At 40.4% G+C, this 139,319-nt stretch overlaps 2 protein-coding genes and 1 long non-coding RNA gene across 4 annotated transcripts; 2 read left to right on the forward strand and 1 right to left on the reverse strand.

Moving 5' to 3' along the window:
- The first annotated feature begins 15,979 nt into the window (after positions 1 to 15,979).
- LOC121647049 lies at positions 15,980 to 16,499 on the forward strand. Its single transcript, XR_006011774.1, has 2 exons — positions 15,980 to 16,059; positions 16,363 to 16,499. It is a non-coding gene; the product is annotated as an uncharacterized LOC121647049 (long non-coding RNA).
- A 16,347-nt stretch (positions 16,500 to 32,846) lies between these two features.
- Positions 32,847 to 72,030, forward strand: si:ch211-106e7.2. The gene is made up of 4 exons (XM_041996186.1): positions 32,847 to 33,089; positions 65,495 to 70,052; positions 71,271 to 71,330; positions 71,433 to 72,030. Exons 2-4 carry the CDS (start codon positions 65,531 to 65,533, stop codon positions 71,555 to 71,557), a joined length of 4,707 nt encoding a protein of 1,568 aa, XP_041852120.1. The 5' UTR covers positions 32,847 to 33,089; positions 65,495 to 65,530; the 3' UTR covers positions 71,558 to 72,030.
- Positions 61,755 to 94,001, reverse strand: etfbkmt (electron transfer flavoprotein subunit beta lysine methyltransferase). Of its 2 annotated transcripts, none has more exons than XM_041996188.1 (4): positions 93,482 to 94,001; positions 93,257 to 93,387; positions 88,642 to 89,040; positions 61,755 to 61,956 (listed from the first exon to the last, which is right to left on the reverse strand). In XM_041996188.1, the coding sequence occupies exons 1-3, from the start codon at positions 93,766 to 93,768 to the stop codon at positions 88,691 to 88,693; spliced, it is 768 nt and encodes a 255-aa protein (XP_041852122.1). In that variant the 5' UTR covers positions 93,769 to 94,001; the 3' UTR covers positions 61,755 to 61,956; positions 88,642 to 88,690. The 2 variants fall into 2 exon arrangements, with proteins under 2 accessions (XP_041852122.1, XP_041852121.1); XM_041996187.1 differs by lacking the exon at positions 61,755 to 61,956 and adding an exon at positions 81,517 to 81,681.
- Positions 94,002 to 139,319: the final 45,318 nt, after the last annotated feature.

Genomic DNA, 139,319 nt, shown 5'->3' on the forward strand with positions numbered 1-139,319 from the left:
TATATAATTTATATTGTTATTATTATTAATGTTATTATAATTGTTAATGTTAGATAGTTATATTGTTATTATTTGAGTTTATATATATTATATATATTGAGTTTCTTTTTTTTAATAATTCTGTTGAAGCATGGTTGAAAAGCAATGTCTGACTTTCATTGGTTAAATTTCAGAGAATTTTTATTTATTAATACTTTAGTCAGAGTCACGTTATTTTTGTGACCATTGTGAGTTTTTCTTTTCATCTGTATATTCTGCAACTTGTGTTAAAATTTACTTAAATACTAATCAAGGAATTACTTAGGTGTGCTACTTATTTCATTTGTATTCTTCCTCAATTATTTATATTAAATATCTCTCATCTATAAGCTCATATACTCACAGTGTGCTAGTGTGCTTGTGAAACATTGAGACTCTTCATAAGGGGGGGAAGTCAGAAGGACATGTGACAGGTTGACTAATTTTGTGCTGCCAGTCAAACAGAACACTGGATCTCAGGTAAAGGGAAATTTCTAGATTGTATGATGTATGCAAGTATGTATGTATCTATCTATATTCTATAACTATATAGAAGCTAATGAGGCTAATTGTTTGTGCTTCAGGTGCAAGATTCTGGTGACAGAGATGATCATTATTTTACAAAGTAATTTTAACATTTTAATTTAGTAATTTTAAAATTATTTTAAAACAAAGCAGAACAAGAACAGCTTTTCTTTCATTAACTCTAAATATAACCATTGTACCATTTGTCTGTATGCTTCTTCAAATTCTAAAAAACTTACTGCATTAAAATAGCATCTTCTCATGACTTGTTACAATAGCTGAGGTTCTGAGGACAGAAGAGCTTTATCCAGGAAATGAGGCCTCCAGTTATATTAAAGTGACCCCATATAGGCCCCAGGCTACATAAGCAGAATTCTCAGTCCCGGTGCCAGGACATGGAAACAGGTCGGGTAATGTAAATTAATTTATTGGGATACTCATCAAGGAATTACTTAAGTGTGCTACTTATTTTCATTTATATTCTTACTCTATCAATCATATTAAATATCTCTTATCTTTAAGCTCATATACTTAGTAACAATGGGGCCAGTGTGTTTAAGCAACAATGAGACTCTTCATATGGGGTGAGTGAGAAGAACATGTGAGTGGCTGACTAATTGTGTCTGCTGGTGAAACAACATGTGAAGGCTCTCCTGAAGGAGAAGAAGAGAGCCTTTCAGTCCAGGAACAAAGAGGAGCTGAAATTTGTGCAGAGGGAGTTGAGGAGGACGATCAGGAGGGGGAAGGACAGTTACAGGAGGAAGATGGAGTACCAGCTGCAGCACAACAACATCCGTGATGTCTGGAAGGGACTGAAGACCATCTCGGGCTACAAGGAGCCAAAGTCCCAACGGGTGGGAGACCAGGGCAGGGCAAATGACCTGAACTTATTTTTCAATAGGTTTGATCAGGCACCCGCTCTTCCATCGACCCAGTCTCCTCTGCTGCAAACCCCATCAGCTTCTACTGCCTGCAGCTCCGCCTTACCCCCCTCTCCCTCTCTTACAATCTTTGGCTCACACACCTTCACTTCACACTCTGTCCCGTGTGCCCCTCCCCCATCAACACCCCCCTGCTCTGGTCTGTCCTTCACTACATACCAGGTGAGGGAGGCCCTTAAGAAGACCAGGGCTAGGAAAGCTGCAGGTCCGGACGGCATCAGCTCCAGGCTCCTGAAGTCCTGCACAGACCAGCTGTGTGGGATCTTTGGGTACATGTTCAACCTGAGCCTGAAACTGGGGAAAGTGCCAAAGTTGTGGAAGACATCCTGCATCGTGCCCGTGCCAAAAACATCGCACTCAAAGGAGCTCAACGGCTACAGGCCAGTAGCTCTGACGTCTCACCTGATGAAGGCGCTGGAGAGACTGGTCCTCGCACATCTGCGTCCGATGGTGAGCTCCTTCATGGACCCGCTGCAGTTCGCCTACCAACCTGACATCGGGGTGGATGATGCCATCCTCTACCTCCTCCACACCTCTCTCTCTCACCTGGAGAAGGCTGGAAGCACTGTGAGGATGATGTTCTTTGATTTCTCCAGTGCATTCAACACCATCCAGCCCAGGTTGTTGGTGGACAAGCTGCAGCTGGCTGGGGTGGACCATCACCTCACCTCCCGGATTCTGGACTACCTTACCCACAGACCACAATTTGTGAGGGTGCAGGGCTCTGAGTCGGACCGGCTTCTCTGCAGCACGGGTGCACCGCAGGGAACGGTTCTGGCTCCTTTCCTGTTCACCCTCTACACCGCGGACTTCGCACATAACACACCATCATGCCATCTGCAAAAGTACTCTGATGACTCTGCTGTTGTTGGCCTCATTACAGATGGAGACGACAGGGAGTACAGAGGACTTATTCAGGACTTTGTGGACTGGAGCCTGCGGAATAACCTCCAGATCAATACCAGCAAAACCAAGGAGCTGGTGGTGGATTTCCGCAGGCATAACAACTCTCCACCTGTACCAGTGAACATCCAGGGAATGGACATCGACCTGGTGAGGTCCTACAAGTACCTGGGTGTTCACCTGAATGACCGTCTGGACTGGTCGGACAACACCAACGCCCTGGTCAAGAAGGGCAACAGCAGACTGTTCCTGCTCAAGAGGCTGAGGTCCTTCGGAGTGCAGCGTCCACTCCTCAGGACCTTTTATGACTCTGTGGTGGCCTCAGCCATCTTCTATGGGATAGTCTGCTGGACCAGCAGCATAATGGACAGAGACAGGAGGAAAATGGACAGACTGGTGAGGAGGGCCAGTTCTGTCCTGGGATGCCCCCTGGACTCAGTAGAGGTAGTGGGAAATGAGAGGATGACTGCTATGCTGTCATCCATGTTGAACAGCCCATCCCACCCCCTCCAGCACACCCTGACAGCTCTGAGCAGTTCCTTCAGTGAGCGGCTGCTTCATCCTCGCTGCGTGAAGGAGAGGTACCGCAGATCTTTCCTGCCTGCTGCTGTCAGGCTTCACAACAAACTTAATGCCCGCTAGACTGAAGAATATAACGAACTATACGGACTTGTGCAATAACATATCATTTATCTTACTGTTCATTTTTCACTGCTGTTTTTGCACTACCCATTACCTTGTATATACATCCCCAGACACACCCCCTGTACTGTGTACAGGTTTTTTATTACATTTAGTCATTTATTTAACTATTTCACTTAGTTTTATTATGTTTAAGTACTTACATTTCTTTTTATTATCCTCTTAAATTGTACCATTTGTTGTCTATTGCGTGTCTTCTGCTGCTGTTGCGCTGCAATTTCCCCGCTGTGGGACAAATAAAGGTTATCTGAATCTGAATCTGAATCTGAATCTGAAATGTTACACTTTAAGGAAATGTCTAAGTTAACCGGAGTCCAGAGGAAATGCTTGTCTGTGTATTGTCTTCTTGTTCCTGTTTTTTAGGACACAAGCGGATGGGGGTCACAGGACCTGTGACTGAATCTGACCCGATTCCTGCAACTGCTCCATTAGTCAGCAAAACTGTGTATAGAAAGGAGGAGCTGTAATATCCAGGGACAGAAAGTGGATGTCCTGTCTAGCGGCGAGCAGGACATTTCTTATGTCTGTTTGTCAGGGATAGACATGGATGGCTTTGTAATTTGCACATTCTCACACCTTGTAAATTATTAAATTGTCAACTGAGAGAAGTAATTTGTCATCTATGCTCGAACACGCAGGAGAAGAACCTAAAGAGGAAGGTAAAAAGAAATTTGTGTGAAACAGTACCTGATCAATTAGGAAAGTGGGAAATTAGTACCTGCCTATTTTAATAATGTGGGAAGAAGTACCTGTTCTTTATTACTTGTGCATTTTTAGGTCTTCTCCAACAGTAATTGATTGCTGGCAGCAGTCTCCATTTATCTAGTGGACAAATTCCAGTATAATATTTCAGTAAAGGGCTGACATAGAAGCAGATTAGATGTAGAATACCCTTTATTTTTCAGAGGGTTGGATCATGTATGTGACGTTTAAATATCAGAATTGTGATAAAGAAAGCTAAAAAACAAGGAAGTAAGAAAAGCATGGAGATTAAGTCATACAGGGTAATACACTGGTTAGAAAACACTAGTTTGATTACACTCTTCTTCCCTTTCTATACACATGAAAGAAAGTGCTCTGAAACAAAAGATCCAGGCCCATGTGGTGGAAATTGAGACAAGCCAAGTTAGATATTCACAAGATACTGACATAATATTGTGGGGGATGGGTTAGTTGCTCTGAATCTTCAGTGGCCTTAAATACTTTGCAGACAGTGTGACCAATCACCTGGTGATCATCAATGCTTTGATAGTGATCACTGACACAAATGTTTGCAAGTTTAAGGGGCCGTCCCCACGACGCTGGATTGCAGCAAAACCACAAAAGTATTTCAGCAAACCACCCTTTCATTCCCATGAAGCCAGGGATTAGCCTCCATGAAACAGACCATGTCTGAAGCCAGGTACCAACGTGGATCGGTTTGAGTCCTCTTCCGTCTGCGGTACTGTGCAGACAGCGAAGCCGCACAACTCGAGGATATGACGTCAAAGTGATGAACGCGAGCTAATTCCCAATCCACCCTTCCTCGAGTTTTTTATGCTTTGTAGTCAAGCATTTTTGGAAGAAGAAGCTCAACTTCTTCATTAGTCCAAAGAAATGTTTTTTTTTGCCTCGCAGTGAATCCTCAGCTATATTCTCTTCTCTCTCTGCTGATGTGAACTTCCTGCAACACACAGTGAGCCTTTATCTGCGCATGAGTTTTTTTGCTCTAGCTTTGGAGTGTAACTCTTTAGCAACCCCCAACAGCCTTGTAGTATGTACTACAGGGGTGTTGTGGGGATGTTCAAGCCTTTCTCCTAGTTTTCACCACCGTTTTCACACCTAAAACTGCTGAGGTGCCATGTGGACATAGCCTAAGTCACGCCTAGTTGTATCATGCACCCTGGTGATTTGCATCTGACATCAGAGTACACCTTGATTGATCACAGGTGATCAGAGCCCACTCTCCTGCTCCACATGCAAATGAGCATATCCATGTGGATGAAAACCAAAGTATTCTGTTGGTTTTTATCAGACGGGGGCAGTAATGCACTTACCATGCTTGGGCAGCCAGAGACAAACAAAAAGAAAGAATCCAAACAAAACAGACTGGGTCTGGCATGAGTCAGCTACATCAGGGCTATTGCTGGATTCTCTGTGCAACACACAACACAGCTGTTTACACTATTTAAACCAGCTCTGAATGTGGAATCTGGACTCATTTGCTGTTTCATTGTATGGAAAGAAACTTTCTTCTTCTTCTCATTAGTGTAAATTTATGCAGCAACTATTGAGTCTTGGTAGGCAAGGGTGTCAAAAAGAAAAGTAGAGACACTTCAGAGAACCTTCTGGAAGGAAGCTCCCATTGTTATATCTGACCTCTGTCCCTGACTGGCACACACATCACACACAAGCCAGACTCCCCTGACACCCAAGGTCAGAGCCCAGACACTGGGGAGCTGTCATGGTACATCACATATCTTATGCAGATAGGATGATTATGTAATGTCAAAATAGCTGAGTAAATATCAGCTATAAGGGGGATGAACTGGTTGAAAAACTGAGTGAGATTGTGAAATGAACAATAGGAGAAGGTATTTGATAGTATGTTTTTAGTCCAAATAATATGTGTAACTGCTCACTGATTATCTCATTTATTGACAAATATTGGAGAAAAATAAGTTATTCAAACAACATGGGTATTTTTTTACAGATGTTGGAGTAGGAGTCTGCTGTCACATAAACCACCTAGTCCTGTGTCTCACACATTTTATGTTTTGTGACAATACTTCAACTAAATAATCAACCTTATAAAAGAAGAAAGTTCACCTCCTGTATTTGACTCAGCTCACCTTAAAAAACATCCACACAAACTGAACCGTGACAACAACACTGTGGGGAAACCATTTCTGCAGGTCATCTCACTGTATCTGGTTTAAAACTAAAAACCTGGAATATTCTGCATTGGGATATCAGTTAAAATGAAAATGACATGTCTGATTCTCAGCATTGCATAGATTTATATTTATATTTCCTTAGCATTGCATAGGTTATAACTATACCTGGCTGCAGGTGTAGCAGTCTGCTATCTGTTAAGATTCAGTGAATTCTAGGCTCCATAGCAGTGGGTGTTATAGGCTTCTTGTATAGGTCCATTTATAGCGTCACTTGTTTCCACATGCAAGTCTCATGAGTGGTTCCAGAAGTCAGCTTAGCAATGCTCTTTGCTTGTAAACCCTATATAAGACCATAGGTGTGCACGATCATTAGGATTGGCTACAACTGGCCCATTTTTTCAAAACATTTTTTATTATTCATCAAGTTGGCGCCTGGAACTATTTTTTACCTCCCAACTATCTTTGCCACATCAAAAACATCCTTTTGTAGTTTTTGGGGTGTAATCTGTCCACTGATTGTAATTTTTTAAATAACCACCTTTATAGTATTGATATTGCATCCTATCTGTGTGTGCATGGCCACTAATTTAAGTGCAGTGTGCATCATCCCTCGGGATGACTGAACTTTAACTTTCTCCTCTTTTATAGACCTTTTACCTTTATTCTACGTGTATTTGTGAAGATTATCTGGATAAGTCCTGGATTTTAAAGGACAACCACTCTTTAAATGTAGAAACATCTGTAAGGATGCCAGTTGATTTTGTTGCACTGCAGATATCACAACCTGGAGGTAAACAAAAACATCAGTCATTAACATTATAATACAAGTAGTCCCTTTTGAATGTATATTAGCATCAATAGCTGCTGAACAGGGCCTAAGCCTACTAACGAACTGTTTACAGTCTTAAGCCATGGCTTAGAAAATGCATGAGAAAAAAGACAAAAGGAGGCCAAAATTTCACCCTTTTAGTAGCTCCAATTATATGACAGCTATTATATATCAGCATATATATATAAACATATCAGCAGTGTTGTGCCAGTTCATGTTTCTTATGAATTAGTTCCAAGTTTAGATAATTTCAGTTTTAAGTTAAAACTGAGAATGAAAGACTGAACATGAGAAACCAGTAACTAACCAGTAACCCTGAAGGCTGCAGGCAGTGTGATCTGGGTCGTTTGGGACTGTTGGGGGGTCATGCCCTTTTCTAGTGGCTTTTTAATGGCAAAGACTTGCAGACGTCCTTTCTAACTGGATGGATGCTTGAGAAACTGCCAGTTTAGATTCAACTTTAACCAGATGCAGACACTTTTAAATCCAGGTTAAAAACATTTCTTTTCTCATGCGCCTATGAGGGAATTCTGCACGGTAACTTTTTAACCTATCTTGCTTTTAATCATTTTAATGTAATTTATTATTTTATTGTGATTTCTGCTATGTGATGATGCATTTTACTATTTCTTAATATCTGTGATGCTTTTGTTTTATGTAAAGCACTTTGAAATGTGCTGTACAAATAAACTGCCTTGCCATCAACTCCACGTCTCTTTGAATTAGAAGTTGATGAGGCTGATGTTCTAACTTGCTTTCTAAGTGCAGGCAGACATAACTTGCATAGAAATGTTAGTTTTACTGTTGGAATCTTCTCTAAAAAAAAGCAATAAGTTACTAGTTATTCATTACTTCTGTAAATTGTAATCAAATTACTTTACTAGCTACTGCATTTGAAAAGTAACGCCACTACTTATTATTTTACCATTTCTTAATTCACCGTGTAGACATGGACAAACATCATAGCCGAATCATCACTGTCTGTCTGCATAGTGTTTACTGTTTATTGTAAACAAAATAGCTTTGAAACCACAAGAACAACGTCCCTGTCTGTGGGAAGAAATGGCCACACTTGTCTCATAATCATTTTATCTAGTATTTTTCTAAACCTGGGCAATTCAGAAGTCGACAGGGGGAGCATGTCTCCTACAATGAACCTGTATCTAGCTTGTTAATTTCTGTCTTACCAGTTGCTGCGCCAGGAAATGTTGAAAAAAGCTCAGCTTGTTTAGGCGGGTCCGCTGCTTGTTTAGGCGGGTCGGCTGCTGAAGGACTCCTTCCACTGACCGGCGAGCAGGATCTTTCACCACAAGTTTGGACTGAAACTGGACAGAACTAAGAATAATGTGAATATCGCCACTGACTAAAAGCCCCTGTCTCCGTCTCCAGCTCCATTTTTCTTTTTCCTTGGTTGGGGCACAATTGGCTGCGTCACGCAAATCAATCTCTATGGCAACGTGCCCAGGCAAGCACACACACACAGACAGTAGCATGCACATACCACTTAAAACAGATCAGAACTTTACACATAGGCAAACATGGTTCGAGTAAAGCCTGATACACACATAACGATATTTGGGCTGTTTTTGTCCCGATTTTGCCTCTTCCCAACCTCGGACGGCAAACGCCTGATCATCGAGAGATTACACTGTCCAACCATCATTTGGTCTGTGGTGTGTTACGAGCCGATTTGTCCCGATAATCCGCTCTGAAACGGGTCGTAGCCGACAATTTGGAACATTGAACATGTTTAATATTACAGTTCCGATTTCTGAAGAACGCTGACGACTCGTGCATTGTGACTGTGTGGATGGTGACGTGGCACAGAATGTAACCAATCAGAGAGCAAGCTGGCTGGGGAGCAAGGAAGTAAATAAAGTCCATTTTCACGCCGTCTCCAGTCGGTTATTTTTTCAGTTCTGGCTTTTTCTGTTAACAGTAGTCCCAAGACCACCATCATTCCCTCGTCCTATATATCTCCTTCCATAATGGGTGTTTTTCGATTGTTACTATGGTTCTTCTCTACGTTTTTTGCCGGTTGTTGTTATGGTTCTTCTTCTATGTTTCAATGTTTGTCGGGCTCGGAGGACTAGATTGTAGATGAGTTGCTGGACAGCATCGTCATGTGTGTTTTGTTCCGTGATTACATTTCCGAGCACCCCACACACAGTACGATCAAAACTGATTGTTTTATCTTCACGTGTGAGGTCTCGACCAGATAAAAAATCTCACAAGATTAAATAAAATCGTTATGTGTGTCCAGGGTTAACATAGAAAAACACGTTACTGTAGTCCAGTAAAGTCATTTCGTTACCGATATTTTAAGTGTAATGCACTTTTTTACTTCATTACCCAAAAAAGTAATATCATTACTGTAACGCGTTACTCCCAACACTGGACACTGTTCTTGTAAGTAATCAGAAGCACACAAAGTAGAGTTGGGCATCGGAACAAGTCGCCAATCCTGCCATAAGTAAGGGGATCAGGATCTATGACTGTTTCTGTCTTAACACCATCCAAAACAATGGAAACAGAATCATAATTCTTTTTTTCCTGCCCAACCCCACCAACACAGACACAGGAAGTTATGCAATTTTGCTTTATACCACACCATGATGTTAAACTGAGATTCATCGGAAAGGGAGCGATAATTACAATTTCACTTTAACTGCAGGCAGATTTTATTCAGCAGAGTAAAAAAGGGGCTGTCCTGGAGAGGAGGGCACCGAGAGGAAAAAAAGTTCTCGTATCATGGAGCAGAGAGGTTGACACCCCTCACAATCAGTCCAGAACCTCAACTCCTTTTGGGTAAGGCTCTGAGGACAGTCCAGCCAAAACTGCCTTAATCCTTTAGTGTCATCAGAGTCCAAGTCTTCTTCCAGTGGTAAAAAGGAAAATTCTTTTCAGAAATCCTTAAACGTCCATAACTCGTTTGTACTCCATCTTGAAGTAAGCTAGAGAACTCAGAAGTCAAATTTTAAGTTAGCAGCTTGGCTTCAAGTTGGTCCATCCTAAAACAGCTCTGTGTTTAATTCAGCTCTAACTTCTCCTGGATTTATTTCCATCTGCAGCAGCAGAGATGCTTACTCCTTGCAGCTCATAGGAAAACACTGTTATGAAAGATTCAACCACTTTTATAGCCTCTCCTCTAACATCATCTCTAACCGAGATCAGGGTGTTTCTCTACACAGGAACACACAATCTCAACTTGGTCGGAGTCACGTGTTTAGCCTCACATCTGCGGAAAGTCCCCAACTTTCTGCAAACAATGGATCATCTGTTTCCTGTCATCCTGGCAGAACTCGAACTTCCCTACAAGTTTTATTTCCTTTTTTCATTTGATCTATGCAAAAGGAGGTTCATCATGGGACTTATGGGTCACCGCATCAGTCAGCACTAAGCTCACATGACTGGTACACGTTTATTCAGGGTATAAACTTTAAAACTCATAACTTCATTCTAGGTAAGTTTAATTGGTCACTTTAAATCAGGGGTGTCAAACTCAAATACACAAAGGGCCAAAACTTAAAAAATTGGAGCAAGTTAAGAGCTTGACTGGTTCAATGTTTTTTAAAATGACCTTATTGCCCACATTGAACCTGGAACTAATAGATCCTTTTAGTTATTGCCTATAAAACAACACTAATCATTAAAAAAAAATAAAGTCTGTTCAAATCTGCTGCATTTATTTCTCATGGCTCTATACGTATTTTTCTTTTTCAGAGTAATTTTAAGTGAAAACATGTTCTCCTGGTAATTTCCTCATTTGAAATATCAAATACCCTGTAATAGCAAGAGAAAAATACCTCATAGTGAAAGTTATAGAATCCAACATGGGTTCCAAACTGTGATGCCACAATATTAAATTAGATGAGTAATTTTACTGCCATCATAAACTCTGGCTCATATTCAACCTTTTTCTTATTTACATTTTGCCATAGAACTTTTAAAAACTCTGGTGCTTAAAGGGTTAATAACTCTTCTACCATTTGAAGCCTTTATTTCCTGTCCAGATGTTTGTATCTGTCACGGTGCTTTGTTTCAGTCTTCTTACATTTTATTCTTTTATTACAGCCTCACTGTCTCCACACAGGAGACACAGCTTTTACATCCACAAACATTTTTTCTGTTTTCAAAGTCTACTTTTCATTTAGCCATTTTAAGGAGAGAGGGGTTGTTGTTGAAGGTGAGTGCCTCTGTGTAGAAAATGAATGAATGCGTTCTAAACCTCCTGAGGACTTTATGGTGTGACATGCTGAGAGAAAAAACTGAACAAATTGGTGAAGAAGGCCAGCTCTGTTATGGATTGCAGTCTCGAGCCTGTGGAAGTGGTGGTCAACAGGTGGATAATAACAAACCTGTCATCAATCATGGAAAATGTCCCTCCACCCCCTACATGAGATCATTAGAGCCCCAGAAAGCACCATTAGTAGCAGGCTTCTTCACCCAATAGACAGGTGCAGCAGGGCCTTCCTCCCCTCTGCTTTCAGACTCCATAATCAAGCCTGCTGCCGGCAGAGCTGATCATTCGCCCACCCACACCAAAGTCATCATTGTGCCATATCTGGTCATGATACTGTCAAGGTGTAAAACAGAACTGGACTAACTGATTAGGCTTGTCCCACTTTTTTTCTCTGTATAATTGTAGTAGTTTGTACTTTTGTTTGCTGTTTGTTTGGTTTGGGGTGTAAAGTTGGTAAAGCAGCTGATTGGTAACAAGCGACACCTGGCAGCCACCCTGCCCTGATGCTGAAGGGAGATTGATCAGATAAAAAGCAGGACAGGTGTGGAATGAGGGCGTTGGAATACAGAGAGGGTGCCCAAGCTCCGAACACAGCAGAGGCAGCCAGAATGGGGGAACACAGTGTAGGCGCCCAGGAGGGAGAAGACAGAGAAGGCGCCCGGAAGCAAGATACATGGAAAGCAGGTAGCGTCAGGGGTGGTGAATCTGGCTAGTGCCTACGGCAACAAGTCAACCGTGAGCAGGAGTGGCGCAGGAGGAATCCCTGCCTGGAATTAAAGGACGGAGCAACGCACTGAACAGATGAGTGTACAGGGACGTGACACTTTCTAACTGTTGTGCGGGTGGGCTGCTTGTCCGAGTGAACAGTATCTTAGTGCCTCTTGTTTTTTTGGCAGCAAGTGGCTGCAGTGGAGCATCGGCAGCCAGAGACATAGACGCCTGGGCGCCTTGGAGAGGACACACCCCCGTTCTGGCTGCAGTGGATTGCCACCAGGAGGAGCACCGTTCATCTATGGTTTTATTCCTTTTTTTTTTTTTTTTATTTTATTTATTTTTTTATTGACTCTCAAGGCTGTAAACAAATTGAACTCAGATCAGCCCAGGCAGATTGTCATTTATTCAGCAGCGGAAGTTTGTGCTGGTACCAAAAGAACTGTGTGTGACAATACCTGCACATAACTGCATTTATTTGGTCAATAACTGTCGCTTTTATACAGTATTTATAACCACTTTTCCTCTTCTGTGGACTATTATCTTTTGTTTGTATGTAAATACAGACGAGTGTGTTATTTTCTTTATTTGAGAGGGGGTCCATAAAACAAAGAAACACCACACATACAAACAGGGACATGACATATACAAACAACATATACAAACAAGCAGACATAATACAATACAAACAAGTAAGCAAACAAAAAGAAATAGAACTTAAGAACAACTTGCTCACCCATCACACAATTGTCAGGTTATAGGAGTAATAAAAAAAAGAAAGAAAATTAAACCAACAACAACAACAACAACAACAACAACAACAACAACAACAACAATAATAATAAAGAGAAAATATCAAATTGAATGAAACATGAATTAACAACAGTAAATTAAAGTTTCCCATGAATTAAAAGCATGAAAAGGGTGAAAAGGGAAGATTTAAAGCACTGAAAAGAGGCAATTGATCTAAGAGAAAGTGGGAGATTATTCTAGTCATGGGGGGGCTCTATACTGAAATGACCGACGGGCAATAACTTTAAGGAATCTAGGTACAATAGAGTATGGTATTGAGAGTGTCTAAGTGTATATAAAGTAGTACATGGAACTAAAATATCCTTCAGGTAAGAGGGACATTTAAAATACACACATTTAAATATAAAAAGAAACCAGTGATAGAGCCTTCTAGAATTGGGAGAAAGCCAACTTAAAGAGTTATACATAAGACAATGGTGAGTTCTTAAATGACACTTCAAGATGAATGGATGGACGGACGGACGGACGAACAAACGAACGGACGAACGAACGAACGAAACTTAATTGTCATTGCAACAGGTGCAACGAAATTTTTTTCCAGTACAAACCCGTCCAAGAGTAGACAACAACAACATATGAATTGAAGTATCTTATTCTCAACATTCCATAATTAGAATTACTTAAAAATATATAGATTAGGACTATACTTCATTGCAGCTGTAAGCAGACTGCTGTTTGCTTTAGGATCCAAGCATGGACAGGCTTCTAGGCTTCTAGGAGTATCTAAACATAGCATTGTGTAAGACACACTTACAGTAGATTGTTTCTTTATAAGGGTCTGTCTTAAAGGACTGTACTCTGCAACTTAGAGAAGTTCCCAGCACATAATATAAATGTGTTCTAAGCACACAAACATCCTATATGTAAACTCGTCTCTGATCTATGATTAGCCGATTCAGGACAGAGGAATGTTCTTTGTTTGAAAGCTTTATAAGAGAAACTTACACATTTGGTCAGGGGTTTTTCTGCGATTGGCTTCAGAGACCTCACAGAGATGCTTTGTAATATACCATCATTTTTACATAAAGCTGATGTCCGGAGCTCTTCTTTTATCTGAAAGTATTTGTGTCACATCATAAGCTTAAAGTAATTTACAACAAAATAGTATGATCCAGAGAAGGTCTTCATATGATATAATCACCATTTCACAGAAACGGCTATGAAGACACCGAAGGGGAAACAACAGTGCGGCACCGAGAAGAGAGGAGAAGTTGTCAACCAGATGATGGCATCACAAAACTATAGAATGTTATCAAGGACAGTAAACTACAAAATGCCATCACAGACTATTTTTCCACAACACCTGCTTCCACAAAATAAACCACACAATGGCATCAAGAGTCAGAAAGTACTCCACAACAGAACAAACAGGATCAGGCAGACTGAGGCAGCAGCCACCGTGCAACATGCCATTTTCACAGATGGAAAAAATAACATGAGGTATAGTAAAGGCAGGAGGCTGGAAAAAAAGAAAAAAGGCATCTCTACATTGGGCCTGATGGGCCCAGTGTATAGATACCAAAAAACACACCTCAGTACATAAAAGCAACCAAGGCAGTGAAGTCATGGGAGAAGTGTGTTTGTAGTGGTGTACGTGAGTGTGCTTGCTTGTGTGCGTGCATGTGTGCGTAGTGACTACACGTAAGTGAGCCTGTGAACTTTCTCCCAGTTCCTTTCTCCAGTCTCTGCCCCAGATAATAGTGGGGTGACCTTGGGAACTGAGCCAAGAAATGTCAACAGCACAAGAAGATGGGAGGGGGAGGATGGGGGCAGAGCATCCATCTGCATAACATTTACAGAAGAACTTGATAACCAGCCATCCAAGGCCAGTACAGGGAGCCAGATTAAGATATAATAAAAAAATAAATAAATCTACAAAATGAATTAAAAAGTACATTGATGGGCTGCAAAACAGTATCAGTTGTAATCATGTAAACAATATCTCCATAATCAATAATAGGTAATATTAAACAAGAAACTAACCTTTTTCTAACTTGAAAGGAGAAACAATCAACTGCACGGTACAATGAGCCTAAGAAAACCTGGATTTTCTTCACTATACTGTCAATATGAGGCTTAAATGAAAGCTCTGGGTCTAACCAAACACCAAGATATTTAAATGAATCAACCCTCTCAAGATATGAGAGATGTCTGTAATGAATTAAAGTCAGACTGCAAAGAACTCTGTATTATACTACATTCAGAGTTAGAACTGTAGATAACAGGATCATCAGCATAGGGATGGACAGAAGAATCTTTGCAGATAAGGGGAAGATCATTAATAAATATGGAATAAAGAAGTGGACCCAAGGCTGATCCTTGTGAGACACCGTATTGAATAACTGAGAGGCTAGACTCAGAACCTTGAAAAGCAACATACTGATGTCTATTATGAAGGTATGCATTAAACCAGAGAAAAGCATTATGATTTAGACTGATAGAAAAGAGTTTATCGAGAAGAAGATAGTGATCAACCATATCAAAAGCTTTTGAAAGGTCTATGAAAATTGCACAAGTAAGATTGTGCTGGAAAAATCTTTGTGGGGAGAATTAGACGATGTCGAGTCAAACTGTCTTTTACAAGTTTATTACAGCAAAGAGAAATGAAAAAGATACATGCAGTGCAGCATGCAGAGAGATCTCTGCTAAACAAGGAAGTGTCACAAAGTTATATAGATCTCTGATCACGCCCTTACCAACTGTCAGTCATCAGGCATGACTCGATGGATGTATGGCTGTACGGCTGTTGCCAGGGGCAACTTAGAGAGAGTTCTTCATAAAACGAAACAAGACTCATCTTGAGACAGCAGATGATCTTTGCCCTTTACTTCACCCTGCTAGTAGACAGAAAAAGGGGAAGCTACAAAGAGAACTGGCCAGCGTCTGTAAGTTTTGTTTTTAGTGTGAAAAGGCCACATGATAATGAAAGAGCCACATGATCATCATATCCTAAGCATTACAATAATGTTTCATCTTATGACAGCTTTAATAAAGTTTTAGACCATCATAGACCATTATTTTGGTTCTGTGTATACTGTGTATACTATGTACTGTACATCTGACTGCAACACCAATTTTTCCCAGTGAGGGATGAATAAAGGTCTGACTAATCGAATCTAATCATGAATATGTTGCAGTTTCTGAATATTGCAGGACATCACTATTCTTTATTGTGCAAATACAAGTTAATCATACATAGATTCCATGTGATTTATATACTCCTCAGTCAGCCTGTTGTGGGATTCATACTGGGCCTCTAGCATGATCATCATGAGCTAATAATAAGTGTACAGTTTTATTAGAGAGAGGCTTCATGTCCTCACAGCTAAGTGACCTGGGAGTCCCATACTGCCAGCAACTTAACATTTTTATGAATTAACATTATTAATATTTGAATATAGCTTTAACTTTGTGTAGCGGTTGGCCTTTAGATGGCTGCAGCGGCCGGAAGAGATTCACAGAGCTGGGTAGCAATCAGGAGGGACTGATTGATGGCAGGTGTGACTGAAGAGTGTGACTACTTAAATCCAGGGGGCAAGCTCTACTATGAGCATTGATTCCCTGGCCCTCTGGTGAGATGGACTTTTTGTTGTGTGTTTTATTGTACTGTTTTATGATTTTTAATTGTGGGTCTGCCATGCTGTTACAAGAAGCTTAATGTGTTTTGTTTTTAGGGACAGCACTAGCTGCCGTTTGTTTTAGTTGTTTTTACATGGTTTGGTTTATCTCTTTATTTCATTTTACCATAATTCATTTAAGTGGTTTTAGCTTTTTAACACTCTGTCCCCCTCTGTCTTCTAGTGCTGCGGCTGGAGCGTCCTTCTCTCACTGGTGTCGTCTGGGACTGGGAGTTCACTTAGACGGTGATTTGGTTTGTGGTGCACGCAGTTTATAGCATGGTGTTTTTGTTTGGAAGTAATTGGATTTATGTTTTGTTTGTAGTATAACCCCAGTCCCTCCGCAGTGAGTGTCTGGGTTCTTGGCCGGAGCTCGACTGTCTATCACCTTGTCTTTCATTGCTGTGTTTTAAGGTTTCAGTTATGTTTAATAAAATGGCATGTGTCTGACCCACACTGACCGTTGTGGCCTCATAATTGGAGCCCCTACGTGCTACACACATTTCTGTACACCCACCCCGAGGTTACATTTGTACATTTAAATTGTTTATACCAGCTTTAAATGTGTTTCATTTACCTAACACACACACACACACACTTGCTGGGCTTGTTGTGTTGTCTAATATTACACGCGAGTCCGATGTTCTCTTGACACTTTATTCTTTTTACAAAACCCTTAACGTGCAGGTCCTACATCCTATATATAGACACGTCGCACAACTGACATCATAACCAAAGGCCAGTGTATTTCTTAACACTTACAATTTAAATAAAGCCATAACACCACATTTACTCTTTCTAGAATCAATGGGTAGACTGCCATTGATCCAACAGACCTTGAGGATTATTCTGGATGAAAGGTCTGTTCCTATTGAACCCAAAAGAACAAACGATAATACTGGTAAACAACTTTTCCTCTTTTGTTTTAACTTTAGCAGGATCAGAACATGGATTCGAACTTCTTTTAAATTAACTGAAATATTTCCTCTCTACACAGGAACATTTTTTTTTTTTTTTTTTTTTTTTTTTTTTTCTTCTATAAGTCCAACCTAGTTGGTCTAACAATGGCTCTCCCAAACCTAGATCTGGGAGTGTGTGACAGGTCTGAAAAGTCCTGTACCGGTAAGTCTGAGTGTTGTTCCGGCACACACCCTACAGCACATATGTCAAACTGGTCCTGCAAAGGGCCGTGTGGCTGCAGGTTTTTGTTCCAACCAAGCAGCAGCACACCAGATTTGACTGATTCAATCAACTGATCTCAGTCTTCAGACAGCTGATTGGTCAAACTGTGTGCTCTTGGCTGGCTGGAACAAAAACCTGCAGCCACACGGCCCTTTGCTGGACCAGTTTGACATGCCTGCCCTACAGGTTGCTCTGTTGCACTGTCCTTTCCCTGCTCTGGTCCTGACTTCATCTTAACAAGATGACGACGATTTCTCCTTACAGTCCCATGAGGTCCATCCACTATGTAGGATCGTGGGGCTGTATGGCGGCTGACCACAGATCCGCTCGCGCCTTGATCTGTTATCCACACCTCTTGTCCTGGAGTAAGCTGACTAAGATTTTGTGCCCGATGACGCCGATTATACTGCTGTGCATCTCTCAACCTCCTCCCCCTTTCTTTTTGAGCAACAGCATTCATGTCCGGAAGAGCAGGATTCAGCAGAACCGGAAGTTTCGGCACAGTGGTGTGAAGCCTCCTTCCAATGTGAAGTTGAGCCAGGCTGTATCCATTCTGCAGCGGAGTGGACCTATATGCCAGCAACGCCAGATAGGGATCAGCAGCTTTCTTCAGGAGATCTTTCACCGTCCTTACTGCACGTTCCGCTTCACCATTACTCTGGGGATATCTCGGGCTGCTGGTGATGTGATGAAAGCCATATGACTGAGCAAATGCAGCAAAGGCTGCCCCAGAAAACTGAGGTCCGTTGTCTGTCACCAGCTGTTCAGGGATGCCGTGGCGTGCAAAAATAGATTTGAAGTGGTAGATGATGTCCGTTGATTTAGAGGGTGTGAGCAGAGCAATTTCCACAAATCTCGATGCATAATCCACTACTAGCAGGTAAGTTTTTCCTTGCAGCATAAACAAATCTACTCCCAACTTTTGCCATGGTCGACCAGGGTATTGCGTTGGCATCAGTGGCTCTGTGTGGTTCTGTCTCTCGTTACTGCACACCACGCTCTCTCTCTACATTTCACCACTCCTTTCCACCACTTGGTGACCTTCATGAAGTCTGGTGAGGACGTAATTTCTCATTCATGAGGGGATGACAAGTCTGTCTCCTTTAAGCAGCAGTCCATCCTCTACTGTGAGAGAAGCTCGTTCTGCCCAATACAGTCTAATTGCTGGTTCACTGTTGTAGTGTGTAGGCCATCCCTCCTTACATAGTTGCATCACACAAGCACACACACTGTCTGTCTGTAACTACTGTTTCAGGTGCTCCATGTAGGAAGTGCTTGCCCGCAGGTTTTCCAAGAGCATGTCCACATATATGTTCGTATCCTCCAGCAACTCCTTGTCGGTCAATGATTCCTTCTTGTTCACTGGAGTGCGTGACAGCATGTCCGCTGTCCACAGATACTTTCCAGGGACATGAGAGATTGAGTTAGAATACCGCATGAGGCGCATCCTAAACCGTTGGATCAGACGGGGAAGGGTATCCAGTTTCTGTGACCCCAGCAAGCTCAGGAGAGGTTTATGGTCAGTCTCCATCTGGAAATGCTTTCCAATGAGAAAGTTGCGGAACCTCTCGCAGGCCCAGGTCAGGCCTAAAGCCTCTTTCTCCACTTGAGCGTATCTCTGCTCCGTCTGAGTAAGAGATCTTGATACACAGGTGACTGGACGCCACTCCTCACCCCATTTCTGGAGCAGGACACTTCCCAGGCCGATGCGAAGATGCATTCGCTGAGACTTTGCATTCACGGTTCGGGTCTTACATGGCTAGAACTGGGGGTGATGTCAGTGCATCTTTCATGTCCTGAAATGCTTGAGCCTGATCGGCCCCCCACATCCAGTGGTTCTTTTTTTAAAGAAGGTCTCTTAATGGTTTGTCTCTTTCTGCCAGCTGAGGGATGAACTTACCCAGCAGGTTAATTGTTCCCAGGAAACTCCTCAGTTCTGTGACATTTGTTGGCTCTTTCATTTCTCTCACCGCCTCCGTCTTGCTTGGGTCTGGGCTAATGGCAGTTGCAGACACAATGTGACCTAAAAAGATCACTTCTTCTTTCGGCAGTTCACACTTGTCGGTGTTCAACGTGATGCCTGCCTCCTGCATCCTCCTAAGCACCGCATGTAGGCGACTGTCGTGCTCTGCTTGTGTTCTGCCCCAGACCAGTACGTCATCCATGTGGCAGACAATTCCTTCCAGGCCACCTGTAATCTCTGTTGCCATCCTTTTTTGTCAGTGTTCTGGGGCAGAGGCTATTCCAAAAGGCAACCGCTTGAAGTAGTATCTGCCAAAGGGTGTGATGAAGGTGGTATACTTAGCTGAATCATCTGTTAGGGGTATTTGCCAAAACCCCATGTTTGCATCCAGCTTGCTGAAAATTCTGGCTCCAGCCAGTCTGCCTAGAGTTTCCTCCACTGATGGCAGGATGTATTTTTCACGACACACAGAAAGGTTGAGGTGCGTGAGATCGGCACATATGCGCACCCTTTCTGTTTTCTTCTTGGGCACCACCACCATGCCCGAACACCAATAAGTTGGCTCCTCAATTCTGCTGATCACTCCCAAGTTTTCCATGTGGGCCAGTTCCTGTTTAACTTTGTCCATGAGTGGCAATGGTATCCTTCGCGGTGTTTTGAGGGAGAAAGGTTGAGCATCTGGTCTTAACTTAATAGCATATGGTGTTTTCACTTCTCCGAGCCCGCTGCAAAGCTTTGGGTAGCTTGTTTTGAGTGTCTCCATGCTGATGCTATCTATACGAGCCACAAGCTCCAACTTGCGAATAGCTGGTCTCCCTAGGAGTGCAGTGTGCAGGTGTCTCAGGATATATACATCCTCCCTTGTTTCTTTGTCTCCCTTCTTGAGCGTTAATTCAGTAACCCCCACAACTTCTAGTGGGCTCCTCCCAGGTCCCAGCAATGGCTTGGTTGCTTTCTGGAGAGCAGGTGGGCTGCCACCACTGAAGATCTCTTTGAACACCTTGTGTAGCAGGACGGTAACATCAGCTCCTGTGTCTATTTTGAATGACACATTTCTGTCATTTATTTCAATATTTACCATCCATGGCTCCCCATCGTTGATAATACTGCCAAGGAAGAAAGGATCATCATCCTCTTTCACTTCATGCACAGTCCTCTGAGCTTTACACACTCGTTTGTAATTCCCTATTTTTCCACATAAGTGACATTTTACTTTATTAGCTGGACAATCTTGCTTCGGATGAGATGGAGAGTTGCCGCACTTATGACACTGTGCATTCACTTTAGGGTGCTGAGTGCCCCGCATTTTATTTTGGTGACTACTGTCGTGGCGTGGTTTGGTTTTAGCAAACTTACTGCTGTCTTTGTGCACTCTGTCGACACATTTAACATCGCCAACCTGTGTCCTGGTGTCTCCCTGCAATGAAGATTGTTGTCTTTTCACTTCCTCGCTCTGCCTTGCCATGTTGATGGCCTTTTCGAGTGTTAGATCCGGGTTGAGCTGCATACGTTCTGATAAATGCTTATCCATCAGACCGACAACTAGCCGATCACGTATTAGCTCGTCGTGTAGCTCTCCATTACCACAATGTTCTGCCAAAGCGTATAATGCAGTGATGAATGCCTCCACAGTCTCATTTTCTTCCTGTCTTCGCATATTGAATTTGGCACGCTCGTAGATTACATTTTTCTTTACTATGAAAAACGCTTGGAAGCCATCACGTACACCTTGGTATGTCCCTCGTCGCTCTGCAGTTATGTTTAGCCCGCGCAGGACGTCATCTGTCTCATCACCCATGCAGTAAATCAATGTATTTACTTGGTTTTCCTCCGAGCTGGCGTTCAGGTTACTCCCCAGGCGAAATCTTTCAAACCTGCGTATCCATTTGGCCCATTCCAGCGGCTTTGAAAAGTCAAAGGGTTCTGGTGGCTGAATGTTGAATGTGGTGAACCTCGTCATCCGCCATGTCTTACTCTACCCTCTATTTTTTTCTTTTATTTATGTGCCGCGAAACCTTCTAAGCCACACAGATTCCTCTCGCCAACACTCCACGCATTATAACAGCACTTCTGACACCATGTTGTGTTGTCTAATATTACACGCGAGTCTGACTGTTCTCTTGCATGGTGCTTTATTCTTTTTACAAAACCCTTAACGTGCAGGTCCTACATCCTATATATAGACACGTCGCACAACTGACGTCATAACCAAAGGCCAGCGTATTTCTTAACACTTACAAATTAAATAAAGCCATAACACCACAGGGCTTACACCAGAAGACGTTTAAAAAATTTGTAAAAGACTCTAGAAAACTACGAGCTCACATCAAAAGACAAAAGTTTAGAGTTTTAAGTCTTAGTCTAGTCTCAGACTGAGATTTGACAAACACTGTGAATAACTATTTACAAGACTACAACAAGATTCTTTTAGCATTTTTTGTGATATGTTGGACAGCTGATATGGAACAGGGTTGATCTGCTCACAGCAAATCAAACAAGGGGAGAGTTTCACTCCAGGATGGAATTACACATCATCATTATTAAGTGTGTCTTTGCATCTCCACCAGGTGTCACACCGACTCATCAGAATCTGGAGGGATGACTGAGTTTCTCTTCTTCTCCCATTTGTTAGATCATGATACTGTAACACATAAATGATCCACAGCAAACATTTACTTCTTAATAACCATCCACTCCTCTTTCTGGACGGTTCGCCTACAACGTTTCATCACTGCTTCTTGTTTTGTCCTTTTTTTCCCGTCCGTTTTTGCTGTTGTTCTGACTGTCAGGATTCCTGTTTCTGCTTTTGTCAGAGGTCATCTATTGGTTGTTGATCATGTTTCGTCGATGGAGATTTTAGAAAGTGACAATTGTGACAATTATCAACACAATTAAAGCAATAACTCATATTTATGCAGTCTTCATATTTCATTTGAGTCTGCTCACTCTCACTTTATTCCCATGGCTCACAGTTTATGGAAATGATTATATTTAAAAATCCCTCATGCTTTTTATGTTTATGGTTTGCTAAACTCTTGTACATCAAGTGTTCTAAATGTCTTAAACACCATTGCCCCAGTTAAGGTTAAAATGGCTTGAAATAGTCAAAAGAGACCATGGAGAAATGAAGACTTTGTCAAGGTACAAAGAAGGGTCCAAGCTCCAGGTACATTATGAAATTTACAAAGAAAAGTTATACGTGTTCAACCAGACCCTGTGTAGAACAAGAGAAAAGTACATTTCTAGAGTTTCTGTAGAAACAGTTATTGTATCTTATTTGCTACAATTTTTAGTGACAAAGTCCTAGGTATCAAACATGTATGCATTGCAGTCAGCTAGACACCTAGAGCTGACACATTTTTTTTACCTGCTGAGATTAAGCCTCTTCTAAAGAAGGGTAGTCTTGATATCACAGTACTGAACAACTACTGGCCCATTTCAAATTTGCCATTCTTAGGTGTAGTTCTAGAAAAAGTTGTTTACCAACAGCTTACAGACTTCCTTCTAGCAAACAATGCTTTGACAGCTTCAGATCAGATGGTTGGGACTTGTAGGGTTACCCAAGGGTCGATCCTGGGACCGCTGTTGTTCAATTTATGCTCTCTCTAGGTCAACTGATATGCAGCCTACCAAAACTATGCAGATCACTCAGATCTGTCACTCACTGCGAATTAACATAAGCCTGCAAAGTCACTCTGTTACTGCACTGAATCAGTGTGTGGATGCAAAACAGCTTCCTTCAGCTCATTCATTCATTTTCTATACCGCTTAGTCCAATTCAGGTTGCGGGGGAGCTGGAGCCTACCCCAGGAAATAACAAGCGAGAGGCAGGTACACCCTGGACAGTTTGCCAGTCCATCGCAGGTCCAACACAAAGAGACAAACAACTACTCATTTAGAATTTAGAGTGATCCGTTAAGTGATCTAACATACATATCTTTGGGTGGTGGGAGGGGGAGAACATACAAATTCCACACAAAAAGGCCACTGTTCAAACCCCCCCCCCCCCCCCCCCCCCCCCCCCAAACAAAGCTCCTTTTTATTGTGAGGCCATGGTGCTAACCATCACACCACTGTGTAGCCCACTTCCTCCAGCTAAACTCAGAAACTAAACTTTTTTTTCTGATTGTCTTTGGGCCACAGAAACAAAGAGAAAGTATTATCAGTCACCTCAAGGCGCTCTGTGTAAAACCTAAATATCAGGTTAGAAATTTGGGGGTAATAACTCAGACTTGAATTTTATCAGCCAAATTAAATCAATAACATCAGCAACCTATTACCACCTAACAAATATTACCAAAATCAAAAGGATAGCATCCAAATTTGATTTAGAGAGACTAATTCACACGTTTGTCTCTAGCAGGTCTGATTATTGTAGCGGCCTGCTCAATGGCCTCACTATATGAGCTGGAAAACAACTGCAGTACATTTAAGATGCTGCAGCTCAAGTCCTGATTAGAGCCAGAAAATGTGACCACATTAGTCCAGAGGTCAAGTCTCTGCAGTGGCTTCCTGTTGCTCAGAGAATAGACTTTAAAACAGCTTTGCTTGTAAACAAGTCTTTCATGGTTTAGCACCATAGTACATATCTGAACTTTATGAACCATCTCCGGCTCTGAGAACCTCAGGGAGTGGTCTCCTGAGTCAGGACTAAACATAGTCTGGAACAGTCTGCCTGAAGATGTGAGACCAACGTCTACTGTGCTAATATTTAAAGGGACGTTGTGCAACATTTTCTGTTTGCTGGCCAAAATCAATGTCTGCATGTATATATGTGTTATCATTAGTGTATTATGACCTCCGCAAATGATCTGACACATTCTTGTAAGCGAAGAATTTTAGATTTGTTGATACGTATGACGGGTAAGCCTGTAGGGCAACGTCATCACGGTCTGCCATCTTTGCTGGCAAGAGACAAATAGCATCAACTACGTGTTTTCCCTGCAATCCAGCACACAGTGAGACTTAGGAGGAGAAGATAAACGAGAACAGCTCGGTACCTCGGAAAGTTGGAAGCTGTTAAATTGTTATTCACAAATATTCAGGACCATGCATATGTAGCAGCAGCATGGGAGCCATTTTCACCATCACCAACAAAGGTGAAAATGGGGTCTTAAAAGGTGTCATTCAGCATGTCATTCAGCTCTGCAGAGGCCTGGTAACGAGCCAGTCATTTGATTCAGGTGTGTTGGAGAAGGGTTGCATCTAAAAGTTGCAGGATGGTAGAGCTTGAGGACCGGACTATACGTTAGAATGCCATACATGATTCCAGCGTTAGAGGACAGTAATTCTTACACAATGTCCCTATTATTTATTTTATTTCTGTACTATCAGATTTTAATCTTTAAATGTTTATTTATAAAGTTGTTTTTAATTTTTTAATGTCAAATGTTGTTAATATTTTTGTTTGCTGTAAGGCACACTGAGTTGCTTTTTCTGTAGGAAATGTGTATAGAAGAAATTTACTCATTATACCCAATTAATTTATTTACTTCATTAAGAGTTTGTTAATTAGACCAATTGTCCTTTCTTTTAGATTACATTTATTTATTGATTGTTACAACTATACATTTTACATTTATTTTAATCAAGTCTTAAGTTTTATTCATTATAAATCTTGTGCATTGCATTATCTCCCATATCATAGCATCCTGCTCTGGGTACAGTGTGACCCTAATCTCTGACCTTGGATCTGGTACAACCTGTTATTTGATGCCTGTAGGAGACACTTAGGGGCTGAGTTATGACGAGGGCAAAACTGCTGCGCTATTTAACATTTGCTGCGCAGTTTTGCTCTGGTTATGTTTCTACGATTAGCGCCTGATCTATTAAGACTGCTCCTGTTATCATTTGCGGAGCAAACAGCAGTATTTAAATGAGGATTTAGCGGCGCTGTTGCTTCGTCATGTAAGGTTCTGGAGAGCAAGGAAACCGCAAACGCAAAATTAACTTTTATCCGATAGAAGTTGAGACAAATAAAGGAGACAAATAAAAATATTGCGGAAGTCGAGGAATAAAATCTAAATGTCACCAGAAATGCTGCAATATAGTTTCATATTCAAGTTCAATTTATTTATAAGGCACACTAACAACAACCTTTAGGAACCAAGGTATTGTACATATAAAAACATGCAAGGAACAAATAAGAAATAATAAAGGTTTAAAAGCTATAAAGAAATAATAATAATAATAATAATAATAATAATAATAATAATAATAATAAAAGATAGGCATGATAAAGTCTTTAAACTTATCCAGCAATTCTAATATTGCAACGCTGGATCGTCTCCACAATCCTCTTCTCTGGCATTCTAAATATATTAATATAATAGAAAAAAATGCATTATCTTAGTCGCCTTTCATGGTGTCTGTGCCTCCTCCTTAAAATTCTTACTGCATGCATTGCTCGTATACTGTTGTGCCAATTAGCACCTGCTTTTCAGAAACGCTATTTTTAGAGCAAACATAAACACCGCAAACTATTTGGGGCTACATGAATCCCACTGCTGCGCAAACCAGATTTATTTGCATAGTCTCCTCCCACTAATGTGCACTTTCTGGCCGGAACGCCCATAATGCATATGCAGTAGCTTCAGAAACGCAAAGTGGAGAGCGGCGCAGTTTTGGCAGGATAACTGACGCAGTTCCATGTTTGCGGCTTTGATAGATAAGCTTGGGCCGATTTTAGCGGAGCAAAGCCGTCTGCACCTGTTTTAGTACACGCAAAGCGTTAATAGATCAGGGCCCAAGTGTTCTAAATGTCTTAAACACCATTGCCCCAGTTGAGGTTAAAATGGCTTGAAATAGTCAAAAGAGACCTTGGAGAACTGAAGACTTTGTCAAGGTACAAAAAAGGGTCCAAGCTCCAGGTACATTATGAAATTTACAAAGAAAAGTTATACGTGTTCAACCAGACCCTGCGTAGAACAAGAGAAAAGTACATTTCTAGAGTTTCTGTAGAAACAATTATTGTATCTTATTTGCTACAATTTTTAGTGACAAAGTCCTAGGTATCAAACATGTATGCATTGCAGTCAGCTAGACACCTAGAGCTGACACATTTTTTTTACCTGCTGAGATTAAGCCTCTTCTAAAGAAGGGTAGTCTTGATATCACAGTACTGAACAACTACTGGCCCATTTCAAATTTGCCATTCTTAGGTGAAGTTCTAGAAAAAGTTGTTTACCAACAGCTTACAGACTTCCTTCTAGCAAACAATGCTTTGACAGCTTCAGATCAGATTGTTGTGACTTGTAGGGTTCCCCAAGGGTCGATCCTGGGACCGCTGTTGTTCAATTTATGCTCTCTCTAGGTCAACTGATATGCAGCCTACCAAAACTATGCAGATCACTCAGATCTGTCACTCACTGCGAATTAACATAAGCCTGCAAAGTCACTCTGTTACTGCACTGAATACATCAGTGTGTGGATGCAAAACAGCTTCCTTCAGCTCATTCATTCATTTTCTATACCGCTTAGTCCAATTCAGGTTGCGGTGGAGCTGGAGCCCCAGGAATTTCCAAGCGAGAGGCAGGTACACCCTGGACAGTTTGCCAGTCCATCGCAGGTCCAACACAAAGAGACAAACAACTACTCATTTAGAATTTAGAGTGATCCGTTAAGTGATCTAACATGCATATCTTTGGGTGGTGGGAGGGGGAGAACATACAAATTCCACACAAAAAGGCCACTGTTCAAACCCCCCCCCCCCAAACAAAGCTCCTTTTTATTGTGAGGCCATGGTGCTAACCATCACACCACTGTGTAGCCCACTTCCTCCAGCTAAACTCAGAAACTAAACTTTTTTTCTGATTGTCTTTGGGCCACAGAAACAAAGAGAAAGTATTATCAGTCACCTCAAGGCGCTCTGTGTAAAACCTAAATATCAGGTTAGAAATTTGGGGGTAATAACTCAGACTTGAATTTTATCAGCCAAATTAAATCAATAACATCAGCAACCTATTACCACCTAACAAATATTGCCAAAATCAAAAGTATAGCATCCAAATTTGATTTAGAGAGACTAATTCACACGTTTGTCTCTAGCAGGTCTGATTATTGTAGCGGCCTGCTCAATGGCCTCACTAAATGAGCTGGAAAACAACTGCAGTACATTTAAGATGCTGCAGCTCAAGTCCTGATTAGAGCCAGAAAATGTGACCACATTAGTCCAGAGGTCAAGTCTCTGCAGTGGCTTCCTGTTGCTCAGAGAATAGACTTTAAAACAGCTTTGCTTGTATACAAGTCTTTCATGGTTTAGCACCATAGTACATATCTGAACTTTATGAACCATCTCCGGCTCTGAGAACCTCAGGGAGTGGTCTCCTGAGTCAGGACGAAACATAGTCTGGAACAGTCTGCCTGAAGATGTGAGACCAACGTCTACTGTGCTAATATTTAAAGGGACGTTGTGCAACATTTTCTGTTTGCTGGCCAAAATCAATGTCTGCATGTATATATGTGTTATCATTAGTGTATTATGACCTCCGCAAATGATCTGACACATTCTTGTAAGCGAAGAATTTTAGATTTGTTGATACGTATGACGGGTAAGCCTGTAGGGCAACGTCATCACGGTCTGCCATCTTTGCTGGCAAGAGACAAATAGCATCAACTAAGTGTTTTCCCTGCAATCCAGCACACAGTGAGACTTAGGAGGAGAAGATAAACGAGAACAGCTCGGTACTCTGGAAAGTTGGAAAAGCTGTTAAATTGTTATTCATAAATATTCAGGACCATGCATATGTAGCAGCAGCATGGGAGCCATTTTCACCATCACCAACAAAGGTGAAAATGGGGTCTTAAAAGGTGTCATTCAGCATGTCATTCAGCTCTGCAGAGGCCTGGTAACGAGCCAGTCATTTGATTCAGGTGTGTTGGAGAAGGGTTGCATCTAAAAGTTGCAGGATGGTAGAGCTTGAGGACCGGACTATACGTTAGAACGCCATACACGATTCCAGCGTTCCAGAGGACAGTAATTCTTACACAATGTCCCTATTATTTATTTTATTTCTGTACTATCAGATTTTAATCTTTAAATGTTTATTTATAAAGTTGTTTTTAATTTTTTAATGTCAAATGTTGTTAATATTTTTGTTTGCTGTAAGGCACACTGAGTTGCTTTTTCTGTAGGAAATGTGTATAGAAGAAATTTACTCATTATACCCAATTAATTTATTTACTTCATTAAGAGTTTGTTAATTAGACCAATTGTCCTTTCTTTTAGATTACATTTATTTATTGATTGTTACAACTATACATTTTACATTTATTTTAATCAAGTCTTAAGTTTTATTCATTATAAATCTTGTGCATTGCATTATCTCCCATATCATAGCATCCTGCTCTGGGTACAGTGTGACCCTAATCTCTGACCTTGGATCTGGTACAACCTGTTATTTGATGCCTGTAGGAGACACTTAGTCCACAAACACAACTGGGTTTCTTCAAGATAAGACAAGTTGTTTACGACACAGGTCCAAGGGAGGCAGTCTTATCAGGTCAGGATGACCCCTGAGACAACATGGGGTAGAAAACAGCTTTCCTTTGTTCCTGTGATCAGAGCCTCCTGAGACTTCATGCAAGTCTGATGTGATGCTCTCCTTGATTTTCAATTCTGTAATAAACTTGGTTACATTTCACTTATCCAGACTCTTGGTAAATCATTTTTCTACAACTCGTGCATTATAAATAAAATCACCTCAGCTTTCCTTACTGCATGCGACTTCTATTTGTGAATTTCAATTACAAAAAATATTTGTGCTATAAAAAATTAACATGTAGTTGCAGACTCTTTCAGCCTTCCTCTCCCTACAGCCAGACAGAAATAGGTCAGCTCAGGCAGTCTGAAGTTTGAACAAACTATCTCTCCCTTGAACCGTTTTTTATTGAATATAAAAATAATGTAGGTAGGTATGTGTTCCACCCTCCCAGCAGCCGCTCCACCAAAGATAATGAAAGAAGAAGTCGAAGCGAGATGGGGGAGTGGCATGCACAGTACATTTCTGAATCATCTCGCCCTTCTGACCTTTCTAGTGACAGAAGTAAAACTGTTTGAATTTTAAAAAGAGCTTAAAAATAAGTTTATCCACCGAATAGCAAGCATTTCCTCACCTGCATCAGTCTCATGTTTGTACTGAGATTCTGTTGACCTCAGGAGTTTGCCACCATCACTGTGAACTGCACATATCTGCATATTTACCAGACACATGTATAAAAGAGGAAATGATTAGTACAAGAATACACTGAGTAAATATAAATAAAACTGAAGAAATATTATTTATATATTCCAACACTACCATGCCACTGAGTCCTTCATATGTCTCATCACTTTTCTGCTGGAATATGTCCTGAGCAGATATAATGCCAACGAGCAGATGAAGGAAACTGTATCTGCCAAAGACTGTTAAAAGTGGTGAGTATGGAAGACTCGTGTCAACTTAATGACCCAGTACTCTGAGCATGCATCCATGACACTAAAGAACTGGGCTCCAGCAAGCTTTGGTGTGATGTCACCCAGTGTTGGGAGTGGATGATGTGGTCTTTTAATTGCCTTGTTGAGATCTCGTGGATCAAGGCATTATCTGGAAATTTTCTTATGCCCTTAAATACATTTGCAAACTCCTCCATGATGCTGGTACTCTCCACTGATAGAACTTCACTTGGTTCATGTCAAGGCAAGCTCTGAGTCCTAAGATGGGAGGAGCTGCTGCTTCCACAATGTCAAACAAAATGTTTTGTATCATCTCTGCGCCTGCATTTTAGCTAACATATACCTTTTATGTTCAGTTTCTCATCGCCATAACCTGATGGTGAGCGTATGGCTGGTCTCAGTTCAACATTTTTAAGAGTCTTTTAAAAGATTTTGCTCAAATGACATTAGCTATAGCTCCAGTCTCCAGTAGGCAACTTCAGTATCTGCAAATGCTTGTTCATTTCTCTCTCCTTCATTTACCTTTATTACAGAGTCTGTAAATAATAAGTTTCACAGGAGCCGTCTAGCTTTACAGCATATTCTGGGTTCAGCCTAAGGAGCTGTTCTGAGCGGCATGCTTTAGCAAAATGGTTTAGCTTATTGCATTTTTTACATTTCCTTTCTTTAGCTGAGCATGTGTCTTTGTCATTATGTGGCTGTGCACACTGTTCACAGGGCTTTAATCTAGCATTGCCTTTGCGGTTGTACTTGCCATGGTCTGCTTTCCAATTTTTCTGTGGTGATCCTCTGCCTTAAGTGAAGATGGCATGTGCCACCATGTCTGTTTGCACACCCAAGCTTGGCCCCACCACTGTCTTTAACTGGTCTTGTGCAATCTTGTGTGATCGTGCAATGTCAATGGCTTTCTCTAAAGTTAAACTGGAGCCTTGGCTTTACAGTTTTTCTCACACTTGAGAAGAGTTGATGGCAAAAACAATCCTGTCATGCACCATTTCTTTACTGTTAGTGTAGCTGCATTGCTGCCTGAGTAGCTTAAATTCTGTTATAAAATGTTCAAAGGGTTCTCCTACACCCTGCAGCCTTCCCTTAAATTTGTATCTTGCAAAGATGGTGTTTGTTTCTGGCATAAGATACTGTTCAAACTTGTCATAATATGTCTGCAGCTTCTTTGCCTCTTCAGCTGTCAGGCTCCATATGTTATATCTACCTCTTTCACCTATCCACAAAAGTCAAAGTCAGCTTTATTGTCAATTTTGCAGCATGTACAGGGCAAACAGAGAATTAAAATTATAGTTCTCTCACACCTTGGTGAGATGAAATACAAGAATGTAAGCCAATAAACAAAACAAAACAAGTACTATCACAAGGCAAAATATTGGCAGTACAGCATATATTTATGGTTATAGTGCAAAAAAAAAAAAAAGAAGAAGAAAAGACGAAGAAGCTTGAGTTAGTTTATGGTCTGGTTAAAGTAATTAAAGTGGCTGTGTGCTTCAACCTGAGGGTGTACAAAGTTAAGGGTTGATGGGTAGAGGGGGGGTAGTCTCCTTCCTGATGACAGCAGGCTGAAGAAGCTGTGTGACGGGTGAGTGGGGTCTCTCGCGATGCAGAGGGCTTTACAGGTGAGGCAAGAGGTGTAAATGTTTTGCAGGGAGGCGCTGATGATCTTCTCAGCTGCTCTCATGATGCATTGGAGGTTTTTCCTGCAGGACGTGGAGCAGGCGCCATACCACACGGTGATGCCGCTGGTCAGGACGCTCTTGATGGTGCCTCTGTAGAAGGGGCACATGGTGGGGGCGGAGCTCTAGCTTTTCTCAGTTTGCAGAGGAAGTAAAGGCACTAGTTGGCTTTCTAGGCCAGTGGTGTGGTGTTATGGTCTAGGAGAGGTCCTCTGTGACTTGCACACCCAGGAACTTGCAGCTTGCTGCTCACTCTCTTCACCGTTGTTGAAACATAAGGGCAACGGGTGGGGGTTTTAAGACACATGGGGACAACATCCTGGCTCAGAGAGATGTTGAAGATGTCCATGAAGACGTCTGTGAGCTCCCTGGCACAGTCCCTCCACACATGGCCAGGTATGTTATCAGGACCAGAAGCTTTGCAAGAATTAATCCTGCTGAGTGTCTTTCTCACACTGTCCGGGGACAGCATCAACACCTCTGAGCATCACAGCCAACTTTACCAGAAGCTTCAGCCAGTTCCTTTGTTGTTTGTACACATCTGTAGCTGGAGCACCCTCTCAGTTACTGCATCCACACCAAACAGTAGACAGTCATTGGTGTCTGTGTGATTTTCAGTTAAGAGTGTGATATGCCAAAGATCCTGAACAATCTCCCAATGAAAGCTTCTGTAGGGGTTTTACCTGCTCAAAACTTCCATCTTCCTCCCAAGGCCACAAGCAGCATAGCCGGTTGCATAGTCTTCCCTGCACTTAGAGCTTGTGATCATTTAGTATTGCTTGACAAGAATCTGCCCCCAAAACAGACATTGAAAGACTGCCCCCTCATGTACATAATGAGGCAGAGATGTATACAGAAATCTAAAACAGACAGAAATAAATATGCTTGGAAAGATAAATTGATTAAGAAAATGCAAGAATGGAAATAATGAGGATGTAAATGTGACTGAATATAAAAGATTTTCAATAAAATAATAAATCAATAAAATTTTAAATGAAAATAAAGTACCAAAAACAAAAAAAGAAAGAAAATTTAAAAAGTACTAAATAAATAAATAACACTGTACATTACATGGAAAAGTGAGTAGATGGAAGTATTACTACAAAGTTAAATTTCAACCGTTGGAAATTACCATAGCAATATACATTTGTCACATTTTATAGGTTTCTTAATGGAAAAATGATTAAAATACGTTTTTGTGTGATTTATTGGCATATCAATTTGCTTACTGAACCTTTTTAATTATTTATTTTTATATATATTTCTGTTTTTCTTTTCTTCTTCTTCTTTTTATTTATTTTATTTATTTATTTTTGCTGTTTCGGTCCTCCATAGACTCAACTGTTACCCCGCCTATAATGTTCACGCATGCGCAACTCGCGTCGGGCTTCAACCAACCAGTGGTGAGTCACAAGCTCCCTGCAGCTGGCTGCAAGCAAAATCAACTCAGTTCAGAAGTGATTGTGAGCGCGAGAGGCGCAACGCAGAGAGGACAGACGGGGGAAGAAGTGCGACTTGCTGCACGCTTTTCGCAGCAGGAATGTAAGCCATCTGTTGTGTGAGCGAATGGATTACTTTTTAGAAAGAGGAACTACTTTCAAAGACTCTGGATGTTTCAAACGCTTCGACTCTGGATTGGACTGCGTGAGAAAGTAAGTTGATGAACTGCGGTGATACACCCAAATCTGTGACCACAGGGGCAGCATCACAGAGGTCACTCAGACTGAAATACAAGTGTTTGGAAGACTTCGTCGTACATCCAGAGAAACGTACGCTGTCGCCCCCTGCCGTCACAGATTGTGGCGTAACAGCGGAAAGTTCCGTTTAGGTGCGGTAAGCTCTCATAAAACTGCGTCATAACGTGACTAACACACATTGTGATGCTAACTTTCAGTTATCCAATGCTAAAGCTCATTGCTATGGTAACTTGATGTTTAGTCTTCACGTGCCGAAATTAGGAGCCGAGAAACTGGTGGAAGTAACTGAGACCGGCTCATAATGATGTATTTATGGGGTTTTTCTCACTTATCTGGCCCTTGTCGTTTGCTGTATTGGGTTAAAACGCACGTTTTGTGTAGCACACAGACGCAGAGCTGAGCTTTTTATTTCTTTGTTTATGTCTAGAAAGGAATGATGGGATTTACACATTTAGGCAGCTTGGCGTTAGTCGTGAATCTAAGATGATATTGCGGTGACCTTCTTTCTGGTTCGTGCAGCTGTTGTGCCATAAAGTGATCGTCTGCCAGAAACTGATCAGCCCCCGCGGGAGCGCACACAGCCTGCAGAGTCGTATTTTCTGTGTTGTCTGCGTTTACTCTCCCCGGAATCAAGCAAAACCAGCGAAAATGCGCCACGTTTTGTCCATAATAACTGGTAACGTGTGTTGTTGTGGAACTCGAGTTCTTTGACGGACATATTTGCAGACGAAGAGGTTTTTCTAAACTTTATTCTGCCATGTAGCCTATGGGGCTTTGCTATTTTGGCTGCATACGATTTGCCTTGTGTTCGCATTTCGAATATAAAGTGCATTTGGTATTAATGATTTCTCGAATCAGTATAGTAATAATAAACTCTGATTTTCATTTAAATGGCTCAATGTTTTATTTTCTTATTTCGGTTAAGAATATAGCCATTATTAATGTTGTCAAAGGTAAAGTATCATTAATCACATGCAAAAATACGTAGTATCTAGCTTCTAATGATCTCATTTATTTATTACAGACATGTTCTATAGATTTGAAGCCCACTGTCTATACTTTATACCCCCTGATGCTCTTTTAAGGTGAAATCAGGCATAAACATGGGCATTTTTGCTTGCCAAAAATGGATCAGTGCCTATTTTACATGCAAAAACATGTAGTATCTAGCTTTTAATGGCCTCATTTATTTATTACAGACATATTCTATAGATTCAAGGCACACTCTGTGTACTTTATACCCCCTGATGCTCTTTTAAGGTGAAATCAGGCATCAACATGGACATTTTTGCTTGCCCAAAATGAATCTTGAATCTTGAATCTATAGAATATGTCTGTAATAAATAAATGAGGCCATTAAAAGCTAGATACTACATGTTTTTGCATGTAAAATAGGCACTGATCCATTTTTGGCAAGCAAAAATGCCCATGTTTATGCCTGATTTCACCTTAAAAGAGCATCAGGGGGTATAAAGTATAGACAGTGGGCTTCAAATCTATAGAACATGTCTGTAATAAATAAATGAGATCATTAGAAGCTAGATACTACGTATTTTTGCATGTGATTAATGATACTTTACCTTTGACAACATTAATAATGGCTATATTCTTAACCGAAATAAGAAAATAAAACATTGAGCCATTTAAATGAAAATCAGAGTTTATTATTACTATACTGATTCGAGAAATCATTAATACCAAATGCACTTTATATTCGAAATGCGAACACAAGGCAAATCGTATGCAGCCAAAATAGCAAAGCCCCATAGGCTACATGGCAGAATAAAGTTTAGAAAAACCTCTTCGTCTGCAAATATGTCCGTCAAAGAACTCGAGTTCCACAACAACACACGTTACCAGTTATTATGGACAAAACGTGGCGCATTTTCGCTGGTTTTGCTTGATTCCGGGGAGAGTAAACGCAGACAACACAGAAAATACGACTCTGCAGGCTGTGTGCGCTCCCGCGGGGGCTGATCAGTTTCTGGCAGACGATCACTTTATGGCACAACAGCTCTTTGAAGGGAGCCGGACCTTGACAATCCGTTCCTTTCAAAGAGCCATTCAAAAGACTGGCTCGTTCTCACAATATTTTACAAAATTTCACAAAACATAAGAATGACAAACAATCAAAATATGTACCTACATAAAATCTACTATACAAGATTAAAAACTTATAGGAAAAATATAGATAAAAAAGAATAAACCTGAGCAGTCTGTGGAAATTTTAATGTTTTGGATAGAACTCACAGTATTTGTTTCCAAACAAAACTCTCTGCCCATAGATGCTTCACATGAATGGAGCGTGTTGGACATCAGACTTCTATGATGTCACAAATGTTATTTATTTTATTTTCATTTTACTCAACTGTACTACTTCGTATTTATTTATTCATTTATTTATTCATTCAGTCAATTTTAGCTGGGTGGGGGGTGGGGGAGGATTGGGCTTGGCATGTGTGTGTATGCGTGTGACTGTGAAAGATTTCAATGAGTGTTTTTATTCTTATGTTTTCAATCATGTAAAGAACTTTGTGTTGCCTATGGCATGGAAAGCACTTTATAAATAAAATTTGATTTGATGAAGGCAGTGTCAAAAATTTATAAAAAGAATGGCTCACAAATGAACGACTCACAGCTGTGAATCGGTTCTCATTGTTCATTTAAAAGAGTCGTTCAAAAGAATTGATTTGTTCATGTCACATCACGTCACATCTGTATTTGTCATCTAAACAATTGGAAACTATTATGTTTAAAAATGCTTAGAGTCATTGCCATGTGAAATTTTATAAAATGTTTACACACACACACACACACACACACACACACACACAGACAAAAGGCAGAGGCAAATTTATTTGTATAGCACATTTCATGTTCAAGATTATTCAAAGTGCTTTACATAAATCATTACAGCAGGGTGCAGACAAGTGCATAAAAAAAGATTAAAAGAAATGCGATTAATGTAATAAAAGCAGAAGGAATATGCTAAAATAAAATAGATAAAATGCTAGAAATAAAGTTAATATTAAAACAACATGATTGCAGCTAAAAAAAAAAAGAAAGGGGAAAATAAACACCTCTATAAATGACCAAGTTAAATACACGTTATCTGTATGCAGAATAAATATGTGCCAGATGTCAGAGATGTAGACTCTATAATGTTCAACATCAGGTAGGGTGTTTGAAAGTGCAAGTTTCTGTCTTCATGTCATGATGGGTGTGTTTGTGTGTGTGTCTGCAGGAGAGAGGTGGGTGTGTTCATGGGAGCGGTGGATTTCACAGCTCTGGGGAGGAAGCTGTTGCTGCTTCTGTTGTATCAGAAGCAGAATAGAAATATGTGGGTGTTTGCATCCTGTTTTGCTTCAGTGAAGGCTAAAAGTGAAGGTTATTGGTCAAAACTGTTGAACTGCATGCTGCATAGCTTCCATACACAGGTACGCACTGATTACACACTCTCTAGGTCTTTCACTGCTTTAGCATTCAGTGGAGCATGTTCTATTTCAGCGACCTCTGTAGGGGTTGATTTTGAAGAATGAAGTGTAATTATTTGTAGGGGTAAGAGAGAGAAGCAGAGATTAAACTGGCCTTTAAGAGATTGCTCCAGAATAACTGTTTTGGCTGCCCTGATGGTGAGCTCCTAAACAAAACAAAAACAGGCAGGGTCTGTCCTCTAGCATGAAGATGAAAATCTGACTGCATCTCCAGTGCCTTTTTCCTTCATAAGTGCCTTTTCTATTTGATTTTGACTTTGTTTTTGATTCCTTTGAACTTTTTGAGTTCTTCTAGAAAACGGTGGAAGGAAGCTGAGGCCTGAAGCAGTTTCGAGCCCAGACTCTAATTTTTCAACACTTCAGTTGATGTTTTGTTCAGTTAAGGTCAGCTTTCTAAGATAAACTCAGCTTTCCAAGATAAACTCAACTTTCCAAGAAGAGGTCAGCTTATCCTTTAAAGTGCATTTTAGCAAAGTCAAGAGTACAGATGAAGAAAACTGTCTTCAAGGAAGCTTTGTTGTTATTCTAACATGAAAAATGAAGTATTTAACTCGGGTCATGATGTATACTGAAGTGTGTTGGAGCTTACGGTCATGGCAGAGGATACATTTCACTGTAACAGCAATTGAGTAAAAGCATTTTTTCAGGCTGGTGGTCTGACAGTAGGAAACTTAGAGACTAAATTTATAGGACAATTTAAAACTATGAAAAGGCTATTAAAGCTTTAATTGGACATCCACCAGGCCCTTTGAAGTGACTTTTCTGTTAAAACATCTATCAGTAACATTGACAAGGAATACCAGTGCTGAACGATTTATGGCAACTTACTGTATGTCAGTACTGCTAACGTGTACCTCTACTGTCAGCCTGTGGAGAGCTGTTTCTCTAACGCCTGGTCTGCACATATCCATAGATTGGCTGTTAAGACAGCTGCACATCCCTCTCATTCCCTGTGCGAGCGCCTCCCATCAGGTGGATGTTTCAGAGTGTCTTTCTGTAGGAGGAATAAATATGAAAATTAATTTATTCCACACTCCACACTGCTCAATGGGTAGCATTGTGCTAGTTTTTCTTGCTGTAAGCTCTAATGGACTTTGGTTATAGGTCTAGATGCCTCAGAAACTCCCAGTTTGGGAAGAGTGTGTGAGCAGGATGATGCAAGATGCCGTGTCTTTGCAACTTTTAGTGTAAATCTCTGAGTGGTTGTAAGCTGCATCCAGTTGTCCAATGCAGACTTTACCTCCAGCTGCTCTGCCACTGTGCAAATAAAATACAGAAAACCAGGCAGTAGCCCTCCACCATGCACTTGGAGAAGCTCTGAGCATGTTGCAGTTTAACTCCTGCCGTCTTCTGTTTCCTCAGGAATGCAGATGCTTACTAACCCTGAGTAACTTTTGTATATATGAGAAATGTTGTGTAAATCTGCAACAGTAAAGGTTTGGAGGCTCCAAAAGTGTTTCAGCTGAAATATATGCAACATGATGCCGAAGCAGAACGTTTTCAGACATCTTCTAAAGAGCATATCGCGTAGCCTCATGAGTTTAACATACTGTGTCTCAATAAGCACTGAATGGTTATGAAGAAAGATAATTTTAATTAAAGCTGCAAGCAGCGTTGGAGGCCCTCGCACCTCTGGCGCCGCTTTGGCCTATTGCACCGCCCCCTTCACCCTGCAACCTCCCTCCTGCAGCACGACTGCACTCGCCCAAAGCCTTATGCCCATTCTTCCAGAGTTTATCTCCATCAAGAGGTGATTTTCCTCATCAGAAGATGAACTTGCACCTCAGCCTGAGCAGTCATGACATCTAAAGCATTCATGACCTTGTTTCAAACAAACTGTGTTGAATTCCCACAAACCGGAGCATGATGTTAGCAAGAGGAAAATTCCATGTGGCCACTAGGTGGCGCTATAGTCGTTTTCATGTAGAACCATGTTCAGGTTGGAACTCTAATGAGAACAGGAAAATATCAGTTCAACTGGTCAACTGACAGCAGAGCTAGAGCCACTTCCTGTTTCATGGCGAATGATATAACCATAGGGGGCGCTATAGAGCCAAATAACCAGCATATGTCTATTTGAATCACTTCCAGGCCTGACCACTGTCCTCCCTGCCGAGTTTGGTGGAGAACAGGAGTACATTTGGTCCGTTACAAGTACTTCCTGTTTCATGGCGGTGGACGCCATTCGCCATGGTTTTGCTTGACAACGGAACCTATGGTTTTTTTTCTGTAGTGTCATGAAAGGGTTTGACCTGATCTGAAGCACTGTAGAGTGTCTGAGGTTAATCCCTGATGAGCGGGACCCCAGTGTCTGACAAAGGCACTACCTCTATCAAGTGGGCGGGGCTTAGGCCAAGATCAGAAGTAGTTCTATGTTTCTGCTCAGGAGCAGACCCTGATTAATCACTGTAAGTATGATGGTGATGGCATGAAAACTGAGGTATTTATACTGACTAATGATATTGTGGCGTCTTATCCAAGTTTGTCATCGCGCCACGGTCTCGCCATGCAGCATTGAGCAATGTCCAGATGACAACATCAGGACTTGTAGTTGTGGTTGGCATGGAACTGAAGTGAAACATTTGCAGTTTGCTACAGAATGAGTGTTGTATTTCAGAAATAATGGATTACATGCTTGATGGCGAAACATCAAAACTTGATGAGGTGCCGCCGCTGAACGCCACTTCCTATTAGAAAATTTTCAATAACTTTTGACCACACATGCCTCTGGAGTGTTCAGACATAGTTTGAGGTAAGTACGATAAAATCTGTAGGAGGAGTTCGTTCAAATGCAAGGCAAAGAAACATGCAAAAATGACCACCAAAATGACAATTTTTACAAAATGGCCGACTTCCTGTTGAAGATATCATATAGGTCCAAGAGGCTTTTTTGTACATCCTTCCAAGTTCTATCAGTGTTGTGGATTTCAACCATATCGGTCAATGTAGTGGGCAGTTAAGATCAATGCAATATTTGTAGGGGGCGCTATAGAGCCATATTGCAATTTTTCCAGCAGATGTTAATGTGGCTGAGTTCCTTCTCTGACCACACTCTTTCGTTGTGAGTTTGGTGAAGCTCAACATTACAATGGGTCAGTCACAAGTACTTCCTGTTTGATGGCGTCGGACCGCTATTCGCCATGGTTACGTTTGGCAAATCAGCTTGAGATTTTTCTTGTGGTTTCATGAAAGGGTTTGACCTGTTGTGAAGCACTTTCAAGTGTGTAAGTTTCATTCCTGAGAAGATGGATCCCTGCGTGTGAAAAAAAGCACTTCCTGTTGGAAGTGGGCGGGGCTTAGGGCTGGACCGGTATTGGTCATACAGATCTATTCAGAGCTACACCCTGAGTAATCTCTGCAAGTCTGATGGGGATTGGATCAGAATTGAGGGATTTATAGTGATTTATGATGTCATGGCGTCTTATCGAAGTTCGCCATGGCGCCACGGTCTCGCCCTGCAGCATAGAGCAACAGTTTTCACCGGATATCATCACCAACTTGTTTTCTGTTGTCTGACCCAGTTTGGACCTGGTTGTGTCCAAAACGTGAGATAAGTGGGTCTTCGAGTAAAAACCATGACTTCCTATCGCCAGGGGGCGTGGCCGATTCATATTCCAAATATTGACATGTAGATGTGTTAAGGATGGGACTGGCATCATACATGGCCATTTTGGTTCAGATATATTGTTTTATGTGGAAGTTATATCACTTTCGTTCTTCACGGCGAGACGTCTAACTTTGAGGCCCCGCCCCCTCCATGCCCTTTCTCCTATTAGAAAACTTTCAATAACTTTTAAAGACACATGCCTTCTGGACGTCCTAAGCTTTTTTGGTCGCGATATGATAAAATCTCTAGGAGGAGATAGATTTTGAATATGTCAGCAAAACGCCAAAATGGCGACTTTGACCCAAAATGGCCGACTTCCTGTTTGCTTTAGGGCATTACTCCAAGAGGATTTTTTGTTCGCCCATGCATTTAGAATATGTGTAGCGAATTTCATGAAGATTGATGATGTGCAGTGGCGGGGCAACATAAATAGGTGGCGCTCTCGTTCAATTTTGCCCAAACAGTCCCGAGCACACGACAAAACGTAAATTTTCGCATTCCTTTGGGGGGGTACGCAAAACTAGGCGCGTTTCCGCGCATGTTCAGGTCCCCTACCATGCGATTTACTTTTGAGAAGAATAATAATAAGAATTAAAGCTGCAAGCAGCGTTGGAGGCCCTCGCACCTCTGGCGCCGCTTCAGCCTATTGCACCGCCCCATCACCCCGCAACCTCCCTCCAGCAGCACAGCCGCTATCGCCCACAGCCATATACCCATTCTTCCAGAGTTTATCTCCATCAAGAGGTGATTTTCCTCATGAGAGGATCAGCTTGCACCTCAGCCTTTCCAGTGATGACATCTGAAGCATTCATGACCTTGTTTCTTACAAACTGTGTTGAATTCCCACAAACTGGAGCATGATTTTATCAAGAGGAAAATTCCACGTGGCCACTAGGTGGTGGTAAAGTTGTTTTAATGTAGGACCATGTTCAGGTTGGAACTCTATTGAGAACAGGAAAATATTAGCTCAATTGGTCAACTGACAGCAGGGTTAGTGCCACTTCCTGTATAATGTCGAATGATTTAAACCATCACAGAAAGCCATTTTAATCATGATGCTGTAAGACGTCAGTCATATTTTCAACCATAAGTTCATGAAGGATGATATTAATGAGTTAGAATTAGTTATACAGATGATAAAGGTTAAAATGGTGGGACTTCCTTTTCTCAGGGGGCGGGGCTATGGTGTTGAGAACATAAGGACATGAAGAGGCATTTTTGTTTGTCCTGTCATGTTACATAAATATGCCACATTTTATCATGTCGTTCAAAGCAGTGGTTGGAGCTGATAGATTAAATATTTATAGGGGGCGCTATAGAGCCATATTACCAGCATATATCTATTTGAATCAGTTCCAGGCCTGACCAGTGTCCTCCCTGCCAAGTTTGGTGGAGATCAGGAGTACATTGGGTCAGTTAGAAGTACTTCCTGTTTAATGGCGGTGGATGCCATTCGCCATGGTTTTGCTTGGCGAGGGAACTTGAGGTTTTTTTCTGTAGTATCATGAAAGGGTTTGACCTGATCTGAAGCACTGTAGAGTGTGTGAGATTCATTCCTAAAAAGAGGGACCCCGGTGTCTGAAAAAGGCACTTCCTGTTTCAAATGGGCGGGGCTTAGGCCAAGACCAAAAGTAGTAGCATGTATCTGTTCAGTAGCTGACCCTGATGAATCACTGTAAGTGTCATATTGATTGGATGAAAATTGAGGGATTTATACTGATTAATGATGTCATGGCGTCTTATCCAAGCTTGTAATGGCGCCACGGTGTCGCCGTGCAGCGTTGAGCAATGTCCAGATGACAACATCTGGACATGTAGATGTGGTCGGCATGGAACTGAAGTGAAACATGGGCAGTTTGGTGGAGACTGAGTGTTGTTTGTCAGAAATAATCGATTCTGTGCATGATGGCGAAACATCAAAACTTGATGAGGCGCCGCCGCTGAACACCACCTCCTATTAGAAAATTTTCAATAACTTTTAACCACACATGCCTCTGGAGTGTTCAGACTGAGTTTGAGGTAAATACGCTAAAATCTGTAGGAGGAGTTCGTTCAAATGCAAGGCAAAGAAACATGCAAAAATGACCACAAAAATGACACTTTTTTCAAAATGGCCGACTTCCTGTTGAAGTTATCATATAGGTCCAAGAGGCTTTTTTGTACATCTTCCCAAGTTCTATCAATATACTGGATTTCAGCCATATCGGTCAATGGAGTGGGCAGTTATGATCAATTAAATATTTGTAGGGGGCGCTATAGAGCCATATTGCAATTTTTCCAGCATATGTCAATGTGGCTGAGTTGAAGGCCTGACCGCGTTCCTTCCTGCCAAGTTTGGTGGAGATCAACGTTACAATGGTTCAGTCACAAGTACTTCCTGTTTGATGGCGTCGGACCACTATTCGCCATGGTTACGTTTGGCGAAGGAACTTGAGATTTTTATTGTGGTATCATGAAAGGGTTTGACCTGTTGTGAAGCAGTTTCAAGTGTGTAAGTTTCATTCCTGAGGAGATGGACCCCGGCGTCTGAAAAAAAGCACTTCCTGTTGAAAGTGGGCGGGGCTTAGGGCTAGACCAGAATTGTTGATATGAATCTGTTCAGGGCTGGACCCTGATTAATCCCTGCAAGTCTGATGGGGATTGGATCAGAATTGAGGGATTTATAGTGATTTATGTTGTCATGGCGTCTTATCGAAGTTCGCCATGGCGCAACGGTCTCGCCCTGCAGCGTAGAGCAACAGTTTTCACTGGTTATCATCACCAACTTGTTTTCTGCTGTCTGACCCAGTTTGGACCTGGTTGTGTCCAAAACTTCAGATAAGTCGGTCTCCAAGTAAAAACCATGACTTTCTGTCGCCAGGGGGCGTGGCCAATTCATAACCCAAATATTGACATGTAGATGTGTTCAGGATGGGAATGGCATCATACATGGCCATTTTGGTTCAGATACATTGTTTTATGTGGAAGTTATATCACTTTCGTTCTTCACGGCGAGACGTCAAACTTTGAGGCCCCACCCCCTCCATGCCCTTTCTCCTATTAGAAAACTTTCAATAACTTTTAAAGACACATGCCTTCTGGACATCCTGAGCTATTTTGGTAGCGATACGATAAAATCTCTAGGAGGAGATAGATTTTGAAAATGTCAGTAAAACGCCAAAATGGCGAATTTGACCCAAAATGGCCGACTTCCTGTTGGTTGTAGGCTGTTGCTCCAAGAGGATTTTTTGTTCGCCCAAACATTTGGAATACATGTAGCGATTTTCATAAAGATTGATGACGTGCAGTGGCGGGGCATCATAAATAGGTGGCGCTCTCATTCAATTTTGCCCGGAGAGCCCCGAGCACCACAAAATACGTAAATTTACACATTCCCTTGGGGGGGTACGCCAAATTAGGCGCGTTTTCGCGCATGTTCAGGTCCCCTAAAATGCAATTTACTTTTGACAAGAAGAAGAAGAATAAGGAAGAAACGGAGCAATTACAATAGGCCTTCGCACCGCCTTCGGTGCTCGGGCCTAATTAAAGCTGCAAGCAGCGTTGGAGGCCCTCGCACCTCTGGCGCCGCTTCGGCCTTTTGCACCCCCCCATCACCTAGCAGCCTCCCTCCAGCAGCGCGGCCGCTCTCGCCGACAGCCATATACCCATTCTTGCAGAGTTTATCTCCATCAAGAGGTGATTTTCGGCATGAGAGGATCAACTTGCAACTCAGCCTGTCCAGTCATGACATCTGAAGCATTCATCACTTTGTTTCTTACAAACTGTGTTGAATTCCCACAAACTGGAGCATGATTTCATCAAGAGGAAAATTCCACGTGGCCAGTAGTTGGTGGTAAAGTTGTTTTAATGTAGAACCATGTTCAGGTTGGAACTCTGTTGAGAACAGGAAAATATTAGCTCAATTGGTCAACTGACAGCAGGGTTAGTGCCACCTCCTGTATAATGGCGAATGATTTAAACCATCACAGGAAGCCATTTTAATCAAGCTGCTGTAAGAAGTCAGTGATATTTTCAACCATGAGTTCATGAAGGATGATATTAATGAGTTAGAATTAGTTATACAGAGGATAAAGGGTTAAAATGGTGGGTCTCCCTGTTTCCAGGGGTCGGGGCTATGGTGTTGAGAACATCAGGACATGAAGAAACTTTTTTGTTTGTCCTGGCATGTCACAAAAATATGCCACATTTTATCATGTCGTTCAAAGCAGTGGTTGGAGCTGATAGATTAAATATTCATAGGGGGCGCTATAGAGCCACATAACCAGCATATGTGTACTTGAATCAGTTCCAGGGTCTGACCACTGTCCTCCCTGTCAAGTTTGGTGGAGATCAGGAGTACATTGGGTCAGTTACAAGTACTTCCTGTTTAATGGCGGTGGACGCCATTCGCCATGGTTTTGCTTGACAACGGAACTTGAGGTTTTTTTCTATAGTTCCATTAAAGGGTTTGACCTGATCTCAAGCACTGTAGAGTGTGTGAGGTTAATCCCTGAAGAGAGGGACCCCGCTGTCTGAAAATTGCACTTCCTGTTTCAAGTGGGCGGGGCTTAGGCCAAGACCAGAAGTAGTAACATGTATCTGTTCAGGAGCAGCCCCTGATTAATCAGTGTAAGTGTCATATTAATGGTATGAAAATTGAGGGATTTATACTGATTAATGATGTCATGGCGTCTTATCCAAGCTTGTAATGGCGCCACGGTCTCGCCATGCAGCGTTGAGCAATGTCCAGATGACAACATCTGGACATGTAGATGTGGTTGGCATGGAACTGACGTGAAACCTGTGCAGTTTGGTACAGAATGAGTGTTGTATTTCAGAAATAATGGATTCCGTGCTTGATGGCTCAACATGAAAACTTGATGACGAGCCGCCGCTGAACGCCACCTCCTATTAGAAAATTTTCAATAACTTTTGACCACACATGCCTCTGGAGTGTTCAGGCTGAGTTAGAGGTAAATACGATGAAATCTGTAGGAGGAGTTCGTTCAAATGCAAGGCAAAGAAACATGCAAAAATGACCCCCAAAATGACACTTTTTTCAAAATGGCCGACTTCCTGTTGACGTTATCATATAGGTCCAAGAGGCTTTTTTGTACATCCTTCCAAGTTCTATCAATATACTGGATTTCAGCTATACTGTTCAATGTAGTGGGCAGATATGATCATTTAAATATTTGTAGGGGGCGCTATAGAGCCAAATTGCACTTTTTCCAGCATATGTCAATGTGGCTGAGTTCCCAGCCTGACTGTGGTCCATCCTGCCAAGTTGGGTGGAGATCAGCAGTACAATGGGTCAGTCACAAGTACTTCCTGTTTGATGGCGTCGGACCACTATTCGCCATGGTTACGTTTGGCGAAGGAACTTGAGATATTTATTGTGGTATCATGAAAGGGTTTCACGTGTTATCAAGCACTTTCAAGTGTGTAAGTGTCATTCCTGAGAAGAAGGACCCCGGCGTCTGAAAAAAAGCACTTCCTGTTGAAAGTGGGGGGGGCTTAGAGCTAGACCGGAATTGTTGAAATGGATCTGTTCAGGGCCAGACACTGATTAATCCCTGAAAGTCTGATAAGGATCGGGTGAAAATTGAGGTATTTATACTGATTTATGGTGTCATGGCGTCTTATCAAAGTTCACCATGGCGCCACGGTCTCGCCCTGCAGCCTAGATCAACAGTTTTCACCGGATATCATCACCAACCTGTTTTCTGCTGTCTGACCTAGTTTGGACCTGGTTGTGTCCAAAACATCAGATAAGTGGGTCTCCGAGTAAAAACTATGATTTCCTGTCGCCAGGGGGCGTGGCCAATTCATAACCTAAAAATTGACATGTAGATGTGTTCAGGATGGGACTGGCATCATACATGGCCATTTTGGTTCAGATATATTGTTTTATGTGGATGTTATATCACTTTCGTTCTTCACGGCGAGACGTCAAACTTTGAGGCCCCGCCCCCTCCATGCCCTTTCTCCTATTAGAAAACTTTCAATAACTTTTAAAGACACATGCCTTCTGAACATCCTGAGGTATTTTGGTAGCAGTACGATGAAATCTCTAGTAGGAGATAGATTTTGAAAATGTCAGTAAAACGCCAAAATGGCGACTTTGACCCAAAATGGCCGACTTCCTGTTGGTTTTAGGCTGTTACTCCAAGAGGATTTTTTGTTTGCCCAAACATTTGGAATACATGTAGCGATTTTCATAAAGATTGATGACGTGCAGTGGCGGGGCATCATAAATAGGTGGCGCTCTCATTCAATTTTGCCCGAACAGTCCCGAGCACCACAAAATACGTAAATTTACACATTCCCTTGGGGGGGTACGCAAAATTAGGCGCGTTTTCGCGCATGTTCAGGTCCCCTAAAATGCAATTTACTTTTGACAAGAAGAAGAAGAATAAGGAAGAAACGGAGCAATTACAATAGGCCTTCGCACCGCCTTCGGTGCTCGGGCCTAATTAAAGCTGCAAGCAGCGTTGGAGGCCCTCGCACCTCTGGCGCCGCTTCGGCCTATTGCACCGCCCCATCGGCCAACAGCCTCCCTCGAGCAACACAGCCGCTCTTTCCCAAAGCCATAAACCCATTCTTCCAGAATTTATCTCCATCGAGAGGTGATTTTCGTCATGAGAGGACCAGCTTGCACCTCAGCCTGTCCAGTGATGACATTTGAAGCATTCATGACCTTGTTTCATACAAACTGTGTTGAATTCCCACAAACCGGAGCATGATTTCATCAAGAGGAAAATTCCACATGGCCACTAGGTGGCGCTATAGTCGTTTTCATGTAGAACCATGTTCAGGTTGGAACTCTAATGACAACAGGTCAACTGACAGCAGAGCTAGAGACACTTCCTGTTTCATGGCGAATGATATAACCATAGGGGGCGCTATAGAGCCAAATAACCAGCATATGTCTATTTGAATCAGTTCCAGGCCTGACCACTGTCCTCCCTGCCGAGTTTGGTGGAGATCAGGATTACATTGGGTCCATTACAAGTACTTCCTGTTTCATGGCGGTGGACGCCATTCGCCATGGTTTTGCTTGAGGGAGGAACTTGAGGTTTTTTTTCTGTGGTGTCATGAAAGGGTTTGACCTGATCTGAAGCACTGTAGAGTGTGTGAGTTTAATTCCTGATGAGCGGTACCCCGGTGTCGGAGAAAGGCACTTCCTGTTTCCAGGGGGCGTGGCTTAGGCCAAGACCAGAAGTAGTTACATGTAACTTTTCAGGAGCAGACTCTGATTAATTACTGTAAGTGTCATATTGATTGAATGAAAATTGAGGGATTTATACAGATTAATGATGTCACGGCGCCTTATCCAACCTTGTCATGGCGCCACGGTCTCGCCATGGAGCGTTGAGCAATATCCAGATGACAACATCAGGACTTGTAGATGTGGTCGGCATGGAACTGAAGTGAAACATGTGGAGTTTGGTACAGAATGAGTGTTGTATTTCAGAAATAATGGATTCCATGCTTGATGGCGAAACATCAAAACTTGATGAGGCGCCGCTGCTGAACGCCACCTCCTATTAGAAAATTTTCAATAACTTTAGACCACACATGCCTCTGGAGTGTTCAGACTGAGTTTGAGGTAAATACGATAAAATCTGTAGGAGGAGTTCGTTCAAATGCAAGGCAAAGAAACATGCAAAAATGACCCCAAAAATGACACTTTTTTCAAAATGGCTGACTTCCTGTTGAAGTTATGATACAGGTCCAAGAGGCTTTTTTGTACATCCTCCCAAGCTCTATCAATATACTGCATTTCAGCCATATCGCTCAATGTAGGGGGCAGATATGATCAATTAAATATTTGTAGGGGGCGCTATAGAGCCATATTGCAATTTTTCCAGCATATGTCAAATTGGCTGACTTCTAGGCCTGACCGCGTTCCTTCCTGCCAAGTTTGGTGGAGATCAACGTTACAATGGGTCAGTCACAAGTACTTCCTGTTTGATGGCGTCGGACCACTATTCGCCATGGTTACGTTTGGCGAAGGAACTTGAGATTTTTATTGTGGTATCATGAAAGGGTTTGACCTGTTGTGAAGCACTTTCAAGTGTGTAAGTTTCATTCCTGAGGATATGGACCCCGGCGTCTGAAAAAAAGCACTTCCTGTTGGAAGTGGGCGGGGCTTAGGGCTAGTCTGGAATTGGTCATATGGATCTGTTCAGGGCCAGACCCTGATTAATCTCTGCAAGTCTGATGGGGATTGGATCAGAATTGAGGGATTTATAGTGATTTATGATGTCATGGCGTCTTATCAAAGATCGCCATGGTGCCACGGTCTCGCCCTGCAGCGTAGAGCAACAGTTTTCACTGGATATCATCACCAACTTGTTTTCAGGTGTCTGACCCAGTTTGGACCTGGTTGTGTCCAAAACATCAGATAAGTGGGTCTCCGAGTAATAAGCATGACGTCCTGTCGCCAGGGGGCGTGGCCAATTAATAACCAAAATGTTGACATGTAGATTTGTTCAGGATCGGCCTGGCATCATACATGGCTATTTTGGTTCAGATATATTGTTTTATGTGGAAGTTATATCACTTTCGTTCTTCACGGCGAGACGTCAAACTTTGAGGCCCCACCCCCTCCATGCCCTTTCTCCTATTAGAAAACTTTCAATAACTTTTAAAGAGACATGACTTCTGGACATCCTGAGCTATTTTGGTAGCGGTATGATGAAATCTCTGGGAGGAGATAGATTTTGAAAATGTCAGTAAAACGCCAAAATGGCGACTTTGACCCAAAATGGCCGACTTCCTGTTGGTTTTAGGCTGTTGCTCCAAGAGCATTTTTTGTTCACCCAACCATTTAGAATATGTGTAGCGATTTTCATGAGGATTGATGACGTGCAGTGGCGGGGCATCATAAATAGGTGGCGCTCTCATTCAATTTTGCCCAAACAGTCCCGAGCACCCCAAAATACGTAAATTTACGCATTCCCTTGGGGGGGTACACAAAATTAGGCGCGTTTTCGCGCATGTTCAGGTCCCCTAAAATGCAATTTACTTTTGACAAGAAGAAGAAGAATAAGGAAGAAACGGAGCAATTACAATAGGCCTTCGCACCGCCTTCGGTGCTCGGGCCTAATTAAAGCTGCAAGCAGCGTTGGAGGCCCTCGCACCTCTGGCGCCGCTTCGGCCTTTTGCACCCCCCCATCACCTAGCAGCCTCCCTCCAGCAGCGCGGCCGCTCTCGCCGACAGCCATATACCCATTCTTGCAGAGTTTATCTCCATCAAGAGGTGATTTTCGGCATGAGAGGATCAACTTGCAACTCAGCCTGTCCAGTCATGACATCTGAAGCATTCATCACTTTGTTTCTTACAAACTGTGTTGAATTCCCACAAACTGGAGCATGATTTCATCAAGAGGAAAATTCCACGTGGCCAGTAGTTGGTGGTAAAGTTGTTTTAATGTAGAACCATGTTCAGGTTGGAACTCTGTTGAGAACAGGAAAATATTAGCTCAATTGGTCAACTGACAGCAGGGTTAGTGCCACCTCCTGTATAATGGCGAATGATTTAAACCATCACAGGAAGCCATTTTAATCAAGCTGCTGTAAGAAGTCAGTGATATTTTCAACCATGAGTTCATGAAGGATGATATTAATGAGTTAGAATTAGTTATACAGAGGATAAAGGGTTAAAATGGTGGGACTCCCTGTTCCCAGGGGGCGGGGCTATGGTGTTGAGAACATCAGGACATGAAGAAACTTTTTTGTTTGTCCTGGCATGTTACATAAATATGCCACATTTTATCATGTCGTTCAAAGCTGTGGTTTGAGCTGATAGATTAAATATTTATAGGGGGCGCTATAGAGCCACATTACCAGCATATGTGTACTTGAATCAGTTCCAGGGTCTGACCACTGTCCTCCCTGTCAAGTTTGGTGGAGATCAGGAGTACATTGGGTCAGTTACAAGTACTTCCTGTTTAATGGCGGTGGACGCCATTCGCCATGGTTTTGCTTGACAACGGAACTTGAGGTTTTTTTCTATAGTTCCATTAAAGGGTTTGACCTGATCTCAAGCACTGTAGAGTGTGTGAGGTTAATCCCTGAAGAGAGGGACCCCGCTGTCTGAAAATTGCACTTCCTGTTTCAAGTGGGCGGGGCTTAGGCCAAGACCAGAAGTAGTAACATGTATCTGTTCAGGAGCAGCCCCTGATTAATCAGTGTAAGTGTCATATTAATGGTATGAAAATTGAGGGATTTATACTGATTAATGATGTCATGGCGTCTTATCCAAGCTTGTAATGGCGCCACGGTCTCGCCATGCAGCGTTGAGCAATGTCCAGATGACAACATCTGGACATGTAGATGTGGTTGGCATGGAACTGACGTGAAACCTGTGCAGTTTGGTACAGAATGAGTGTTGTATTTCAGAAATAATGGATTCCATGCTTGATGGCTCAACATGAAAACTTGATGACGAGCCGCCGCTGAACGCCACCTCCTATTAGAAAATTTTCAATAACTTTTGACCACACATGCCTCTGGAGTGTTCAGGCTGAGTTTGAGGTAAATACGATGAAATCTGTAGGAGGAGTTCGTTCAAATGCAAGGCAAAGAAACATGCAAAAATGACCCCCAAAATGACACTTTTTTCAAAATGGCCGACTTCCTGTTGACGTTATCATATAGGTCCAAGAGGCTTTTTTGTACATCCTTCCAAGTTCTATCAATATACTGGATTTCAGCTATACTGTTCAATGTAGTGGGCAGATATGATCATTTAAATATTTGTAGGGGGCGCTATAGAGCCAAATTGCACTTTTTCCAGCATATGTCAATGTGGCTGAGTTCCCAGCCTGACTGTGGTCCATCCTGCCAAGTTGGGTGGAGATCAGCAGTACAATGGGTCAGTCACAAGTACTTCCTGTTTGATGGCGTCGGACCACTATTCGCCATGGTTACGTTTGGCGAAGGAACTTGAGATATTTATTGTGGTATCATGAAAGGGTTTCACGTGTTATCAAGCACTTTCAAGTGTGTAAGTGTCATTCCTGAGAAGAAGGACCCCGGCGTCTGAAAAAAAGCACTTCCTGTTGAAAGTGGGGGGGGCTTAGAGCTAGACCGGAATTGTTGAAATGGATCTGTTCAGGGCCAGACACTGATTAATCCCTGAAAGTCTGATGAGGATCGGGTGAAAATTGAGGTATTTATACTGATTTATGGTGTCATGGCGTCTTATCAAAGTTCACCATGGCGCCACGGTCTCGCCCTGCAGCCTAGATCAACAGTTTTCACCGGATATCATCACCAACCTGTTTTCTGCTGTCTGACCTAGTTTGGACCTGGTTGTGTCCAAAACATCAGATAAGTGGGTCTCCGAGTAAAAACTATGATTTCCTGTCGCCAGGGGGCGTGGCCAATTCATAACCTAAAAATTGACATGTAGATGTGTTCAGGATGGGACTGGCATCATACATGGCCATTTTGGTTCAGATATATTGTTTTATGTGGATGTTATATCACTTTCGTTCTTCACGGCGAGACGTCAAACTTTGAGGCCCCGCCCCCTCCATGCCCTTTCTCCTATTAGAAAACTTTCAATAACTTTTAAAGACACATGCCTTCTGAACATCCTGAGGTATTTTGGTAGCAGTACGATGAAATCTCTAGTAGGAGATAGATTTTGAAAATGTCAGTAAAACGCCAAAATGGCGACTTTGACCCAAAATGGCCGACTTCCTGTTGGTTTTAGGCTGTTACTCCAAGAGGATTTTTTGTTTGCCCAAACATTTGGAATACATGTAGCGATTTTCATAAAGATTGATGACGTGCAGTGGCGGGGCATCATAAATAGGTGGCGCTCTCATTCAATTTTGCCCGAACAGTCCCGAGCACCACAAAATACGTAAATTTACACATTCCCTTGGGGGGGTACGCAAAATTAGGCGCGTTTTCGCGCATGTTCAGGTCCCCTAAAATGCAATTTACTTTTGACAAGAAGAAGAAGAATAAGGAAGAAACGGAGCAATTACAATAGGCCTTCGCACCGCCTTCGGTGCTCGGGCCTAATTAAAGCTGCAAGCAGCGTTGGAGGCCCTCGCACCTCTGGCGCCGCTTCGGCCTATTGCACCGCCCCATCGGCCAAGAGCCTCCCTCCAGCAACACAGCCTCTCTTGCCCACAGCCATATACCCATTCTTCCAGAGTTTATCTCCATCAAGAGGTGATTTTCCTCATCAGAAGATCAACTTGCACGTCAGCCTGTCCAGTGATGACATCTGAAGCATTCATGACCTTGTTTCTTACAAACTGTGTTGAATTCCCACAATCTGGAGCATGATTTCATCAAGAGGAAAATTCCACGTGGCCACTAGGTGGTGGTAAAGTTGTTTTAATGTACAACCATGTTCAGATTGGAACTCTAATGAGAACAGGAAAATATTAGCTCAATTGGTCAACTGACAGCAGGGTTAGTGCCACTTCCTGTATAATGGCGAATGATTTAAACCATCACAGGAAGCCATTTTAATCATGCTGCTGTAAGAAGTCAGTCATATTTTCAACCATGAGTTCATGAAGGATGATATTAATGAGTTAGAATTAGTTATACAGAGGATAAAGGGTTAAAATGGTGGGACTTCCTTTTCCCAGGGCTATGGTGTTGAGAACATCAGGACATGAAGTGGCTTTTTTGTTTGTCCTGGCATGTTATATAAATATGCCACATTTTACTATGTCGTTCAAAGCAGTGGGTGGAGCTGATAGACTAAATATTGATAGGGGGCGCTATAGAGCCATATTACCAGCATATGTTTATTTGAATCAGTTCCAGGCCTGACCACTGTCCTCCCTGCCAAGTTTGGTCGAGATCAGGAGTACATTGGGTCAGTTACAAGTACTTCCTGTTTCATGGCGGTGGACGCCATTTGCCATGTTTTGCTTGAGGAAGGAACTTGACGTTTTTTTTCTCTTATATCATGAAAGGGTTTGACCTGATCTGAAGCACTGTAGAGTGTGTGAGGTTAATCCCTGACGAGAGGGACCCTGCTGCAGGAAAAAGGCACTTCCTGTTTCAAGTGGGCGGGGCTTAGGCCAAGACCAGAAGTAATTACATATATCTGTTAAGAAGCAGACTCTGATTAATCAGTGCAAGTGTGATGCTGATTGGATGAAAATTGAGGGATTTATACTCAATAATGATGTCATGGCGTTTTATCCAACCTTGTCATGGCGCCACGGTCTCGCCATGCAGCGTTGAGCAATGTCCAGATGACAACATCAGGACTTGTAGATGTGGTCGGCATGGAAGTGAAGAGAAATATATGCAGTTTGGTACAGAATGAGTGTTGTATTGCAGAAATAATAGATTCCGTGCTTGCTGGCGAAACATCAAAACTTGATGAGGCGCCGCCGCTGAACGCCACCTCCTATTAGAAAATTTTCAATAACTTTTGACCACGCATGCCTCTGGAGTGTTCAGACTGAGTTTGAGGTAAATACGATAAAATCTGTAGGAGGAGTTCGTTCAAATGCAAGGCAAAGAAACATGCAAAAATGACCCCAAAAATGACACTTTTTTCAAAATGGCTGACTTCCTGTTGAAGTTATCATATAGGTCCAAGAGGCTTTTTTGTACATCCTTCCAAGTTCTATCAATATACTGGATTTCAGCCGTATCAGTCAATGTAGTGGGCAGATATGATCAATTAAATATTTGTAGGTGGCGCTATAGAGCCATATTGCAATTTTTCCAACATATGTCAATGTGGCTGAGTTCTCGGCTGGTCCGCGCTCCTCCCTGCCAGGTTTGGTGTAGATCAGCAGTACAATGGGTCAGTTACAAGTACTTCCTGTTTGATGGCGTCGGACCGCTATTCGCCATGGTTACGTTTGGCGAAGGAGCTTGAGATTTTTATTGTGGTATCATGAAAGGGTTTGACCTGTTGTGAAGTACTTTCAAGTGTGCACGTTTTATTCCTGAGGAGATGGACCCCTGCGTCTGAAAAAAAGCACTTCCTGTTGGAAGTGGGCGGGGCTTAGGGCTAGACCGGAATTGGTGATATGAATCTGTTCAGGGCCGGACCCTGATTAATCCCTGCAAGTCTGATGGGGATTGGATCAGAATTGAGGGATTTATAGTGATTTATGATGTCATGGCGTCTTATCAAAGTTCGCCATGGCGCCACGGTCTCGCCCTGCAGCATAGAGCAACAGTTTTCACTGGTTATCATCACCAACTTGTTTTCTGCTGTCTGACCCAGTTTGGACCTGGTTGTGTTCAAAACGTCAGATAAGAGGGTCTCCAAGTAAAAACCATGACTTACTGTCGCCAGGGGGCGTGGCCAATTCATAACCCAAATATTGACATGTAGATGTGTTCAGGATGGGACTGGCATCATACATGGCCATTTTGGTTCAGATACATTGTTTTATGTGGAAGTTATATCACTTTCGTTCTTCACGGCGAGAAGTCAAACTTTGAGGCCCCACCCCCTCCATGCCCTTTCTCCTATTAGAAAACTTTCAATAACTTTTAAAGAGACATGTCTTCTGGACATCCTGAGCTATTTTGGTAGCGGTACGAAGAAATCTCTGGGAGGAGATAGATTTTGAAAATGTCAGTAAAACGCCAAAATGGCGACTTTGACCCAAAATGGCCGACTTCCTGTTGGTTTTAGGCTGTTACTCCAAGAGGATTTTTTGTTCGCCCAAACATTTGGAATACATGTAGCGATTTTCATAAAGATTGATGAGGTGCAGTGGCAGGGCATCATAAATAGGTGGCGCTCTCATTCAATTTTGCCCGAACAGTCCCGAGCACCACAAAATACGTAAATTTACACATTCCCTTGGGGGGGTACGCAAAATTAGGCGCGTTTTCGCGCATGTTCAGGTCCCCTAAAATGCAATTTACTTTTGACAAGAAGAAGAAGAATAAGGAAGAAACGGAGCAATTACAATAGGCCTTCGCACCGCCTTCGGTGCTCGGGCCTAATTATGACGCCCCATCCTGTTTGATTTCTTGCTTGTGTTGTTCTTATTCTCGCTTAAGTGTAAGTCGCTTTGGAGAAAAGTGCCAAATGACTGTAGAATAGAATCGAATAGAATGAAGCAGTTATTGAAGAATTTTCTCCTAAGTTATATTTTGTTTTATCAAATCTCTATGGGTCAGCTTGTATAACTGCAGGGATGTTTTGATCTTTCAAATCAACCACAAGTTTTAGTCGCAAACTGACTTGAAGGATCACAAAGTGAAAAACACATTAAATTTAATTTAACATGAAGGCTTGGTTGCTGTTAGAGGTTGATATGAGGCAAATTTAGCCACACATTAAGGTTTGTGTGTAAACATGATGGACTGGTAACCATTCATCTCTGGTCAGACATAGACTGATGCCAGTTAAAAGTCTTGCATGTGCATGGGGCTGATATGAGTATTATGTTCAGACAAACAAAGCCATCATTTAATCTTGGTACAGGAGAGTGATGACTGTCATCAAGACGGATGTGGATGTGGTAATACAGATCTTCTAGAAGTACACAGACATTTGGACATGCAAGGAAATGAAACGAGCAGACTCATCACGATTGAATGAGACTCGACTCTGCTGTACAAACGAGCTGATTGTGATTAAGCTGCTACTCATCTATTAAAATGACTTCTAGCTTCTGTGTCTTCTGGCTCAGACTCCGGGGCAGAGAGAACCTCAGGTCTGTTTTCTGTCTTTTATAAATATATCAGTTGGTTAAACTGAACTTGCCTCCGTGGAGAATGCTCATCTTTCCACAACAGCCTTTCATGAATTAAATAATGTAATTTTTGATCTGGCAGAATCACCTCCATTCATTTAGTTTCAGCTTAGCTTTAGATTAGTTTTACACGCGATAACTCCAGAATGGAAATAAAATGTAAAATCACAACAAACCACCACAGCAACGATAACAGCAGGATATCTAAGCTCATTTCCTGAAGTTGTGCAACTTTGCTTATTAGCTGTCTTCAGTTCCTTTAAAAAAAACAAAACATTACCATATTGTCTTCTGAATTGTGAAGAAATAAGTTAAATTAACCAGTAAAGGTAACTTTACTGTAGATTTGGTTTGAGGAAACTGTAGGGGCAGCAAGTGAGAATTTTGTCTAAAGTTCTAAATACGTATGAATGAATCACAGCTGAGCTGGCCATAACCAAGGATTCTTGGTCACTATGGAAACCAGAGCTTTGGTCACCACCATAGACTGTGTATAAAAGATGAACGGAGCTTGTTGGGCTTTCCCACCACAGCCATCTTGGTAGAATCACCCGTGTTGTTAGTCTTTGAAAGTCCAAAAATGGGCAAAGATGGGAGGGGGACTGTGAAGGTGGGGGTGAATGATTGACAACCATCAAACTCCGAGCTGCCTGTAGCTGTAGAGTGTGTCCTTTAGTGTGTGTGGCCCCTGTTATATGCTGAGTCAGCCCAAAGTTGTCCAGATTGTTACTAAGGTCTTTAGTCCCCTTATCCTGAGGGTTGTCTACATGGATGTTAAAATCACCAACAATAATTACACAGTCAAAGTCTACACAGATTAAAGCAGCAGTTCATTAAACTCATCATGAAATCCTGCGTAGTACCCTGGAGGGCGGTATATATTCAGAAACATTGATCTATTTTTAGCTTTTAGCTGAAGAGCCACATATTCAAAATAAGTAAAATTTCCAAAAGATAACTGCTTACAGTTTGGGCGACAATGACCTGTTTGGGGTTTGGTGGGGCGAAGGATCATTGTCCTGGTTTTGAGGGGATTGGGGGCAAATAAAGAGCCATGCCTCCGCTGATGTCTCTGTTTTTCAAGGCAGAGTGGGGGCAGATGCAGCTCCTCCTCTGGGTTTCCACTGGGTTTTGTTTGGTCTATCTTATGAGATAACGCCTCTTGTATCCCAGTATTGGCACCGAATACAGAGGGATGACGCAGGAAGTGGAAAAGGTTGGAGGTGAAAAGTTTCACCCCTGACTTGTTCAGATTTAATCCTTTTGCCTTAAAAAGATGTCTGTGTTCCCAAAAGATGTAAAAATTATTAATAAAATGCAGTTTGTGTAGTCACATGCCGAAATAAGCCAATTATTTAATGCCAGTAATCTACTGAATCTTTCCTCTTCTGATGGGAGGCACAGGTCCACTGATAAAAACAGCTGCTTTCAGAGAGCTCGCTGTGTTTAACAGTCCAGTAAAGTCCTGCTTCAGAACCTCCGATTGTTGCTTGGACACATCATTTGACCCTGTATGTAGAACCATGTTTCTCACATCTGGGTGATCAGCCACGACTTTCAGAATTCTCTCCTGCGTGTCACTCATCATATCTTTAGGAAAGCAGAGGACTTTGGTGTTCTTTCCACACATCCACTGAACATCATTTACAGTAGAATCACCAATAATCAGAGTTTCAGGCCCAGCCTTTAGCTTTTAGCTTTCCCTGGGGCCTTTTCCTTTCTGATCGGCTTTTAGTCCTCACCTTGCAGTCCTGGGATAGATGGCCGTCCAATGAAGATCCCGAGTCATCTGATAGTGGAGCAAATCTGTTCTGTAGTTCCACATTCAGGCACTTTGGAGGTTTGTTGTTAACCTTTCCAGTCTGGGTTGTCCAGTCCTGTTTCCTACCATGTAGAAGGGTAAAAGTGGACCTTTGTTATGTAGGGAGCGGAGGCCAGTCAGTCTCATCATAGACTTTAGCTGGCTGCATCGGCCTGTGATACGTTGTCCTCCCTTTTCCAGAAGGCATGATTTACTTTTTTTTTTCCGTAGTGCTATCTGTGCTTTTTAACCATCTGTTAGCTTGCTCACCTCCGCTGTTGTGGGTCAATGACAAGGTTGTTTCATTTCCATGCAGTCCATTTACTTCAATATTGACCTCAAGGCGGCAAACCTTCGCCTCCAGCGCTGTTATTTTCTTAAATAGGTCTTGGTGGTCATCTGTGGAGATGGAAGGCATCTTGCTGCTTGTTAGCCTAGCGTTAGCACCTTGCCAAGCTACTTAGCTTTAGCTGAGTGCTACTTGTAGGCTTCAGCTGTGTGTAGGCCATGCACACGGAGCGCTGCAGATAAAAGAGCTAAGAAAAATGTTGTGGTTTCTGGTAAAAATTCTTTAGTCCCAGCAACTTATAGGTATCAAAAAACTACTGTGGGTGGGCTTGTAGGTAAAAAAGAGGAAAAATTAGTGTACAAATCAAAATAAAAAGAGGAAGAATGCAGCAAAAGGGAGAACAAAAGCAGGAATCGTCTGTACAGCAGCAAAGCAGGAAGTCTAAAACCCAGTCCTAGTGGGGAGCTGCTAGCATCTGTTTGTTTGATGTTCTTATGAAACCTTATTCTTAAAGTTCAGAGTGTGGCTGTTTCCTTGTTCACCTCCCAGAGAGAATTTATTATTCCTTTTTTTTTTAAACACAGAAATTAGTCTGATTTTCAGCTGGTTGATGAGTTTTCAGACGTGTGCTCTCTGTGCACTGGTGGAAGTGTGTTCACTTGTGCAAAGTACAGATGACAACCATGTTTACAGTTTTCTTTGATATATTTTGAGCATATTGTGAAGTTTTTCAGATTATTGCCATGTAATTCATACACTTAAAATACAACAGACTTAGAGAAGCACTGCACTGCCTGTAAACTGCTCCCTGCACAAATAACTAACGTAAAAGCCAACTCATGCAGTTTTGACTTCATCTTTTCCACAAGGTAAGATGTTTGCTGCAGCAGACGTCCCTCTTGGACTGATGAGATGTTGCCTTTAAAGTCGAACTATGGAACTTTTTCTCAGCAACGCGACGTTTAACGACTAATCACCGCTGCAACGTGGTGTCCAGGAAGCAGAAGCTGTGAAGTTGTTTCTCAGCTTCGGGACGCTGCTCCAGACGTGTACGTGATAAATGTAGCTGTGCCATCAAACCAGTCAGATGGGAAAGTTCCACAGTGCGTCTTTAATAAAGCATTTTGATATACAACACAGTCATTTATACACATTAAATAAGAGTCTTTACAGAACACCTTTGACCTGGTTTAGACTTGATATTAACCTGCAGCATCATTTGAACACCAGTAGACACCAAATACAGGTGGTCTGGAACCTTTGTGCCAAATAGTCAAAAGATGAATGTAAAATATGTTTGGGACAGTAAAACAATCATTAATGGTGTTTTACTCATTTTTATAATCCTAAAAGGATTATGAACATTTATCATATTATACTTTGTTGGCAGAAAAATGTTTTAATGCATGTAAATCTTAAGTTTAAAAAGATGTCCTAAAATAATAATAATAAAAAAAATGTCAAAATTGAAAATGTACATGAAAATATTTTTTGGGGGGAGTTATAATAGACAGTAATCATGGAACGTCCATGTCAGACATATAAAACCCAAAATCTCCAAAAGCCTCACAATCATAAATAAAGTGAAAATATACCTTGATGTAAATGCACTCTGTGTTAAATACTACTGTTCGGTACTCCCATACTTTGCATATTGTGTTGAAGTGGGAGGAAATAGTTATCAATGCACAATTAATCCATTAGCTATACTACAGAAAAAAGCAATCTAGATTATTCATAAGGATGGGTTTCTAGATAATCTGTGTAATTAATCTAAGCTGCTAAAAAACAATTATCTTGTAAAGTATTATACATAAATAACTCTGTTCAAAGCATTTAACAGTTTACCACCCAGTAAATATTTTCACAGTTCGGGAGACTTCTTATAAATGTAGGAGACATTGAGGTTTCACATGACCTAAATTTTGAACCACTCGTAAAGGTTTTTGTGTGTCTGTATGTGGAGCGAAATATTGGAAAAATCTGGATATCCAACACAAGCAATGCCCGAATATCTACAGATTTAAACTGCTTTATAAACGTATGATTTGGTCATCGTATAAGTATGGACCTGTCCTTTACTGTTAGGGGTATTGTCATTTCTTGCCTTATTGATAGTGTAATGTAAATAACGCTGATTGTTACCTTTGGTTCACTGTGAATGTACCTTCCTTCTATTTCTCACATATTTTGGTTAATGTACGTTTATTTTATTTTTCTCTTATTTGGTAAATACTGTAAATACAGTAAACTGTTGAATAATTTATTGTAATCTAGTGCAGGCCTTTTGGTCATTGTTCTGGTTTGAGGTTTGAGTATTGAACTTATTATATAAAGCTATTAACAAGATATGGGGTGGGATTAAATAAGTTCTCTTCTTGCATTTATTCTATTGAGTGAAATTGGACTGCCTGATTTTGTTGTACATCAGTTATTTGAGTCACAAGTGCTCAAAATAAAAATTGAATGAATGAATAAATTTCCCTCTGCAGTAATGTTGTAAATAAAACAGCATGTAATAATAATTAGAGGGAAGTTTTAAGACATCGGTTCAAGGTGAAAACACCCATTACATGATGTCTGGAAGGCTGTGCAGAGGAAAATATCAAATGGATTATCATCTCTCTTTACCTACTTGACTGCAATGCATGCTTATATGACATATATGCACAATATATGTGCCCCACATACCCTTGTGTTATATGTGAGGAAGTTATAATCAAGACTGATAATGAGAAATAAAAGTACAGATATGTTTTGCCTCGTAGGCTATCATTAGTATGAAAACAGCTGGTTGAGCAGTTCCTGCAGGGTTGTATGCATAACAGAACCTTTTTTTTTTACTTAAGAAATTTTTTTAAGCTAATTTCCTAGTTTTCCTTACATTTTTAGTTCCTTTTTTTCAACCTGAACTGGTTTTGACAACCAGACTGGCTGAGGAGGCCCAGAGACGCTGTGTTCCACCACAGCTGCCAAGAAGTTTCCAGAACGAGTGCAGTGTGAAACCACTGGTCAGCTTGTGATGATGTGGTGTGTTGGAGAACCTTAAAAAAAAGCACAAGTAGTAAAAAGAACAGGTGCTTCTTACCACTATTTTAACTAAGCAGGAACTAAATCTTTCCACTTTCCGAGTAAACAGGTACTGTTCCCACCTGATTTCTATTTGCCTTTCTCTTAAGCCCTCCTCCTGCATGTTCGTTGATGGATTACAGTAAATACGCCACTACTTCTCTCAGCTGACCATTTATTGATTACATGATATGAGAATGTGCAGCAGAGTCTCTGGGTTCTGTTCTGGGTTCTCCTGGCTGGCTCGCCAAATGTCGTAGATAAATTCTTTATCAAGAGGGCTGCTGATATTAAGAGTCTGCAGACAGAGGTCTTAATGATCTTCCTTTATTCGGCCGAACAGGGGGACACCCCTTCAGGATCAAAAGACCACGTTCATCCTTCTGTTACATCTTATATAGCCTGCCTGCCACTATTTCTGTACAGGCTCACGGCATACAGGCAGCCTTTTAGGGGACTGCTGACTAGCTGACAGCTTATATAGTCTCCCTGACTCTATTTTTGTATACACACACACAGCCTTTTAGGGCTGACTGGTTGACATCATTTTGATATCATGTTATAATGTCATGCTATTAATATTCTGCTTACCAAGGACAGTACACCTGTTGTTTTCCATTACAACTCTAATGCATTAATACTACCACACTGCTAGCCCTAACAACAGACATGTAAGGGTCCTGCTGTCCGCCACCAGTCAGAACTCCGACTACCTTTCCTGAACCCTTTTATAATTAAACGCTTCTCCTATTCTAAACATAGTTTCTGACTAATGTGCAGTTGCTGGGCAAAGTCCCATGTGTCACTTGATAGGAGCCTCCTAATAGTTTCCACCCAGCACTGGCTTCCTATTTTCTGCAAGACAGAGATGAAAACACACACAAACCCAGGTGTGATTTTCCTTTGCAGGATGCACTTTGATTGAATTAAATAAACCACTCAGTACATTCTATTAAGTAATCAATCTCTCACATCTTTTTACTTAAGAAAGTAAATTGATTGTAGACGCAAAACCACCATAACTACTAAAATATTTATGTCCTCTGCCATGCTGTGTTGTTTTCCTGTCAATCAAGGAATTACTTAAGTGTGCAACTTATTTTCATTTATATTCTTACTCTATTAATCATATTGAATATATATCTTATCTTTGTGCTCACATAGGGGTGAGAAGAACATGTGAGGGGCTGACTAATTGTGTCTGCCCCTCACACGTATGTTACACTTAAAGGAAATGTCTAAGTTAACTGAAGACCAGAGGAAATCTCCTGCTTGTCTGTGTATTGTCTTCGTGTTCCTGTTTTTTAGGACACAAGCAGATGGGGTCACATGACCTGTGACTGCAGCCGACCAGACTTCTGCAACTGCAGCATTAGTCAGCAAAACTGTGTATAGCGAGACCCATATATAAAGGATTCAAGGATCAGTTAGAGGGAGTTCTGACTGTAGCGGTCAGCAGACTCCGTATTGTATTAGTCCAGGGGACAGATTATATGAATCCAGGATTCTGGAATTGCACATTTCTCATATCAGTTGTAATTAATAAATTGGTTAACTTGAGAGAAGTAGTCTGTCATACTTTGATCCATCAAAGAATGCGCTGGAGGAAAACCTCAGATAAAAGAAACTAGTGGGAACAGTGTCTAGTAACTAAAATTGTGGGAATTTACCTGTTTTACTCAGAAAAGAAGTACCTGTTCGATTACTTGTTTATTTAAAGGTTTTCACCAGTTTGCAGAGACAGTAAGATGCGTGTTGTACTGCGGGAAAGATTTATTCCTGTCCAGTGTTGCATAATTTTTTACTAAGATCTTGTATTGATAATGGAAAAGTCAGACCACTGCTTAAAGCCTTTTCTAGCACATCCCAAAGATTCTCAGTGGATTTCAGTTCTGGTCCATGTGTGAAAATGTTGTCTCCTGCATCCTAACTACTCTTTCACAATTTGAGCACAGTGAATCCTGGCATTGCCCTTGCCATCAGGGGACAAAAAAAATCTGTTGATGGAATAACCTAGTCATTCAGTATATTTAGGTAGTCGGATGACCTAATGTTTTTTGACACATAATCGATCAGGTCTAGGTTCTACCTGCAGCAATCCCGGATCATAGACTGCCCCTATAGGGTTGTACAGTTGGCTTGATGGCTGCATCACTTCATCTGACTCTCTTCTTACCCTGATGCTTCCATCACTCTGGACTCATGATCTTTTTCCGTTACTCCAGAGTCCAATCTTTATGCCATTCATCCATTTTCTATTGCTTATCCGGGTACGTGTCATGGGGGCAGCTGCCTAAGCAGGGAAGCCCAGACTTCGCTCTCCCCGGCCACATTCGCCAGCTTGTCCGGGGGTATCCTGAGGTGTTCCCAGGCCAGCCGAGAGATGTAATCCCTCCAACATGTCCTGGTTCTTCCCTGGGGTCTCCCCCTGTGGGAGGTGCTCAGCACAACTTACCAGGGAGGCATCCAGGATCCTGACCAGATGCCTGAGCCATGTCATCTGGCTCCTCTAGATGCAGAGGAGCAGCAACTCTAGTCTGAGCCCCTCCCGGATCACCAAGCTTCTTACCCTATCTCTTAGGGAGAGCCCGGCCACCCCTGTGGAGAAAACTAATTTCAGCTGTTTGTATTCACAATCACGTTCTTTTGGTCACTACCCATAGCTCATGACTATAGGAGAGGGTAAGAACGTAGATCGACTTGTAAATTGAGAACTTGGCCTTTTGGCTCAGCTCCTTCTTCACCATGACAGACCGATGAAGAGTCTGCATCACTGCAGGTGCTGTACTGATCTGCAGTCTTTATGCTCCCTAGCAAGTTGAAGCCTTTTTCTGCAGTAAGCCTCACTGATTAGTGGTTTTCTCATGGCTACACAGGTGGTCAGCCCCAACCCCTTGAGTTCCCTTCACATTGTGTTTTTGGAAAGTTCTTTGCTGTCACCATTAAACATAGCCCTGAGTTCTACTGTTATTTTTGTTCGGTTTGATTTCACCAAATGTTTAAGTAATCACCGATTACCATCATTCAGGATTATTTTTTTTTCAACCAGACCTTTTTTTTGTCCCAGTCATTGAACAGTGGACCAGCTTTACACCCTCTTCAGGATCTTGGAGAGAGCATGGGAGTTTGCCCAACCAGTCTACATGTGCATATGATTTAGTTCTGTTGGTTTCATCGGGCCATGATCCACCTCTTGCAGGAGCAATTCGCAGCCGAGTGTGAAGCGGTTGGGATGAGAATTGGCACGTCCAAATCCGAGACCATGGTTTTCAACCAAAAAAGGCTGGAGTGTCTTCTCGAGGTTTGAAATGAGGTCCTGTCCCAAGTGGAGGAGTTCAGATATCTCGGGATCTTGTTCACAAGTGAGGGAAGAATGGAGCGGGAGATCAACAGGCGGATCAGTGCAGCGTTCACAGTGATGGAGACTCTGCATCAATCCATTTTGGTGAAGAAAAAGCTGAGCCAAAAGGGGCAAAGCTCTCAATTTACCAGTCGATCTATGCTTCTACCCTCACTTATGGACATGAGCTGTGGGTAGTGACTGAAAGAACGAGATTGCAAATACAAGCGGCAGAAATAAACTTTCCCATGGTGGCCAGGCTCTACCTTAGAGATAGGGTGAGAAACTGGGAGGGCCTTAGAGTTGCTGCTCCTCCACATCAAGAGGGGCTATGTGAGGTGGCTCGGGCATCTCTGTAGGATGCTCCCTGGTGAGGTGTTCTGGGCATGTCCCACCGGGAGGGGATTCCGGAGAAGACCCAGGACTCGCTGGAGGGACTACGTCTCTCGGCTGGCCTGGGAATGCCTCAGGATCCCTCTGGAAGAGCTGGCAAATGTGGCCGGGGCGGGGGAAGTCTGAGCTTCCCTGCTTTGGTAGCTGCTCCGGGGCCTTACCTAAGATAAGTGGCAAGAAAATGGATGGATGGAATAATTCCACAGATTAATCTCTTTGCACTGACGCATAAATTTGAACAGCCCTATCAGTGTTGACAATAGTCCTTTATTTACATCTTATCGTATCAATACCCAATCTTACACCCCTACCGCTTATCGTCCTACACACACATATGGTTTTTTGTGTTTATCCACAGTAGTGTTGTAAAAAAAATAGATTCTCAGATACTAATCTACTCTAAAATTTAATATCTAGTTAGATATTATTTATCTGTCTGTCCGTCTGTCCGTCCGTCCGTTATATTTAATATGTATATATCAGTATCGAGTTTGAAATATTAGTATTGGGAAAACCCTAACCCACAATGCATTTTGCTTTGTAGTCTGCTTGTATTTGATCCTCTTGAAGCTGACTGAGATTTGCATTCGTAGGTGGACTTAGTCCAAAATAAAATGCAATGTTGGATATTTTACTCACTGTTTTTCTCCATCCTTTCAGGAAAGTCTTCCTCCCAAGACTTAGTGGAGGACAAAAATGCATTCTTTTGCACAGATGAATGGGCAGCATCAACAGGTTGGACTACCCTCACACGCTTTTCAAGCTGCTGCTCCACTTGCCCAGGATGCAACGAGAAATCGAGTTTGGTCTTCAGGGCACACATATAATTACGTAACAATAAACTCCAGTGTCCAACCATCAGAGAGGGCTAACGTCACCTCACACAATGGAGTTTATTCTAACAGACAGGTGGCAAACTGGCAGAACTCTGCTGCTCCTAATCGGACAGTAAATTCTCAAAATGGTGCAAAGTCTGCTAGTCCTTTACTCCAAATGATGCTTCAAAATGTGCATTCTGCAGAGAATTCACAAACGGGACATTCTCTTACAGCTATGGATGGATTTCCAGCCACTTGCATTAAAACATTTTATCAAAATTCCGCAAACCAGAATCCACAAAATACAATCAACAAAAACACTACGTACCCCCAGCAAGACGCCGCTCGGCTGCAAAATTTTCATCAAAATTCAGCAAACCAGAGTCCACAAAACACAATCAATACAAATTCTGTGTACCCTCATCAAGACACTGCTCAGCTACAAACTTTCCATCAATATTCAGCAAACCAGAGTCCACAAAACACAATCAATACAAACTTTGCATATCCCCAGCAAGACACAGCACGGCTGCAAACTTTTTATCAAAATTCAGCAAACCAAAGTCTACAAAACGCAGTCAACACAAACTCTGCTTACCCCCAGCAAGACGCTGCTCGACTGCAAACCTTTTATCAAAATTCAGCAAACCAGAGTCCACAGAACACAATCAACACTACATACCTCCAGCAAGACATGTCATCTTGTAGGAAATCTTCGACTGCGGTTAACATAATACAAAGAACTGGTGTTCAGGCTGGTCGAGTGGCGTCTCATCTCCAACCAAAAGTTGTTCAGCAATGTTTGTATCAAAATGCAAACAGAGGCCTAACAAAAGGCGTTTCTGCGTACAGTACAGCAGCTGCTTCACTTCCGCATGAACAAGTAGTTAATTCCAGCATGTTGGTTCCTGCTGCAGTACACAACGGACAGGCAGTTCAGGCAGCTCATAATCAGATTCGAAGACAGGATAACACTGAGCAAAGATTTCCTCCAAGCTACCTGTCAAGTCAAGGCATTGCAACCTCTCAGTCTTCTGGAACTAACAGCATGACAGCACAGCCATCAAACACACAGACTTTGTGTGCTTCCAACATGAGTCAAAAAACTCAAGAAAACAAAGGTCTAACAAGCTTTCCAATTAAGAACTTGACAAATACTAGCTCTAAAAACATAATTAAACAGTTTTTAGCCAGGCACATGGGTGCAAATAAGCTTCCTACATGTCCTAATGTTGCACCACAGCAAATCTCCAGACCCAAAGACACCACCGACAGCCAATGCATGTCGCCCACTGCTGGATCCGATGGTTATCCTCCTCATCCTCCTCCTCCTTACAACATGCACCAGCATGTTGGCATGGCAAGACAGTCTAATTTAAACATGCAAACTGTAACCCCTGTTTCCTCCTCTGAAGGTTTTAAAATGAATGTCAGCCAGTCCTTATCACGCCACTCTGGACAATCTTTGCCTCAAAGCATTGTGTCAAAAGCACTGCACACTGTAAATGCACAACCTCCCCACAGTTGTTTTCCAGATGTTTCAAGTGTTGCCACAGTAGAAAATGAAAGTACAAGAGGTGAGACAGACCAGGCATATCTTCCAAACAATGATGTGTCCTCAGGAGGGAGCTCAGTTGGATCGCTAAATAATGCACCACAACTGATGAATGCATCTGGAACAGTGTCATCACAGAGAATCATGAACATAAGAAGCTATCTAGCAAAACATCCGGAGACAATCAAACTTTTGGGGTATCCCATTACAGTCCTGCAGAATGATGGCTCTTCTCACTCAACACCCAGTCACACAGGTGCAAGGGTTGTTGCTGTTGTGCAGCCATTGTCACAAGAGAACGGCGCTACCTTTTTGAACACCAAACCCTGTGAATCCGAAACGAACCCAGAGAAAGACTGCATTTCACCTGATGTGGCAAAAAATAAGGAGGTGGCATGCATGACAGAAAAATCTTGTCTTCATGCAGGAAATCCAAATCAAAAAAGCTCCATTAAAGCAAAGTCTAATGTTGCAATTTTGAACTCTTCAGATTCAGAGCCTCACAACTTGACCAGTACATCTGAGCCTGATGTTGAAGCAGCAGCGCAAAACCCCTCAGAAGTAACAGCAAGCCAGAGCTGTCCAACAGAGCAAAATAAAAGGGCTACACCTCCCTCACCAACTGTTCCTGATCTTTCTTCCCTTCCAGCAACCTCTTGGACGACCAAGGATTTAACAGAATTAATACTGAAGATTGAAAAAGCTCAGAAAAAGGAGGAAGATGTTTCAAAGCCTCAATCAGTCAAATTAGTGCATACATTATGGAAAGCAGGTTTGTCCACAGATCCTAATTTCTACAAGCCTGGCTGGCAAAACGATTTTCTCTCAAAAGTGGAAAAATATTGTGAAATACACGTCACGGAAGAAACTGTTGTACTGTCAGAACTTAAGCAGCACCAACTCAAGGACTACCATGTTCTTAAAGATGATGAAGTCTATTCAGAACCACCTTACAAATCGTTGTGGTTGAATGTAAATGATCAGCTAGATGATATTGATAAAGAATTTGGCTTCCCTTGGGTTTTCAAGCATCATCAATATGTGCTTGATAGCGACAGCCGGATGGATCAGGCCGACAGTGTTCCAGAACCAATTGCAAATAAGGAGCCAAACGCAGTCTTAACAGAGTCTGAGTCCACTGGCTGGATTGAAGAAAAACAAACTCCTTCTGTTGAGACTCCCTCAATTCCACTTGCCTCCCCAAATGAATCCGAAAGTGACGATTTGACCGACTCACCTTACTCATTTAAGATTCATGTTTTAGCCCCAGATGAAGCCAAAGCGCTATATGAGCGAATAGAAAAAAATCTGCATCAGATTGATTTTGAGGAACTGACAGGAGCTGTCGTGAATAATTCTGCACAGAATGTGGCACCAAAGAAAATGGATGCTGTGAAAGAATCTGTTGAATTGATCAGATCAACAAGTGACCAGATTGACCAGATTTGCTGCCTTGCAAAGCTAATGGAAATGCAATCAGGATTAAGAAAACCATCTTTGAAATGCCAGTGCCAAGAGGATCAAAGTCATCCTAAAAAGAACCCTATTCCTGACACTGAGAGTCCAGGAAAGAGCCAGGAGGACAGCTGTCAAATTATATCATTAAGTGGCCCAGAGCTTTGCGAGCAAATCTGTCATATCATTGGCTTAACTGACAACGAGGACAAACACCACCCATCTACTGATCAAGAGCCAATAATAATTTCCGAGGACAGCAACAGCGACCAGTCAGATGTTGGTGGAAGTGACGAAGATGACTGTCAGTTTAACAGGGAACCCGTCCTTCCAAATGAGATGCCAAATGAGAAAGCAGAATTTGTGGACGAGTGTGCACAAGAAGCGTTGAAACCAGCAGGAACCATGCAGTTGAGTGCTTCAGTCATCAGTGCCGAACAAACTGAAGTTGCAGAATTGTCCAGCACTGAAAATGAAGTCAGCTTCCAGATGCTGGACCAGAAAAAGGACTGCGGAGAAGGGCAACTACAACCTAAAGAGGTGGTAGAGTCATCGCTACAATCCAAAGAGGAAACCCAAATTGATGAAAAAGTTACCAATCAAACATCTTCCAGCTGCCATCTTGAACATGGAACTCTTGTAACAAAACAGAAAAGACAAAGCAGTCTTGATCAGTGTTTCCCATCCTTAAAGGAATCAAAGAAATGCAAAGTACCCGTTGATCCGGACTTGCAGAATGTTTCTGATGTTCAACGTTCAGCCTCAGAAGTAAAAACTGTAGAACTGGTTTTGTTTGGCTCAGCGAAACATGAAAAAGGTGCTTTATCAAGGAACACAAAAAGCCACATTTCCTCTTCAGCGAAGTTGCCGTATGAAAACACACCTCCAACAGTTCTGTCTGTGAATCTTAACCATTTGAGGAGGAATTCTGTTGAAGCTCCCAGTGCCCCAGATTACTCTGTCAAAAAGTTAATCTATGAAAAATGGAGGAAAAGCTTGCCACCCATGAGCCTGTCAATGGCAAGGGGGCACAGAAAGAAATGGAAAATACAAAGAAGTTTTTCTGCCCCTTTGTATACAATGAGTCTGAAAAGGAGGAAACAGCCAGTTCCATCTGAAATGATAGTTTCTGATGGAAATGGCAAGTGTCGTCTGAAGCGGAAGAGGAGGTCCCTCTCTAACTGGCACAGCCCTAAAGAGGTGAAGAAGAGGAGGTACAGCGTAGTGCTTGGACAGCCTGCTGATAAGGAGAGAAGCAACACTGAAAATGAAAGCCAGGATGCCATGCCACTCCAGGAGAACATAGTCTTGAAGTTCAGTGTGTTACCCAACACATTCAGCTTTATGGATGGGTCCACCTGGAGGAATGAAACTACTATTCCTGCATCAGGTAAATATAAAAATTAAGGAGGTAATTACATTAAAATTGCATGTCTGTGTTGTTGGATAAGTTGTAAACAAAATTAACACTGGCAGCTTGATGCTTTCAGACCTTCAGTCAACATCTTTGAAATTTGTATTTCAAGTCACCATCAGTATTGAATCATCATATGAAAATATACTACCTGTCAAAAAGACCATCTTTAGGCTTGATCCCGGCATGCATTCACCAGTCATTGTTTTGATTTGGGTTGGATGTGTGCAACGTCTTAAGCACATTCCAGAGATTTCCAGTGAGGTTAAAGTTTGGACTCAAGTCTATGTATGGTGATGTCTAATCCCCCCTAAACAACATTGTCACAGTTTTCTTGCAATATGCCTGGGCCATTGGGGAAGAAAGTATAGTTACATAGTCAAACAACCTCTGTTTTTGGAACACACATCACTGATCAACTGAAACAACCTCAGATCATTTGCTATGTTAAACTCAATCAAACAAAAATTTGCTGCTTTGTAGGAAGTATAAGTACAATCGGCCAACCGGTAAGCTCCGACTCTTAGCTGTGTGTCTTTAGACTCAAGTCTATGCTGATGACTAAATTAAGTGCACTAAAATCAAAACAAGATATTTAGGTTTATAAAAACTAGATAAGAATTCAAGCTTATTGAATTGTAGCGCCATTATTGATTGGGGCTAAGAAGAAAAGGGGAAATCACCAGAAATATTCTGAAACATTAGCCACATCTTGGGTGAGTTTAGTGATGCCATTCTTTGACAGCAGCTGTGCTGAGAGCTTAACCATATTTACACATTCAGGATGATTTCAGAGAAAATGGCGAAGTCTTGATCTTTTCAAATTCTCTCTAAAGCTACTGTATGGTTGTTTTATGAGAAAACTGTGGGCATATCTTTGAACGTGGTTAAATAAAAAACCGTGTGCTGCTACGTTGGACGCGGGTTCAGAGGACACTTTTGTTTCGATGATGTAACAAAAGATGGTCATGGAGAAATTTGACAGTGATCTGGTTGTCTTAAAGTCAGTGCATTTATTCTAGATCTAGTCTTTTTCCCACAGAACACAAAATTTTGATCAAAGGTTAACTTAGAAATCTGGTAGGCAGTGTAGAAACGTTAGGTTAGGTTTTGTTTGTTTCTGTAATAGGAACGATTCATGAATTATGTGATTATTTTGTTTTGCTGAGTTTTCTTTTCAATGTTCCTTTTAAGATAAGGCAGAACTCGCAGAAGAAAAAGATCGGACCTCCAATAAAGCTGTTAAGTCAAAAGGTAACAAATAAAACTAAAACTTGGTTTTGTCTTTTTTGTTTGTTGTGTTGATGTGAAACTTGCCGATACTTCTATACTAATCATTGTGAATGTACTGCACAGTACAACAGTGGTATCCACCACCTCAAAAGCAGTACCAGCTCCCAGTTCCCAGGAACGTCGGCCTCTTCAACGAGTATCAGAAGAAATACAAGAAGAATCAGTCATCCCCAGAAGAACGGCTGTAAATGTCTTTTCTCAAACATTTTTTTTTTAAACAGGCATGTTCAAGATTTTTTTGAAGTATTATGATTGTACTGTAAATATAAGCTACTGGAGCTGGGTGTTGAAATGTTTACCTCACTGACTTCTGGGTCACTTGCAGGCCGTTGAGACTTCAAACCTTTTTCTATGCCATGTAATTGTATTTCATATGTGTATCAGCATGGTCTAATGCATTATTTGGATTTCTTTGTCACATTTTTATACTAAGATATTTTCTATTTTTTTATTGTTTCAATTTTTTATTTCCTACTTTAAACTCTTTTGTTGGTTAATGCGAGCTGCCTGCCTACCAGTTCATGAGTCATTTTTATGTAGGACTGAGAAGGCTGGTGGGTAAACAAATTTTTTGGTCAAATTATGTTGAAACTTTAAAGGACTGGCTGGTCAATGTCCCACAACTTTACTACTCCGGAAATAAAATAACTTCTGAAGTTCATTGAGCTGTTGTATGGTTTTTAATTCTACCACATCTATCTGCATCCACTCTAGACCTTCCTGTGCTTCTTTAGGAGACTGAGAAAATAATCCAGACCTCTTTCCACATGTAGCTTTCTGTCTGAGAAATTAACGTATATGAACACATTAGACAAATTTCAGAAGGTGGTAGTTTTGACAGATGATTCCGTAAACTTTTAGAGCCTATAGTTCAACCTTATTAAACCAGGGGACATGTGGCCTAACACAAGCAGTATCTTAGTAAATGTGCTAAGTATGAAAGGTCTAAAGTCAAGGCCTTACAGTTGAACCCACAAGTTTATAGTCAAATAGATTTTATAACTGTAAAGATAAGGGTCATTACTTAGAGCCAAAGCAGAGACAAATTCTGGGGTATTGTTGGAGAAAACCTTAAAAATGCACAAGTAATAAAGAACAGGTACTTCTTCCCACAGTATTAAATAGGCATGTACTAATTTCCCGCTTTCCTAATTAACCAGGTACTCTTCCACACTAATTCCTTTTTACCTTTCCTTTCTCTAGGTTCCTCTCCTACGTGTTTGTTTTGAGCATAGATGGCAAACTGCTTCTCTCAGTTGACAATTTATTAATTGCAAAGTATGAGAAATATGCAGAGCTCTGGGTTCTGTTACCTCTCCCTGACAAACAGACATAAAAAATGTTGTGCTGCCTGTTACAGACAGAACACTGATTCCTGAACCCTTATATGTGCACCTCCTCTATATACACAGTTTGTTTGCTGACTAATGCTGCAGTTGCTGGAGAAGGGTCACATGCAGTCACAAGTCGACCACATGTGGATGACGGAAACCTGCCTTGTAGCCTCTGGCAGTGACTTCTGTTTTCTGAAAAGCAAAAAGACTGTAGACAGACAAGCAGGGGATTTCGTTTGGACTCTGGTTAACCTAGAAATCTCCCTTAAGTGTAACATCTCACATGTTGTTTACTGGCAGACACAATTAGTTACTTGTCATATGTCCTTCTGACTTCCCCCATATGAAGAGTCTCCTTGTTGCTTAAGCACATTAGCACACTGTTAGTAAGAATAGGAGCTTATAGAAAAGAGATATTTAATATAAATAATAGAGTAAGAATATAAATTAAATAAGTAGCACACCTAAGTAATTGCTTGATTATTATCTAACTAAATTTTAACAATATATAGATCCAAAGAATCAGGGTGTGGGTTTTTCTCTTTAGCCTTCTGCAGAGCCTATAACAGCCATGCAAGATGCTTACTTGATGTAATTATTAATCTTGTAAGTAAATCTGTACAAATGATGGACACATCCAACCTGCTGTCTTCTAATGCAGGAGTCAGGAGGAGAAAAGACATTTCTCAGGTCTGTGTTCTGCCTCTTCTGTATATATACTATATATGAATTGGTTACTGGGAAAGCGAGTATGCAACAACAGTGTCACATTCTGAAAGGAGATGGGTATTTTTGAAATTATACAAAACAAAATGTGCACTAATCAAAAATCCAAGCAATGCAAAGACGTTATAACATCAGTTGAGTGCTCACTGGCTAAAAGTTAGCCTTGAGGGGTTGATAAAAACCTGTTAGGAATGAAGTGCCAAAAGCAATAAATACCAAAGAAACAGGTGAAAAGTTCAGGCAGCAGCTGCACTGTGCAGTCTTTATTATTGTAACTTTTAGTTTCTCTCATCACAAGTCAAATCGTCCATTTTGGCTTTTGTGTTAGCAGAGCAAAGCTAAAGAACCAAAAGCAGCATCAACACAACCAAAAGCAGATCTAATGATTCTCCAAGGTTGCATCTTGTGGAGTATGCAGGGCCACCACTTACTATCCCCAAACCTTTTCTACACTCTGGCTCTGATTTTAATTTTAGTTAACAGGTAACAGGTAAATGGCAGGTAGAAAATATAGCACATCTAAAATTGCCTACTTGGAAGCAGTAGAATTCATACAATGAGACATTTATTATGCCAGTCAAATAAAATCAGTTTATTGTATTATAGCACGTTTTAAAACAACCACAGCTGACTAAAGTGCTACACAATGAATGAAAATGAAAAGCACTGAGCAGTCATTACAATAGCAATAAATCTTAGTTTAAATCGACATTGAAAACGTTAAATGAATGAATGGAAAACATGAAAAAACAGTTCATGGATGAAAGAAAATTAAACATATGCTCGATGGAGAGTTTGAGCTATTCCAGAGATTAGAAGACACAACTGAAAAGGCTCTGTCCCTTTTACCTTTTAGCCTGGATTTAGGAACATCCTCAGTGCTCTGGATGGATTTTAAGGCTTTACAAGTTCAGTCAGGTAAGGTGGCACCAAAGCAGGCAAACAATCACGAGTCAACTTTGGAGACTTTTGGCTTCCCAGAGCTTCTCCTTATACACTCCAATAAGACAAGGACAGGTCTCTTTCCCTCCTCTCAGACCAAAAACACTCACGAGCAGGTCTAATTTCTGCTGCCTCCCACATGTTGATCCTCTAATGGTCTTTCCATCCTGTTAAAAAGTATGCTCAGGATAGAGGATTGCACTGAAGAGAAGATTTGATCCAATCTGTTGGTTTTCTATGAATTGACTTTCATCATTATTATAAATTGGACTAAAGTTGATCATGTCATTTATTATTGACTCATAATTGGACTACAATGAATTGGATTGAATTGAACTGTGTTTGTAAAAGTGCCTCAAGATAATTTTGTCGTGAATTGATGCCATAAAATATGGCTAAATTAAATAAACCACATAGGTATAATCTGTTAAAGGACTCACAAAATTATATATAGTCACCCTCTGCAGGCTGAAGCAGCTGGAGCTTCATTGGTTCAAACCCACTGACTTGTCAGTAGTTTTTCCAAAATAATTTTAAAACCATGTCTTTTCTCTGGGACCCTGAGAAAGAAACCAGATAGTCCACCAGTAGTGCTGCAGTGTCCAGCCTGGTGTGATTTGACCCCTTAGTACATTTTTCCAGTGCGTACAGATGAATACATTAAAGTTAACACTTGTGTTGGACAAGTTGGCCCTTATGAATCCCATATTCCAAAAAGAAGATGGTGACATATTTGCCAACAAAAACAAGTTCATTATGTGCTGTTTGTTTAACATTTGGGTCCATAGAAGTTCATCATATAACTTAGCGTGTACAAAAAATTAGGTGTTTTGCACATGATAGTGTTGTGGATTATAGTTTTTTAAACATTAGTATTGATTATAGGCCAAGTTTTCTTAAATATAAGGTTTTACAGTGGAAGTCAGCAGGGGTATAAAGGCCTGCAGTAAGATTGGTCAATACAGGGAAAAAAAGGCCCTAAAAAGGCGTTGGTAGCCGGATTGATGAAGCAGTAAAATTACTTCATGGCTTAGGAATTTGGTAATCAACATCTGTTAAACATTACATGTCTGGTCATGTAGCAGCAGGGGAAATAAAAGGGCTAGAGAGAGGAAACAGCAGTCTTTATGTGTATATACTGTACGTGTGTGAGCATCATTGAGTGAGAGTGTGTGTATGAATGCATGTGCAACGAATGGGATCATTCTGGAATTAGTGCAGGTCTGGACATAGAGCAATGAAATACACCCGAGTTGTGGAGTCTGGGGCTTTCTCATCATTTGCAGGAGAGAGGCTTGTTATCTGCTCTTAAAACGTTCTACATTTCTGTTTACGCTACTAACTTACCGCTTTGTGAATTCGCTGCTAGCATCTATTAAAAACTGTCAAAATGACTAAGAAGTTTCCTGCCTGGTTTCGTCTTGGAGCTCGGAGTACATGGAGTGGATTTGAGGTTTGTGTATTCTTTCTCCTTTCGATATAATGTATAAACAAAGGGATTGAATTTCCCTTTGGGATTAATAAAGTATTTTTCATTTCATTTCATTTCATTTCATTCATAATCATATAAAGTCATTAAAAGAGATGGACATGCACAAACCACAGCAAGGTGTTGGATCATACACTGCCTGGCTGAAAAAGTCAAGTCCCCACCTGAATTTAACTAAGCAAATAGGTACTAGCCTCTTTTGGATAGTTGCTGCATGGGCGATTATCTTTCAGCTTGAACATTAACTTTTATTATTTATTATTGCACAGGGACTTTTATTTTTAAAAATGTTGCTGTTTGTATATTGTGATAGAAATTATTGTGTGAGCTGGCCTAAACTTTATTGAAGCTGTCATAAGATGAAACATAATTGTAATGCTTAGGATATGATGATCATGTGATCATGTGGCTCTTTCATTATCATGTGGCCTTTTCACACTAAAAACAAAACTTACAGACGCTGGCCAGTTCTCTTTGTAGCTTCCCCTTTTTCTGTCTACTAGCAGGGTGAAGTAAAGGGCAAAGATCATCTGCTGTCTCAAGATAAGTCTAGTTTCATTTTATGAAGAACTCTCTCTAGAACTCCCTGGCAACAGCCGTACAGCCATACAGCCATCGAGTCATGCCTGATGACTGACAGTTGGTAAGGGCGTGATCAGAGATCTATATAACTTTGTGACACTTCCTTGTTTAGCAGAGATCTCTCTGCATGCTGCACTGCATGTATCTTTTTCATTTCTCTTTGCTGTACTTGTGAAAGACAGTTTGACTCGGCATCTTTTTATTTTCTCCCCAGGAAGATTTTTTCCAGAACAATATATGTACATATGCACATTTAATATTTGGATGCTGCTGGAGATTGCTGCTAAACAAAGGTTTGCTGTACCCCGCTGTACAATGACATAAAGCTCCTAATCTAATCTAATCTAATCTAATCTAATCTAATCTAATCTAATCTAATCTAATCTAATCTAATCAGTTATTTAACCTCAACAGAAATGTGCTCAGTGACACATCTTGATGTGATCACTTAAACTTTTGGAGAAATCAAGCTGAAGAAAAATAACAGTGTAACTCAGAACTATGTTTAATAGTGAAAGTTAGAACATTTCCACATGAACAATGTGAAGGAACTCAAGGGATTGGGACCGAACAGCTGTGTAGTCATAAGAAAAGCACTAATCAGTGAGGCTAATCGGAGAAAAAGGCTTCAGTTTGCCAGGGAGCATAAAGACTGGACTCTGGAGCAATGGAAGAAGGTCATGTGGTCTGATGAGTCCAGATTTACCCTGTTCTAGAGTGACTGAGCATCAGAGTAAGAAGAGAGGCAGATGAAGTGATGTAGTCGTCATGCCTAGTGCTACTGTACAAGCCTATGGACGCAGTCTATGATCTGGGGTTGCTACAGTTGGTCGGGCCTAGGTTCAGCAACATTATGTGTCCAAAGAGTGACATCAGCTGTTAACTGCATATACTGAATGAGCAGGTTATTTCATCTTCCCTGATGACACGGCCATATTTCAAGATGACAATGCAGGATTCATGGGGCTCAAATTGTGAAAGAGTGGTTCAGGGAACATTAAACTTCATTTTTACACATGGATTGTCCACCACAGAATTGAACCCCTTTCTGAATCTTTGGGATGTGTTGGAAAATGCTTTGTGCAGAGGTTGGACTCTCCCATCATCAATACAAGATCTTGGTGAAAAGTTAATGCAACACTGAATGAAAATAAATCTTGTGATATTGCAGAATCTTATGCCACAGGGAATGCTGCTGTAATCAAAGCTAAAGACAGTCCAATGAAATAGTGTCCAATGAGTGTGTGACCTTTTCTGTGGTGGTGACTTTTGTTTTTGGCAGTGTATAAACATGATGTTAAAGACATGTGAACTGCTAATCAAGGAAACTGCAAAACCTTATCAAGTGATAAATGAGAATCTTGGAAAAGTACCAGAAATAAAGCGAGGGTACTTGAACAGGACTTGGGATTAGAAAGAAGGGAACTACAGAGTTATCTATGTATCTGCAGTCCATAGCTGCAGAAGGAATGGCTTAGATGAAAGGCAGGGAGGAGCTTAAACATCCACAACAATAAAAGTGAAGGTTCGATCAGGCAGACAGGGTAAGAATGTGAACACTTTATATACTTTTTAGACCATGTGAACAGATGGAGCAATTTCACAAAGTATGAAGTAAAGAATCCACTTTATTGCTGCTTTACTGTTGCTGTGCAGAACACAGAATGAGAACTATTTGCTCAAACTACAGACTTGAAGGAATAAAGCTTATCCGTTTTGGTTTGTGTGGCCTTTTGCACCAACACTGAGATAACCACCTAGACTATTGTTATGTTCCCAAACCAAAGTCTATCAGAAATTTACAGTCTCTGCTCTGGTTGGGGGGCGGGCTGGCCCACAGCAGTACTGAAGGGCACTAAAGAAGTCAAGCACAGATACCAGCTCCAACATGTGGAAAAGGATTAAAACCAAGAGACTACAAGAGCAGCACCTTATTGACCAGTTATGATTCCATGCTGCCTGAACCAGTGCTTTGCACATTGATGAGCACATTACCAGAGAGAGAAAGAGAGAGAGAGCTCAAACAGCACTACCATCAAGGGAGGAACTGGGACCTAGAGTACCATCGTTTGAGATTCACTCCAAAGCTTGATACACACTCCACAAGAACAAAAAACTGTTCTTGTTGTAGAAGTGGCAAAAACAAGAAAAAAGTTTGTTTTGGTCTGGGGAAAAGGTATTTGTCTGTATGAGAAACATACAGTTGACTCATTTATTTCATACTTCCTGAGAAACTTTATCTGTGGCGGGATGAGTTTTACATGCAGCAGTGTCTGCATCTTTATCTGCCATGTGTTTTATAGATTTTCATTCTTTCTCACAGCCTTGACCTGCTGTTCTGTTCAACCCTGATGAACCTGTTGCATCAGCAGAAAAGCAGAAGTGAGAACGTTCCACTTCACTCTTTTCCACTTTAACCACATCCAATTCAAATTTCCGATCAATCACACAATTTTTCACAAACGCCACATGAGAAAAAAAGTTCTACTCAGCTGCCTGGAGTACGAGAAGTTCTTTGTTCTTGTGGTGTAAGTAATGACCTTAAGGAGGCTTGACATCACCAAAGCAACAGGCCCACACAGTACCAAGATGCTATTAAGTTATTATTCATCCACTAAAAACTATTATTAGCCTGTCCTTGCAGCAGGCTGTAGTCAATCATATGCCACAATCCCACAAAGTGAGACCCTTCAAATGGACCAAAGTCAGCTTCTTTGGTCTGCATGAGAGTGCCTAATCAGGGACGTTGGTTTTCACACTGCACCAAATAAATCGCACTATCCACGGAAGTGGACCAAACAGCGGCAGTGTAAACACGTCCTGAGTCAATGGTTACCCACCTCCTTCAGCCCCGAATTGTGCCAGGTAAACTAGGGTGTTCCTTTCTGCCCGGGAATGTTTTCGAAGCATGTGTTTTGTTTGCAATTAAAAATTAGTAACCGCTCAGTGTTGGGTGTCACACCCAACACTGAGCGGTTAGCCTGAAGAGCTACTGTATGTTTGTGTGGTGTCAGTGTTCATTGTGTGACCAGGCCCAAGGCCAACCAGCCCCAGACAAGCCAACGCACCCCACCCCAACCCCCCACAGTGCGCAGCCTAGAACCCCACCCCGTGAGACAACCAGACAACCACCCCTAAGTGATGGAGCTAATCCAAGGGGGCCAGAGAGAATGAAATTTATCCAGCTGATGTTCTGAGGAGGCAGACATCTTCTCATTATTGATGTGGTCTGAAAGGAGATTTCTAAATTGAATAATGCTTAATTTTTTTTCTACTTCCAATTCACGAGACTAGTTTTCTTTGCGATACATAAGACGTTGAGGACCATATGTCCAATGTTAATTTCCATATTGATATTGCCCAGGTAACCTAGAATGCATAGAGTGGGACAAGCTGGAATTCCACACTTGAGCCAAGTTAATAAACCAGAATCTTTGTACCGGTGCACAAAACCACAGAGCATGCATGTAGCCATCAGGTTTGTTATCTGTGCACTGTGGGCAGATGTTAAATGGTCCCATCCTTAACACATTTTTTTTGAATAGCATGTGTTATTTTAATGCACTGCTAAGATCAGAATAAAACTAGATTGAAAAAAATATATAAGGTTATTATTATAAGATCTTTTATTTTTTTATTCATATCTTATTTCTGCAAAGCTGGTGTGGAAGAGAGTTTACTTTTTATGCTCTATATTTAATATTATAATCACACCTATTATTACTTCCTTTACTATATTAATTTATAAATTATTTACACTGATTGTTACTATATTACACTTTTTACATTGTACATTTTTACCTATCATGCTTTAATTCATGTTTAAAGTTTATTCTCTTCATATACATGCTCTGTTAAAGGTTCACTACGAGGGTAAGATAACCTTTATCTGGTCCTTCCTCACACAACAAAGGGCCCCTGGCTGAGATTCAAACCTTGGCTGGCTTCACTGAGGAGCTGTAGCCTCCGTGTTTGCTCTACCAAGAGAGCTAAACACCACCCAAGGCCCACACAGCTCTGCTGCTGAAAACCTACTAAACCATTAGGTTTTATGTTGTGGTGTTTCTTTATTTTTGTTTGCTTTTATGTTTAATTTCTTCATTGTATTTGTTTCATTGATTGATAGTGGGGTTCACTACAGAACATGGCAGGCCATGACCTCGGAGGGTAAAGCTGCGTTCAAATTAGTTTATCCAAAATCAAAGAAAGGACAAGCCGATAAATATTTTATTATAGATGTCACTGACAAAAACAAATGCTGTAAATGAGTACAATAATGTTTATAAAAAGAAATACTTATAATACTTAGTATTATAAAACTTAATTTTACTTTATAAATTAAGTAAGCTGTGCAGAAGCTAAGTAAACCATGTGCAGTCAACATTACATTTTTTTTAGGGTATTTCAGTGAGCTGATGAGGTTTCTCTGATCCTGCCACATTTTTGAAGGAGTTGAAGGTTCCAGTTCCAGAAAACCTCGGTGCTCAGTGTGAGAGTCCACCAAAGGAAGAGGTGGTTGCGAGGCACGTCACGCTGTCACGAGGAGCAGAGTCTGGTGTCTGAACCCCCCCCCCCACACACACACACACACACACACACACACTCAGACATTTATGACCTGGTTTGATGTCCACAGGTCAGACTGGTCATTTCTTTTCAGCCACGAGTAAGAGTTGAACATTCTGGGAAGTTCTAAGCAAACATCCTGCAAACCACAAATCTGATAATTTGTTGATAAACTGTGGAAGTATTAATGCATCAGAGTTGTAATGGAAAACAACAGGTGTACTGTCCTTGGTAAGCAGAATATTAATAGCCTTGATATTATAACATGATATCGAAACAATGTCAGCTAGTCAGCAGTCCCCTAAAAGGCTGCCTGTATGCCGTGAGCCTGTACAGAAATAGTGGCAGGCAGGCTATATAAGATGTAACAGAAGGATGAACGGGGTCTTTTGATCCTGAAGGGGTGTCCCCCTGTTCGGCCGAATAAAGGAAGATCATTAAGACCTCTGTCTGCAGACTCTTAATATCAGCAGCCCTTTTGATAAAGAATTTATCTACAACAAAACTATCATGTAAAATGTACTAATGTTTATCTGTTCCAGATGTTGGTCCAGAACCGATGACCTGGGATCTGTCTTTCCTTTCAAACCTTTGGGTTTTCTCAAGCTGATAAGCTACCAATCCCCACAGGGTCATCTCCAACAGGGACACAGAACAGGTCATCCTGGGACTCCTGCAGATTTATAACAAAGACTTTGTTTAACTTAACATTCCAGACGGGTAATGAAACTCTGAAAGGTTTTCTGTGCTTCATCAGAAGAGCCCCTCAGACTTTATCTGATATAAGAAAGAACAAAAGTTTGGTTTTGCAATTAAATAATGTCCACTACATGTATGCTGTTGATAAGTTATACATTTGGAGCAGACCATCATCATTTTTAACCAACAGCAGTTGATTCATTCATGATCTGAACCTTACTCACCATTCTCTGTTTTTTTTATGTTTAATAACATGGTTGATATTATCACTTATTGTGTTTTGAATGGCTGATCAATGTTCAACTACAGTGTGAAAATTTAATGTTTAACGATGACATTGCTTAAGACTTTAACATCTTATATTGTACAGATGTGTTTACAAATGTTCATCTGATACTTTTAAACACAGGAAATCAGAAAGGTTTAACACTAAACCAACACATCCTGTAGGTTATCTAACCTTTCACAAGGGCCAATTTGTAAAGGTGAAGATACAGCTGATGTGTTTCAGCCAAAATGAAGGATATTTCAATTAAAGGAGATGAGGGGTATGTTACATGACCAGGGATGTGGCTGTGCTTCACTGTCATGGAGTGTGCGGTAGTGCCTCAGCATGGATGTGGTGTTATTGCTGTAAGACAGCTCTCTCAGGCACAGCCAGCACTTCGTCTGTAATATTGTTCCGGTGTGCAGAAATTAATGTTTTATGCGTATAATTAAATTATACATGCTACACCTGCATGCATCTAACTATCTATTGATGTGTACTACATGAAGCAGATGATGTGCCAAAAACAGTTGGAGGTAAAAATATCTCTGGATGCCAGCTTGTTGTATAATAAAAAACAGGTTTATTAAACAGATCTCCAGCATCTTAAGATAGATAGATAGATAGATAGATAGATAGATAGATAGATAGATAGATAGATAGATAGATAGATAGATAGATAGATAGATAGATAGATAGATAGATAGATAGATAGATAGATAGGGCATGTGGCTATGTGCGTGCATGTTGTGTGAGTTCATGTAAATGTGTATTTTTGCAAGGTGCGTTGTTCCTCTTCTGACTTCTCTCCCAGGCTCTTTTTCCACAGTCAGGCCTCTTCTTTGGGTGAGATCTGCAAAACAAGTTTGATCCTCCCTATTTTTGCCTTATTCCCTTATCACACTCTCTCTGAAATATCTTCTCAGTAGCTTTCCACTGCTGGGCACCCAGAGCAGTTTCAAGGTCCTTTGCATACTTTTACCCAGCTATTTTCTCAATATGTGAATTTTTGACTCAGTAACCCTGTGTGAGTTTGTGTCCTGCTTATGTGGATGCACTGTCTGTAAGCTGTGAAGCAATGATAATGATTAAGCTGTTTCACCTCAGCAGCACTATAGTAATGGAGCTCTATTAATTAAAAGCAGAGCATAATAAATGTCACTAGAATATAAGGATAAAATGTAAATGAGTAAATGAATAAGAATGTTTATAAAAATATTTACAACAATAGATAGATAGATAGATAGATAGATAGATAGATAGACAGATAGATAGATAGATAGATAGATAGATAGATAGATAGATAGATAGATAGATAGATACCACAACGCTACGACACAAGATTCTTCTCTAAGCACTTTGCAAAGGGAAGAGAGCTCTCAGAGACAAGTCAGGTTACGTGACATAACTTCTACTCCAAAGAACTTCTCCTCTGCAGCAATTTTTTATTAGCACAGCACACAATGGGTGTTGCCACCCCGAAACCACAAGCACGTACACATCATGAAAAATTAGTATGGATGGATCCTGTTTTAACTGGACAACCAGTATGGATGGATAGGGAAAACAGGTTTCCATAGATCACAGCTGTTACACAAAGGTCATTACTTAGTCTCAAGCAAGTTGGTTCGGTTAGATAAAGTGAATGGTTGCACAACTCATTAGTCACGTATAGCTATAAGAATATAAATTATAACATATTATTTCCAACACTGAGGCTTTCTGGGAGTTTGTTCCAGACATGTGAAGCATAGAAGCTGAATGCAGCTTCTCCATGTCTGGTTCTGACTCTGGGAACTGATAAGAAACTGGATCCAGATGACCCGAGGGTTCTGGTAGGTTCCTACTGGGTCAAGAGGTTATTGATGTATTTTGGTCCTAAACCATTCAGAGCTTTATAAACCAGAAGCAGAACTTTAAAGTCTATTCTCTGACGAACAGGCAGCCAGTGTAAAGACCTCAGAGCTGAACTGATGTGGTCCACTTTCTTGGTCTTAGTGAGGACTCGAGCAGCAGAGTTCTGAATAAGCTGCAGGCGTCTAATTGATATTTTAGGTAGAACCTGTAAAAACACTGTTACAATAATCAAGCCGACTAAAGATGAAAGCATGGACTAGTTTTTCGAAGCCTTGCTGAGACATAAGATCTTTTACCCTTGATATATTCTTAAGGTGATAGTAGGCTGATTCTGTAATTCCTTTAATGTGTTTCTCAAATTTAAGTCCATCACTACACTAGGGTGACCAGCTGGTAATAAATCCTATGTGGGACAGGGGTTGCGTTTATGAGGGACAATGTGGGACAATGTGTTGTCCCGTAATAAGTAATTATTGTTGTGCCACAAACAGGTAACCCTTGTGTGATACTGCTTAAATTAAATAAAGAATTAGCATTCCAGTTGATTGACAGTTTAATTTCCACTTAATTTTTATTTAAAGTATTGCAATCCAGTAGCTCAACAGAGCAGGGACAGAAACAGTCGTTAACTCACAGGATGGTGAACTTGCAGTAACAAAAAAAGTCCAGCATTCTAAGGACTTCTTTCTTCGGAAAAAGGAATGTTTCAATTGATTTAGACGTTTCTTTTTTAACCACTCGCTTTTTATGAGACTCTGCTTGCCTGTGCCGTTTAATATCAAATTCCCCGCCATGCCCGATGGAAAACGAAGTTTTGCAGAGGTCACAAAAACACTCGCTCAGCATCGCCCTCAACCTGTCTCACCCACGGATAATCACCCTCCCACTGTGTGTTGTACACACATCGCCTCCTTTTTTTGGGAATTTTAGAATTTTGCTCATCATCCATCATTAAGTTTGCCTAGCAAAGAGTGTTTGGGCTAATAAACAAACTGATGCTGGTGACGTAGGATGACTGCTGTCAGTCAGCGGAGGCCGTGCAATGAGCGAGTGGGGAGGTGTGTGCGGGTGTCACGTGGGGTAAAACTCAGCAGGAGATGTATCACAGCCATAGACCATATAGATCAGCTTCTCACTAGCTTGCGGCAGTCACATGCATGCAGCTTCATTGGCTGGCATGAGGTGAACGGCAAGGAAAAGCCGTTATGCGTGAAATGGTCTCAATTTGCGTGACGCGTGAAATGTGGCAATTATGCTGAACAAAAACGCAATATGCGGGACGTCTGGTCACCCTACACTACACACAGATTTCTGGCCTGGTTGGTGGTTTTTAGGTGTGTAGACTAAAGCATTGTGGTGACACTTAATCGTTTCTCTTTGGCTCCAAAAACCATCACCTCAGTTGTGTTTTTGTTTAACTGGAGAAAGTTTAGTTACATCCAGTCATTAATCTCTTCAATGCATTTACCAAAAGCCTGTATGGGGCCTTGGTCTCCTGGTGACATTGCAATATATATCTGTGTGTCATCTGCGTAGCTATGGTAACTAATGTTGTTTTTCCTCATGACCTGTGCCAGTGAGAGCATGTAGATGTTAAACAGAAGAGGCCTCAGGATGGAACCTTGGGGAACTCCACATGTAATTATTGTCTGCTCAGATGTAAAATTACCTATTCACACAAATACTTTCTATTCTCTAAATAAGATTTAAACCAGAGTAGTGCAGTGCCAGAGAGGCCCACCCAGTTTTGCAATCTTTTAAGTAATATATTGTGGTCAACTGTATCAAATGCAGCACTGAGGTCCAGTAAGACTAAGACTGACATTTTTCTGTATTCAAACATATGTCATTAATGACTTTGGCCAGAGCATCTCAGTGCTGTGGTGCTGTCTAAAACCTGACTTGAAGACATCATGGCAGTTATTTTGTGTTAAAAAGTCGTTTAGTTGATAAAAAAACGGTTTTTTCAATGATCTCACTTAGAAAAGGAAGATTTGAGATCAGCCTGTAGTTGCTTATTTATGTCTTGTCTAGATTGTCGCTTTTTAGCAGAGGTTTGATTACAGCTGTTTATAGTGTAGAAGTTATCAATGTATATTGTGTGGAAAAACAACAGGTGTCTCCTCTCTCAGGAAAGTCTGTAAGCAGGATATTAATAGTATGACATTATAACATGATATCAAAATGATGTCGACCAGTCAGCCCTAAAAGGCTGTGTGTGTGTGTATACAGAAATAGTCAGGGAGACTATATAAGCTTGGGGAAATGCATGTACGTGGTCTTTTGATCCTGAAGGGGTGTCCCCCTTGTTCGGCCGAATAAAGGAAGATCATTGAGACCTCTGTCTGCAGACTCTTAATATCAGCAGCCCTTTTGATAAAGAATTTATCTACGACAGTTGTAAGTTTCAGAGTATCGTCTTAGGCCCGAGTACTCTGAAATATTTAAAAGGGGGAAATGTAGAAGTTATCAATGTATATTGTGTGGAAAAACAACAGGTGTCTCCTCTCTCAGGAAAGTCTGTAAGCAGGATATTAATAGTATGACATTATAACATGATATCAAAATGATGTCGACCAGTCAGCCCTAAAAGGCTGTGTGTGTGTGTATACAGAAATAGTCAGGGAGACTATATAAGCTTGGGGAAATGCATGTACGTGGTCTTTTGATCCTGAAGGGGTGTCCCCCTTGTTCGGCCGAATAAAGGAAGATCATTGAGACCTCTGTCTGCAGACTCTTAATATCAGCAGCCCTTTTGATAAAGAATTTATCTACGACAATAGAAGTTCTGGGAAGATGCCAGAAATTAAGGACAAGTTCACAATATGTAACAGATCTGGCTCCAAAGTCTTTAAGACCTTATTGAAGAAACTTGTGGGCAGGATGTCCAAGCAGCAAGAGGAGGAGTTCAACTTACACATGATACCGCCCAGATCTTTGCTGCTAATGGAATTAAACTGTGTCATGGTGTTTAAACTGGTTTTCAATGGACACAGCATATTTCCTGAACCTGTTGCTGCTAATGAACCAACAGTTTGTCTGATATTCTGGACTTTTTTCCATGAAGAATTTGACGAACTCATTGCAGCCCTTGGTGGAACAAAGTTCAGGTGCTACTAACACAGGAGGGTTTGTTAACCTGCCAACAATAGCGAATAAGACCCGTGCATTGTAATAGTTTTTGCTAATAATGTCACAGAAATAGGACTTCCTTGCATTCCTCAGTTGTAAATTATAAGATTGAAGTATCTCTTTATACATTTTATAATGAACCTGTGGATTTGTTTTTCTCCATCTGCGCTCGGCTTTCCAAAACAATATTTTTTTCATTTTTCACCAGTGTGGAATTTCTCTATAGATACTTTTTCCTTCCAGAGACAATCTTCAACTTAATAGGAGCAATAGCATCCATAATATTTAACATTTTAGCAATAAAACTAGTGACAAGCTCATTGGCTGAACCCCCTGACAGGGCAGGTGTTGAAGAGAAGACCTGGTTAAACATCCCACTCGTGTTTTTAGTTATACACCGTTTTGTGATCATCTCTGTTGAGACATTAGTGTGAACAGGAACTGTACACTCAAAGAAAACACAGTAATGATCAGACAGGCCCACATCACACACAGTAACCTTGGAAACATCCATCCATTCATCCATTTTCTGCCGCTTATCCGGAGTTGAGTTGCGGGGGCAGCTGCCTAAGCAGGGAAACCCAGACTTCCCTCTCCCCGGCCACATTCACCAGCTCATCCGGAGGGATCCCGAGGCGTTCCCAGGCCAGCCAAGAGATGTAGTCCGTCCATGAAATAAGTTCAGGGTTCGAATTACGGGGGAGCTAAGGGGAGCTCGTCTCCCCTGAAAGGAATGCCCCCTAAAGACATTCAGTTGATACTTCGAGGGGGAGCCCTAAAAATAGTTCACTTTGAGGTTACATTTAATTTTTCAAAAAGGTTCCTGATGTGTCTTGAAAAGAATAGCATTTAGAATAGTTTTATTTATTTATTTAATTTATTTAATAAAATCCTCCAAAAGTGATCCGTTCTGTTTCCTTCAGCACAATGGACAGCAGCATTTGTTTGTAGCACGCTGTGAGGTCCATACAAAAAAACCCTTATATGCTTTCTTTTGTGGTTGTTAAAAGTACTTTCCGTTTTTGATTAAACAAGCTGCATACTGTCACGCCCTCACCTGGGCTAGCCAGCCACCACAACCAGTTCCCTGATCATCCACACCTGTTCCTCATCTCACCCTGCAACATTCACTCCAGTCCTGCCCTTTAGCCAATCACTCCCCGGATCCCTGATCAGTCACATCTGTCTCCCATCAACTCACCAGTCCTCATATTCCCCAGGTCCACGTTCATTCCTTGTCTAACCTTGATATTCCTCTCTGCATGGACCCAGCTCCTCTCCTGTTCTCGCCCCGTGGATCTCTAGCCAGCCCTCCCACTGCCTGCCTCCGTAAGATGACACTCATTCTCCCTCATGAATAAAGTTATGTTAACCGTGCTACGTGCACTAATGTATATGCGCATGCAAATGATGTGCAAACGCCCAACAAAAGCTCCCTTAAAAGCTCCGGTGTAATTTGAGCCTTGAATAAGTTCATTATCCTGTAACAAACGGTCATTTTAAGGCTTAGGATACATTATGCAGGAAGTAAATGTGTCAAAAGGAAGAAGAAAATGGGCAAGCCTGGGGGTCTGAGTTTGAGTAGCATTAAATAATGTGTTGCCAGTCAGATCAGAGCATCTATAACAGGTCATGTGGGATGTATAATGAGCCCAATTTAGAGGCACAAAGTCTCACCTTACAGGACACTGCGTCAAGATCAAGTGCAGTTGGTCCTCTCTGCTATTCAGAGGTTAGGATGATACAACCAAACACTGCTGCAGGTGAGGCCGTAGTTCTCCTCCTTAACACACTGAGGTAGCTCAAACTGAGCCAGATGCTGCAGGAGTCGCCGGATGCTGTGTCCTTCAAACTGGGCTCGCCCAGGGTCCCCGATCAGGACTCTGGTGCCGTGAATTTTGATGCAGCGGTCCAGCCAGCTGTGAAGGCTGGTAGCGAGGGACTCGTCATAAAACATGTCACCCAGAAGGATCAAGTCGAAGCTTTCGGGCTCTGAGCCGATCATGTTGTCGGTCACACAAGCAGGGGGCTTCACACCGTTCAGCTCAGAGTTCATGTGGATCGCAACCGATGCAACTGCAACACAAACAGACTTATTAAAGTCTTTGACAGCAAAATTTCAACGGTGGCTAAAACATAAAGTACTGTTAGCAACTTTCTTTATATTTTGCTTCCAAGACGCCAGACTTTCTTGTAATCTTTAAGTGTGTTTGTTGTCATGTTCTTTGGACAATGGCTGTTTTTTTTAAATACTTATTTTAGGTCCAGACTTGTACCTAACCATTTTCAGAGGAATGTTTTTGTTCTTGTTTTGTTGTCACAGAAATGACAAAAGAGTTTGTCTAAGGGGGTTCAGTCTCTGTTAATGAACACAGGCGGTGTTAAAATTGTAGTTTTTAGCCTTATCCATTTATGTTTTCACATTTCAGTAAATCGCTGCACAATTTTCCTTTTTTCTGATCATATGAGACTGTAGTTGCAGAAGAACTTGAGAAAATGAATGTACAACTTCACCAAGTAAAAGACTTGCAGTAATCTGTAACCTTTGATCTGGGGAGAGCTGATTCAGAGAAATTGATGGTAAGATGGAAAAAGATGGAATATTAAGCTCATATCAAATGAGGTTAGAACCAGATACAGCCTCTAATGGAAACCATGGGGATAATTTGAGGGCATAATGAACTGTAGACATGCTGAAGCTAGTGGAAGAGTCTTTAATGTGTGTGTGTTTTAGGATATCAGCAGTGTGTATAACCAGCAGGCCGAGCTAAAACTGAATTATATTAACTCACCTATATTGTCATTCAGCTATGGACATGAACTACCAGAGTTACTCAGCTCAGTAGCTAAAGCTCCTTTAGAGACTAAATTATGTTCATATGCACACTGTATCCTGGGTCCGAAATTAACACTCGCCAGGTGTCAGATGCGAGTAAATTTTTCGTTTGGCGAGTAAATCTCAGAGGGCTATCCGCCAAATGGCGAGTAAATGTTTGTACCAAATTAGTCATGTTTTTCGGTCTTTCTTTTGGTGGATTTCTTCTTTATGTTCCTCTGCTGTCTGTATGTATGAACACGAGAATGCGCTGCACTGTTTCAGTTCTGTTTACCGTTTAGCTCAGGCTAATTAAGTAGATAAATATGTGGAGATTTTTAGTCGGCCAGCTTTCCAAAAGAAAGTAATGTGAACTGGAGGATAAATCAGCCCCAACCAGAAAGTTCAGTGAAAAGTGATGGTTTGGATATGGCGGCGCCTTCTGTCTGTTTTAGTCCCCGGTTCCGCTAGCTTCTCACGCGCCGACTGTAGGCGAGACTACGAACAGCTGTCAACCGATTAACTTATCAATATAATAATAATGATACTTATTATTATTGTATTGATCAGGTATTAAGTTCATTATTATTATAAATCAGCTTTTATGATTATTGATAAGCTATTTATATTCAGTATTACTGATTAGTCATGAATCAGATCAGTAAGCTTTAAATTTATTTATTATCAATTTTTGTTCAGTTTATTTTTTAAATAATAAAATGAAAAGCAAAAATCAGGGAGTAAGGCTGTAATGTTGTGGCACAAGGGCTGTTAGGAGCAGGAAGCCAGATTTCACGGACTGTGTGAAAGCACGAAGAGTAGAGATGGACGAGTCTGATCAGGTTTTAGTTCATGAATTCAGACATTAAAACATTATCAAATAAAACCATTTTCCTTTTTGCCTTTGTTTAATGTTGCTGTGACTTCCACTTTCAGTTTGGATACAACACAGCATAGTATTATAGAAAATAACGTGCATAGAGATATGTGTGTGTAAAATAATTTAATTATTTCGCCAGTAAAAAATATGTTTGGCTGGTGGATTTTTTCATCTACCAGCCAACTTGGCTGGTGAGTCAAAAAGTTAATTTTGGACACTGCTGTATCAGTCGAACACAACAAAATGTTTGTGTAAACCAGTGGTTCTCAAACTTTTTGAGCCATGACCCCCAAGATAACATACTACCGCCCCCCATCCCCTCGCCCTACCGACGCCTGAGTGGTTAATTGTGTGATATATTGTATGGGTCACGCTGCGGCCATCCTCCAAATGTAAGGCTGTTAAACTGTCAGAATCTTCATAAACAAAAAGGATGAAGCAGTTTTTCCTGGATTATCTTAACAGCTGTAACAAGCGCCCGTATCAGCTTCTCAAGCTGAGATAAAACCACATTCAGATTTTTAACACAGCTTGAGTAATAACTTTGTTGTTTATGCATGAACACATTCATTTCTCAGATTATCTCTCTGCATTAATGTGTTTATTTTGACAGCCTTACTAAAACTCCGAAATTTATTTGATAAATTTGGGCCATTTATATTTATTTTTTAAATTATCTGGTAACCACCTGAAATTATCTAGGGACACCTGTGGGTCCCGGTTTGAGAAGGTTGGTCTAAACAACTTTGAGCTTCATTTCTAACAAAACCACCCTTTTTAATTCCAGTTTTGTCTACTGAGGGAAAAGTCTGGCCACTTTCCAGTCACACTTAAATAACTTTGATTAGAAAACAACGTTAACATCCGAGAGCTGGAAAAGAACAAAATGAAATCTTTCTCACACATCTGCAGAACATAGCAGCTGAATGAACCAGAGGAGCTGAGCTAAGGTAAGGTAAGCTACCTGAGTTGATAGGTAGATTTGATTTGTAGTAAAAAGGATTACATCTAAGGCCAGGACATACATAAGGTGCAAGAAAAAGTTTTTTTTAAAAAAACCTTAAAAGAAGAATAAATAAAAAATAGATCCAAATATAAAAAAAAAGGTCACCATAGGTTAGAACCTAAGATACAAACACAAAGAAGGAATCAAATGGTAATAAATAAGCAATAAGGAAATAATTGACTCCAGTGAGAGATTATAAGGCGCACACAGTCTTGTTTAAAAAGGACACATCCTGCAACATGTGGTCTTTGACCTCAGGACTCTAAATCCAGCGGGATGGCATTAGCTGGAACTCATTCATCAGAGGATGGGAGCCATCGCTTCACATGGAGCTGCATCTGTCTGGTATACAGCGACTCCAGACTCAGCAGAGACTCCCAAATCAAGCAACCGACCAACTAATAATCTGGGTGAGTGAGTTCCTGTTGCTGAGCTGCTGGTCTGTTTAGGCCCGAGTACAGTTGAAGAAAATCATCCAGATTAAGAATATCAACTATTCCACCACTGGCATAAGTAGTGCATGTCAGGATCAACAAATTCACCTTTTCTACCTGTGAGACAGATTTCAGCAGCATCAGAAACTGACACAGAAAAGTGAGATTGTTGTCCCTGCTGACAAAGAATGTCATCCTTCCGGTTATTTGACTGTGTTTTATAAATACCAGCTATATAAAGGTGCATTTAATAAAGATTTTTTTTGCCTAATTAGAATGGGATTTTCTTGCATAAAGGCTTCATTTACTGATTTAGGCAACAGTACAACAAAAATGCACCATTAGGTCACTTAGTCCAACATTTATATATGAAAAAATATGAATGTGGCCTTGCTTTGATGGATTAGTTTGACTTTTAGGTTCTACATTAACAGAAAAGTCATTATTTTTTAAAGCATTGCAAGTCAGATATTTACATCTAATCTACAAATTTATTTAGCTTAATGTCTTTAAAATTAGTCTGGAAAGCAAATATATTATGTAAACCTGGTTGTGATTAATGACATTGTTGTGACCAAACAGCCTCTGATTCCTCTAAATAAAATGCTTGGTTTTTTTTAGTGTTATTTTATAGTCAGGAGTCAAAAATAAGACAAGGACTCTTCCCTTCCTCCACTCCATCTGCAATTTTCATCTGAGGTATTTCTCTAAATTTCATACACCATTATAAATCAATGTTAATTTTTTATCTGTTTATCCTCAGGTCTGTTTCATTAAAAAACAACACAGAAGCTTTGAGTGACTGTCCTTGTTAAGACTGACCTGGCTGTCCTCATCCTAACTGCTGTCTTCTCTCCACTTCTATGATTGCACCGCAGACCATCATCTTCTGTTAATTACCTCCCCAATAATCTATTTTTAATGCCATCTTGACAGGAAAACACTCATAACTCCACTTTATTTATTTTCCACCTTTCCCCCACTCAAAATACACAAAAACATGCAAGTGACCAGTAAAAAGTGACACAAGGAGAAGTGAAGTAGGGGTTGGGTTCATCCATATAAGTGCACTGTTTCATTTTTATTAATTAATTTCTTTGGGTACAACATAATATTAATATGACAGCTAAGTAGGTGAATTAGATAAATTTCCATACCGGTGTCAATGTCATTGGCCACCACATGAGCAGCCCCACTAAGTTTAGCAGCGATGGCTGAGGCTCCACAGCCGCTCCCCAGATCCAGGACCGCTCTACCCCGACACACCTCAGGGTTATCCAGGAGGTACCTAACGTGAGGGAGGGGGCGGTGATAAATCAGAATGTGGCTTAAAAGCAGAACCTCTCACATAATCCTTGTTTCTGGATAGGATTTCATCTGACCTCGAGACTGCCTGTCCTCCTGGCCAGTAAATGGCCCAGTAAGGGTCGTCAAAAGGCCAAAGCTCCGGTCTTTCTCTCCAGAATCGGCAGTCAGGAGTGAAGAGTCTCAGTTTGATCTCAGGAGTGAGGCTCTGTTGTCCGGTGATCTGTGTGTTCTCTCTTATGAAGCTCCTGATATGCTCATCTGAATGGCAAGCTTTAGAGATCCGTCTGTCTGTCACTGTGTGCAGTTTGAAAAATCTTTTTACACAACGGGAACATGTTCGGGTGGAGAAAAGTCCTGACATGATGCTCCAATAACTTTCTTATTAAACAGACTCTGTGGAGGATCTTTGCATTAGCGTTAGCTGCTTGTAAAGTTAGCCTCCTAGCTGCATTGAAGGCTGCTTTTAATGTTTCTGTAAACGAAGAGCAAACACGTCAAAGCGTCACACATGGCTGCAACCAGATTTTCAGGCTTGAAGAAGAAATGTGAGGTCTGAATAATCTGTGACTTTACACACGAACGCAAAATATTGTCGGACAAATGTTCAACAATCCGTCTGAAAACTGAACCCGCAAACTTCGTTCCGCTTGAAACGTTCCTATACCACTTTCTGTTTTAGTAACTAAATTATTTTTAATTATCAATTTATTTGTATATCTGAATAAAACTGTAACTGATGAGTTTACACATTGTGGACGAATTTACATGTCATCCATGTTTGCAGTATAGATCTTATATGATTTTTTTTATATAAAAAACAAACAAACAGAAGACTGCAATTTAATATTTATGCTTAAAATACTTATGCTAAAATATAAATTAAGAACAGGGAAAAATTTAAATCAAAGAACAGGATAGAGATCTCTTTTAGGAGAACTGAAAACAACTATTATCGTGCAATGCAGCAAAATGTGGTCTTGCTTCTGGCTGTTGGCTGTTTATGGAAATTCTGAACAAATAAAAGAGAGATAATACAACATTTATGCAGACTGTTGTCTTTTAATTCTATAGTGGTCCTGCGGTCATGTTCCTATTAATGTTTACTTAATTAAGATGTTTTCTGAGTTGTGACAGGCAATGATGCTGCAGAAATGTGTTTGAATGAGTGAGAAAGTTAAAGGGGCAGTGCAAAGTGAGTAGGAAGGGAGGGTTTTTTGTGTGTCCGTGTGTGTGTTAACGTCAGACCGGTAGGGACTAATAAAAGTTTTCTTATTCATATACTTATTGTTTTTATATAAAAGATGTTGGAGTTTAAAAACTAAAAATGCGACTGAAAAATATTTAATAGATCATAGAATCATTTTCATTTGTTTGGACTGATGATTAACTGAATATTTTTATATGAAGATGTTGACAAACATGCAGATAATTGTGGCATTTATTTTATTTTATCCGTTTTTATTGGTTATTTCAGTCTGAGTCATGAAGTATTCTTTTAATATTGTAAAATATCAGCTCCTTCCCCCTTAGCATACCTTACTTTGAAAATTATTCCCCAAACACTTTAAGTTTTTGTTCAAAGAATCGGATCGGTAACTGGCTTGAATTTAGTTGATATCAGAAAGAAAATCAGTGGTATCGCCCATCACTACTCAGATGTAATGATTTTCACATGCTTGCACTGAAATGGTTAGATAACACGTACTTGCACAAGATAAGAGGCGACCTTGAACACTGAAGAGTCGGTTTCTCTCCCTCCTGTGTGTAACATTGTTTGTCTTTCCTGAGCTCTGTGGATAAAAAGGGGAAGACACATCTTTGTCAGAGCCTCATTTAAATGTTTGCTTAGTTTTTCTTTTCTTAATTCAGTGTATTTAATTCAGTTTTTGGTTACAAAATAGACTAATAAAAATGATGATACAGCCTAATTAAAGAAAAAAGTTTATTCTTTTTGCAGAACAATAATACGTTTATTAGCTTAATACAAGTGATACTTTATTATAGCTAATCCTGTACACATGCATCAGAAAAAATAGATATACTGTATACTATGAGGTGTCATATATCAGTATTAATGGCAGAGACCTGCTCTGATTAAAATGCTATTTCACTTAGAAATGACAAATATAAAGCTAGGACAGTGTAATGTAAATTATGTTATGGAAATTTTAAGCTACATGACTGTCAAGGCAACTTATTCCCTAAGAACAAATTTATGAATGTTGGGGTGGAAATCTGAAACAAATAAAAACTTCCTGCTCAAAACTGTCTTTTAACAGATATTTATCATAATCTTTGCAAGAGGATGAGACAAGAGTCTGTGTCTGATGCAGAAGAGGGTCAGTCAGTGTTTAAGGCCTTTGGGTCAAAGAACATAGCTTTACCTCATGCAGCTGTGTGGGGGAGGATTTAGCTACATCCATGACTTGATTATAAATCACACATTGTAACACAAATCTTTCTGATGGTGCGGTTCCAGTTACCTCCCTTTGTCTTAGGAATTCCCTATTTTATGGTGTTATTATTGTGCCTCATCCCAGCGCAAGCAGAGGAACATTGTGAGTGCAGGAAAATGAATTTTGCCAGTACGTCAGATACAGTTTGAGAAGAGAATATTTTTATGCAAAGAACAACCTAATATGTGCAGACATTGTTCTCTCCTCTGTGTATTTGCTCCTATCTGTGTAGACGTACGACTATGAAACTTTCCCTCAGTTTTATAAATTTTTTCCCTCATTGCTCGGTCACACACCTGCACACGCTCTCAGTGAACCGCCTGCTCAGTTCTGTCAACACACTCGCTCCAAGATGGCGGAGTGAGAAGCAGCTCTTTGCAGCTCTGTTGAGAAAGTATTGTTTTGTCCCGAAATAGTAAAATTCTACTCAACAACCCATAACCTCCATTATAATCGAACTCTACACAATATTTGAAACTATTTATTTTTCTGGAAATACTAAATTTCAGAGTTTTTTTTTACATTTTTCAGACGACGTGGACCCTGATACGTCAGACCATGATGACAACTTGACCACCACTCTTTTCAACTAGATGGGGTTAAGCCTATCCCTAACTCTTTATGGAAGTTTAATAAAAGCTTTTAGACAATGAGGAGTTTTGCAATGAAACCAATTATAAATGCCCCCCTTTGAGTAAACAGGTGGTTTAAATTAAAAATGAAGGAAGTTGCCAATACATCTGAATTTTAAATGGATGATTGTCAAATGTGTTTTGAAAATATTAGGGACTATAGCAAAGCAACCTAATGAGAGTTGGAGGATAACCTTAGAACTGAGGAGCTAAATTTAAGAATTGGGAGGATGTCAAAAGGAAAGGCATATTAGATATTATTTTAATTAGTCTTAGGATGAATAACATGTATATGACCTTAATCAAACATCTAATAGCAGAGTTGTTTTGGTCTTCTTGTACAGTGCATCAAAAGGTCACAAGCACCGAATCATTAGAAAAAGAAATGAAACTGGCACATGGTTTGAGGGCTTGTGTCTGTACAAGAGGTCATGTTGTAGTCTTGTAACATGGGGAATTTCTAAGAAGTGACAAAGTTAGAGATAGCATCCAATCACTGTCTAGCTTAGGAAAGGCTAAAAACTGGGTCCAGGAGCTTAGCAGGACTTCTATCTGGGCTCCGAATAGTAGAACTCCTGTTTCTCTGTAACCAGCAAAAAGGAAAACTTAGACGGAGGATCAAAGCTCTGTACCCCACATTTCTCATACCAACTGTAATTAATAAATTTTGTAACCTTGAGAGAAGTTTTCCTGTCATCTGTGATCCGGGTAAAAGAACACGTGTAGAAGAAAACCTCAGGTAAAAGCATATTAAATACCTGTTCTTTATTGCTAGTGCATTCTTAAGGTTTTCTCTAACAGGCACCAGGACTGAAAGGGTTAAAAGTGGAATCTTTACATCCATTTTTGGAATGATAGCAGAGATCGGCTTTATAATGCCCTTTTGGTATGTAATTCGTCTGGCCAGCTGCCCCCTACCATAAAATTCCGAAGCCCAATAAGAATAAACTGGATAACTGGAGGCCAATTACTTTATTATGCAATGAGTACAAGCTGCTAGCACATATTTACTCTAACAGATTGGTTATGGGGTTATCAAAATTAGTGGACATGAGCCAGTCAGTCTTTGTGAAAGGTAGAAACATACGTAACCATACTGGACGGATCTGTGTTCTCTTAGATTATAGAATATACCACAACAGACAGTTATCTGTTGCTTTCAGAGTTCTTCAAGGCTTTCGACACAATTGAACATCTTTTTGTTGAAACTGTTCAACTCTTGGACTTCGGAGGTAAATTCTGTGACATTGTTGACATGCTTTACATCAGTAGCTCGGTCTCTCTGAACCCAGGAATGACTCCTGGATTTAAAGTGCTTCGAAAGGGTCACCCTATCTCCCAAAGCTTTTCACACTGCCAACACAACTGTTAGCATTACTAATAAAAAAAGACAATGACATACAAGGAATAACAATTTCTAACAAAGCCAGTTTGCAGTGATACGCGTATCCTTTTAAAAGATTCATCTGTGGTAGATCAAACTCTCAGTTTTATCTCATTCTTCTCTAAAACATCTGATTTATCTCTTAATATGAAAAAATGTGAACTACTCCCTTCATTCAAGCCCTGACTCCTTTATTGCTTCAATTAGAGTTGAATCTGAAGTTAAACATAATTAGAAGAGAAGACTGTAATAATTCAAACCATATTATGGGAATGAAAAAATCCCTTGGTTACTGGTTAACCAGAGACCTTACTATATTTGGTAGAGTCGCTCTATCTAAAACTGAAGGTACCTGATTTATCTCTGCCGTTCCCTATTTATTTCCTCTAAAAACACAAATAAAGCTAACACAGTTATTTTCCTATTTTTGTGGAGGAATAAAACACATTACTCAGCTTGTGAAGGAGTGTGATAAAGGTGGTATTTAAGCTCCAGGATCTGAATCTTTGGTTGGCACCTTTAAAATTAACTGGATAAAACTCTGTTTGTCACAGCCAAACTCATGTGGTTCCACATTTCCAGGTCCTTGTTTTTTAAAAAAGGAGATTTAAATTTTATTTTGAAATGTGATTTCGAGGTGAACAGGATCCTGATCAAGCAGATTGTACATTACTGGAAAATAATTCTTACCCACAGCTTTTCTCCCCACAACTCAACCTTATAGAACAATAGAATAATCGCACTAAATCTAAAATCGATCTTTTCAAGGGATTGGTTCAAGAAAGATGTTATATATGTAACGGATTTAATGGATGCTGACGGCTTTAATTATCGTTTCTCAGAGGGAATATAACAAACCTGATTCCACTGCCTCTGGAAAAACATTCTGTACAATAATTCTTCATTAATACTTCCAAGTTTGTTGATATGACAACTTAATCTGATCGATAAAAGATATAATAACGAATTTATTAGTAGTGTTTTGAAGTAGTTTTAGTAGCTTTAAACACAATTTATCCTGTGGCAGAACTTCTTAAAAAAGATTTGGTTTTGAGGTGGATGTTCTTTTTGTAGTACTGAAAATGTAACTCTGGAACATCGGCTTATTTATGCCCTATTACACAATGTTTTTTATTAATGATTTAATTAATTTTTTCCATTTCTTACAAAGATAAAAAGCAAATATGCCATGAAAATAAGCCTGGACCTTTCCTGTCCTCTGCTATTCTAAATTATAACTAGAATTTTATTACTTTGCTGCAAGATAAAAAAGTTTCCTTCACACCAGTAAGATACGCTTTCTGTTTTTTGTTTGGTTTTTTGCTCATTAATCCCCTAATGTTATATTTTTGTACTTTTATGCTCTGTTTAACTTCATTATTATTATTATTATATCATTATTATTATTATTATTATTATTATTATTATTAGATTTGAGATTTTGTATCTTCAATTGCTAATTAAAAAAAATAAACAAAACAAATAAAATAAATAAAATAAATAAATTGATTATAATCCCAACCAGTCACTAGATACCACCACCCATCCTCCTTCTCTTCTTCTCATCTAACACCTTCTTTTCTTTCTTCTCTTTGCCCCCCCCTTCTCAAATAAAAAAAATATATATATATATATATATATATATATATATATATATATATATATATATATATATATATACACATGCATACACCTACACACATGTCCATTTAATATTATTTACACACACATATATATATGCATAAATATACACATATGGATCAAATTTATTATATGTGGGTGTATTTGTATGTATATGCATATGTATGTGTGTGTGTGTGTATATTGTTGTAGAAAAATAAATAATCAAGAGTCTGGATGAGTGAAGTTTAACAAAGTTTATTACAGAAAAGAAAAGAAAAGCTTGTAAAAGGAGAACTTCAGATTCAGACCCACAAAAAGTCTCAGGAGGTTCTGAAGAACGAGGACTAAGGCAAATAATTTTCTCCCTCTGTGTTGCTGTGGAAGAAATTATTATTATGTACTTCAGATATACACATATACGATTTATTTGCTCACACTAATTATTCTTAGCTTCATTTTACATTTATATAATGATTGCTACTATATTTATTGTTCATTTTTACTCATCATGCTTTAATTCACCTTTAAGGTTTATTCTCTTCAAGTACATTTGCTCTGTTTCTAAGCTCACTGCGAGGATAAGATGACCTTTATCTGGACTTTCCTCAACACTTTGGTTAGACTGGTTCTTAGACACGACTGTGGGAGGTTGCTTTGACGCCAGTCCAGGTGTCCGCCCAAGGTCTTGAGGAAGGAGGATTTTTCCAACAGAAATGTATAACCTCTTATTTTCCTCTTGCCTCCTCAGAGTCTCTTTCTGACTTTGTGCGAGTCAGACCGAGCACTCTCATTGTTTGCAAGCAATTGTCTCTGTTTATATTCCTTTAATAAACTTCGTTATACTTTTACTCATTACTCTTGGTAATTCATTTTTCTACAACAGTTGTTCACAGTGTTGTGGAGAGAGTGACCAGACAAGACTGTCTCCTTCCCTCTGACCGTTCTCATAACAATCTGTCTTATCTTACAGATGTCCGTCTACAAAGATGTCTCCCATGAGAACTATTCTGTTCCCAGCCAAGGGTCAGAGACTCTCAGGTCATCACTTTTTATGCATAAATCTCAGAAAAAAAATGTATATATAGGAAAATAGGTTGGGAAACATGTGTTAACACACCCTTTGCTATTGGAGGGTTAGGGTTAAAAGTTCTATATCTATATGTGTGCTTGTGTGTGTGTGTGTCCTATAGATGTGTATGTCTGTATGAATGTGTTCGTATGCATACACATTAAAATATTTAACTAACTTGTGGCTGATCACGGGGAGCAGGACTGACTGTAGAAGTACATAGACTCCCAAATAGACAGGCTCCCTCCTCTGGGTAGGGTTTCTGTTTTTGTAAGGGAGCCCCCTCCCAATTGGGTCTGATAGCAGCCCACAAATTATTCGACCATCTGTGATTTGTGAACATCTCCTAAGTTGCCTCAAACGTTTCATAAGCAAACCAGTAATTTAGTGTCAGACATTAATGTCCTCTTTCAGGAAGAACTAATCCTCTAGTCATCTATTTAATAAAATTCCAAAACATGGCTTTTAAGGTGTGTCTCTCCTTTCTGGGCCCTTTGTCCCACCAGAAGTTAACAATTTGACAGCCAGCATGCAGCTCCATGGACACATACCTTCAACAATTTATTAGTAAAGTTAGACCATTAGAATTTATGTAAAAGAATAAACAAAATAAAAAATTAATGCAAATAATCATAAGGTCTAAATAATAGCTCATTCTTTATGAATGTGTATGAGAAATTGTCAGCCCCCTTGTGAGGTGTGTGTGTGTGTTTGTGTGTGTGTGTGTGTGTGTCAGCCCCCTTGTGTGTGTGTGTGTGTGTGTCTTTGTGCCAAAGCAAGAAACTGGTAAAGACAGAGGCTTGCAAAATTATTCACCCCTTTGTTATTTTCCCTATTTTGCTGGTTTATAATCTGGAAAACAAAATAGATATTTGGGGGCTTTCTTATCATTAGTCTAACACAACAGGCCTACAACCTTGAAGAAGGCAAGAAGTAATGGGACAAAAACATATACATAAAGATGCCAGTAGGATGAATACGTCTGCAAGTCACTGTGACCTGGTGCTGGTTTCACTGCATGCACATTTGCAGCAAAAGAAAGTATTATACACTTTTTAGTACTTAAATCTAAATTGTTATAAAAAATAGATATACCCAATAATTTAGTTCATTAATCATAAAAACAATTCATCCTTGAGGTAAACATGTATGTTTTTTAATTATTTATTTATTTTTTAACCTTTATTTATACAGGTAGACCCATTAAAACATGCAGTCTCTTTTACAAGAGAGACATGTTAACCTGACATGCGTGTCTTTGTATGGTGGGAGGAAGCTCGAGTGCATACTCGTGGAAAACATACAAACTCCACACAGTTCTGCTCTGAGGCCGCAGTGCCAACCTCCATACCACCATTCAGCTCAACCTCACCAAACTTCATTGAAGCTTGATTCCTGTTGTGGTCATCATTAAGTATTTACTGTGAGAGTGAGGATATTTCCTGCGTTAGCTCACACTATGTTCTGTTTTGGTGGCCAAGAACTATTTGTCAGGGTCTGCTCAGCTTTGACAAAAAAATGAAAATTTTATGTAAAATATCATTCAAATGCAAATAACCAGTTATACTGGACATTGATGCAGTCTTCATCAAACGTGCCCCCAGTGCTTCACCAGCAGTGTGCAGGCAGTAAGGTAAGATAAAATAATTTAAAATTCTTCTCAATACTGAGCTGTCTTGAATGTTTGTCCACATCTTCCTTCATAAAGCTGGTGTGTCTTGGCGGCGCAGACAGTTCTAAAAACCAGACGGTAAGCTGGTTTTGAACTGTTCTCGGGTTGCTGACCTTGGCAGGCACTGTTACTTTTGTCTGTCTCTGTCTGCCGTCTCTCGTTTGACGTCGCTTCCATGCTGACGGCTCTCTAACTCCTCCTGACCTGCATGAGGATGTGTAACCGGACAAGGTTGTGTCGTAGATAAATTCTTTATCAAAAGGGCTGCTGATATTAAGAGTCTGCAGACAGAGGTCTTAATGATCTTCCTTTATTCGGCCGAACAGGGGGGACACCCCTTCAGGATCAAAAGACCACGTACATGCATTTCCCCAAGCTTATATAGTCTCCCTGACTCTATTTTTGTATACACACACACACAGCCTTTTAGGGCTGACTGGTTAACATCATTTTGATATCATGTTATAATGTCATACTATTAATATCCTGCTTACAGACTTTCCTGAGAGAGGAGACACCTGTTGTTTTTCCACACAATATACATTGATAACTTCTACATTTCATATACATATCAGCAGCCCTTTTGATAAAGAATTTATCTACGACAGTTGCACCTCCATCCATTTCAGGTTCTTTCTAGCAGACCTCCTGGTCTTGGAGTTGAACCGGCACATAAGCATCTACCTGGAATCATCATTGGTAAGGACTTAATGTTGGTTTATTATGAAACATTGTCCCTTGTGCTTTCTGAGGCTTTACAGGTGGTGACAGCAGCTCTCCCAAAACCAGCTGAGGACAGGTTTCACACATACTGATGCAGGGTGACTGGTCCATACCAGGTGCCCCTGCTGGGAGGTCTTCCTGGCCAGCCACTGCAACTGTGACCCAGCACCAGAAGGAGATCTTCAATCTTCACCGCCCCCTCCATCTCCATCTCCTGAGGAAGATCTCGACTCATCTGATCCACCTGAATGAATCAACGTGGGTTATCCTGTTCCCTTTTCCCTGAGTGGTGACTAACAACAACCATGGCTTTCAAACGACTACAGGAGCTTGAATGCAGATGTTGTGGAGCGATACTCATCTGCTTCATTCTTTTCTTAACCACATGGAGACTGGCACAGCCACAGGAGTGGATGAAAAGTCACCTGATTGATCATCATGATGAGAGAAACACACATGTGGTAACAGCTGGCTGAGCAAACCACTCTGACATTCACAAATTCCAGCTGTTACGTCTGCTCCCTGATCCACTTTGCCACACCTGATTCCCCCCCGCTGCGACCTCGGCCAGCAGATGCTGTGCTGAGCGTCCTTTCTACCTTCACTGTTATCGCTCACAACAGTACACACTTCCTGGATCTGAGCTTTATAAGGAGACATTTTCCAACACTCCTGGATCCAACTTCTTTTCTTCCAACTTCTCTGCACAAGCCAACAAGACTGTTTCTGGTGTGGTAATAACTGCTCAGCACTCAGTTCACACTCCACAAGCTCCAGTATGTTTCCACCTTCTGGGTGGAGCATCCTCATTTTATCTTGGTTTTCTTGTGAAAACAGCTTTCCATGTCACATGTCTGATGTAGTCCTGCTGCTATGCTTGTATCATGTGCATTTTATGTCTTTGGGTTTTCATGGTTTGAATATGCTGTTTCACACACACCTTCTCGGGGTTCTGGGTGTCCCACTGGTGCAGGTTTGTGGTCACCATTCTTACTTATCTCTTCCTTTCAGGTAACTGGTATTTGCCACTTAGCCTTCCTTATTCCTTATGCATGCGTGGCCTCTAATTTAACTATTGCTCTCTTCCTGCAGGCGTCATTCTGGCCTCCATAAGAGGGAGAGGCTGACTCCATGGTCTAAGTTTCTAGGTTGTATAATCACTCCTTATGGTACTGTACGTAATGCTTTTAACATAGATCAGTTGGCTGTTGAACTTGAGAATCTCACTGCATCAGTATCATCTGGTTTTGAGTCCCTGACCCCTGAGCTTAAGACTCTATGTATCATGGAGAATGGGATGTCTCCGGATTTCCTCCTAACAGCACAAGGTGACACATGCACCTAAATAGGTGATCAGTGCTGAACATTTGTTCCAGCTGCCTCTGGTAACATGTCTGTGATCCATGATGCCCTTACTGATCTCTGGAAATCTCTACATGACCATAACAATGCCAATCTGCCTTCTAAGGGGTTGGATTTCTGGGACTGGCTTACTAGTGGTTCCTGGGTTTCTCTCCTAACTAGAATTGCAATTCTCCTGGCTGTATTTTTACTTTGTGCTCTTGTTGTGTTTTGCTGTGTCCTTCCTCTTATCAACAGTATTGTTAACAGAACGTTCAGTCACCTTGTTCATCAATGTGGAATGCTGTAAGTGCATGATGTGGATACACCTCCATATGATGGGGCCGGTGATTTGCAGTTTTTTGAGTAAGGCCATGTCCACACGGCACTCAGGTGTGAAAACGGTGGCAAAACTAGTAGAAAGGCTTCAACATCCCCACGACAATGCTGTAGTACATACTACAGGCTGTGGGCTAAAGAGTAACAATCCAAAGCTAGAGCAAAACAACGCATGCGCAGATGAAGGCTCACTGCGTGTTGCAGGAAGTTCACATCGGAAGCAGAGAAGAGAATATAGCTGAGGATTCACTGCCAAGCAAAAGAGAAACATTTATTTGGATTAATAAAGAAGTTGAGCTTCTTCAAAAAATGCTTGACTATAAAGCATTAAAAATTGAGGAAGGGTGGATTGGGATTCGGCTCGCGTTCATCACATTGACGTCATATCCTCGAGCCGTGCGGCTTCGCTGTCCGCACAGTACCCCAGACGGTAGCGGACTCAAACTTCTCCACTTTGGTACCAGGCTTCAAACATGGCCGGTTTCATGGAGGCTAATCCCTGGCTTCGTGTGGATGAAAAGGTGGTTTGCTAAAATACTTTTGCGTTTTTACTGCAATCCGGCGTCGTGGGGACGGCCCCTAAATTTTCTGTTTCTTGTGTGATTAAAATGGTTCATTTTAATCAAAGGGATGGAATGTAAGGAATATTATGCATGTAACTCTTATGCTTGTGTGGCATTTAAGATGAGACGTGTAATCTTCCATTGTGTATTAAAAGCACTGCCTTGTTCTTTTCCACTGAGTAGAACGACTTGCACCCTGCTAAATATTTGGCAGTGACCTTCTCCTTCTTGTCATACCACTGACAGCACTTCTTGTCTGTGTCCTACCAAGCTCTGTAACTCACACAAGGACAAGAAAGAAGAAATGTGTTAAAAATCAGTTTGAAGAGGTTCTGTAGACTGTTTGCTGTATAGTTTCCTTGCCGTTATCAGCTTGCCTTGGCTATATCACGTCACGAGAGTGTATATTAACGAAGCCTATGAGTTCTTCCCCAGACTCACCCAGCCGACTGTGTGTTGACTGCATGACTCTCATTGCTGTTCAGCTCTTAATAAATATTTGATTTGATTCTCACCGATAGTGTGATATTATTTAAAATGAAATTCCACTACACTTCTCATTGCACACAACTGAAGTGATCGCTGACAGTTTCCTGTAGAGTGCATTTGGCTGTTCTCACACCTTTGTCCTGTTCTTCATTACTCTTGGTAAACAGCCGTGTCAGGGAAACCACACCAGGGATGACATCTGCAGCAGTGGCCACAGCAGAGCTGATGTCCATGATTAGCTGTTCAAAAGGTTCCAGGTGGGTAATCATCTTCTCTAGATGTCCCCACTGAGTTGCTGTTAATGTTGCAGGGATTTCAAAATTGGCAGCATATGCACGTAAAGCCCTCTTCATCTCCAGGCTGCATCGTATAGTAGGAATTCCACCAGGTGGTGACATCTTATTCCTTTTGTATGTCTTCCAAATGACTGTAAGCTTACGATAAGTGCTTGAAGTGCCCTATCACTTTCCTCCCTTTGAAATAATTCCAAATCAAAGACATGTTTTTGAGTTCACTTATAACTTCTTATGCTGTAAGTGACGATGCGGTTTGATGATGTTCGGTCCTCGAGATCTACCATCCTGCAACTTTTAGATGCAACCCTTCTCCAACACACCTGAATCAAATGTAATAAAGGCAAAACTGAAACAGCATTCTCATGTAGGTGTTGCTGTTTTCCAGGTGTGTGTCAGGACAGTGGTTCTTGAAAGCCCAGAGTTGATGTCTCTTCACTGAGGGCTTTTTATGTCATTAAAAACTATTTGAAAATCTGTTCTGAATTTTTATAAGAAGCAAATGAAGGGAAGCTAAAAGAGGCTGTAGTGTCTAATTATTAGCATTATGTAGGTAGTATAATCACATTTAGATTTAACAACAAATTTAGGTATAAGGGTATATTTCTGTGAGTATCACATGGATCCAGGAAATACACCAACCTTCAGAGCAGAAAGTATCACATGAACTAGTCAAAGTCAATGAATGATTAACCATGGGACATACTCTATAAGTTAAGGTTAGCCACGGGGAAGGTTAACCTCAAGGGAGGTGTCAGAGGTAAACTCAGGAATGTGAACATATATAAAGGCCACTGGTATGAATGTTCAGTGGAATTCTCAAAATTGGCCATAGACCTCACAGATGCACAGATCTGTTTAAGATGTCACTTTTTGTGATAAACTATTTTTTATTATTAATCAAAATGGCGTCCAGAGCTCTTTTTACCCTGCAACTATTTTTCCACATTCCCTGCTTCAAGTAGTACACATCAAAATGGCATCATGATCCAGAGACCACACAATGGAGTCACCCCACCATCACAACATGGTCTTTTTGGTAATACCTGTCAGCACTGTGGCAGCTGTGCTTTGGATCAGCTAGATATCCAGCTCTAACTGTATTGTAGAAGTCCAACCTAAATGTGATTAATGCATGAATCAGTTTTTCAGCATTGCTTTTTGGACTAAATGCTTCTGATTTTGGTGATTTTTATTGTGGAAAACATTTTGTCTATTTAAATAAAAAATCTCAGTGTTAAATCTTTCTCTTTTAGGCAGCAGCTGGACCACTTTTATTAAAGATGGTATTTTTAGTCAACATAACCATTAACTGTTTATAAATGTTTCTGTTGACTGTCTGGTACTTTAAAAGTCCGGATCACAAATGTAACGTTGGGTTTGGGTCTCAGTCAGCCAAAAGTCGGGGGTAATAGTCCAGGTCAGAAAAAATGCAGTGTTCTACTCTTTCCCGTTATGGTAACCAAATATAATTACTGTTACCTGCTGTTACAGCTGTTCTGTCCATCTCCAACAAAAGTCAGTCCACTCATGACTGCTTTAGAACACCTTCTAAATCCTACATATTCCACAAAAAATAAATAGTTTAAAACAAGTTGTTTCAGAAATCTGCTGAATATGTGAATTAAAATACAAGTTGTGGTCAAGAACTACTCCAAGGTTTCCCCCCGGTAGTACTGGGAGTCAAAGTAATGCCACCCATGATGGTGATATGCTTTTATAGAGAATCTCAGCATCTCTAAGGTTAAAAATCAACCTCAGTTTTATATAAATTCAAAAGCAGAACAAAAATTAAATGATGTCCAGGCTCATTAACAGCCACTAAAGAAAATGACTTTGTCTCTGATTAAAACTAATTAGCATAAACAAGCAGTTTAAAATAAAGCCCCAGGTCCAGATGGTTATCCAGCAGAATTCTACAAAGAATTCTGGACAACGCTGGCACCCACTTTCCACAATATGATATTATAAATAATGGAAAAAACAAACAACAAAAAAATCATTAATAAATATATATCTTAAAATAATCAACAAAGCTCTGGCCAGAAGGATTGAAAAAATAACCCCTCTAATTATACATCCTGACCAAACGGGCGTTATTAAAGGTAGACATTCCTCTACTAATATGCACAGATTAATTAACATCATAGATTATTCTAATCTACATAATCTGGAATCCACAGTCATTTCTTTAGATGCAGAAAAAGCGTTTGGCCGAGTAAACTGGACATTTTTGTTTGCAATATTAAACAAATTTGGGTTTGGGTAATTTTTAATGGACTAGATAAAAATATTACATAACAACCCAAATGCATGTGTGAAGACCAATGATCAAACTTCTTCAAGCTTCTGTTTACAGAGAGGAACCAGACAGGGCTGCCTGCTTTCTCCATCACTCTTTGCTATTTTTATTGAACCCCTAGCTGCTGCCATAAGACAAAATAAAGAGATTAAAGGAATCCATGCCAAAAAATATAGAACACAAGATAAGTCTTTACGCTGATGATGTATTACTTTTCCTCCAGAACTCACCGACATCTCTCCCCCAGACAATCACACTTATTAACACATTCTCATCAATATCTGACTACTCTATTAACTGGTCTAAGACTATAGTTATGTCCATTAACTGTGACCTACAAAACATACCTAATACTACAACACAGTCTGGAAACATTAGATATTTAGGCATAAACATTTCTCCCAGACTATCACAACTAACAAAGCTAAATTATGTCCAGCTACTTAAAACAATAGATGACGATCTCTAACGGTGGAGGTGCTTACCCATATCACTCATGGTTGCCACAGTTAAAATGATGGTTCTATCTAAAGTAAACTACCTGTTTTCAATGATACCCACTAAACCATCCTCCAGCTGGTTTAAGTTGTTGTAGATAAATTCTTTATCAAAAGGGCTGCTGATATTAAGAGTCTGCAGACAGAGGTCTTAATGATCTTCCTTTATTCGGCCGAACAGGGGGACACCCCTTCAGGATCAAAAGACCACGTACATGCATTTCCCCAAGCTTATATAGTCTCCCTGACTCTATTTCTGTATACACACACACACAGCCTTTTAGGGCTGACTGGTTGACATTATTTTGATATCATGTTATAATGTCATACTATTAATATCCTGCTTACAGACTTTCCTGAGAGAGGAGACACCTGTTGTTTTTCCACACAATATACATTGATAACTTCTACAAAGTCACTGGACTCACATATATCTAAATTTTTATGGAAAAACAAGCCATCACGTTACAGCCTAAAAACTTTACAACAGACTAAAGACAGAGGTGGATTAGAGCTACCCGACTTTAATCACTATTTCATAGCTAACAAGCTGCAGTATATCTCCAAATGGCTTAAACATAGATGAACTGGATGAACCATGGTTAGATGTAGAGAAAGCATTGTGTGAGGATGTGGTTATCTTTGACTTTCCATTCATCAGCTCAGCCATCAAAACACATAAGTGTTTTAAAAGCATTAACATCAGTTCCTCTTTAATAGCTTGGTGGGAATTTATAAAAAAAATAACCAAGTCTTCAGTTATTCTATGTACACTTACACCCATCTGGAACAACCCTGACATCCTGCAAAACAAAAAGCTGATTAATTTAATTCAATGGAAAAATAAAGGAATTAAACAGTTAGGACATATAATAGAAAATGGAAATTTCCTGTCATTTAATATTCTCTCTTCACAATATGGAATCAGCAGCAAAATGTTTTTTAGAATATCACCAGCTTAAATTTATTATACGTAAAAAAAATACCATTAATTGATTAAACTTACAGCTACCTATCAGGGTGGCAGGATTCATGAATCTCAATGCCCCAAAGCTATTATCAAAAATAAATAGACTATTATCTAAACTAGAAGACTCAATCTGTCTTCCAACTTCAAAATGGGAGTATGACTTATCCAGTAACTTTAATAAAGATAAATGGTCACAAATATGTTTAAACACCTTTAAAATGACTAAGAATTTAAATATGCAACTAATACAATTCAAAATTCTGCATAGAACTCATTATACAGGACAAAGGATGTTCAGGATGGGTCTGTCACAATCAAACATCTGCCCACACTGCACTAAAAACATGACTGACAACTATTCCCATGCCTTATGGTCCTGCACACCTGTCCACAGGTTCTGGCTTCAGGTATGTGAAGACATGTCAACGTGGCTTAAATGTAATATTCCTGCAAACCCCACACTGTGTCTACTAGGTGACTTGGGTGACATTAATATGGCAATTAACTCAGCACACATGATACGCACGGCATTATGCATTGCAAAGAAAACTATCCTTGTGAACTGGAAAACCAAAAATAATCTGTGTATTCAGCAGTTTAGGAATCTTTTAGTAGACCACATTGGTAGTGAGACAATGTCTGTCTCCTCAATCATTTAGCTAAATCCCATTCCCTCTGGTCCCCTGTGCTTAGCTCCATCACTTAGTGTAGGTGGTGGACTGTGACCTCGTCACTTTGGGTGTTGAAAAATGGCCGGAGTGACTGGTGGTTGAGGGTTCTTAGTGGTTTCCGGTGATGCGGGACCAGGCTGCTCTGCGGTGGGGGCGGCTCTGGGTCTGGCCCTGTTGAGGGCTGTGGGGGCCAACGGTCGGGGTCGCCAGGTGGCGGGGGGTTAGGCCACTGATGGTGCCTGGGTTGGCTGGGCTATTCTTGAGCGGGCTGGGTGGGGGTTCTGGGCTCTGGGGCCAGGTTCTCCTAGGCATGGTTCGGGCCCTGTGCTTTTAGGGGTGGGGGGGCACCCCTAGGCACCAGAGCCCAGAACCCCCACCCAGCCAGCCCCAGAATAGCCTGACCACCCAGCCCAGGGCCGGCGCCCACCAACCCAGCCTGCCACTCTTGGCCTTCTGGGGCCTGTGCCCCAAGACCGTGGGGGCTCTGGTTGGGGCTCTCCTCTGCCACCCTCCGGGTGGGGCTGGAGTCGTCTTCGGAGTGTGGTAGCTTGGGTTAGTGCTCTGGGGCTGCTGCTGAGGCCCTGGGTACTCTGGGCTGCCCCCCGTAGAGGTGTGGTCGCATTTGCATGTTCTCACTCACCACTCTTCATCACTGAACTCTCTTTATTCCTCATCCTCTGCATGCTGACACAATCACTGAGTTTTCCAGTGGGTTTATACACTAAGAGATAGTTTTTCTTTTTTCTCTGTGAGTTAGTATGTGGTTGTTGTTATGCTACTTTTGTGATATGTTTTTTTGATTTGATTATTATTTAAGAACTTTTAATGACTAGCAGCTCTGTTTTTTTTTTTTTTTTTTTTTTTTGCTTGCTATGATGCAGGAGAGGACAGGTTAAAAAAAATATATGAATAAATAAACAAGCAGTTTATCATTGTTTTGTCTGTGAACAACAGCAAGCATGTAGGAAAAGAGTTTGTTTAAAAGATTTTTAGACTAATTTCACAGGTTATCTTTGCTCTCTGAAGAGGAAACCGGGCGGGTGGGTGAGTCGTAGTGGTTAAACAAACTGACGGATTTTTCTAAACTTGAATAAAGAAGCAAGACTCTAGGTACGATATGCTAGTGATGAGCTGGATGAGGGCAAAGGTCACTGGTAAAGAGTGAAAACCCAGATGGCCGTCCTCCCAGCAACACTCTCCAGCTCCTGCTGGGGATTCCAAGGCAGGCCAGGAGATAAATCCATTTATTCCAAAGTTACAAACTAAAAATAATCTATGCTTTCCCCTTAGTGATGTAAAAATATCAGATTCTTTTGGCTGAACTTTTTTTTCTAACCAGCATGGACAATCGACATCCATAAATCTCCTCCCGCTTTCTTTACTCCTCTCTTCTGATGAGCTCCAGACAGCCAACATCCACAGTACTCAGCAAAAAAAAGTGTCGCTCCTCCTTAATAAGAAAAGCTTTGATCCTGAATGAGCTCATCTGTATGGTATCAGTTGAGTGAAACACTCCACAAATACAGGGAGTACTTGCATTAAATTTTCTCTGTATGCATGATTTATCGCCCATTAATCTGCTAGAAGCTGCAAAGACAAAGAGCTTCATATCTTGATTCTTTAAGAGCCTGAAAACATTTTCATCCGGAAGGAAATTGATGTTATGTAGCACAAGTTCTTTGAAATAGCAGAATTCTTACTGTTCAGATTTTTTTTGTTCAGCTTTATGAATTTTGATCAATTATTTATTTCTTTTTCCCTCAATGGAGGTCAGTGGAATAATCCAAGTGTGATTTAACTAAAAAGGATGAGAGACCACAAGCAGCAAAATCTTATGAGAATAAATATAGAAAAGCTTTAACATTTCAGTATACATAATAAAAAGACATTTATATGATGTAATTTTAATTTATATGATTCCTTATGAAATAAAATGATCCAAGCACTGAAGTTCTAACCGTGGGGTGGTGAAAATAATCCTATAGCGCCCCCTGTTGTTCATCTTAGGTCCATCCATGATGTGGAGATTTAGTTAACAGTCACTGCAGACAATCCTGTGTGAACAAAACATTGTTGAATCATGTTTAATGAGAACAATCTGCAGTGTGTTTTTTTCCAGCTATTACCACTGTGTTGCCTTTGATTTCTTCTGATTGGCTTTAGTATAGCAAGCTAGAGACATGCTGAATGAATTGTACATATATATATATATATATATATATATATATATATATATATATATATATATATATATATGTATATATATATAGTGTTGTAATAATTAATTTATGTAAAAGTAACAGTGTGACATATTAAGAAGTTTCTGTTACAAGCTAATTGAAAAGTCTTTTAATACAGAAGGTATATTTAAAATAGGGCAAGGCAAAGCAAGTTTATTTGTATAGTAGATTTCATGTACAAGACAATTTAAATTTGCTTTACATTAAACATAAAAAGCATTACAGCAGGTTTTGCAAGATGTTTTGGTGAACCCGTAGTCTAACAGTACCAGGACTGAGATGTTTCTGCTACCTGTGCTCAAGCAGATGTCATTAAAAACCTTAACTAGAGCAGTCTCAGTGCTGTGGCATGGCTGAAAACCACGATGGTAAACATCACAACAGTTATCTGTCAGGAAGTTGTGTAGCTGTTGAAATAGAGCTTTTTTTTATAATCTGACTAAGAAAGGGGAGGTTTGATATCAGCCTGTAGCTGCTCATGAATGATGAGTCTAAGTTTTTTTCTTTTTTTAATAGTGGCTTGTTAGTATCAGTTTTTGAGGTCTGAGGGAAGACACCTGGTGTAAGGGAGAGAAAGCTTGTATAAACATTTCAGTGGTATTTTCACCAATGTACCTTTTCTTGATACCTCTGAGCTTTTTTGTTGACAATAACAGCATCTCAAAGAAAAAACAGGAACGATAAGACAGAGCAACATCCATCACCACAACCTTGGAAATATTCAGACCTATTGGGATGACTAGATCCAGACAGGGTACACTGTTGTGTTTTTTTCCTTACATGCTGAGTTAGACCAAAGTTACCAAGAACACAACACAATTCTTTGGTCTCTCTGTCCTCATGGTTATCAGCATGGATGTTGAAATCACCAACAATAACTACACAGTCAAAGTCAACACAGATTATTGACAGCAGTTCAGAAAAGTCATCAAAAAATGCTGCACAGTGTTTAGGTGGTCGATAAATGTCAAGGAACAGCACACAAGAGGGGGAGGTCATCTGGAGATTCAAACGAAGCAAAGTTTTTATAAGTTATCTGCTGGAGGGAGTCATTAAACCTAACAGTCACTCGTCCACTTTCCGATGTGATCTAGCTTCACTCATAGAGCTGAAGTTTGGAGGACTCGCTTCTATAAGAACCGAATCATTTTCTCCATCTAACCAGGTCAGACAGAGAAGACAGGAAGATTGATTTTTATGCAAACACATGAGTTTCACATGAAAATGAAAGGTTACTCAGATTATTTGAGTTTTTTTTTTCAGAAATTCTGCATACGGTGTATTTTAAACTGTTCTGTCTGTGGTTTGATAGTGTGTACCAGCATGTTTTCTAATCAGGTTTTGCAGAATTACCGTTCTGATTGATTGATCCCAGAATATTGCATGAATGTTTTAAACTTTCTTTGCAGTAATTCATGATAATTTATAGCTGATTCAGTTCTTATGTTATCAGACACTTAGTTTCATCATTGGCTTATGATAAAGTGTCTGATAACATAAGAACTAAATCAGCTATAGAAAATTATAGACACTATTAACTGTATTAGATTATCACTGCAATTTAGTTGTTCTTCTTTAAGGTTTCTGGGTAAATATAAAAAAGGCAGGATAATGTAAAGTGCACCTCTTGTTTCTGCTCCTTTAAGATAATTGTGAAAATTAAATCAAACTTCAGAGAATTCTACTTAAAATCCCTCAGAATATTAGTATTTATTCACTGTCAGTTATAATGCAAGTTGACTTTCTGCACAGGTGGGATTGTGTGTGTTGTACTCGACTTTTACCTTTGACCTTTATCTGAGCTGTGTGAGGCCTATCTGAGCGCTGCTGTTATGTGAACCATTACAGGTCTGTTCCTGTTTTTGAAGCTTTGCATTGAAAACCATTATGTCTAGTCTGATAGGAATATGGTGTTCTCTGCAGCCTGACCTATGAGCCAGTGAATGCAAACAAGACCATGCTTGGAAAAGATGCTGCTTTGCTAGAGACATATAAAAAGAAGCAGGTGCTTAGAATCTCTGCTAGTCTAGATACTCTGACAGGGGTCAGATGATTAGAGTTGTACTGCATTTATTTATATGACACTTAATATTTAGTAAAAGATCTCAGACTTCTCTGAGTTCCCTTACTTCCTGTAACAACATGTAACAAAACTATTTTTTCTTTTTGAAAAATAAACATTATAAAACAATTTGTGACCATTTGTTTCTTTTTCTATTAATGTTGTGAACATTTGTCTTGTGAGGGTCTGCGCACCCTGTGTGGACATGGCCTTCATTTAAATCACTCTCGCTCTGAACTGTCAAAGCTTCAGGGACCGCCTTGTGCTCCTTGGGGACCCCAGGTTGGGGAACCACTACTTTAATGCATTGACTTAGGAAACTGCTTGCTTTTAGGAAGTAAGGGCTCCTTTGGATGAAAAAGGGAGTCTGAAATTTCAGAGAACTTTATTGTCATTGTAGCAGAGCAACAACAAGAGTGCAGGTGCAGCTCCACTTAGTGTGCAAAATAAAATGCAACAATAACACAACTCTTGGCAATAATCAGTGCAGGAAACAATGATTAATAAAAATGGTCTAAGGTAAAATTCTTTAATAAAAGAGGGGTGGTGAGTATAGACAAAAACATTTATACATATTGCACCGTGGTGATTGGCAGTAGCATTAGCTGTAAAAAGAACTGACAGGAACTGATATTTTGTGTGGTGAAATAATGTGTAGGGAGTAGGCTTGAGTAGGTCCCGGCTAATGCTAATGGCCTTAGGGAAGAAACTGTCTCTGAAACTGAAGCCCTGAAAGGTACCAGCAAAAGACAACAAAATCGTGATGTAAAATCTGAAATTTGTAAATTATTACTTTGTTTAAAGACCCACTTTTATGAACTTGCATCCTACCTGCACGGTGAGATCTTTCCGGCCAGCAAAAGACAGTGTTATCTCTTGATCTGTACCTTTCTCTCTATCTTTTCCTCTGATAATGTCTTCTTGCTTTTTCTTTGCTGTATCAGCCATGGTGCACGTTCACAACAGCAGACGTGTTTATATCTGTTTGCCAGCGTGTGATGCGGTGTGTAAACCAAACCTCAGCTGCCCGGAAGGAAGAAAAAGTTGCAAGGGGCTGTTTCTCAGCCTGGAGACACTGCTGGGCAGCAACGGCTGCAGAAATGCACAAAATAGATGTCACTGTGCCATCAAACATGTCCAGAACGCAGCGTTTTAAGGTCAGAAAGTCAGGTAATGCATCTTTAAACATTGTTTCAAGCATCTCTCTGTATTGGAGGCAGTACAGCTTTGTTTGAGTAACACTGAATCTTTTTTTTTTGATAAAATCACTAATCAGGAGGCGTTTAACCTGCTGGTACCACGTGTCCCGTGGTACTCAGTCTACCTTCCTAGTACACTAGGTAGACTAAGATGACGATGATGTATATCCAGGCTACAGTCAGGACTGTAGAATTAGTAAACACTTATTCCAGACCAGGCGTTAATGTAATTTATCTTTGAAGTCACACTGTACTCCAGCAGCAGATGATGCTGCAACAAAAACGCTCCTGTTACATCAGCAAGGCTCCAGTAAAAGTAGTCCGGTAAAATGATTGGCCCACAACAAGTCTTTAAACTATAAAAACGTGTTTTAGGTGAAAAATTTAAGGATTTTTAATAAGTTAATAAAGAGATGAGGAAATATTGGTTTCATTTCTTTCTTCTGTCATAATTACTGTGACCAGTAGAGGGAGCTATAATAATTAAGTACAATTTTATTACACCTAAATATCCACATGAAAAATTAAGGAACCTCATAGAAAGTTTTATTAGGAAAAAATTGTTTTTCCTGCTGTGAAAAAAATGACTTGACTCAGTTGACAAATACACAAGTCAGAGTGTCAGGAGAAACCTTTGCACAAAGCACAATTTCTTTAGAGAATTTACTCTTTGATTAAAACAGATCAAAACAATGAGCTGAACTGAATTGATTTTCCTACTTTTAATTATTGCTGAATGCAACAGAGAGAAAGGAATAATAATTAAACAATATGGTTGAGCTGAAGCTTTAATTCAGAGACTGATTAAAAGATACATTTCAATGTCAGAGGAAAGTGATAACTTTAATTACACAATAGTGTCTTTTAGCTGTTCTTGTATTAGTAAAACTCATTTCTCCATTTATGCAAATTAGCCAATTAATATGCTTCTGGGAAATAAAGCTTTGTGCAAGAGCGACTTCAGTAATATGCTCACCAGAACAACTGCTTCTTTGTTAATATAAGCAGAACTGTCAATACACAACAATTCCTTTGCTCATGTTTTGTTAACAAAGATTAATAATAACACCAAACAAGAATACACTATATTTTTTTCATTTGTTCTGCCTTTTTTATATGCAGATTTTGCTGAGTGAAGTTAAAATGAAATAAAGTCATTACGTGAAAACTGGGAAATGTGAGGTGATGGCACCATGTTTATCAAAGCCAACCCAGGGAAATACATGTACCTATTCGATGTGTTTGAATTTGTCTTTGTGTCTCTATTATAAATCCAAAGTTTGAACATTCATGCAAAGAAGCGAATCAAGCTGATATCAAGCATCAATGACCTCTGAGTTTTTTAAAGAGGGGAACCATGGGAACTGCACAAGACAATCGATGTTCACACAATTTTGTAACAGCTTATATGTGCAGCTGCACACGCACTTCACAGACTGTGAGAGTCAGTAGACTTCTTGGCCTGAACACATGGTTATCAAACTGCCTTGCCTATGGCGACATACAGGCAGAATGTAGCATGAAGTGTTTTTGTAACAGCTCATGTGCTGGATCTCAGCAAATTGGGTCACATATGCTAATTGTTGATGGATCCAAAGAGGAATCCAATTTTTAAAATCGAAAGAGAAAGGCTCATATCCATATCATATCATATCCATTTTGTTCTATAAAATGTTAGAAAATAAGAATGGATGTTGAGGAAAACTATTATCTGTGTAATTAAGTGACATTTTACTGGTAAACGTATTGCTTTTCATGTCTGAAGTTTTGAAGACTCAAAAAAAAAAAGAAAAGAAAAAGTAGGTGGCGAGGTGCTAAGCTCCAGTGTGTGTTTGAGTGTGTATGTGTGTGTGTGTTTTGTGTATGATTTGTAAATCAAGGTAATGCAACTCAGGGAAATGAAGACACATGAGATGTAACAGAGATGCTCGGAGAGGAGAGTGACAGGTAGAGGGGAAAGGAGAGTTTCATCTGCGATATAAAAACCAACCTCAATTAAAAAGTTTTGCACAGCACACTGAGCTGAAGCTCTCACTCCCCGGAGAGAGTTTCACATGCAGAAGAATGACATAGTCAAAGAGGAACAAAACAGGCCATTTCTGCTGAAAGGCTTGTGCTTCAGAAGCGGCTGCAAGATGTGAAGCAGCAGGAAGCAGTATCGGTAGAGTGGGGGGGTTGAGTATCTCTGTAGATACAACAGCTGGTTTGAATCACCAGCAGGCTGCTGTGGTTCGTGTCACTGGGGAGGGTTTGGGGAATGGGTCACCGCTGTTTGATCTGAGAAACACTTTGTACTAAGAGAGAAAACAGAAGAGGGGCAGTGGGGAGGATTCCTAGGTAGTTCAAGGTTAAAGCAGATCTCCTTACATGCAGGTTTGTTCGCTGTTGGTACTAAAACATGAGCAGGTGAGAGTTAACTGTGATGATAATGTGAGCACAAACTAATGAAGTAAATTCCTTACAGTCATTTTGCTTTGAGCTTTCATTAAACCTTTAATTCCACCAGAGAGATATAGTGAAAAGATAAAACAGCATAACCAGAATCAGATTCATCACTGTTATCGTAGCAATGCAGTACTGAACAATGAAAATATGAGCTGCACTTCTTTCAGTGTCAATAATATTAAAATTAAAATAATATAAAGATAAAAAGTAGAATACAATACAAATAAAAACAAGTTGCAAAAAAAAAATGCATCTATATACAAATGTATGCACACATCTCTTCGGCTCATCGGCTGTAAACATGAAATCCAACATGTAAAAAAACAAAATTTTAAATTGTTTTTATCAAGGAGTAAGAGATATTTCAGTCAGCTTTCCTGCACAGATGGCTTAAATTTGTTTCTGTGTCACATTTTGAAACTGAAGATGCTGCCAGGAAAAGAGGTTTGCTTTTTCTATAAGCATTCATCTCTTATTACCTCCACACACTCTGTGACTCAAGATTTGTCCTAAAGATCTTCCTTTAACATAATGCTCATCAAAAAAGAAGAGCTGGAGGACTAAAGGGAGCTGCATGGCACACAAGAGCACATCTTACATCTAAACAATATTCTTCTGTTTTATGCTTTCTGCATGGCTTTGACATGTTTATTCATGCTCTTCCTCTTAGGATGTGTAGATGTCCTGCTTCATGTGATGACCACAAACTCATATCTGCAACATTTCACTCTGAATAAATGATGGAGTCTTCTCAGCGTGTCAGTCCCTCATCTATTATTGATATGTTATCTGATTACAGGCACAACAAATTAATTTAGAAATGACATGTTTATATATTGAAATCAAATCGGTCACTATGTGCTTATTCTTTATGAGAATTGTTAAGAAGCTATGTTGAATTAAGCATCTTCTCCACACACCAAATCAATTCATGATATCCCTCAGAGTGATAGCTCCAGCCAAACTAAAAGCTGTTGCATTGACATCCTCTTCCTCCTCGTTCGATGTACTCGGACCAGGATTTGGCAGCTGTACTCGGAAATGCTTCTCAAGCCTGAAGAAGCTCTCTTTGCAGTTCAAACACACCTAGAATCTCTGAGGGATATTGTGTAGTTCACCTTTCTTTTTTTTTTTTTTATGTGCAAGATGAGGATAGTATAAATACTTTGCTTGTTCTGAAGCAACAAAAACAACCAGAATTATTTTCATTGTAGATTACTTATTTGAAAAGTAATAAAAATATGCTTGTCGCATGTAGAATCAATTTTTTTTAAATGCAGTAAAAAATAAAAGTACAGTAGTTTCAAACATGCCACACATTCCACGGATTTTTTTGAGCCGATTTGGAACCAGTTTAATTATTCATCTTACAATAACCACATCAATAATGCATTACAGAAAACTGACTCTGCTACTGGTGATTCAATCACAGCGCTGCTGACCTCTCTTGAGAGTCAGATTGTTCTCACTCAGACTTCCAAACCCTCTTTGTTAATGTATTTTAAAACTCTGCCATCAAACCATGTTTTTGGTGAGATGTTTAGGTTTAGGTTTATTTATTATAAAGAAAATTATTTATCTATGATCTATTGTCATCTATTATTCTCTGTGAGTTTGTAATTTGACCAGTGGGAGTTACAAATAGCTGTAAATCATATGTATATTGATATTATTTAGCCACAGAAATGTGTCTCTATGCACATTCAGCAGATAAAGACCTCATAAAATGAAATATTTGCTGAAAGAATTTGTGGTCACATGAGCTACATAGAAGTAAATCTGTTGTTTTTCAGGATCTTTTGCAAACAGCTTCTTGTTCTGGTTGGAAACAACACAGATAAGCACCATCAGACCGAAGTCTATCAGCAGAGGTGATAAAGATGCTATTAAAATGCTCCATCAAGCTTAGGACACCTGCAGAGTTTAGTCATAATTCTCTGTGTGAATCATCACTATCAGCATCTCCTGCCACAGAGAATCTGCAATAAATTGTTAATACAGAGATATTGATTACAGTGGCAAAGCTAGCTTAATTAGGTTTTTTAGTGAAGTAATTTATTTCAAGGCAATCTATTTTTCCTGGAGTAATTTCTGTGTGATGAAGAAGAACAGCACCAAAAGCACAATAAACACGGTATTCATCAGCTTTACAGCTTTTTTTGCAATTACAAAAAAAGATGTTTGTATTTTTTTCTGGCTTAGAAAAGACACCTGGCTCTTATTAGAGCACTCAGCTCTACTGAGTGGCATGCTGACATGTAACCTGAATACATAAGGTGCTTTGCATAAGTGATTTACTTATGCACTGCTTCTTTTAAACATTCATATGACTGGAATAAAAAATAAATAAATAAATGAAAGCGTACCCACCACAGCTTTCCCACAGCTTAAAACAAGTAACATGAGTATGTGTCACAGATTATTTACACTATTAGAATAAATGTGTTTATGAATGACACAATGATGTATAGCACTTTAATTAAAAATATTTCCATGTGCCTATATGTTAATATTTTATATTAAAGTAAAAATACATAACTTTCCAACCTTAGAACTCTGCACTTCCGACTCATTTTGATGGCATTCCTGAAGCTGTTGTTGCCCTGCAGCGTCCCGAGGCTGAGAAACTACACTTCCGTCCTGGTTCATCACTTCAATGTCATCCCAGCAAGTGGATATCACACGGGCTGTTTTAAGTGCACACCATGGCGGATTCAGCAAAGAAACACAATAGGACTTTATCAGAGGAAAATAAAAAGGATAGAGCAAGAGTTGACATTAAACTAACTTTTGTTTACTGGAGAAAACTCAGAGAAGAGACAGGATGCAAAATAAATGCTGCATTAACCTCAGTGAGAATATATGCTAAAGTTCAGTAGCAGGGCTTTAAAATATTTAATAAACGAGAGAGCTAACTGAAAATATAATAAATGAGTTTTGATGTGTCAAAAAAATGTGTTTTCCTGGCCAGTTGTTTGAGTGGGTTTGTTTGTACTGTGCGGTGTGTTAGCACCCTCTGTGGCTGAATGTCAGCATCACACTCTGGATGTTCAAGGCACTGATGTGAAGAACCATGAAGCCAGGCAAGATGTAGAACGAACAGCCATCTTTAACTTTTATAGGACAGGCAGATGGCCAGTTTGCCTGACTGCTATGAAGAATGACTTTTACCTGGCATGGTGCTCCCACATCTGATTTAGTCACACAGCTGCTGCTCTCGTTTCTTAGCTTCTCACTGACATAGTGCTGTTACAAGCTGCAAAAACCATCATTTTTAAGTTCCCGCTAGATGATCTGATGTTACTTGTGAGACTGAAGCATTTTTCATGCCTGTGCTGATGAACATGCTTTAATATATGTGAGAAAATGATCACTTCAAGAAGTATATGTATCTGCTTAGATGAGCGAGTGCTTTATGCCACATGTATGTACTGAAGAGAATTTACATTTTTTACCATTTTTTTCTCATTTCTGTGGATTGATAGTGGAAGTCATAGACTTTGCCAGACCTCTGATGCCCCGGTGTAATCTCAGGAGTTAACCATCCAGCACTGAGAGATGAGGCCAAAAAACTGTAACTTGGACAGAAGACAATGATCTTAGACTGATCTGTAAAGCAAAATAAAGCAGTTTCATGAAAATACAACTCCAGTTTGCTCTGAATTTTCCATTAACAATAATTACAGACGCTCTCTGAAGCCTCTTTCACCCCTTAAAGGTCCAACCCATGAAAAATGCTAAGAAAAGTAATTTTTTTTTTAATATGGGGTCTTTATGTGGCCCTTTTACAAAATGTCACAGCAAATTAACACAATTTTATTATTTTTTTAATATATATATTTCCCAATCATTACCATGTGTTATGTCAAATGATTATGGTGTAATCTGCTTCCTGATTTCTATTAGGGGGCAGAGGACAACTATCAGATTGTGTTCAACAGGATTTTGAGCCAAATTTTTACCATATAGTGATGCAAAATGTCTCGTAGGGCTATTTATTGTTAAAACACAGCTGGGAAGGAGAGGGAATAAAGGCAGGAAAAAGGCTCTTCTTTTCCAAGAAATGAAAACCAGGCTACCAAGAGAAGAGGGCAGCAGCTAACGTGAACAAACACAGTTTGAACTGATATCAGCAGCATGTGAGGATTATCTATGGACAGCACAGTTTAATTAATATCAGAAACTGAAAGTGATTATTTACATTTTGTGGTCCTTGCGGTAGACAGTTCAGCTTTACATGGATAATTTAGTCCCTTTCAAGCAATCAGTCATGACATATTTAGCCTCAGCGGATTCCTTATAATCTCAGGATTGTGCATATGTCATTGTCATCACTTTATCTGGAGAACTGAATGGAAAATTTTTAAAAAATGTAAACAGCAAATGATCATTTTACAGAGGGTTAAAATCGGTCAAATGAAACAGGAGGAGAATATTTAAAGATACAATGAATGATAAATAAGACAGAGTCTCAGGAAACCTGCTGTTGAGGCATTTGAGTCAGATTTGTCTTATAACTATTTGATCTGGTTAATAATTATAATAATATAGTTATATAATAACATACTGAGTTAATAATAATTAACTCAGTTACTTAATTCTTCTTCTAAAGTTTATTTCAAACATGTTTTTAATTAAAAATATTAAAAATATTTACATCTTTACATTTCATGTCTGAAAAGGAGTAAGCAGAAATATGAAGTTATATTGCATTACCCTGTTTCTACAATACTCTATAACACTCCATCTCTATCACACAACTCAAGTCTCCTACTCAGGTAAATTATTTCTGGCTCTGAATATTATTTGTGCTGTTTGAAGTTGGATCAAATCTGGAAATTTTAGCACTTATATGTTTAAGAGTTTATGCGTGTGATCTCTATCCCACATTATTAATGAATCTAATGGCCCTTTTCTGCATGGCATTTCTTGTTTTTATTACTTTTGTATGTATTTTCCCACATCTCTACACAGTGACTCAAAGACCCTGAAGAGGGTGTAGAGCTGATCCACTGTTCCACGACCAGGACGAAAACCACACTTCTCCTCCTCAATCCGAGGTTCGACTATCCGACGGACCCTCCTCTCAAGCACCCCCAAATAGACATTACCAGGGAGACTGAGGAGTGTGATCCTCCTGTAGTTGGAGCACACCCTCCGTTCCCCCTTTTTGAAGAGGGGGACCACCACCCCAGTCCAGGGGAACTGTCCCCGATGTCCACGCGATGCTGCAGAGGCGTGTCAGCCAAGACAGCCCTACAGCATCCAGAGCCTTAAGGAACTGTGGGCAGACCTCATCCACCCCCGGGGCCCTGCCACCAAGGAGCTTTTTAACCACCTCAGCGACCTCAACCCCAGAGATAGGAGAGCCAGCACCAGCTACCCCAGAATCTGCTTCCTCATTGGAAAACGTGTTGGTGGGATTGAGAAGGTCTTCGAAGTATTCCTTCCACCACCTCATAACGTCCCGAGTCGAGGTCAGCAGTCCCCCATCCCCATTGTACACAGTGTTGACGGAGCACTGCTTTCCCCCACTGAGCCTCCAGATGGTGGACCAGAATCTCCCCAAAGCTGTCCGGAAGTCATTCTCCATGGCCTCTCCAAACTACTCCCATGCCCGAGTTTTTGCCTTAGCGACCGCTGAAGCCGCGCTCCGCTTAGCCCGCCGATACCCATCAGCTGCCTCTGGAGTGTCCAGGACATGCGGCTGCAAGTCCGACGACACGACTACAAAGTCGATCATCGAACTGCGGCCTAGAGTGTCCTGGTGCCAAGTGCACATGTGGACACTCTTATGTCTGAACAAGGTGTTCGTTATGGATAGTCCATGACGAGCACAGATGTCCAACAACAAAACACCACTTGGATTTAGATTAGGGGGGCCGTTTCTCTCAATCACGCCCCTCCAGGTTTCTCTGTCATTGCCCACGTGGGCATTGAAGTCCCCCAGCAGAACGAGGGAGTCCCTGGAAGGAATGCTCTCCAACACCCCCTCCAAGGACTCCAAAAAGGGTGGGTACTCTGAACTGCTATTTGGTACATAAGCACAAACAACAGTCAGGACCCATGCCCCCACCCAAAGGCGGAGGGAGGCTACCCTTTCGTCCACTGGGGACGAAAGGGTACAGGCGCCAAGTCGGTGGGCAATGAGCATGCCCACCCCTGCTCGGCGCCTCTCACCAGGAGCAACTCCAGAATGGAAGAAGGTCCAGCCCCTCTCAAGGACAGTGGTTCCAGAGCCCAAGCCGTGCGTCGAGGTGAGTCCAACTATATCTATCCGGAACCGCTCAACCTCGCGCACCAGCTCAGGCTCCTTCCCCGCCAGAGAGGTGACATTCCACGTCCCTAGAGCTAGCTGTTGCAGCCGAGGATCAGACCGCCAGGGTCCCTGCCTCTGGCAGCCGCCCAGCTCACACTGCACCCGACCCCTATGGTCCCTCCTGCAGGTGGTGAACCCACGGGAGGAGAGGCCCATGTCAGATTTTCGGGCTGAGCCCGACCGGGCCCCATGGGTAAAGGCCCACCTCCAGGCCTGGCTCCAGAGGGGGGCCCCGGTGACCCACGTCCGGGCAATGGAAACCTTGGTCCTTGCTTTCTCATCATCATAGGGGTGATTTGAGCCGCACTTCGTCTGGTCCCTCCCCTAGACACCTGTTTGCCATGGGTGACCATACCAGGGGCATGAGCCCCTGACAACATAGCCGCTAGGATCGTCAGGAAGCACAAACTCCTCCACCACGATAAGGTGGCATCTTTACAGTCCAACACCACTTCTTTTTTTCAACGTTTGTTCAAACATATTTCCAACAAAAGATGATGATTGTTTTTCTGCAAATGAAATTAAAGACGAGTGAAATCTGATTTTTATTATGCTGTTTTCTTTTTTTTTTTTACAGTAAAATGCCAAAATCAGGTGTAAGAGAGTGAGTTCAAAATGACATTACCTGAATTTGCATTTATAATTTCTTTACCTATAAAACCTGATTTTCTATTATAATTATGTTATAATCTGAATCCAAATAAATTCATGATCCGATAAGAAGGAAAATTCTCAGTGTGTGACATTTGGGATACTTGTGTGTCTGGAAACCCTTTGAGTCATTTTCAATGTCAGAAACAAAACTCTGTTTAAAGGACATTATACAAGACATGAATTTTGAAAAATGTTTGCGTTTGTAAATTAGTGGGCTAGTACTTCTGGTGGATTTTTGATTTGAGCTTTCCATTTCATGAAAGCTGCATGTGTGTTTTTGATTATTGCTTTAATGTGAGTCAGCTCTCATTCATCAGTGCAATTCCAACACAGAACCACCTTTTGTACCAGATACCTCATTTATATTTGTTAAATTAGTCCCGGTTGCAATAGAAGCAGCTGTTCTGATCCGTCATGGTGGCTTATCTTATATTAGTTTTAGAAATTGCTGAGTTAATGAGCAGCGATTGAAAATAATTTCATAGATATTTGTAACAGATAAACAGAAGCTGCAGAAGCTTACTTGTATGAAAATTTAAATTAAATCATTATTCATATTTATCATATAGGTAGCACTTTTGTTCGCACATCACACTTCCTGCAAAATCACAGTGTGCTCTCTTTAAAATGAAAAGTAGGTCAGAAATTTGATAATAACATGAGTTAGAAATTTGCACAAGAAGGTTTGTGGATTGGTGAGGATTAACAGGTGAAGGATCCAAGGATACATACTCCCCAGGCCTAACGAGGGAACTCTTTGAACCTCTGTACCCTTGACCATGAACAGTTTTTAAGCACTGCATCTGTGCATGTAAGATGCTTTAAGAAAGCACCATATGCTCAAGGTTCAGAAACAGACAGAGATTGATGCAGCCACACTTGTGCTCTTTTTTTTCTCCTTGGCTGCTTTCATGAGCTACATTAACGCATCAAAGGCGAAGGTTATTTTATTCACAAAGCAGTGAGAGCTTTAACTACTGACTAAAAAGAGGACTATCCTTTTGAGCTCAATGGAATATTTTGACACATCCATCCTTCTTGTTAAGTTGGATGAATAGATGGATGCCTCTTTTATGTCTGTGAAACTAAGTATGGCACTAGTTGGAAGTCTTAGCAACAGCTACTTACTCCAGAGCCTCTCAATGAAAAGCCTTTCCAAAAGAAACATTTAAAAAATTATAATTTCAATTATGGGAGAAATAAATTTACAGCAGCTATAAATAATCAAATCAGACGTTTGATGTGTTAAATGTAAAAGTTTCAATTACACAAAGAAAACACGGACAAAGGTGTTTTTTTCAACTGATGGGTCGAATTTTCCACCCTGAAATTGACAAAAAAGGACTGAAAGTGTGTTTTAGTGCAAACATTAATGTTTAGAAATAATTTAGTGGCTGAAGGGTATAAATGGCAAATGTGTGAATGGAATCAGCATGATTCCTGTAAAAAAAAGACTGTCCTGGCAGAAAATTGATGGGACATTTTACAGATAATTGTCCGGACACTTCAATTAATCCTAAACCGGAAAATTCTGTACTTCCACTGAACATTCCCTGTTGCATTGTTAGACAGGTCTGTTAATCTGAAAATGGAAAATTCTGGATTTCCTGTTACACACATGGAATGATACCACAATGAAAAATAGAAATTATTACGTGATTTGGTAAACAGTGATTTACTTTAGTTTATCCAAAACCAGTTTTTATCTGGCATCTTTTTTTAGTCCCAGTGAATCACATAGTTTCTTCTCCTCTACTAAGCCATTATGTTGCCATCTACCACTCATGGTGAAACACAGATAAGAGCCAGTGGTGGTGGTGGGAGTCACTTCCTGTACCGTCCACCCTACTCAACTTTAACATTCAAACAGACTAAACATCCCAACAACATTGTCTAAATGTAAACATAACACAGACTGTAAAGCACATGGCTCAAATTTAGAGGGTAACAATCACAAAAGGTTCAGTTCTGGTACTGTAGTGCTACTTTAATATACTTACAGTGGACCAGTGAACCTGGAGAAAAGTGTATCATTAGGATACTAAACTTATGTTAAAGTTAATTGTAGAACTTTGAGAGTAGAAAACTAATTTCACATGACTAAAGAACACAGGACTTCAGATTCATTTAAATGTGAGAAGTTCTTGTTTCCAAGGTGCAATGCACAGATGATGAAATATGCAATTAAAAAAAAATTAGTCATAACAGAGAATTCCTTCAATTTGACCCCTGAAATTTACTCGGTGTTAGTAAGAGACATTTGACACTGGAAATACATTCTCTGAGGTCCCTAAATATCCCTGGACACCAATATGAATATTATTAATTTGGAGTTATTCTTCATTTAATTAGATTTTGTTTGTTTATTAGGTGTATTTACTGAATATATTTTCTGGCTAAGGCTTAAAGGGTTGAACACTTTATGTTGCAAGCAAAAACAAAATGCCCGAGTTCTAGCTCTTTAACCTTTTTAAAACCTGATTGGGGAACTACAAGAATAGGTGGTGCCAAATTGTACCAAAATGGCCTGAACTGTCTGTCCTAAAACCTCTCTAATCTCGTTTTGCTTCACTTCATCAGAGTTGGCTTTTACAGAGACAATGTTCATATGAGCTACAGCTGCATCTTTCCAAACGGATATTTGGCAAGCCTGAAACCTGTTTCTGTACACACTGCCACCTTGAGTTACTCATTCATTTACTCATTTCATGGCTTAAAAATAGACACAGGGCTCAAAAGGTTAATGGGTTAATTTTTACAGGCAAAATGTATAAATGTGCTATATATTTTACCAGGTTTAGGTATCAAAATCTGTTGTTTTGGAAAAAATAATTGTCACGGTTTGACTTGTTCAACTATTTCATGATGAATTATAATAATCCCTTTCTGTTTGTTAGAGCTCAAACACACACAGTTGCTGTTCAATAAGCAATTTTAGTAATTGAAATAAAAGCAGGCATGTTTCATGGGACTCTTTTTAAATGACCATTTCAATGTTGTGAAACATTTTTTCCCCTTCTATTGTCAAAAATAACAGTTGTCTTTTATTTACTCTGGCAGCAAAACTACTGGTGATTTCACAGAAAAACAACAAGCATTTGCCATCAGAAACCCATTATGTGAGCTGTATAGTGTTTCTGACAGGTTATTTCTCACACTGAAGCAACATTTTGAGAGTTCACCATTATCTAACTATAATTTCACAAATATTACATATAATTCAAGCACATTAATGTGTCAGGACAAACCTCTCAAACTACATCTAATATATAAAAAGCCGGTGCTCCTGTAATATTAAGAAAAATATTAATGCTTCCTGGTTTTGAATGACATCCAGCTCTTGAGTGTTTAGAAATCCCATTAGTCATGTTACAAAACCCTGCAAACCATGAATGTAAAGAGCTTTTTCACTTTGAGAAAACAGGTGCATCAAAGTGTTGCATAGCAACATATCAGTGTAGGGATCTTGTGTCTCATGCTTCTTATAGTAAGAATAGAAACATGATAGCTTTAGTGATGGACAGAAAAGATTACCATTCTTGTCTGCTACATCTTCTCCATGCCAGCTTTAGGACATGCAGTCTGTCATGATGACAGAAACTGCTGCAAATTGGAGGACCAGCATGTGTCTGCAGCATCTGGGTGGCCCTAATTGGAGGAAAACAGTGGGGCTCTCCCCCCAGGAAAATCACAGCCTCCCTATGGCTGCGGGTTGCACACTAACATGGTGTTCATTACCCCGAGCTAACCTTGAGCTGGCTGCTTGGCCATGGCTGAAGAGAAAAACAAAACCCACAAAACAGCTCAACAGGGGACTGGGAAGCAATAACAAGAAGATGTTGGCAGGACCAGAACGTATTATGGTGGTTTTACATGTTGTTTACATTGTCTCTAAAGGAGGTAAAATCAGTATATTATTATGAAACAGCAATGATTTGTGTGTGGAAACTTACAAGGCAGTTTTATTTCATTTTATTTTTACTTTTGTTGTCACTCACTGTTTAGCCTTTCAGCCTTCAGAGGAGCAGAGCCGTGGGTTGAACTTCCACCAGTCTTTAAAGAGGAGTCCTATATGTTTACATAAGTTGTCGATTTTCCAGGAAACCTGATTTAGAAACCACCAGGTACTTTTCACTTCCTTCATTCTCTGGTTCAGTTTATTGAAAAATAAATAAACTGTTCTGCTACATTTATCTTGCACCTTCATATCGGATATAGAAGCCAAAAGGTCCTGAAAAAAAACCACAGTATCTGATGCTGCCATGATGAAACAGGACTATGGCAACGCCACATGGAGGATGACTGAGGGGTGCAGGTAACAGGTGCAACATGGGCCATATCATAGTATGGACAACATAGTACGATCAGATGTCCTCTTTTACCCCACAACCCAACCCCAGATAAGTGGTAGAAAATGGATGGATGGATGGACGGATGGATGGATGGATGGATGGATGGATGGAAGGATGGATGATGGATGGATGGACGGATGGATGGATGGACGGATGGATGGATGGATGGATGGAAGAATGGATGGATGGATGGATGGACGGATGGACGGACGGATGGTTGGATGGATGGACGGATGGACGGATGGATGGATGGACGGATGGATGGATGGATGGACGGATGGATGGATGGATGGATGGATGGATGGAAGAATGGATGGATGGACGGACGGATGGACGGACGGACGGTTGGATGGATGGACGGATGGACGGTTGGACGGATGGACGGATGGATGACGGATGGATGGATGGACGGATGGACGGAAACTAAATTCATGGAAAAACCACAGAAAAAACACCACCATGACTAAAAAACACCACCATCTTGGTGGTGATGCATGAAGCTCAGTGCATGGCATGCAAAGCAAGCTGCTGGAAACTCATATCAGGTTTGCATAAAGTTTTTTATTTTTGTATGTTTGCATGTGTTTATAGTAGCCCACTGGACTCAATATTGTTAAAGGTGAAATAATCTCTTTTTCATACTGTAGCCTGGAAACGTAGCCTTGAAGGTCTCTAAATTCAACCTTGTTGAAAAAGCTGAAAGCAGCTCTAATCAGTATGTTTGAATAAGCATTTATTCAAAAACTACTTGTCTTTTTCTGCTTGTAGAAAAGGCTGGTTTGGTTCGATCTTTACTGATTTGATTGTGAATCAAACAGGGTGGAGAGTAGTTGAGACCATGGTGGAAGAATCTGACACAGATAAATGAATTCTCTGTGTATGGATTCTTATTTTTCAACAAAAAATAACTAATTATGTTTACATAAAAATAAAGGGAATGAATGTAAAATTTATATTTATGTGGTTGTTGAATACATGATGAGTATACAAAACTACTGCAAATGCTGGTCACACGGATGTGTTTGTGTGTGTGTCTGACTTCCCTCCTCGCTGCCTTCATGATTTCATGATGTTTTATTAGATTCTGCAACAGTTTATTCTCCACACCATTTTTTTTCATCTATTCATGAGAAAGAAATGTTTTATACACAATTTCACACCACGGCTGTGCCAGCCGGAGCCCTGCTTTCACCAGTCTGCATGAACCTCCCCTTCAGTCAATTTACACTGAGTTTTTGGTGTTTATCAAAGTAAATGGAAAGTCTTTCATGTGCTGCATGGTCGACAGAGTCTTTATTCGTCTCTCAGTGGCAATAAACAAGAAATTATTTAATGGTTTTCGTCACTAAACTGCTATGGAAACTTCTCAAAGCCTGATTGACCATCAATAATTCTTTTTATCTGATGTGTGTTAATTATTTCTTGGACTTTGTGACTTCAAACAGCAACAACAACAAAACATTATTAAATATAAGGGCTTATGTATTCTTATTAATTTTTATTTTCTCAGTCTAAAATTTAAAATAAATGTGAAAATGAAAATAACTGCTTGGACTACAACAGTAATATCTGCCTGAAACTCCTCTGTGAATCAGATCAGTCTGCCAGCTTTTTATGGTTAGATTTTCAAGTTTTCTTTTTGTGTTTCCCCAGTAAATATCTTGTCTATTTTCCCCCTGATAGCAGGGCCAGTCGATAATGACAGAGCACCGTGTTGGTCCTCAAATCAATTCTGTTTTCTCTTGTTTCCTCAGGGTGAGCTGATTTTATAACTAGAGGATGCTGCATATTAGATTGTGTTGAATATAGATGTCATGTTGTCAGATAGTGATAGATTGTGCTCTCACTACATTAACTCTCCTCTTTTGGATTAGCTGACCTATTCAGGCCATAAATAAACAAAGCAAAGTATAAAACACTTCCAACAAACTGTTTATGTTATTATGAACATATTTTAGACTTATCATGCCGGCTAAATCATATTATGCATCTTATGATTTACTTTATTTACACATCTATAGTCTGTAAGTAAACGTGAGTGAAAGTGTGATGCATGAGAGAACCAATCAGGAGATCAAGCAGCTGAGTGGTTCCTAGCTTTCCTCCCCCAATAGTTCCTCCAAGGATCTCTAAACTGAGAGCTCTTATTGTCCATCAACACCAAGTGCTCATGCTTTAAATATAGCATATCCAGTAAAAAATAAAAAATACTTTATCGTAACCATGTAAGTAAAAAAACAACCCTAACCTTAACCTGGTACTTTTTAGTAAACAAGGTTAACCAACTCATTTTAATCAGATTTGTGAGCTTGTTGCATTTTGAATCTAATACAGCAGTGAAAATTGATTATTTAATTAAATGCTGTGACAATTTCTGTTTGTACTCAGTAGCATTAAAAAAAAACCTCAAACAAAACAAAAAAAGTAACCGGTTTACATTTTATTGTGACTTCACACAACCATCACTAAAAATAAATAAATTAGCAAATAAAAGAATTTCCTTTAATGCTTCATTTAATAAAGGTCGTGAGCTCTAAATTTCTCTTTTCCAACAAGCCTTACCTCAGTTCTAGCTACGGTTTCTCAGACGCAGCTGTTTTCTTAAATCATATAACAGAATAAACCAAAAGTCTTTTATCATTCTGTCTTTGTGGAAAGATGAAACAGTGTACTTTCACACAGTTTTTAGCTCCTTTATCTCCTCAGTGGAGTCAACATCTTGCCTGTTGACAAGCAACAGAGCAAACATGCCAGCCTGGAGGTGGTCTTTTTTACATTTTTCATTGTACAAAAATACTTTTAGTTTGAAGTTTCTGACTGCAGCGGTACATTCAATGAAGCAAAAACAAACACAGGAAGGATGAATTGAGAACAGCTGGAAGAAACCGGGAGGTTACCATAGACTGAACATGACAGATGGAGGTAGGGTGTGGGTCTGAAAAGTAAGGACTAAGTAATTCATCTCTAATAACACCACCTATTACTTATCCCTCAGTAATGTACTGTACATCCCTAATATCATCTCAATTAACAGCCAATTTTTTTCTCACTACAACATAATGCAAATTTAAAGTAAACTATAATATAAAACTGGACATTTAGTGTGGCGTCTCTGTGATTGTCAGGTTTCCATCACTTGGATTTGCACATTTTGTGGTTCTCAGTCTTATTTAGGGCTGTCAACACTAATCTCCTGAATTGATTTGATTTACAGTAACCTGGTTTGATTACATTCTATTCGTTTATAGATATTTATGTAACATCACTTTTTCTTGTATATTAGACTTTAACAAACAAAACAAAACAATGAGCCCATTTACATCAAAATCAGATATCTGAGAGTAATCAGATTACTATAATAATCTGATCTGACGTCTACATGTACTTCTGAAATACCATATTACTTACTATATTTAAAATATCCGTGTCTATATTTATCAGTCCATTATCGGATTTATTTCTGATTATGGAAGTATGTGGTGACATCACTTCCTGTTGTTTTGTTTTGTTTTTTTCTTTTAAACTTATCATGTCCCATGGTCTTAGCTTTGGCTGCTAAGGTGAAAGCTAATAAGCTGCTAAATTGCTTGCAAGTGAATGTAATCCAATGGAGAATGAAAAATCTGAATGTGGCATCATTTCGAAGCTGATTTTGGACAGAAGCAACACAGGAAACCTTTAACTTGTGTATATATGCTAAGATGTCGCCAAGCATTGAAAAGTCACATGAGAGTTGGGTAGCTGTTGTCACTATTAAAGGCACATGATGTCACTGCGGCTTTTCGCCGCCATTTTCGGGGTACCTGGCTACTGTTTGATTTGAATAATTTAATATGAATTTATTACAACAATAAAACAACAATAAAAAATAAAATAAACAAAAAACTTTAATGGATTTGATGGCATATCCATTCTAAAACACCTGGAAAGAGTGACCAGTAATGACCAGTAGTGACCATAATCAGAGAACAACAATCACAATCTGCTCGAGGAAAGTGATGTTCTCATCTGCACATGGGAGTTTCATCCAGATCGGTACCACTGCATTTAAAATCCTGCAAACAGTGACCCTTTCTCCATGAATTCTCAGGTGTACCACCTCACCTGTTCTCTCATCATCCTGTTCATCTTTGACACCAGCAGCCATCTTTACTTCTGCTCACATAATCCCAAACTGTCTTTTATATCCAACCCACGGCCAGCCAGAAGCTAATCAGCTGGAGAAGTTTCTGTGGAAGTCGGCTGTTCTCTGTGATGTGTATCTAACGTATTTACTGCACCAGGATGGAAACGGAGGATGAAAATCTGCTGCTTAATTTCCTTTTTGTGCGTTGATCACGAAGCTGCTGCTGCAGCCTGGTACACAATTCAGGGAGGAAAATGATAAGAAGAAATACTCGTCATAAATTCAGAATAAAAAGACGAGAGCCACTACTGGACCAATGCAAACAGACTGCGGATACACCCAAAATGGTCAATACTCCCACAATCTATGGGTCAATGACGTTGGTTTTCGTTCTCTCTTTCATAAAAAAAAGAAAAAAATCTCTGAGATCATTCGATTAATTAATCAATCGAATAATCTTTTTTTTTTTTTTTTAACCCAACTTTAGTCTTATTCACCTCCAAAAGGTTTCCAAAATATCAAAATAACGTCGGTCAATATTACTGAGCTCAGCGTTTAAATAAGGAGTCCACAAAGCAATGGATGAAATCAGGCTGGCAGCATCCATAGTTTGATTTACAATTTTCAGAAGCAGGATGTACTTTTATGAATGCAGCATTTGATCTATTTTTCCAAATTTTTTTTTTTTTTACATTTTAATTCAGTGTTTTTGTACTTGTATGTGTGTGAAAACACCCAGAGAGAGAATTAACTTACTAGCAGGCAGGGTTCAATCATTGTTCATCAAAACCTGAAAAAAAAAACATGTGCAATATCCAACATATGTTGGTGTTGTTTTATGGACCACATATTTTTTTACTCTACTCTTTCTAATCTATGTTTTTCCACTCTAGCAGCTGGAGATGTGCCCATGTTGTTTATCCTATCACAGCAGGAATCCCTTTCAGAGAGCATGCCAAAAAATGTGATTCATCCCAATAAGCCAATAAATGCTCCCTCATCAGTTTAGTGTTCAAATCCATTAAAGAAGCAGTCTCCTTAGCCGAACAGAAGAAAATGACTGAGTACGAGCAGCGCATGAGAAGACACTCATTGATCTGGGGGATCTCAGAAATAAGCCTCAGCATTCAAGCCGAATGTCAGTGACTGAATCTCAAACAGACAAATCAAATTTCGAGCTGTTTTCCTGAAAGTCGGGGAATATATATCACACAGCCAACTTTCCAACTAAATTTTGAATTTTATTTCTCTTGCAGCTTAAGTTGAAGTTGGCAGCTTTGAGTTGCAGCTTGTGAAATCCATCCGCAGGTGAGCAGAGAGCACCCTAATTAATTCAGTAAAACGAACCCAGCAGAATGAAATGCCAGCAAATCCTGACAACACAGGAGGTCTGCAGGGCCTACCAGACCTACACTGTCTGTGGGAGGCACATGAGATGGTTCACATTAATTAAACCTGCCATATGCTGGCACTCTCGTTGCTGCATGTCCCACAGCACAACAGATGTGACAAACTATCAATTGTTTTGAAAATGAAATCTATCAGGACTCACACACGAGAGAGTGACAAAACCAGCCAGTTGCTGCTTCAGGCCTTTTCCAAACAGGTTTTTCATCCTGGCAAACATCACAGCCGTCCATCTTAATGCTTGCCAAAGGGAGCCATGTGGTCATCTATCATGTTATTTGTGGCTTTTATCTTTGTATAAGTAGCATAATATTGTTTGAATTGAAACTACTGTGATGCCACTCATGTTTGAGGGATTGCTTTTCTTTTGGCTGCTCATAAAACCCAAGATGGCTCTGATGCAACAAGATAGACCAAAGTGAACTTCAAACAGATTGTTAGAAGCTTTCATTTATTCTCTGAATGGAGTAATTTTAGACAATGTCTCATCTCACAAAATCTACTTACAGTGGCATCAAGAGGGTCTGGATCTGTTGCTTTGCTCTCTTCAGCTGGGGAGGGAGATAATCTCTGCAGAGTGCCATTATCTAATCAAATTCTGAGATCTTCATTGCTGCTAATTAGTTTGCTGTCTTTTACAATTCCTGAAGGTGCTGTAAGTTTGCTCTATGGAGTGTGTTTTTTAAGTTCTATGCTGTAAGTTTGTATTTTGAATTTAAGGACTCTCTTGGTGCCTTTGGTCGATACCATCCTCATGGAGCATAGCTTGATGGGCCTTTGGATCAATAATTCCTCAAACTACATCAACGGGGATTAACCGCCCCTCTGAGGGTGCTTCTCAGGTCAAAGCTCGGCCCATTTAGCAGCTAATTAGATGCTTCCTATTGAACATATGGTTCTTTTGAGGAATCTGTTTCAGCGGAACATATATGCTGAATTTGCACACAGTTTGGTGGGAACAGTATGGACCTGCTTTGGGTGATAATGACCTGGTTTTGCGTTTATTTGCCTTCATTAGCTGCAAACTTTTTTGTTTTGCTTTGTTTTGATCAATAGTGGTGGGCTGCCTACATTGCACTCATTCACTTGAGTAATGCCAAATAGTCTTGTGGAGTTTTTAAGCACAATTTCCTCTAAAACCAATAATTAGAATAGAGAAACCGTTTTCCTCTGTTACTTGAAGGATAAATGAAACTGGCAACTTCCTCTTCCCACTAGATTTTTAAACAAATGGTGCAGCATAATGTTCATTACTCGTCTGATACCAAGCTAACATTTATCTGTGTTCAGCAGTTATCATGCATGCACTTCCTCTTGTTAATCTGGCTGCAGACAGTGTCGGTTCTGTGTGGAATAATACACAGAACAGACTACAGGTCCCTTTATAACAGACCCCTCTGATTATATTTATGAAATTCAATTACTCTGACACAGATAGATGGACTTGCTGTCAGCGGGGACACTCGTCATTTGTTAGCATCAGCAGACATGTCATCCCTGAGGCACTGATGAGACTGAGGTTGTGTGACTGGAAACAAAAGAAGGGAGAGAAAGAAACAGAAGGACAGAAAGATTGAGGAGGGGAAGAGGAGTAATGATCTAAGTTTACAAGAAGGTCAACATGCTAACAAGCTTGCTGTTATTCAGAGAATACTTCAGTTAATTTCTATAGAGAAATTAAACAGTCTGCGACTATACTATAAAACAGGAGTTAGGAGGTGTGCCATTAAGCTTTCATCAAGCCTGGCAACCAAGTAAGCTGCTCATTTACTGTATATATAATATATATATATATATATATATATATATATGAATATGAATATGAATATGAATATATTCATTCATTCATTTTCTGAACCGCTAAGTCCATTAAGGGTCACGGGTAAGCTGGAGGCTATCCCAGCATTAACAGGTGAGAGGCAGGTACACCCTGGACAGTTCACCAGTCCATCGCAGGGCCAACACATAGGGGACAAACAACCATTCAAGGCAAGGCAAGGCAGTTTATTTGTATAGCACATTTCATGTACAGGACAATTCGAAGTGCTTTACATAAAACAAAGACATTACAGATATTTCAGATATTCACACACACACTCACTCCTAGGTAGAATTTAGAGTCATCAATTAACCAATTAACCTAACTGTGTTGCTAACCACCACACCACCGTGCAGCCCTATATATATATATATATATATATATATATATATATTTTATTTATTTTTTTTCCTTTCCATCTGGTCTTTCTGCGCTGAAGCAACCGTTCTTTGATGGTTTAGTAACCGTGCAGCTCTGGTCTGCTGCCTTTACTATCTGGGAAAAGTCAGACAGAAGCAGCTGCTAAGCTCTCCCGCTTCCACCTCCAAACCAAGGTCGGGAGGTGGAGGTGATTACTCCTGGGTGAAGCAGCAGCTAGCTTCAGGGTTAGGCAGGTGTCACATGATACCCCGGACTAGAACACAAAGCCTCTGGGACCCTGGATGGACCCTGATTCTGTGCCATCAGAATGACTCAGAAGTACAGAGTTTCAATGTCAGAAACTTCTGAAGTATTGCTTTGAGAAGCATTATGAACAATGGCAGATTTTCTCAATGAGGCGCCTCCTAACAACATCTAATCCAGCAGCCATCTTGCATCTTACCTGTACTCTGAACTCTCTCCAGCCAGTAAAAGTCAGTCTGATGTTGACTTGTCTTTTTTCTTGCACTGTCACTTTCTCCCTTTCTTTTCCTCGCTTCCTCCAGTAATTACATTTCTTTGATGAATCAGCCAAGGTGCATGTTCAAAACAGCCAATTTGTTGATATCCAGTTGCTAGCATATGACAAGGTGCATTTAATGAAACTCAGCTTTAACATCACACAGCAAACGTTTTGAAATGCAGTTTCTCAGCTTAAGGATGCTGCTCCAAGAATGTTTATAAAAAATGTCACTGTGCCATCAAAACAAGTCAGGAGAGCATTTCTTAGGTCAGAAAGTTTCATAGTGCAACTTTAAAAGATTTTAGAAGGGAAGTGAAAGAAGCAACTGAACTGCATTGTGATTGGGAAAAGCAGAAACTGGGATCTTTGATTCACATAAATATAATAAAATTTTCAAGCTGTTGCATGTGTTGTATTAAGAAAAATGATGAATGACCTCAAAAACAATTTGACATTTTAAAACCAGCAGCCGCCTCCGTGCACCCACACTCAACAGCTGACAGTTATTCACAGATGTTTTTGTAGTCTCACACTGTTGCCTCAGCTGCATCCTGTTTTTATTTTTCCTTCTTCAGCATAATGAAATTGAGCATCTCTTATTCATTTACAATGAATATTAAATCTATTCAAGTTAACTGCAAAGAAAAGATACAGTACTTGGGCCTTTAATCCAGCTACATGCTGCTGTTAGGTGTTCAGAGTTGTTAAATTATGGATGAGTTTGAAAATTAAAGCTAGCTGGGAATTCACTGAGGAACTGCTGACGGGGTTGGTGTACCTTTATCTCGATGGAAAAAGCTGCGGGGGGGAAACTGAAAGGGACGGTGATTCAGTGAAAAGTATGTTACATAAAAGCCAAACAAAGGAACAGTGTTTTAAACTTGCCCCAAAACCTTCAGCTGGGATGTGTGGGCTGATCAAACTCACAGATAAGGGCTGAAAAGCATAAAGTGTAATCCAATCTGAGCCTGTAGAGCTGTGTTCACACCTTCCTCTTAGTGCCTCTGTGATACTGCACCTCCTTCCAAACTTTAGTTCTGAAAATGAAATAAAAATCCCACAGACATTTTCACGCCTACTATCTTCTGAAAGTGGAGCTTGGAGTGAAAAGAGGAGAGAAACGCCAAGCAGTGGAGGAGGGAGGGAGAAACACCCACATCTAAGACATCTGAGGGTTGATCACTTGAAAAAGATTTGGACTAAGCTTTTCTAAAAACCTTCCGAAGGAAAAACTCTGCCCGGGGTGCGATCCTTCAGAGAAGCTGCCAGCGGAGATACTGATCTACTGTATTCTACTGAGAGCACCCTGAGGAGACAAGAAGACACTAAATCAGTGCTTTTACTCAGTTCAGCAGATGATTTCACTCACTCTGTATTTTTTT

Source organism: Melanotaenia boesemani, chromosome 10 (assembly GCF_017639745.1).
Source record: "Melanotaenia boesemani isolate fMelBoe1 chromosome 10, fMelBoe1.pri, whole genome shotgun sequence".
Classification (NCBI taxonomy): Eukaryota; Metazoa; Chordata; class Actinopteri; order Atheriniformes; family Melanotaeniidae; genus Melanotaenia; species Melanotaenia boesemani.

What these genes read in the sequence shown, in the direction of transcription:
- si:ch211-106e7.2 (XM_041996186.1), top strand. Translation starts at nt 65,531, where the DNA reads ATGCATTCTTTTGCACAGATGAATGGGCAGCATCAACAGGTTGGACTA. An exon ending in AACTACTATTCCTGCATCAG is followed by an intron (nt 70,053 to 71,270) that starts GTAAATATAAAA and finishes GTTCCTTTTAAG; the next exon opens with ATAAGGCAGAACTCGCAGAA. An exon ending in TAAAGCTGTTAAGTCAAAAG is followed by an intron (nt 71,331 to 71,432) that starts GTAACAAATAAA and finishes TGTACTGCACAG; the next exon opens with TACAACAGTGGTATCCACCA.
- etfbkmt (XM_041996188.1), bottom strand. Translation starts at nt 93,768, where the DNA reads ATGTCAGGACTTTTCTCCACCCGAACATGTTCCCGTTGTGTAAAAAGA. An exon ending in GGAGGACAGGCAGTCTCGAG is followed by an intron (nt 93,388 to 93,481) that starts GTCAGATGAAAT and finishes CCCTCACGTTAG; the next exon opens with GTACCTCCTGGATAACCCTG. An exon ending in GGCCAATGACATTGACACCG is followed by an intron (nt 89,041 to 93,256) that starts GTATGGAAATTT and finishes TTTGTGTTGCAG; the next exon opens with TTGCATCGGTTGCGATCCAC.